We start from the raw sequence: 142,555 nt of genomic DNA, 5'->3' as shown, positions 1-142,555 counted from the left end.
AAAACACATTTATTGCTTTAAAAATTCACCTTCTAGATGAAATTAGCATTGAATGTAAGAACAAACATTTCGGATAGAATTAAGACAGCAATGGAATTGTTATATAATTTTTCTCCAATGAACTGAAGGCCTTCATCAATTTTGTACAAAATTGAAACAAAATCTATGACATGTGGAGGAATATAATAAATTCTAAGAGCTATAAAGCACAGAATTTCAAAAATTCAGAATGTTGAACTCTTTTGAGATTACCATGTTCAAATGATTCCTTATATTTATTTGTTAGAAAATTGTTATAACATCTAATCAGCTGAAGAACAACACATACTTTGGTGACACAGAAGGTTAATGTAAGAGTTGGGAGCATGAACCCTGGAGTTAGACAGCCTGGGTTTCGATGCCTGCTCTGTTACCTCCTCACCTGTTGAACCTCTCTGTGCCTAGCCTTCCTCATCTGCAAAATGGGGATTATAACTGGGTCTTTCTCATAGGGTTGTTGTGAGTATTCAATGAGTCTTTTTATGATTAAGAAATAATTTTTGTCTCAAGTGATCATATGGTTACCTGGCAAATTTGAGACATAATAACAGAGAAGATATTAGAGAGATGTAATTTAACATAGAAAATTCGAGAGGCAGCCAAGCACAGGGCTGTCATTGAGATGTGCTTGTGTTTGAATCCGAGTTGCTATGCTTGCTAGATAAGTGCTTTTTAGCAATTTACTTAACCTTGGTGTGACTAGGTTTCCTCGTTTGCAATTCATTTGCAAAATGCATCTGCAGTAGCTACCTCATCACGTTCTTGAGAGAATTTAATGTACTGATAAATGAATGAGTGCTTGAAATCGTCTCTGGTACATAGACTAGCTTAAATAAATATTAATAACACTTATTACAGTCCATCTCTTATACTGATACAACTGATCATTCAGTTAGTCATTTTTTCTATCTTAAAAATCAATGTAGATTACCATTTAGTAGTGATCAAGGTGAATGAAATAAAAAGGGTATGATTATAACATAAAGCTCTGTTCCAAACTGTGGTGTACGTGGCAGAGAGGTGTGCAAGTTGATCCACTGACCTACGGGAAGAAGCCATTAGAATAGGAATTCTATCGAATAAGAAAGTAAAGTTTCAATAATATTTAATATATATCTTGAATATAGTGGATGTAAAAGGATGTCAGGCCTCAAGAAGATTTTATAGACTGGTGTGGAAGTTTAGGAAATTTAGAAATAACAGACATAAAAGAATAACCCAATCTACTAGAATGGACTGCATAGTCAGCACCTTTGATTTCTAGAGCAGTTCTGCCATTTCTTTACTCTGTCATTCTAGGGCAGTGGGACTGAAGGTTGTCCCAGGAGGTAACTTGTTAGAAATGCAGATTCTGGAGCCCATCCCAGACCTACCAGAGCAGAAATTCTGAAAGTTAAGCATTCTAGTTTAACAAGCCTTCTAGGTGATCCTGAGGCATGCTGAAGTTTAAATTTTGGCCCCAAATTGTTTCCATCACTATTTTAGTTTCATTACGTGTTGATAAAATGTCTTAATCAGAAACTGTCATCTTAAACAATAGCTCCAGCAATTCATATTTAGCATTTCTACTCTGTCTAAAGCACCTTATGGAATGTAAGGCATGTAAATTGATTTCTAGCCAACAATCACAGGTTTTTGTCATCTAAATAATTGTTTCTGAGTAAAAGGTTGCTTGCAAGGCTCTTTGAGAGAAAATGTAGGAAATTTGAGAAATAAGATTTCAACATTATAAGGGATTATTTAAAAAATCATACCAGAATCAAATAATTTGACTTTTGCATTGCTTAGCTCAAGGATGGATAATTTTCTCCAGAAGTATTTAAAAATTTTTCTTACTGTGCAAACGAAAAGTGTGTAAGAAGCTAACATGGATGCAAATCATTCAATTGATTGATTTCAGACAAATTATGTCTAAGCAATATACACAGGCAGTTCTCACTCTGCATCTGCTTATGTGGGACCAGAAAATTACTCCGGATGCTGACACCCTGCATGAGAAAATAGAAAGACTAGTCAAAGAAAAAGAAGATATAAAATAGGGACAAATGGAAATTTTAGAACTGAAAAATGCAGTAGCTGCAACTTAAAAGGTTGACTTCACCAGCAGAAAGTAAGGGCCAGAGGAAAGACTCGGTAAACTTGCTCTCAGTAGAAAAATAGAAATTACCCCATCTGAACAACAGAGAAAATATAGAGCAAAAATGAACAGTATCAGGGACCTGTGACATACATAAAGATCTAACATTTGTGTTGTCTGAGTCCCAGAAGGAAAAAAGGAAGAGGGTGGGGTTTTGAGTTCACTTGAAAATATAACAGCTAAAAATTTCCCAAATTTGGCCAAAGAAATAAACTAAAAATTCAAGAAGTTGAGCAAATCCCAAACAGGATAAACCCTAAGTAATTCCATTAATATCTATGAAGTATACATGCCAAACCCTCCTTACGGTATAAAGGCTATGAAGATGGATAAAGCAAGGACACTGCCCTACAGTGATAGTTTCCAGTCTTCTTAGGTGTATAGAAATGTAAGTATATCACTTTAATCAATCTGATAATTGTTATGGTGAATGTTTGTGCAGTTTGCCACGGGACACCAGAAGGAGGAAACTTGGTTGGGAGGACTCTTAAGCTGATTCTCGAAGTATGAGCGCACCCAAAAGAAAGGGCCTCAGGAAGGGAGTGTGAGAGGGATTTACTGACAAAATAAGAAGGATTGAACAAAGACATAAAGCCCTGAAACAATGTGGTGTAAGTATATTTTTGATATTACAAACTGCAACTTATAAAGTGTATAGTGGGAGATAAGACTAGAGAGATAGTGTGCTAGACCCAATGTCGGCATTGGAAGATTTTAAATTAAGTAATGATAGTTGTTCTCTCTGAGGAACTTAGTAAGATGCTGGTAATCTCACCACTGTGTAACGTGAAGAGTAGGAAAGGACTGTCATTCTTCTCCAAAGCATCTTCATGACCAGCCTTAGATGGCCACAGTAATCAATGTTTTGGATCAAGACATTAAATGTCCTTGACAAAATGTAAATTTTTATGGAAATGGTAACATAATAATCCACTATCTATCATTAATATTAGGGTCCTACTTTACCTTCTTGATTATCACCTGTACTATATAAACATCCTATGGAAGCATCCTGTAAGCAAGCTTTGCTGTAGGAAAAAACAGGGTATTGGGATAATATTGGGGCATCTGAGTAGAAATTAATATCGAAGAAGAAGTTCTGGGAGAACAGGATGCCTAAATCCAAATATATACCTTTATAAAAATTTAGATATAATTGGCATATAACAGTATATTAGTTCCAGGGGTACAACATAATGATTTTTTGATATTTGTATGTGTTATTAAATGATCACCACAGTAAGTCCAGTTAACATCCATCACCACACATAGTTACAAATTTTTTTTCTTGTGATGCAAATATTTAAGATCTACTCTCTTATCAACTTTAAAATATTCAATACAGTATTATTAGCTATAGTCACCGTGCTGTACATTACATCACCATGACTTATTTATTATATAACTGGAAATTTGTACCTTTTGGCCCCCTTCACCCACTTTGCCCACCCCCTGTCCCTTGCCTCTGGCAACCACCAATCCATTCTCTCTATCTTAAAGAGTTTGGTTTTTTGTTTTGCTGTTTGTTTCTTAAACTCCACATATAAGTGAGATCATAGGGTATTTGTCTTTCTCTGTCTGACTTATCTCACCTAGCATAATGCCCATCCATATTGTTGTAAATGACAAGATTTCTCTCTTTTTATGGCTGAATAAGATTCCATTATATAATGTACACTGAAATTTCTTCATCCAGTCATCTAATGATGGACACTTATGTTGCTTCCATGTCTTGGCTACTGTAAATAATGCTGCAGTGAACATGGGGGTGCAGATGTCTTTTCTGATTAGAGTTTTCATTTCCTTCAGATAAATGTCCACAAGTAGAATTGCTGATCATATGGTAGTTCGATTTTTAATTTTTTGAGGAACATTCGTGCTGTTTTCCATATAATTGCTGCACCAATTTATATTCCCACCAACAGTGCATAACTGTTCCTTTTCCTGTACATCCTCTCCAATATTTGCTGTTTCTTATCTTTTTGATAATATTTGATAATAGCCATTCTGAGAGGTGTGATATCTCCTTATAGTTTTGATTTGCATTTTCTTGGTAACAGATGATGTTGAGCACATTTTTACTGTTGCCCATCTGTATGTCTTCTTTGGAAAAATGTCTATTAAGCTCCTCTGCCCGTTTTTTTAGGTTTTTTTTTTTTTTTTTTTGCTATTGAGTTGTATGAGCTCTTTATATATTTTGGATATTAACACCTTATCAGATATATGATATATTTTCTCCCATTTTGTACCTTTACATGGTTTAGTTTAAATATGGGTTCAATAGGTCAGAACAAGTAAATAAATTAGCACTAATTTTAATTTATGAAGCCTGGAAAATAAAACCCTTTTGGGAGAAGGAATAATGAGTAGTTTGCTCCTTTTTTCTCAATGATTCCATTCTATTCCAAGCCACCAGTTCTGGTCTTTGTTACTGAGCCTAGGAAATCTTCATGTGTCTGAACTCTGCTCTTTCCCAGACTCCAGAAGAACAGGTTAATAACGTAGCTGAGACCAAATCATCAATTAGCAATTCATTGCAGGACATCTAGTTCACAGGACCTTAGAATCCCACCTCTTAGTTCAGGAGACACTAGCAATTACATCTGCAGGCATAGCCTCTCAGCACATAGCCCGGAAATTCAATTAAATCAACGTTTTGAGCTCTAGCTGTAACATTTAAGTTACTGCCGTACATCTGGTGTCCATCCAGGAGCTCAAACAAAAAGGAAGTCGCAGCTGACATTATTGATATTGGATCAAACAAATAGTCTATTGTTTTAGGGGGAAAAAACCCTAAATTAAACAGTGAGCCCTTGAAATATCACAGATTAAGCATGGACAGCAGCATCAAAAGAAATTTGCTCATTTCTGGGAAGAAACAGTGATAAAAAGTAAACCAAAATGAAAAAGATACACAGGCAATACACACAGAAATCTGTACTTTTTCATAAAAGAAATTATAAAGAACATTTGCTTGATTTATACTTCAATAAGAAAGAAAATTATTAGCATTTTAAAAAGTTATATGGAAAACCTCACACCTATTCACGGTCCTGTGTGTGCAGGTGGCTAAAAATTCCTTCTACGAATATTTATTGAGTATTTTTTTTAATAGATTGATTGATTGATTTTTGGCTGTGTTGGGTCTTCGTTGCTGCGCGCAGGCTTTCTCTAGTTGCGGCGAGTGGGGGCTACTCTTCCTTGCTGTGCGCAGGCTTCTCACTGCAGTAGCTTCTCTTGTTGTGGAGCACAGGCTCTAGGTGAGCGGGCTTCAGTAGTTGTGTCACACAGGCTCAGCAGTTGTGGCTCGCCAGCTCTAGAGCACAGGCTTCAGTAGTTGTGGTGCACAGGCTTAGCTGCTCTGCAGCATGTGGGATCTTCCCGGACCAGGGCTCGAACCCGTGTCTCCTGCTTTGGCAGGTGGACTCTTAACCACTGTGCCACCAGGGAAGCCCTTATTGAGTATTTAACTTCATATCAGGCACTATTCTAGCACCAGCATTGCATGTTGAACACGTCAGGTAAGATCCTTGCCTTCATTGAACTTACTTTCTTATTGGGATGGACAGAAATATGAAGATGAACCTAGGCTTTAAATTATTTTTGAAATTATGAGCGCTATGGAGAAAATCACTATAGGAAGTGAAACTGGGGGTTAGTGAGGTGGGTAGAAAACTACTTTGGATGGTGGTCTGAAAAGACCTCCTCGAGGCGGTGAATTTCAGCCTGTATAATGAGTAGGGAATAGGCACTGCACTCCAGGAAGAGGAAGAATGAGAATAAACGCTGTGAGCCAGGAAAAATATTGGAACATTTGAGGGAAAGAAAGGAAAACAGGGCATCTTGAGTACAATGCATGAGGAAAAGAGAAGTAAGAGACATCAAAGTCAAAGACAGGTCAGGGGGCAGTCCCCCTCAGGCTAAGCATCTGTTATGACTTACAGTTCAGTTTAAAATGGTGCAATAATAGTTTATCCCACTGCTACTTAAAAAAGAGGGAGATGGCTAGGTCAGCTCTTGGCTGGACCTCATATTACAAGACATTTCTGGAGTTGACAGCTGCCTTCTGCAGTGTGGTTGGCATCATAAAGCAGGTGTCAGAAGCAAGGTGTTGGGATGAACAAGAGAGGATGATTTTTGTGGGTTAATCCACTCTTTTTTATCTTTTTCTGAGACATTTTTACAATATCTCTTTGGACCGAGAAGCAGGGAAATTTCTGATTATGGAAGCATAAGATTTTGTGCTTTAGCATAAGAGTTTACTAAGATTTTGTGTAACAAGAATGTTTCCTTCTAAACATTGGATATAATTCCCATGGGCTAGTGCAGTTGTATTATGTGATTCCTGATTCCTATTAACTCTCATAGTTTACGATCATTTGAAACCTGGTTCTGGAAGTAGCAGGACTGAGGCAAGGAATGGTGACAATCTGAATGTATCTAGAATCAGTTAAGACTTCAGATTTTGGGAATAACAAAAGTTCTCAACAGCTTGGTAGAAGAATGCAACAAGATAATGGATGATAAGCAGATGGAAGGTCTAGAGAGGCACCGAGCTTCCAAAAATCCTGTGTTTAAGGAAAAAATACCTATTCATGGAATCTCGGATTCCATGTCAGAATTCCAACATCTAGAAGAACTGAAAGAGGAAGGACTCATTGGCAAAGGGATTTGGGAGAAATATCATGATGCAAGTGCGCTCTGGACTCTTGACCAAATGGAAACTTTGAATGAAGCATCCTGGTTCAGACTATAGTTGACTCAGAGAACAAGCATAGCAGCCTTCTTTGGGTCTTTCAAAACTTTGGACATCAGCTGGAAAGATCACTCCACTGAAAAGAGAGATTTGATTCATTGTGAACTCGCCTTAATGATAAGTGCGGAGAAATAAACACCGAGAATTTTTTTTCAGGTTTATGATACAGGTGGAGTGACTGTGACATACTGTTGCTAGACATAGAAAAACAGGAAAATGTTATATGTATGGGCTTAAACTCATTTTTAAAATACAGCTTTAAAAATTTGGTATTGTCAAATATAATGGCTAGGCTCTCAATAATATTACTCAACAAGAATGAAAGCAAACATGAAAATTCTCAATCATAAAGCTCAAGAGAAGCATATGGTATCCTCTGGGTTGCCTCTTCTGGTGCAGAACCACATAAGCTGGGGCAACGGTAATCCAGGGCTCTGTGTTCTCAGTGTTCTGCACCCAAGGCAGAGCCCCCATTTCACAAAGTGGAAGAAAAGAACCCCCAGTTCTTAACTGCACTACTCTTCACTACCACATCCTACTCTTCCTAATGCCCTACCTCCATTCAACACCTCCATTCAACATTTACAACTCATTTAGAATGTCCTGAGCAGGGCATTGGGCCAAGGTCACTCAGAGACATTTAATAGGGACACTGCTTGAAAAGTGGTCATGGCCCATTGGATGAACTTGCCCTATGAAATGAGAATGGTAGGAGGGCTATTGTGTTGATTTTCATCCAGTGCCTCTGTGTGCCCATGACAATCTGTTTTTCAGAGAAACTTATTTCATGGCTTTTTTTTTTCTGTCCTCAGGTGAGACAGATTAGGGTCCAAAAGGTGAAGAAAATTGCGAAGAAGCCGATCAGACACTGAGTGCAGCCTGACAAGCCAGTGGAGCAAAGTGGGGCAGCCTAGAGACGATAAACATAGGAAAGTCTGGGACTTGCTAACTGTTGCCTAATCAGAATGCCAAAGCCTCTGCCATGCCTCTGGCCCTTTTGTTTTTTTAACTTTCGGGCCAAGCCTAATTTGCCTTTTGGAATAACACATTAGCAGGCTTAGAACATTACACCACACAGCACATGTGGATGGTATGGGGAGAAAACAAACAGAATCCAAAAAGGACTAAATCATTTCTAACTCAGAAAAGAAAGAATGCAGACCACCAACACTGAATAATTGCATCTCACTATAAATAGCACATTCACTGAGAAGGCAAATCAGCCGGGCAATGGCTGAAGGATGTCTTCAGAGTGTTTGCTTGGTTTCTTTTTGGGAAATAGATTCTTTGACTGCAGTAGCTGGTGAATTAAATGAAGTTCTGACTGCACAGACATCTAACACAAACCAAAGAGATTTCTTGGTTTATCTTATTCGTTTGGTGCAGAAAATCAAGTTCAACTAGAACAGTAACACTTTTATCCAGAAGGGTTTTATTAAAAACATTGCCCATTATAAAATTGGCCACATAGTGGAAAGTAAGAAAAAAAGGAATATTTTAATTTATGCGTGGAGAAGCCCTCAGGTTTACATTCTCGGTCTACCAAACTGTAGATTTAATACAAAAAATTTAGAACAGTGTTTTCCGTCTTACAGCTGCTTAGGAATAATTAGATATTAGAAGAGGGAAACTGGAGAGCTTTTGGGGAGAGATACTGAGAGTGATAGCCAACAGGCCAGGCTCTAATCTCCTGTAATATTTGACTTCAAATTCGGTTAAATCTGTGTCCTCCCTACCAGGTTCCAAGCTTGCAAGGCAGAGATTCACTCTTTTTTGTTGTTGCTGTTAGAGATTCACTCTTATTCAGTGCTGAATCCACAGTTTTAACAACACTGCCTAAAACATATTAGCTGTAATAAATAAATGAATAATATTCTAAGACATTTCCAGTGAAGAAAATAACGTTTGGGGGGTAAAGCTACACGTTGTCACCTTTCCTTGGTATTCTAGAGTCAGCATCAGCAGGAAAAGACACGTCTGAGTCCAAATGGGGCAGAACGCCAGCTTCTTAGCTTGGGGGCCGGATTAGAAACCTGGCATTATAGTCATTAGAGCGACACAAATATTCTGCTTCTTCTCCAGCCAGGAGTATGACAGACTTGCACTTTCTCACTTCCTTTTAAGGTATGATTGTTTTCACCAATGAAATGTGAACAGAAATGCCGTGCTACATTTCTGAGGGCCTGTGCACAATTGTTCACGTTTCCTGCCGTGGTCATTTTGGAAGTATGGATCAAGTTGGAACCTCCATCAGCCAAGGTCCCTGAGTGACCAGGGAGATGAGAGCCTTCCAACCCCCATAAACAAATATTTTCAAAAGTTATTGCCTGCTTTCAATTCTACTTATTTTTTCCAAAATTAAAAATGAATGGGAAATCAGTTAAAACAGCATAGAAAAGCCAACAAATGGCATGCTATCGTATAAGACTAGGTCCACCCCCACAATCTCTCTGGATAACAGCTAGAGTGCTTATTTAGCAGTTTGGATGGTTGGTTAGACTGCCAAAAGGAACTCTGACTTTCTGTACTTAGATCCATTTTATGTCCAGTTTCACAACTTGTCTTACACTTTCTTATAATTACTGTCACAAACCTTAAACCGCAGTGTATTGGTGAAGTTCCTAGGGAGTATTCTATAACTAATAAATATAAAAATACTTTACATATAAAACATTATGAGAATAAAAATGCTTGTAATATACCAACATCAGATATTCTTGTAAAATGAGACAAGCTATAGGATTTAATAATTTTATACTTTATCCTTAGGATATTCTGCAAAACAGACAGGCATAAAGGAGTATAAATATAATTACAAATTAAAACATCTATTTAAAATATCTATAGTAATAAAACAATAATTTAAGGACTTGTTCTTCAACATGAATAATCCAGTTCTAAATAATTGATATAATTGTGTGTTTCAGATAGCCTTGGGAAAGTGATGGGGTTTAGGATTTTGACTTCACGTGCAGCTGATTTGGAAGAAATGCATCCAGATACCTCTTTTCTACTTTTTCTTTTTTTCCTAAACTAAATTCCCAGGAACTCTAATATTCTTAGTAACAAAAATCATAGTAACAACAATACATGTACACCTTCTAACACACAATGTCAACAACAGTAAAATTCCTTTTTATTTTGAACTTCATATGACTACAGTTCAACTCATTTATGTCCCACGACAACCGGATGAGGTAGGAGCTACTATTATTTTTATTTTTATTTTTGCGGTACGTGGGCCTCTCACTGCTGTGGCCTCTCCCGCTGTGGAGCACAGGCTCCGGACGCGCAGGCTCAGCGGCCATGGCTCACGGGCCCAGCAGCTCCGCAGCACGTGGGATCTTCCCGGACCGGGGCATGAACCCGCGTCCCCTGCATTGGCAGGCGGACTCTCAACCACTGCGCCACCAGGGAAGCCCCTATTATTTGTATTTTTAATGATAAGAAACTGGGTGAAAAAGAGTGTCCTGTGTGATGCCCTTGGAGCGTCATACATTTGCTCTGTCTTTTTGACTTTCCCTACACCTGCTACGCCAGCTCCAGATGACCTGCCACCACACACTGGAACAGAGAAATGCAGGACCTACAATTTGGGCCAAGACACCTATGTTGTAATTCATGCTCTACAGGTACCAGCTATCCTTATTCTAAAATGGGGAAAAATCAATACAATAGGGTCTTTATGAGAATTGAATGAGATAATATATGTTAGCCACTTAGCTTAGTGCCTGCCACATAGCAAATTCTCAATAAATTGTATCAACTATTATAAATTCTTGCTTCTCAGCCACTAAAAATATTTAGGCTATGAAAAACTCTGCCAATTGACCCACCAGAAATGACTGCTATGTAATTACAATGTACTTTGAGTTCATCTTCTGTGTACTCTTTAAGCTTTTGCCAAAGCAATATTTCAAATGTTATTTATCCTGAAGCCTGTACTAGACACACTCAGAGTCTGCCACAAAAGTGCAAAGTCATACAGCATGGATTTCTTCATCCATAACGCAGATATTAATTGAGTTTCTGAGAAGTCAGTATGGGGTAGATATTAAGAGCTCAGGTTTTGGAGCCAGATTCCCCAGTTCTAACTCCAGCTCTGCCACTCTTTGTATCTTAGTTTTCTCATTTCTAAAGTAATGCTCATAATTTCTAATTAATACGTTTGTTTTGAGCCTTGAATTCATTAATATATGGAAAGTGTTTTGAACAGTGCCTGACATACAATAAGCGTTATATAAGTTTTTTTAAAATTGAAGTATAGTTAATTTACAAAATTATATTAGTTTCAGTTGTATAACAAGTTTTGCTAAATGAGTTAATCAAAGCTATTAGATATCGACGATGAGCTTGTTAGCTACAGCTCAGGATTCAGAGAAAAAATGTTGTGATCCATATATAACATCTTCTCTCAAAGAACTTTAGAGTCTTTGGGGAGTTACAGATGCAAACACAACTAGACAACCAGGTGGTAAGTAAAATAGAAGATGTACAAAATAGTGCAAGCAGAGAGTCTAGTGTACTTCAGTGATAGAGCAGTTAGGGTAGAGATGAATATGATTTCCATTTTATGGGAGAGAAATCAAAAAGAAAGATGAACTGGTCATGCAGCTACTGAATGTTAGCAGAAACACGAACCTAAACTTCTAACTTTGGACCCCAAGGTTTCCACTACATCATTCTCTTTCTATTTTCCCTACATTATTCCTTTTCTCACTCACACATTTTTCTACCTAACAAGCCAGGGGAAAATAATGGAAGAGAATCTTCTTATCTTTCCACCAAAGGAACCAACCTATTTATATTTGCAGCCATACGTTGCAGTCACAATTCACACTCCTGCGTAAGGTCAGCACCTCAATTTGGGGAGTTGACCCCCTTTTCTCTCAACTACTCAATTATTTCACTCCTGAAATTCTTCCCTTTCTCCCCTGCACTATTGTTTTCTCATTTTTAAATTGTTTCTGCTGTCATACTAACATGAGGTAAAATCCCATCTCCTCCAGCTTCTGTCCTATTTTTCTGCCTCATTTTATAGCCAAATTTCTGGGATTAATTTATAGTCACTGCCCCATTTCATCACCTCCTCTTCTCTCTTGAGCCCATTACAATTAGACCACTTTCCCACCACTTCAACGAAACTGCTTGTTAAGGTCATTTATGAGCTCTAGATGACCAAATCCAAGAGTTATTTCCCAGTTTTTATCTCATGCAACACAGTTGGAGAAATGGATAAATATTAATAAATGAAGAATTGAAAGCCCTAGAGGCTCCCAGAGAAATCTGTTGATCATAGAAGCCCGAGTTTATGAAACTTTATGACCAAGAAGAACACCCACTTGATGAAGTCTTACTGCATCTCAAAAGGAGAATTTAGAAAAGGGTACTCCTAAGATTTGAGACTGGGTTTTAGTCATAGGGTCTTTGTAGAGTGGAAATTGGTTAAGTGTGGCATAGGTATGGAAGGTCAGAATTTGTAAACTGAGTTTCGAGGGGGGCAGGAGGGTGGGGAAAGAAAGTGGTCTTATCTTTGGAATATAGGAGCCATTCAGAATTTATCTCTGGTCTTGTCTTGGAAAACATAAATCTCAAAGTGCTGCTCTTCAAATTTCTGAGCTTAGACAGTTTTGTTGCATGCTATGTCAATACTTTGGTACAGGTTATCTGTGTTGAGAATCACAGTATAGTTTTTTTTTTTGCAAGAAGGGGCTTTTATTCCATCTCAAAAGGATTCTTAGCCCTTTCATATCTAAGGGACCTGGAACATTTGGTCTGGCTACTCAGTTACTTCGACAGCCCTTTAAGAATGTTTTGATTCTCATCCTGACCCTTAAACTCACTTATAAGCATGCCTATCTATATATTTCTGCTTCTAAGAATCAATATTTTTAGTTGGATTTTCAAGCATATGTCTTCATTTCCTTCTACAGTGCCTCTTCAATGATATAAATAGCCTCCCGTCTGAAGTGGAAGCATTGCCATGGCCTGAATTAATGATCGTGGCTCTAATGGTTACAGGCTTTCTCTCCTGGAACATCCCTAAAATCAGCCTCCTGGAACATCCCTAAAATCCTAAAAGTAACAAAAAAGCCACCAAGAGTGGAAGCAAACAATGTTCTATGGTTGGTATAATTTACCCCATAGGAAAGACTTAGACCAAGGGATGATTCTATCACTTCAATTATCTTATTTTCTATTCCACAGAAGTGTAGAAGCTAAAGGTTAGAAATGATGGGCAGTCCTATTATGTACTGGTACTCAGTTAGCAGTGAGTAGGTATCACTGAATATCTACCAGTAGAGAAAGACAGAAGAAAGAAAGAAAAAAAATCTAAAAGACTAATAAAACACATTTGCTTTTCCAATATGCATTACATATCTTATGACTCCTGATAAGACCACGTATCATGTAATTTAATATTTTTTTGATGATTCAGTTATCATTATTATCAACTATTTTAATTATTATATTACAATGCACAAAAGCTCTCAGAATCTGGCTAAAGTTGTTTTATCTTATCCCAAATAAGTACTTTTCAAAGGTCTCACTGTATTGTGAGACAGCATAATAACAAACAAAAGTCCTGGAAATATGGAATGAATTGTAGAAAGATTTTAATAGAAATGAATATAATTTTACAACAGACAATATCAGGGCTTCAAGAATTATGCATTGATTACCTAGAGAATTTTCTTGGGATTAAGACTTCATCTGCCCATGGTGCCAGAGAGCTGACTGCCTGCTCTACCTGAGCATTTGAATGCATAACGCAGAAAAAACCAAGAATGTTGTACTGGGTTATCAGCATGTACTGTGATCCATCTTGGACAAGAGCCAGTAGGGCTGTTATCATCTTCCAGTAGTTAGAACATCATTACACAGTTTCTACAAATAGTTAGCTTTCATTCTGATGCAATTTTAACTGTAGCATTTGCCATAATAAGCTATGTAGGCTAAGAATACTGTCAACAAAAGTGTTAATCAGATGATTATTGTAACCAGTGTATTTGAGATTTTTTAAAGCTGTTCTGCAGCTTAACAAGCATGTGTCTGGCATGACCTTTCTCTGCCAGTGGCAAGTTGTATTCACTGAAGGACAGTAAACATGGAAGGAGAAACTACACATCTTGGTGCTTTAACTTTTGCTACAGCTGTGCTTTGTTTAAAGCTTATAGATTTATGCAGCTGCTTCACGGTATCCTTTCCCTCCGTACCTGATGGGAAATATTGATATTTTGAGTTAAAGAAGATGACCAACTTTCCTTTTCAACATTTCATAAGCATGCCCTTAGAGCAGTTGCCTGTACTATCTTTGCTCGTGTTATTTCCTAACTTATTATTAATACAAATTTTGCAAACACGGTATTGAACTTATACTTTTCTGTGGTAACCTTTTATTCTTATCTATAATGGAGATTTTGATTGTATATTACTTTGATTCTTCACATGTTTGTAATTTATCAAGTAGCCATTACCTGTAATTATAAGACAATATATTTTTATCATCTGACATGGTGGAATATTTCCAAGAATTGGCCTGATCCTCACTACTAATATCCCTTCAGAAGTACAAACTTGGACAAAATGGCACTGATTCAAAATGCTAAACATCCTTGTGCATTGTAAACTTGATCGGATTAGAAATTAACTTGCAATCCAATAGTAAATTAGGCACTTCAAGAGAAACATTAATGAAATGAAACCAATAATTTGGTTTTATACTGTATATTAAAGCAGTGATCTACTTGAGAAACTCTTATGACAGGAAAATATATTATATCTGTGAAAATATGAGTCTACAGTCCTGTTTATATGCAATTACAAAATGGGCTACTTTGAAGTCAGCTTTTATTTTTTCTGAGCAAAATTAACAGTCATTCTCTGTAGAATCAATTGGACAAAGCTGTAGTATATCCAACTCAGCATTTACGATTACAAAGTAAATGATCCAGCTTCAGGCATGGTAGTTAGATTAAAAAATAAATGTCATATATTAAGGTAAAATCTAACTGGGAAGGCTGACTACTGCCTGAAGGTAGATGTTATCTAAGTATTTCAATATACATTACAAGTATTAAATACATTTTCTTCGAATTCACATAAGCTATGGATTAAGAAAGCTCTATATACAGCCAGAAAGTAAACCCTGGAAAGTATGCCAAAAACCTAGAAGAAATCAAGGGGTAAAAATGTAAATCAAAGAGCAGACCTAAAAGGAGGTAGTGTACAGTGTCTTGCCTTGTTTTATCTTCATAGAAACTCGTGTCAGCTTCACGTGGAAGACGTAGCCCAGGCCCAATGCCTTGTGCTTGACACTTGGCTTCAGAGTCAGTAAATAAAACTGTCTTCCAACTTCCCTCAGTTTGCCTGACTTTAAATATCTCAACCATCCCACTATAAAAAGTCACAAAACCAATTGTAAGGAGAAAGAACACATCATACAAAGGCATCTTGAATCCCTTCACTACTCTCCATCCCCACTGCTCTCCTAGCATCAAAGTCTTTATTTAATCCTATGTCTAAACAGCTATCTCTGGTGCAAATGAACACTTGCAATGTTGATTCCAAGATACTGTAAGATCCTGAAGAGGTTTTAGATCTCTCCAAAGGTAGTCACTTTTGTAAAACACATTGTATGCAGCTCCCTTTTAAAATACAGTTTTATACAGAACCCCATTATATAAACGAGAAAAAAAAGCAGATATTCCATGGTAGAATCCCAGGTGTCAGCCTCAGAGGAACTGCTGGGTTCCCTAAACTATGTAAAACCCTTCAGGAGTACAATGGAGGGGATGTGATGTAGCAATTAGGAGGACAGACTAAGGAGTTAGATTGTCTGGTTTGGAATCTGAGCCCTGCCATTTTCTAACTGTGTGAGGCCACTTAGGCTACTTAACTTCTCTATGTCTTGGTTTCCTCATCTGTAATTTAGAGTTATGAGAATTAAGTGAGTTAACATTTGTAAAGTATTTAGAGTACAGCAAGTCCCCTACATACGAACCTTCAAGTTGCGAACTTTCAAAGATGCATTCCATCAGCGTCAGGTGTGAGTGAAATTGCAGCTTGCCCTCCATCCCCTATTGCTGACGATCCTTCAGCTCTACCATCTCCCACCTCCTCTCCCTCCTTCAGTCAGTAACTCTTCTTGCCTGTTCACTGGATGCCAGCCCCTGGATGCCAGCTGTTGTACTGTACTACTGTACTTTTCAAGGTACTGTGAGATTTAAAATGTTTTCTTTATTTGTTGTGTTTGTTTGCTTTTTATGTATTATTTGTGTGAAAAGTATTATAAACCTATTACAGTACAGTACTGTATAGCTGATTGTGTTAGTTGGGTACCTAGGCTAACTTTGTTGGACTTAATGAACAAATTGGACTTAACAAATGTGCTCTCAGAACGGAACTTGTTCGTATGTAGGGAGACTTACTGTAGTCATATAACAGTGTTTGTCTAAAAAAAAGTCTTCCTTAATTTATTCATTTTAATGTTCTTTGAAATGAAGAGTAAGAACATGTACTATTATAGGACAAGGTTTTATTGCCCAGGATATTATACTTCCTAGCCAGATTATTCCTCTGAAATCTACTATCCATTAGTTGGTCTTATCCTAGAGAAATCAACCACCATGGTGATTCCAGACCTGAACCTGTATGTTTTATGTGTATTCCTGGGTAATCCCAGGTGGGCTATGCCATTCTACAATACATTCATTTTTGAAGATTAATGAGAATTTTGAAAAAAAACTATAAAAATAATTATTTCCAATTTAGAATCATTTTCTCAATCTGCTCTTCTCTGGCTTTCTCTACATATTAACATAATTAACACATAGACTAATATAGTGTTAATAATATCTCTCAAAAATATCCCAAGGCATTTTCAATGGCCTCCAGCAATCACTGTGCAATTTTCACTCAGTCTGAAGCAGAGGTCAGCCAACCAACAGTCCTTTACCAACCAAGCTGTGTTTTCTACTTGTATATCTGGAGTTTGAACGAAGCCATCAAAAATCAGCCAGGATTAACATTTAGGAAGTAATCCTAGTACTAGTTTTCATTAGATTTTTTGTGTTTTGTTTTGTTTGTGTGATGATTTATAAGCCATTTATTTAGACCTAATATTAAACAGCCAGGTATGACAGGAGAGATGAAGGATGACGATGCCCATCCCACTGAAATGTCTGCTTGTGCACCTAATTGTTGCACGCTGCACATTCTCTTACTCCTAGCTGACGACTTTGGCTATTTAGGGTCTGTCATTCTCTGGCTTGCAATGTAGATTTTTAATTTTGACAAATGTACAGCTGATAGTAGGGAATAAAGCTTCTGACATAGGAGAGAGAAATAGGGCATTTAATAGCATTTATTTCTGGGGGAAATTACAAGAATTTGCATTGAACTGAAGAAAATGACTGCAAAAGAGGGAAAGCACACTGTGTTACAGAGAGCAAAAAGCACATTCTGTCCCGGTACATTCATTACCCACTGGGTTCAAACGGAACACAGCTCTTTCTCCGGAGCCACCTCCATGATTAGGGCTCTAAAGGATGGTGTCACGGTAAAATAAAAAGCTGGTTGGGAAAACTGCTAGTTGGTAGAATGCGTGTTTGAAGTTTTACAGCAGACACTGGGCTTGCATAATACCATCATTGCCTGTGACTACATCTGCATGTGTCTAGTTAGAAAAGGTCATTTAATTGCTGAGTCTTCTCAAGAAAAAGAAAAAACCTGGCTAAAAGAATAAGATGGATAAATGGCTAAAATAATGCCAACAGCTATTCAACACTACATGCTTTCAGTTACTTTCATATTACATTCTTGGCTCAAAGCAAACATTTCCCTTTCTTCTGCATTTTGCATGTTGGAAATGTGCAAACAGGAAAACAAACAAAATACTACAATGAGAAACTAGTTTTTAAATTCTTATTTATGAGATAATGGTTATTTTTCTGATTACAAAAATGATATCTGTTCATTGTATAATACATGGAAAAAAGGAAAGTGATCATAAGGAAATAAAAATAACCATTAATCTACTGCTAATATTTTAAGCAGATTCTTTTTCCTGTGTGTGTGTGTGTGTGTGTGTGTGTGTGTTCATGCATGTGTGTGTGTGTGTGTGTGTATCTGTTGGGGGGATATGAGAGTTAATATTTCTATACCCTTTCATTTTACTTAAACTATACCGTATAACTTCCCCACATCATACACATATATGTTATATATATTATATTAATATATATTATATGTATGGACACCATGATTTATTTATTTAAACTTTTTACAATTATGGAAATTTACATTGAAAGTTTTTTAAAGTATTATGATGAATATTGATGCACAAGTATCTTGTACGTAAGTTATTTCTCTAAGATAAATTCCCAGAAGTGTCAATGCACTATCAAAGTGGATAAAGTTTTATGTCTCTCAATAACTTGATACCACTTTCCAGATAGGTTGATCAGTTTATACTAATACCAACAATGTATGCCACAAGTTTCATTCACCATGTCAGCCAAATATTATTATTAAATATATATGTATTCATATTTATGATAAATACATATTTGCCAATTTCAACGAACAAAAACCCAATATCATCCTGTTTTAACTGGCATTTGCTTTATATCCTTATCTTTATCTCTTGGATTTACGTAACTTGAAGAATGGAACAATCACAGACAGCCTTGCATGAGACAGAGTCCCATGGAGTCTATCTTGGTACGTGGACGATGTTCAGTAACCACAATTGACTATGACATAAGGCTGCTGGACTAGCGATGCACTTGACATACAGTGGTGACGCTGCCTGACTTTGAAGGTGACCAAGCTCAACTGAACGTGCTTCCGTTCACACAAGAATTCTATTCTGAAAACTTGTAAAGTGATTGTATGTTTCTTAATCAAGTCACATATCAAGTATCTCAAAGTAGTGCCCAAAGTAAATGAACTTAGAAATGAATCGTTTAAAAGTATTTCAGGTAAATCCAACACATAAACTTAAGTGTTATACACAAATCATCTAGTGTGAGCCTTACAAAAACATTAGGACCAACCCTTTGAGGATGGCATTTTTCTTAGTTCATTGTAGGATGAGGAAACTGAGGCTTATGATAATGAATGGGAAGATGGTAAGGAAACATCTTCTATAAGTAAGTAACTTGCCCATAGCACACAGCTACTGGGTACTGGCTAATGTGTTCTCTCTCTCATAAATATGCATATCTATATCTATATATATGTGTATATACTCATACATACATATTCATATATATGTATATGCACATACACATCACACGTATATACACAATACATACACATATATATTAATTAAATATGTGTACAAATATATGTATACATATGAATTAAGTTTTTAATGAGTTCCAAAGTGTACGTGTGTGTTAGTGTTGTATGTTTGTATATATTTTATAATATATAATTATAATATATAATATATATAATATAATATATATATACATATATATATTCAGAGCCTCAGAAATGTTCCTGCATTCACTAATGACTAGCTAGGATAAAGAAGATTCCCTGCTTTTTGAGTCTGTTCAGTTATCTGTGACTCATCTTCAAGATGAACTTTCTTGCCCTTCATTAATCGAGTATAAATACATACATACAGATGAGAGAAATACATACAGATGAGAGAAAGTCTGTCCTGGTGTCTCCTTGCACATGGAAGAGTACATCAGGCGGATATCTATGCAGAGCGTCTGTTCAGTTCAGTTACCGTCAGCAGATCCAGACAATTCTATTTGCATAATGAACTCTCTGAGCTGTCTTTAAAGCCTCTGCCAGCAAAAATTAGAGAATAATCACCTAAGGATTATTGCTATGTCTCATTCAGTGAGCTCTCAGACGCTGTCTGCTCTGAGCTGAATTGCTGACCCCTAATATGAGTGTTCATGGTTTTCTAAGAGCTCTAATGTGCAGTGAACTTTAGTTATCTCGTTGACATCTGGAGAATGGGTGGCAGGAAGTCAAGCCAGGCTAAGTGGGTAAAAAAAAGGGGGTCTCCACATTAATTATAGGTGAAACAGGCAAGAAATTGAATTGAGATGTTCAATATTTATTGAGGACCCAATATAGAAAAATTTGGCCATATCATTCTAGAAAGGAAAAATTACCCAAGAGTGACTGAAAATTCCCCTTTTCACTGCTATTAGAACTCCCTTCACCATGTAAACTCATAATCTCAAAGGTCATTTGAGTAAGGTAGATACTGAGACATATTTAAAGGTAAATAAAAGCCATTGTTTAAAAGATATCTCAAATTATAATAGAAGTAATGTATATATATATAAATGCAAACATAATAGAGAGCTATAAAATGAAAAGTCAGAACTTTTCATTGTGAGAGAAAACTTCCTTGACTGTTTCTTTTTTAATACTCCTAGTTGTAAACTCAATAACTCTAAGTAATGTATATAAACCATTAATTCTTGATTTATAACTTTTTACGTATACTTATTTATTATCTAGTATGAAAAATACTTTACTCGCACTATCCCCTCCAGCCATCCCTCCTCCCAAAATCTTTTTAACTATGAATGGTTGTTTGGGTCTGTTATTTTCTGTAAATTTAAAAATAACCTTAACATTTTTTTTTATAGGTTCAGGAACTTTAGGTAGTATCTCAATTTCCTCCTGTATAAGAAGAAACATGTCTATCCAATTCTATCTATTTCTTCCTTCCCTACACACCATCATCCAGCTGTACCCCTACTTTAATGTATTCAGAATTTACAGCACATACAATTTTTTTATATTTAAAAATATTTTCATGCTTTGTCTATAGTAGTGTTTCAAAGTTCAGAAGCAATTTTGCCACCTTATCTGAAGGGACATTTAGCAGTGACTGGAGACATTTGAGATTGTCACAACTGGAGTGTTAAAGGCATCTAGTGGGTAGAGGCCAGGGATCTGCTAAACATCCTACAATGAACAGGACAGGCTCCTACAGCAAACAACTTATCTGGCCCAAACATGAACAGTGCAGAGTTTGAGAAACCATGGGCTCTCTAGGGTTATTCAGGAAAAGTGAAATCCTCAAGGGATAATTTTTAAAATATGCAGGAGAATCCATTGAAGAGCCAGGTAGCAGGTTCTGTGTTGTTCAAAGAAGAAACTTGAAAGCACCAAGGCTGAATGGCGTCCATTTTCTTAAATTTCATCACTCAGTAGAAATTATGCCACATCACTTACTAATTGGATCATGATTTTTGTTCATTTTTGTTATTCTTGGAATTTCTAATTGTTCATTTTAATCTCATGGAAGAAAGAAGTATATGCTGGGTTTTTTTTTTTATTTAATTCTTTTATTTTTTAAAATTTGTACATCTTTATTAGAGTATAATTGCTTTACAATGGTGTGTTAGTTTCTGCTTTATAACAAAGTGAATCAGTTATACATATACGTATGTTCCCATCTCTTCCCTCTTGCGTCTCCCTCCCTCCCACCCTCCCTATCCCACCCTTCTAGGTGGTCACAAAGCACTGAGCTGATCTCCCTGTGCTATGTGGCTGCTTCCCACTAGCTATCTACCTTACGTTTGGTAGTGTATATATGTCCATGCCTCTCTCTCGCTTTGTCACAGCTCACCCTTCCCCCTCCCCATATCCTCAAGTCCATTCTCTAGTAGGTCTGTGTCTTTATTCCTGTCTTACCCCTAGGTTCTTCATAACATATTTTTTTTCTTAAATTCCATATATATGTGTTAGCATACGGTATTTGTCTTTCTCTTTTTGACTTACTTCACTCTGTAAGACAGACTCTATGTCTATCCACCTCATTACAAATAGCTCAATTTCGTTTCTTTTTATGGCTGAGTAATATTCCATTGTATATATGTGCCACATCTTCTTTATCCATTCATCCGATGATGGACACTTAGGTTGTTTCCATCTCCAGGCTATTGTAAATAGAGCTGCAATGAACATTTTGGTACATGACTCTTTTTGAATTATGGTTTTCTCAGGGTATATGCCCAGTAGTGGGATTGCTGGGTCATATGGTAGTTCTCTTTGTAGTTTTTTAAGGAACCTCCATACTGTTCTCCATAGTGGCTGTACCAATTCACATTCCCACCAGCAGTGCAAGAGGGTTCCCTTTTCTCCACACCCTCTCCAGCATTTATTGTTTCTAGATTTTTTGATGATGGCCATTCTGACCGGTGTGAGATGATATCTCATTGTAGTTTTGATTTGCATTTCTCTAATGATTAATGATGCTGAGCATTCTTTCATGTGTTTGTTGGCAGTCTGTATAATTTCTTTGGAGAAATGTCTATTTAGGTCTTCGGCCCATTTTTGGATTGGGTTGTTTGTTTTTTGTTATTGAGCTGCATGAGCTGTTTGTTGGAAGATTTTTAATCACAGTTTCAATTTCAGTGCTTGTGATTGGTCTGTTCATATTTTCTATTTCTTCCTGATTCAGTCTTGGCAGGTTGTGCATTTCTAAGAATTTGTCCATTTCTTCCAGGATGTCCATTTTATTGGCATAGAGTTGCTTGTAGTAATCTCTCATGATCTTTTCTATTTCTGCAGTGTCAGTTGTTACTTCTCCTTTTTCATTTCTAATTCTATTGATTTGAGTCTTCTCCCTTTTTTTCTTGATGAGTCTGGCTAATGGTTTATCAATTTTATCAATGTTTATCTTCTCACAGAACCAGCTTGTAGTTTTATTGATCTTTGCTGTCATTTCCTTCATTTCTTTTTCATTTATTTCTGATCTGATTTTTATGATTTCTTTCCTTCTGCTAATTTTGGGGTTTTTTTGTTCTTCTTTCTCCAATTGCTTTAGGTGCAAGGTTAGGTTGTTTATTCGAGATGTTTCCTGTTTCTTAAGGTAGGATTGTATTGCTATAAACTTCCCTCTTAGAACTGCTTTTGCTGCATCCCATAGGTTTTGGGTCGTCGTGTCTCCATTGTCATTTGTTTCTAGGTATCTTTTAATTTCCTCTTTGATTTCTTCAGTTATCACTTCGTTATTAACTAGTGTATTATTTAGCCTCCATGTGTTTGTATTTTTTACAGATCTTTTCCTGTAATTGGTATCTAGTCTCATAGTGTTGCGGTCAGAAAAGATACTTGATACAATTTCAATTTTCTTAAATTTACCAAGGCTTGATTTGTGACCCAAGATATGATCTATCCTGGAAAATGTTCTATGAGCACTTGAGAAAAATGTGTATTCTGTTGTTTTTGGATGGAATGTCCTATTAATATCAATTAAGTCCACCTTTTTAATGTATCATTTAAAGCTTGTGTTTCCTTATTTATATTCATTTTGGATGATCTGTCCATTGGTGAAAGTGGGGTGTTAAAATCCCCTACTATGAATGTGTTCCTGTTGATTTCCCCTTTTATGGCTGTTAGTATTTGCCTTATGTATTGAGGTGCTCCTATGTTGGGTGCATAAATATTTACAATTGTTAGATCTTCTTCTTGGGTCGATCACTTGATCATTATGTAGTGTCCTTCTTTGTCTCTTCTAATAGTTTTTATTTTAAAATCTATTTTGTCTGATATGAGAATTGCTACTCCAGCTTTCTTTTGGTTTCCATTTGCATGGAATATCTTTTTCCATCCCCTTACTTTCAGTCTGTATGTGTCTCTGGGTCTGAAGTGGGTCTCTTGTAGACAGCATATATATGGGCTTGTTTTTGTATCCATTCAGCCAATCTGTGTCTTTTGGTGGGAGCATTTATTCCATTTACATTTAAGGTAATTATCGATATGTATGTTCCTATTCCCATTTTCTTAATTGTTTTGGGTTCATTATTGTAGGTCTTTTCTTTCTTTTGTGTTTCTTGCCTAGAGAAGTACCTTTAGCATTTGTTGTAAAGCTGGTTTGGTGGTGCTGAACTCTCTCAGCTTTTGCTTGTCTGTAAAGGTTTTAATTTCTCCATCAAATCTGAATGAGATCCTTGCTGGGTAGAGTAATCTTGATTGCAGGTTTTTCTCCTTCATCACTTTAAGTATGTCCTGCAACACCCTTCTGGCTTGCAGAGCTTCTGCTGAAAAATCAGCTGTTAACCTTATGGGGATTCCCTTGTGTGTTATTTGTTGTTTTTCCCTTGCTGCTTTTAATATGTTTTCTTTGTATTTAACTTTTGACAGTTTGATTAGTATGTGTCTTGGCATATTTCTCCTTGGATTTGTCCTGTATGGGACTCTCTGTGCTTCCTGGACTTGATTAACTGTTTCCTTTCCCATATTAGGGAAGTTTTCAACTATAATCTCTTCAAATATTTTCTGTCCCTTTCTTTTTCTCTTCTTTCTGGAACCCCTATAATTTGAATATTATTGCATTTAATGTTGTCCCACAGGTCTCTGAGACTGTCCTCAGTTCTTTTCATTCTTTTTTCTTTATTCTGCTCTGCAGTAGTTATTTCCACTATTTTATCTTCCAGGTCACTTATCCGTTCTTCTGCCTCAGTTATTCTGCTATTGATCCCATCTAGAGTATTTTTAATTTCATTTATTGTGTTGTTCATCATTGTTTGTTTCATCTTTAGTTCGTCTATATCCTTGTTAAATGTTTCTTGCATTTTCTCTATTCTATTTCCAAGATTTTGGATCATCTTTACTATCATTATTCTGAATTCTTTTTCAGGTAGACTGCCTATTTCCTCTTCATTTGTTAGGTCTGGTGGGTTTTTATCTTGCTCCTTCATCTGCTGTGTGTTTTTCTGTCTTCTCATTTTGCTTATCTTACTATTTTTGAGGTCTCCTTTTTGCAGGCTGCAGGTTCGTAGTTCCCGTTGTGTTTGGTGTCTGTCTCCAGTGGGTGAGGTTTGTTCAGTGGGTTGTGTAGGCTTCCTGGTGGAGGGGACTAGTGCCTGTGTTATGGTGGATGAGGCTGGATCTTGTCTTTCTGGTGGGCAGGTCCACGTCTTGTGGTGTGTTTTGGGGTATCTGTGGACTTATTATGATTTTAGGCAGCCTCTCTGCTAATGGGTGGGGTTGTGTTCCTGTCTTGCTAGTTGTTTGGCATAGGGTGTCCAGCACTGTAGCTTGCTTGTCGTTGAGTGAAGCTGGGTGCTGGTTTTGAGATGGAGATCTCTGGGAGATTTTTGCCATTTGATATTATGTGGAGCTGGGAGGTCTCTTGTGGACCAGTGTCCTGAAGTTGGCTCTCCCACCTCAGAGGCACAGCACTGACTCCTGGCTGCAGCACCAAGAGCCTTTCATCCACACGGCTCAGAATAAAAGGGAGAAAAAGTAGAAAGAAAGAATTAGTAGAAGTAGAAAGAAAGAAAGAAGGGAGGGAGGGAGGGAGGAAGGAAGGAAGGAGGGAAGGAAGGAATAAAAGAAAGGAGATAAAGTAAAATAAAGATAAAATATAATAAAGTTATTAAAATAAAAAAATAATTATTAAGAGAAAAAGAATTAAAAAAAAAACAAAAAACGGACGGATAGAACCCTAGGACAAATGGTGGAAGCAAAGCTATAAAGACAAAATGTCACACAGAAGCATACACATACACACTCACAAAAAGAAGAAAAGGGGGAAAAAATCATAAATCTTGCTCCCAAAGTCCACCTCCTCAATTTGGGATGATTCGTAGTCTATTCAGGTATTCCACAGATGCAGAGTACATCAAGTTGATTGTGGAGCTTTAATCCGCTGCTTCTGAGGCTGCTGGGAGAGATTTCCCTTTCTCTTCTTTGTTCTCACAGCTCCCAGGGGCTCAGCTTTGGATTTGGCCCCGCCTCTGCATGTAGGTCGCGGGAGGGCGTCTGTTCTTCGCTCAGACAGGACGGGGTTAAAGGAGCAGCTGATTCGGGTCTCTGGCTCACTCAGGCCGGAGGGGAGGGAGGGGCACGTAGTGAGGGGCGGGCGTGCGGCGGCAGAGGCCTGCGTGACGTTGCACCAGCCTGAGGCGCGCCGTGCGTTCTCCCGGGGAAGTTGACCCTGGATCCCGGGACCCTGGCAGTGGCGGGCTGCACACGCTCCCAGGAAGGGGGGGCGTGGATAGTGACCTGTTCTCGCACACAGGCTTCTTGGTGGCGGCAGCAGCAGCCTTAGCGTCTCCTGCCCGTCTCTGGGGTCCGCGCTCTTAGCCGCGGCCTGCGCCCGTCTCTGGAGCGCCTTTAAGCAGCGCTCTAAATCCCCTCTCCTCGCGCACCAGGAAACAAAGAGGGAAGAAAAAGTCTCTTGCCTCTTCGGCAAGTCCAGACTTTTCCCCGGACTCCCTCCCGGTCCTACCGAAGCCTGAGCCTCAGCTCCCAGCCCCGCCCGCCCCGGCGGGTGAGCAGACAAGCCTCTCGGCCTGGTGAGTGCCGGTCGGCACCGATCCTCTGTGCGGGAATCTCTCCACTTTGCCCTCTGCACCCCTGTTGCTGTGCTCTCCTCCGAGTCTCCGAAGCTTTCCTCCACAGCTCCCTCCCACTGGTGCCGGCCCCGTCCCTATCCTTTTGTCTCTGTTTATTCTTTTTTCTTTTGCCCTACCCAGGTACTTGGGGAGTTTCTTGCCTTTTGGGAGGTCTGAGGTCTTCTGTCAGCGTTCAGTAGGTGCTCCATAGGAGTTGTTCCACGTGTAGATGTATTTCTGCTGTATCTGTGGGGAGGAAGGTGATCTCCGCATCTTACTCTTCCGCCATCTTCCCCTCGTCCCTGGGTTTTTTATTGTATAACTAGGATTATGCAGCTTCTTGATAAAAGGTCAGTATTAGACAAGCTGTTTCTTATGACTTGTGCATAGCTGTCATTCAGGGAATTTTTCTCTCTCTCTCTCTCTCTCTCATGCCCCTCTCCAATCTTTCTTAGATTTGATATCTTCATATCTCAGATTCCTTTTTAATTTTGCTGATATATATCCTCATGTAATTATATCAATAAAGAAGTAGGAGAGGTAGAAAGGTTTAAATACCTTCATACTCGATGGATTAGCAAGCTACAGAATCCCAGTTTCAAAACCACTGATCTCAAAACTTCTCGAATATTATTGCATTGTCATCAAGTATCTTGTGATCCTGACAAGAAGTTTCATGTCCGTCTCATTCCCATTCCTTTGGGGATACTCCCCCTTCAAAACTTCTGGAATTTCTCGTACGTCTTATTTGTACTTGTTAAGTTAGTATTGGCTGCAGCTGAAAAATGCAAGGTTAAATTAAACTGAAAAGGTGTTTATATGTTTCACATAAAAAAATTATGAAGATAGCTCTTCTGGGGTTGATTTGAGGGTTTTCAGCAAGCTCTTCTGGGATCCTCTAGGCTGTATTCTTTTTTACTGAAATATAGTTGATTTATAATATTGTATTAGTTTCAGGTGTATAGCATAGTGACTCTTTTTGCAGATTATATTCCGTTGTAGGTTTTTACAAGATATTGGGTATAATTCCCTGTGCTATACAGTAAACCTTTGTTGCTTATGTATTTTGTGTATAGTAGTTTGTATCTGTTGTCTATACTGTGCTCTTACGGTTGCAGATTAACTGCAGCAATTTAAGATGGTGACCTCCTGAGCATGTATCTTGCAGAAAGCATCAAGGACTTTTCCTCCTCTCCTTCCTCATCCTCTTTCTCCTCTTTCTCCTTTTCCCTCTTCTTCTTCCTCGTTTCTCCATCCCCTTTATCTTTCTAGTCCTCCCCTTCCTCTCTTTCTCTTCTCTTTATTAGAAAGAAATTATTTCCCTGAAAACCCCGTTTAGCCACTGTCCCTTTCATATCATTGGCCGTAACTGGCAAACATCTGCACTCAATCACTGATCGAATAGACTATGGTCTATGACTTATCTCCTGTGATTGCAGAATATCATTCTCCTCTTATGATATTGTCTTCCCCTAGGTATCTGGACCTTTGTTCTGCTGTCGTTGAGCGTCAGGCTGTATCCAGCTCCATCTGCGATGCCTTGTACAACTGAAGATCGTTGGAATTGGATACCCTGCAGGTAATCTTTTAATATCCATTTCATCTTTTGCCTAAAGTGGTACTGTTTGAATCATTAATTACATCAGGAGTTAAAGATAACATAGTAAAAATGGATAGTGCTTGATTTTCATGTCATTTACTCATAGCAGTGAGAAGATTTGCATAGCATATGGGGTAAAGAGTCGAGGTTTCTTGCAGTGAGAGGTTACTGGCCGTAGGTCTCTATCCACCTTTGGCTCTTCAGGCTGCCTGAAGGCTTCTGTATGCCAGTGGAGAAGCTCTGCCTAAGACCGTGGATCACTCCTACGAGGAAGTGATACCTGAGTTGTGTTTTTCAAGATGTGAGTCAAAAATGGTTTTTAGCACTTAGGACGTCTTTCATGGATTATGCAACAATAGCATTTTTAGACTCGATTGCTTTCGTATCTTGGTAATCCCTCTCTTTAGACTAGGTGTATTCTAGTAGTTTGAGTTATGTAACCTTCCTGATACTATGTCCTCCCAATCTCTTCTCCCTGTTCCTGCCAGGTTTGTTCTTAAGCATTATTTTCATCAAGTCTCTTTATTCTATGTCTTGCTACATCAAATTCAAGCACTTTAGTTTGGCTTTTACTGCGTCACATGATAGATGGATCCATCTCCATATGCAACTTTGGTTCTCAATCTTTTCATGCATTCATGCATTTATCCATTCCTTTACTTGTGCATCACTGGTGTACTGGACTCCTATGCACCTGTTGTAGTGTTATGCGTTATGGATTTATAAGTTCATAAGACATGCCCTCGATGAACTAGCAGTCAAGCGTAGGAAAATAGATATGGAGATGGATTATCCTATACAGTGTGATAAAGGCTCCAATAGAGTTATGAATAAAGTGCAGCAGGAAGGGATTATCCTTTACTGGCCATTGCTCTTGGGTAAATAAGGCCATCTCACTGAGGGCTTTAGTAGTGCTTTATTATTTAAATGTCTTCATGTTTCTTAAAATGTCAGCCAGTGGAAGGGTTTTATTTCAAAAAGGAATCAGCTCGGATCGTTTGTTTACAGGAAACATGTGGCAGGCAGTGTGATGCAGTACAAAGACACTGAAGAGCTGAATTCCAAAATGGCATAGAGTAAATCATCTTACTACTTTGGGACTCAGTTGTCTCACCCGTAAAATAAGGACTTGGGCTAAATAGTCTTTAACGACCGTTTCTGGATTAGCAGTTTAGTTGCTTACTTGGCCACTGTGGTAACTGCCATTCTAGCTGTCTAGGTGAGAATATTTATTACCAGTTCCAAACAGATGGATTTGGAATCTGGGTTCCTCAGATAAGGGTGGTTTTGAAATACGCTTGGACTGGACTTCTTAACTTCACGTGTAAGGGAATCAGCCAGGAATGACAGGAACTGCAAAGTGTCACAAGCTTCCTTCCTTTTACGGGATTGGGTGTAGGAGGCAACCATCTGAGCACCAGGGGAGTAGAGCAGGCCATGAGACGCATGCCTCCTTTCGAGTCCTGATGCTTTTCCTCCTGGAAAGGCCACTGGCCAGATGACGAAGTGACACTCCTTGCTGGGAACACTTAAAAAGAAGGATGCTTAATTGGATTGGAATGAGCTGTATTTGTTTTTTACTTAAGGCAGAAGCTTTAAAGTTGTTGGATATCCCACACCTCACTGAGTCTGACTTCCTTCTGCATTTTACTCCTTAAATCTTCTTAAAGTTTCTAATATTTTGTATATTTTCCCCACAGATAGTACCTTCCAAAGATAACTTGCATTTCCCTATGAATGTTTTAAAGCCTTTTTGATGATTACAGGATGGCTAGATGGTCAGAGCTCAGCTCCTTTACCGTGTTCTTCGCATCCAATGTGTGTGTATATATTTTTTCTCAATAAAATGTACTCAGTGAAGTGGACACTGAGACCAGAGTGTCTCCTATTTCCGTGACAGTGATAGGCATCATGAAGTCAGTAATTTTTCTAAGATTCTGGTAGCCATACTGATTAATCCTCTCACAAAGTTACCTCAGGAACCCTTAGAAAGATTATAACCCCTAAGATGATGTGCTAATGCCACCAAAAATTCATATCGACCTTGTCCCAAACTGTGACAGAAAGACTATGGCTAGAGAAAAATCTCTTGGCTATGAAACATTTTTAGATCTAGTGGGAGCCAGAGTTGAGGTAAAACAGAAAGTGAACAAATCCTCAAGTTGGGTCTGGGGAGGGAACAGAGCAAGCAAAATCAGGGACACAGAAAAGACACAGAAAAGAGGCAATATGGGTTACCAATACAAGAGTGAGGATCTGGGGTAGATATTTGGAACTGGAATGTGAATCCAGAGATTAAAAAAAAAAGATAAACGAAAAGCAGACCCAGCAGTGGGACTGGGCAAGTCAGATGCTGTTGAGGTTGAATGCCAGATGTGGGCTCTTTCCCCCAAATGTATTCATTTACTCTCTTTGGCTGGCTGACTCCACTTAAAAGGCCAGGAGAGGGATTTCCCTGGTGGCGCAGTTGTTAAGAATCCGCCTGCCAATGCAGGGGGCACAGGTTAGACCCCTGGTCCGGGAAGATCCCACATGCCATGGAGCAACTAAGCCCGTGAGCCACAACTTCTGAGCCTGCGTGCCACAACTACTGAAGCCCGTGCACCTAGAGCCCATGCTCTGCAACAATAGAAGCCACCACAATGAGAAGCCCACGCACCGCAACAAAGAATAGCCCCCCCGCTCGCCGCAACTAGAGAAAGCCTGCACGCAGCAACAAAGACCCAATGCAGCCAAAAAATTAATTAATTTTTTAAATTAAAAAAATAAAATAAAAGGCCAGGAGAGGCACTAACCAATAGTGTTCCAAGGTTCTGTTACGAGAGGACTGGATGGTGGAGAATAATTCTCTTTAGGAGAAAACAGTTTCCGGAGTCTGTGTTAGTAGAATGATCTGATGGATAATATAGTTTTACCAAGAATAAATTTGAATCCTGATGAAAAAAAATGGCTCTAGAGATTATATCGGTGCCAGAGAATAATATCTGTAAGAGACAGAATACAGGGAAGTAGCTAAAGCAGAAAAAAATCAAGGAAATATCAATGGATAAGGAAAGGTCCAACTTCAAAAATCTCAGAGAAATGACAAGACTAGAAACAGGGCTAGACATGTCAAAGGTGACTTTTTTCATTTTCTGTCTTTTATACTCTAAATTACATGAGGAACAGTGGGTTTATATTTGGGGCAAGAGGCCAAAAAGTGCCCTGCATGTGGTAGCTCTTAATGAAAACTAGTACAAAACGGTTGGACTAGGATAGGATTTTTTTTTGCGGTACGCGGGCCTCTCACTGTTGTGGCCTTTCCCGTTGCGGAGCACAGCCTCCGGACACGCAGGCTCAGCCGCCATGGCTCACGGGCCCAGCTGCTCCGCGACATGTGGGATCTTCCCGGACCGGGGCACGAACCCGTGTCCCCCCCATCGGCAGGCAGACCCCCAACCACTGCGCCACCAGGGAAGCCCAGGATAGTATTTTAAAATATTAGAGATTCTCTCTCCTGTACTTTCGTCAGAAATTTTAAAATTTAAAAACAATGCATTTTTATGAAATGCTGCAAATATGGATTTATTTAATAAGTTTAGAAACATATGCATTATAATATTTAAAATTGTATCTGTAAGATATATACAATTTTTCAGTTGGTGTTTTGCTTCGCATCAGCAACCTGATCCATCCCTACAACCCAATCCATGTAGTTCTGGATGCCAGTTACAGCTCTCTATCACCACCACTAATTTAGGTTAGTCCATGTGACTTAAGAATATTCTATTCCCCTGGCCACAGTAATTGATCCATGGATAGTCTATGATGGAAGCCAAGCCAATCAGGATCTTACTCTATATTTCCCATACTGACACTGGAATGGAAAATCTTCTACAACCCACCACCTGATACCCACACATAGAGTTGAACGTGCACTGTTGCTTATCTAGAATGATGCAGCCCTAGGGCTCCCTACAGACGTATTCCAACCCCAGGGTATAAAGCTCTGTGTAAAAGAGAATATAATCAATACCGAGTGTAGTAGGGATAGGAATGAAGAGTAGTTGGTTAGAAGCTAAAACACTTCTAAGTCTCCAGATCCTGAGGTTTCTTAAAACCAACGTCACTCCTGCCCTTCAGAGTTAACTAATGGATAGTTAAAATAATCTCCCTTCATTTTTTACTAAAACTAGTTTCAATCATACTGTACTTGTACATGAAAAAATATTGTGAAAACATAGTATCTTGAAGGTAAGTCATTGTTTCTGAGAAGACTGCATTTTTTAAAATTTATACCAGATTAAATGTGTAGCAGAACTAAACAATCACAGTAAATTCAAGGTCCTTATGACACTGATGTAATTTTACTAGTAAAAACTTTTAATTTTGTGCCTTTTACAGGCTGGAAATAAAAGTAGGAAAACAAACAAACAAACACAAAACTAAGCACGTCTTTCTTACCCATAAAATCAGTTTGTTTACCTCTGAATAAAACATTCAGTAGCAAAGTTCTTACTCTATTAAGCCTGTTAATTATCTTGTGGTGTGACCCCCCCCCCCAATTTGTGAATCAGGAATAGTGTGGAAGAAGACAGTTGAACTGTTAATTTATAATTACTCTTAAAATAGTAGTTTTCTTTGCTATGGATAATATATCTAGGCTTATCTCTGTTGTCCAAGGTAGATGCTCCGTTATAATAAGTTCTAAGCAAATGTTTTGTAAAGTTTAACGTCAGTGCTATTTTTGGGAAGTCACTTGTCAGAATTCATGTAATGAAATATTCTCTCAGGGTTTTGCAAGCTAGACTGGTCTTCTGGGATCTTTAATCCCTCATTAAAAAAACAAGTAAATAACATCCATGACATTAATGTTCCCATTAAATAATGACATATTTTCATCTTGCATATTATCCCTAGATAATCAAAGGAATCATACACTTATCAAAAAATTTAAGTGAGTGTGTAAATTCCTCCTACACCTTCAGCATTGCTTAAATATCAGCCCTTCTTTAGAGTTCTTGAAGCTGACACTAGTGGGAAAATATTGGAGAAGAAGAATGGGGAGACATAATACACTTAATATTTATTTGTGATAGCTCTGTGATTGCTATCTGTCCTTCTCATCATGGCATGCCCAGGCCCTAATATGGTGCTGCTGTGCACATATAGGTACTTAAAGATACTTACTAGCCTGCATGGCCATGAATCTATCATGGTCTTAACCAGTGTTCCTCTTTCTGTGTTTACCCTTCTGCTTTCCTTGCCCAACCTATTTAACAAAGCCATGCCAAAGAAGTAATATTTCTGCACCGAATATGTCCATACCTAAAATTACATTTGCATTTGTTCACTTCATTATTGTGAAATGTAAAGTCATGAGAGTAGGAGTTTCTTTGGTCGGTTCATTGCTATAGCTCTGGGAAGCTACCTTGGGGAATGCCATTGAAGGCATTCAATAAGTACTTTATAAAAAACCGAATAAATGAATTGATACATATAGTTTGAAAGGAAAGGAAGGAACAGATGTAAGAAACATTAAGATGGTTATTTCATAATACTGGGTAATTTATTGTATAGAGAAGGTGAGATAAAGTTTGTTCTATCTCCAGAAATCAGTAGATGATTGGGATAATGAGTTTGTCATTAACTGAGATAGAAAGCATATTTGAGGTGAAGGTGGGAGAAAGGAGAGAAAAAGTGTTTACTTTGAGAGCCTGCCCAGCTGTCCTCGTGGGGAAGTCCATTAGATAGGCAGAAAGGAAACTTTGAAGACTAGGAGAGAAATATTGACGAGAAAAGTAGATTGCAATATGATTGTCATATAACTCATGGTTTAAATGTTTACATATATTATTTCTTCTGCCTAGAATAATTGCCTTTTCTTCATATATTTTGACAAATGTTCTATTTGCTCTTCATGGTCCAGATCAATGGTATTCTCATTTGGGAAATCTAATTGACAGAAGGATATTTGGTCATTTCTCCTTGGTACCATCATTTTATTATTTCTTGAACACAGTAATACACTTATGGCATAGCATTACAAATAATAAATTATATTCTTGTCTGCTCTAATCCTCATGTCCATACATACTTAGCTAAATGTGATGGCAAGGGACATATTTATCATTGAATAATAACTTTAATTATAGTAATGAGCACTTTTATAGCTGAATGAATGAAAACTGTATATGGAATCAGTAAGCAACAGATTGAAGAAAAGCTGGTACTGGAACACTGGGGAAAGCTATATTAAAATGGATGAAGAAATGGAATTTATGATTGATAAAGAGATAACCATAAAGAAGATTGAGATGGAGCAATGGGGTAGGAAATGAAACAAGAAAATGAATTGCTAATTCTTATAGAAGAAGACTTCGAGAACAAGGTGCTACATAAGTCAAAACATGAAAAACAGTCAAGTAGTACATTGCCAGAGACAAGACCCTTGAGTTCTAACTGATGCAGGGCACTAGTGACCTATGAGACAGCTGTTTTGTAGAATAAAAGGGATAGAATCAAGACTGAAGAAAGAATAAGAGAAATATAATAATGAGCAGAAGATGCAGTCTTTCCAAAAAGAAAAGGGCGTGATGAAAAGAGATGTAATAATTATTCAAACAGCTGCAGGATCCTTAAAGATGCTGGATTCTTAGTTTACTTTCAATACAGAGGTGAATTGGGATACTATGTTCTTTAAAAGAAGATACCCAAATTAGCAGATGCAAACTATTATATATAGAATGGATTAATAACAAGGTTCTACTATATAGCACAGGGAACTATATCCAATATCCTGTGATAAACCATAATGGAGAAGAATATAAATAGATAGATAGATAGATAGATATAACTGAATTGCTTTGCTGTACACCAGCAATTAACACAACACTGTAAATCAACCATACTTCAATAAAATAAAAAACAAACAAAAAAAGAAGCTACCCAATGTAAAAGAAGAGGCCAAAACTACAAGAGAAGAGACACTTAATGGAACAATATCTCAGAGCATGTAGGAGAGGAGAGGAATACGAATGAAGGTGGGGAGGGGATTCAATCGGTTTTGGAAAAAAAGGAAGGCTAGCTCTTTGAAATGGGTGGAAAGAAGAAATAGTGAAAGTAAAGGGATTTATTATTCTGTTAAAAGGAAAAATTGAGGGCATTGCGTAGAATAAGAGTTTTAAAATTCAATGTTATTAGATAGATACAATGGCAATAATTTTATCTGTGTCAAAAAAGATTGCCAGTTAGATGTGAACAGAAACATACAAATAATAATAATCTTCCTATGATGTAACTGAAATACAGTAAAAATCTTAATGACATTTACGAAATCTTTTAGAAGACCAGAATACCCCTTTTGAGATTTTGATTATCTTAATATTTTAATATTGTAATTACAGCATGTCAGTACTCTATTTAAAATGAAATTATCAAAGCTCAGAGGAAACTGATTCTTGTGCATCCATAATTTCATACAATATAATTTTAGAGCTTGAGCTATTTTTATGTTATCACTTTAGTCTTAGAAACATAGTTGAAATTCTAAGGACTTGTATTTTTCATTTTTCAAGAGGCTTTTAAAGATAATCTTTGCTTTTAAAGTGGCCTTGTCCCTGAATACACATTTATCTGAAGTAAATCAAATTGCTTCTGGTGGAATAAAATGGTTCATGAGGTTTTCATAAACATATCATAACAAAACTATATCCTCCAAAACACGTGTTTTATAAAACTCTTCCATAGAGTCCATTTTACCTTATAGGGATTAGGACATTTTTAATTATATTGAATGATAGATGCTTTATTGATTTTATTTGAGTATTTACCTAAATGTCATTTCAAAGTGGCCTTCCTCAACTACCCTATTTAAAATAGTTCCTCAACAAAATGTAAACTCTTTGACATCTGGGGATTTGCTTTGTTCATCAGTACATCCCCAGGGCCCAGAAAGAGGGTCTTTCATGCCAAATCAACAACTGTGTTTAGGAGGTGTATATACTTCTGACAATGATGTTACCACTGATTAAAACAATGGTGGTCCCAGGCTGTGTGGGCAAGAAGGCTGGGTCTCCAGGGATGTGGTCCAGCATCGCTAGACGTGAGTCTTGCCAGACATTCAAGTCTCAAGGAAGTTGTTGAGACCTGCTATGTTCCAGGCACTTTATTAGTTCCAGCATATTCCCTGACCCAAAGGAAAATCCAGCTTAACAGAGCAGGCTGAACTGGGACAAAGAGTAACCCTGTGTATGAAGAGCGGGCCGTAGGAACCAGGGGAAGAAATAGCTAATTCCACTGAGAAGCAAGGAGGAAGATTCACCAAAGGAAAGCAAAATTAATATTGGAAGAATTTGTTAGAAAGGAGACCTGACTGCAACTGCTGGATTGCTACAAGGCTGAGGGACAAGAACAAGGCTGGCCACCATTCAGCAGCAGACCCTCTCGAGACTGTCTGCTTGCCCTTGCTCCTGCTGAGTTACCACAGGTGGAAGCAGGAGGTGGGCTCAGCAGCAGCCAACAGACCATGATCCAGGAGGTGCAGTGAGGGACAGAACTGCTGCCATGTGGCTGACAGGTTCTCGGTGCTCTGGCCAGGTGTCAGCCCTGAGCCTCTGAGGTGGGAGAGCCGAGTTGAGGACATTTAATCATCCGAGACCTCACAGCCCCACATAACATCAATCAGCGAGAGGTCTCCCAGAGATCTCCGTCTCAATGCTAAGACCCAGCTCCACTCAACGACCAGCAAGCTCCATTGCTGGACACCCCATGCCAAACAACTAGCAAGACAGGAACACAACCCCACCCATTAGCAGAGAGGCTGCCTAAAGTCATAATAAGTTCACAGACACCCCAAAACACACCACCAGACACAGTCCTGCCCACCAGAAAGACAAGATCCAGCCTCATCTGCCAGAACAAAGGCACCAGTCCCCTCCACCAGGGAGCCTACACAACCCACTGCACCAACCTTACCCACTGGGGTCCAACACCAAAAACAACGGGAACTACGAAATTGCAGCATGCAAAAAGGAGACACCCCCCCCCCCGCCAAAGCAGTAAGTTAAGCAAAATGGAAGACAGAGAAATACGCTGCAGATGAAGGAGCAAAGTAAAAACCCACCAGACCAAACAAATGAAGAGGAAATAGGCAGTCTACCTGAAAAAGAATTCAGAGTAATGGTAGTAAAGATGATCCAAAATCTTGGAAAGAGAATGGAGAAAATACAAGAAACATTTAACAAGGGCCTAGAAGAATTAAAGAGCAAACAAACAATGATGAACAATGTAATAAATGAAATATAAAATTCTCTAGAAGGAATCAATAGCAGAATAACTGAGGCAGAAGAACGGATACGTGACCTGGAAGATAAAATAGTGGAAATAACTACCACAGAGCAGAATAAAGAAAAAAGAATGAAAAGAATTGAGGACAGTCTCAGAGACCTGTGGGACAACATTAAATGCACCAACATTCGAATTATAGGGGTCCCAGAAGAAGAAGAGAAAAAGAAAGGGACTGAGAAGATATTTGAAGAGATTCTAGTTGAAAACTTCCCTAACATGGGAAAGGAAATAGTCAATCAAGTCCAAGAAGCACAGACAGTCTCATACAGGATAAATCCAAGGAGAAACACGCAAGACACATATTAATAAAACTATCAAAAATTAATTACAAAGAAAATATAATAAAAGCAGCAAGGGGAAAGCAACACATAACATAAAAGGGAATCCCCATAAGATTAACATCTGATTGTTCAGCAGAAAATCTGCAAGCCAGAAGGGTGTTGCAGGACATATTTAAAGTGATGAAAGGGAAAAACCTACAAGCAAGATTACTCGGCCCAGCAAGGATCACATTCAGATTCGACGGAGAAATTAAAACCTTTACAGATGGGCAAAACCTAAGACAATTCAGCACCACCAAACCTGATTTACAACAAATGCTAAAGGAACTTCCCTAGGAAGGAAACACAAGAGCAGGAAAAGACCTACAAAAACAAACACAAAGCAATTAAGAAAATGGTAATAGGAACATACATATCAATCATTACCTTGAATGTAAATGGATTAAATGCTCCAACCAAAAGACATAGGCTGGCTGAATGGATACAAAAACAAGACCCGTATATATGCTGTCTACAAGAGACCCACTTAGGAACTAGGGACACATACAGACTGAAAGTGAGGGGATGGGAAAAGATATTCCATGCAAATGGAAATCAAAAGAAAGCTGGAGTAGCAGCTCTCATATAGTCTATCAAAATAGACATTAAAATAGAGACTATTACAAGAGACAAAGAAGGACACTACAAAATGATAAAGGGATCAATCCAAGAAGAAGATATAGCAATTGTAAATATTTATGCACTCAACATAGGAGCACCTCAATACATAAAGCAAATGCTGACAGCCATAAAAGGGGAAATCAACAGGAACACAATAATAGTAGGGGACTTTAACACCCCACTTTCACCAATGGACAGATCACCCAAAATGAAAATAAATAAGGAAACACAAGTTTTAAATGACACATTAAACAAGTTGGACTTAATTGATATTTATAGGACATTCCATCCAAAAACAACAGAATACACTTTCTTCTCAAGTGCTCACGGAACATTTTCCCGGATAGATCATATCTTGGGTCACAAATCAAGCCTTGGTAAATTTACGAAAATTGAAATCATATCAAGTATTTTCACAAGACCACAACGCTATGAGACTAGATATCAATTACAGGAAAAAAACACAAACACATGGATGCTAAACAGTACACTATTAAATAACTAAGAGACCACTGAAGAAATCAAGGAGGAAATTAAAAATACCTAGAAACAAATGACAATGAAAACACGATGACCTAAAACCTATGGGATGCACCAAAAGCAGTTCCAAGAGGGAATTTTATAGCAATACAATCCTACCTCAAGAAACAAGAAACGTTTCAAATAAACAAATAACCTTACACCTAAAGCAATTAGAGAAAGAAGAACAAAAAAACCCAAAAGTTAGCAGAAGGAAAGAAATCGTAAAGATCAGACCAGAAATAAATGAAAAAGAAATGAAGGAAATGATAGCAAAGATCAATAAAACTAAAAGCTGGTTCTTTGAGAAGATAAACAAAATTGACAAACCATTAGCCAGACTCTCGAGAAAAAAAGGGAGAAGACTCAAATCAATAGAATTAGAAATGAAAAAGGAGAAGTAACAACTGACACCGCAGAAATACAAAGGATCATGAGAGATTACTACAAGCAACTATATGCAAATAAAATGAACAATCTGGAAGAAATGGAGAAATTCTTAGGAAAACACAACCTTCTGAGACTGAACTAGGAAGAAATAGAAAATATAAACAGACCAGTCACAAGCACTGAAATTGAAACTGTGATTAAAAATCTTCCAACAAACAAAAGACCAGGGCCAGATGGCTTCACAGACGAATTCTATCAAACATTTAGAGAAGAGCTAACACGTATCCTTCTCAAACTCTTCCAAAATACAGAAGAGGGAGGAACACTCCCAAGATCATTCAACGAGGCCATCATCACCCTGTTACCAAAAACCAGACAAAGATGTCAAAAAAAAAAAAAAAAGAAAACTACAGGCCAATATCACTGATGAACATAGATGCAAAAATCCTCAACAAAATACTAGCAACCAGATTCCAACAACACATTAAAAGGAGCATACACCATATAAAGTGGGGTTTATTCCAGGAATGCAGGATTCTTCAATATACGCAAAAAATCAACGTGTTACACCATATTAACAAACTGAAGGAGGAAAACCATATGGTCATCTCAACGATGCAGAAAAAGCTTCTGACAAAATTCAACACACATTTATGATAAAAACTCTCCAGAAAGTAGGCATAGAGGGAATGTCCCTCAACATCTTAAAGGCCATATATGACAAATGCACAGCCAACATCGTTCTCAGGGGTGAAAAACTGAAAACATTTCCTCTAAGATCAGGAACAAGACAAGGTTGCCCATTCTCATCACTATTATTCAACATAGTTTTGGAAGTTTTAGCCACAGCAATCAGAGAAGAAAAAGAAGTAAAAAGAATCCAAATCAGAAGAGAAGAATTAAAACTGTCACTGTTTGCAGATGACATGATACTATACACAGAGAATCCTAAAGATGCTACCAGAAAACTACTAGAGCTAATCAAAGAATCTGGTAAAGTAGCAGGATACAAAATTAATGCACAGAAATCTCTTGCATTCCTATACACTAACAATGAAAAATCTGAAAGAGAAATTAAGGAAACACTCCCATTTACCAGTGCAACAAAAAGAATAAAATACCTAGGAATAAACCTACTAAAGGAGACAAAAATCCTGTATGCAGAAAACTATAAGACACTGATGAAAGAAATTAAAGAAGATACCAACAGATGGAGAGATATACCATGTTCTTGGATTGGAGGAATCAACATTGTGAAAATGACTCTACTACCCAAAGCAATCTACAGATTCAATGCAATTCCTATCGAACTATCAGTGGCATTTTTCACAGAACTAGAGCCAAAAATTTCACAATTTGTATGGAAATACAAAAGACCCTGAATAGCCAAAGCAATCTTGAGAAAGAAAAACAGAGCTGGAGGAATCAGGCTCCCTGACTTCAGACTATACTACAAAGCTACAGTAATCAAGACAATATGGTACTGGCCCCAAAACAGGAATATAGATCAAAGGAACAGAATAGAAAGCCCAGAAATAAACCCATGCACATATGGTCACCTTGTCTTTGATAAAGGATGCAAGAATAAACAATGGAGAAAAGACAGCCTCTTCAGTAAGTGGTGCTGGGATAACTGGACAGCTACATGTAAAACAATGAAATTAGATCACTCCCTAACAGCATACACAAAAATAAACTCAAAATGGATTAAAGACCTAAATGTAACACCAGACACTATAAAACTCTTAGAGGAAAACAAAGGCAGAATATTCTATGACATAAATCACAGGAAGATCCTTTTTGACCCACCTCCTAGACAAATGGAAATAAAAACAAAAAATGGGACCTAATGAAACTTAAAAGGTTATGCACAGCAAAGGAAACCATAAACAAGATGAAAAGACAACCCTCAGAGTGGGAGAAAATGTTTGCAAACGAAGCAACTGACAAACAATTAATCTCCAAAATATACAAGCAGCTCATGCAGCTCAATATCAAAAAAATAAACAACCCAATCCAATAATAGGCAGAAGACCTAAATAGACATTTCTCCAAAGAAAATATACATATTGTCAACAAACACATGAAAGGATGCTCAACATCACTAACCATTAGAGAAATGCAAATCATTAGAGACATGCAAATCAAAACTACAATGAGGTATCACCTCACACCAGTCAGAATGGCTATGACCAAAAATTCTACAAACAGTAAATGCTGGAGAAGGTGTGAAGAAAAGGGAACCCTCTTGCACTGTTGGGGGGAATGTATATTGATACAGCCACTATGGAGAACAGTATGGAGGTTCCTTAAAAAACTACAAAGAGAACTACCATATGACCCAGCAATCCCATTACTGGGCATATACCCTGAGAAAACCATAATTCAAAAAGAGTCATGTACCAAAATGTTCATTGCATCTCTATTTACAATAGCCAGGACATGGAAGCAACCTAAGTGTCCATCGGCAGATGAATGGATAAAGAAGATGTGGCACATGTATACAATGGAATATTACTCAGCCATAAAAAGAAACAAAATTGAGTCATTTGTAGTGAGTTGGATGGACCTAGAGTCTGTCATACAGAGTGAAGTAAGTCAGAAAGAGAAAAACAAATACTGTATGCTAACACATATATGGAACCTGAAAAAAAAAAAAGGTTCTGAAGAACCTGGGGCATGACAGGAATAAAGACGCAGATGTAGAGAGTGGACTTGAGGACACGGGGAGGGGGAAGGGTTAGCTGGGACGAAGTGAGAGAGTGGCATGGACTTATATACACTACTAAATGTAAAACAGATAGCTAGTGGGAAGCAGCCGCATAGCATAGGGAGATCAGCTCAGTGCCCTGTGACCACCTAGCGGAGTGGGATAGGGAGGGTGGGAAGGAGACGCAAGAGGGAGGAGATATGGGGATATATGTATACGTATAGCTGATTCACTTTGTTATAAAGCAGAAACTAACACACCATTGTAAACCAAGTATACTCCAACAAAGATGTTAAAAAGAAAAAAAGAGAGAAGTATATGGCAGGTGGGAGGAAGTGTGGGTAATCCCCACTGATAGCAAGTGGGATCAGCCATTTTGGAGTAAAGGGAGAGAATTCCGAGCTGCCCATATTTGGTAGAATGAAGATGTGCACACTAAAAATAAGCTTTGTTATTATAACACTTCATGTAGCATTCAGAATGATAAATGATTTTTCATTTAAAATAAAACATATGGGACTTCTCTGCCGGTCCAGTGGCTAAAACTCTATGCTTCCAATGCAGGGGGCACGGGTTCCATCCCTGGTCAGGGAACTAGGATCTCACATGCCATGTGGCTCGGCCAAAAATTTTTTTTTAATAAAAAAAATAAAACATATGAAGGGAAGCTATTTTTAGGTCATACAAAGGGAGAAACTAGTCAACGGAGAAAGAAAGTTTTTATCTCAGTTTGTCTAAGGGTTGCTGTGTTAGTTTGAAGTTAAATCTGTTTACCACAGATTAAGATGGAAGAACAGAAAATTCCAGAAGAATTTGGTTTTCAGAGAATGTCAACTTAAGAGGTACAAATTGGTATTGATATCAAAATGGAAAACAAAGTTTACATTTACCTCATCTCTGAGCTCCTCTAGTGGGTCCTTTATTTTAGGACTTGTTATATGGAAATGACATTGAATTGAATTGAGTCTGTTGGACCACCGACAAGGCTGAGAATCTTGAGTGCTGAGTCAGTGGTGTTCTCATAAAATCTGATCTGGAGTGTTGGAGCTTGACTTGTACCGTATTCCAATTTGCTCAGTGTAAATACGCTCCACACCACCGGTTTCAAGTTACCAAGGGTTTAACAACCTCCTCACAAAATTCCTGAATATTTAACCATTGGCTCCAGCACATGACTGGCTGGGACAGAATCTCTGCACCATCATCGGGTAACACATGGCCCAGCACAGACTGTTACGCAGCAAACATTTGTTGAATCCTAGCGGAGAGAGTTTTAATAGAATTATTATGAAAACATACTGGTTCTTCTAATTCCTCCATTGTTTTACCTCAGGGCATGCCAGTTTTTATGAAACCAATTTTACTTTCTCCAGCCATTACCATTGCCTTTTATAGCCTATGAGAGACGAAAAGATAGAGGTTTAGGAAGATAAGAGTCCTTCGTATTATATCACAAAGTCGTGGACATTTCCAAATGTAGTAGATTCCAAAGGATGCTTTGATGGTTAAGGCAGGCTTGTCTTATGTCATTAAATGGAGAGTAGTTAATCATATAAGTGGATTATTTCAAGATTTTCCATAACTAACATTTTTATAACAGAATGCCAACTGATGAGAAGAGTGCCTACCTTTTTGTTACTGGAGAGGACAAAGCATACTTTGAGGGACTTACATATGCTAGGATTTGTTTAATTTTATATCTGTTGCCCCCTCTTTTACCAATTAAAGCAGAGTCATCTAAAGACTAAGTTGAACAAGCCAGGCAATTGTAACAGAAAGACTAGAGCCTTGTTTGACCGATTTCAAAGCTTTTGCTTGTACCGTGAGGAGACAGAAAGCAGAGCTCTGTAGGATGGGAGTTGGACAGGGGCTAAATATAGCCTTTGCCTACCCGTGTCTTCAAAAGAGAAGGCTCTGTTTACTGCTCAGTTCTGCTGGGCCTTCTGGGCTTCTGAATGGGTCAAGGCTTAGAATTTAACAAATCAAAAGAGAAGGGTGAACGAATCTTTATGAAAAAAGATTATTGCATAACCACCAGAAAAATTCCCAATCCTGGATATTGGGAAGAGTGGTGGCAGGGACCAGGTGCTCTTAAAGGAAACTCAGAGAAAGAAGACAGAGATGGAGTAAAATAGATGCTTAGAGGATTTTTTAGGGATTTTGCTGAATGTTGGCAAATGTTATTCTCCTCACCCCCATCCCCTCTGCTGCTGCTTTAAAAGACTTCAGGAAATATCTTCCCTAATTATTTTTCAAGGCTTTGGAATGAAATGGATGTTTACATTAAATGCATTGCCTTAACTAAGACTTGCCTAAATGCAGTTACATTATTCTGGTAGTTACTAATCAAAAAAAAAAAAAAAAGAAAGAAAGAGAAAGATTGCAAATGATTAGTCCCTAGAAGAAACAGAGAGAAACTCCACTTCCTGGAGAAGTGAGATATTGTTAGATGCCAGCTATTTCTATGATTTCATTCTTTTTTAAAACATAAACATCATTACAGGTTTTTTTTAGTCATTTCATTCTAAATACAAAGGAAGGATTTTCATAAGACTTCAAAAACAGGACTTTGGTAGTTTGACCAAAGTTGTATATTTGATGTGTAACTTAAAAGTAACCTATACACGGCTTCCCTTTCTTACCTGAGCATCAGTAATATTTTCCAGTTTTGGCAAAAAAATAAAGTCGCTCGCCATTTTTTGTTCTGCCAATGGTGTGTTTCATTTAACCTTTTTCTGCTTGGTAGTTCTTGAGTATGTTAGATTATTTCCTGGCTAGCCATTCTGGCAGTCACAACAAAAAGGAATCCAGCCAAGCTTCCTCAACTATTAAAATTTATAGCCTTGAATGTGTCAGATGCTAAGCCTAATAGACATCACCCCTCGTGAAGCTAGTTCTTCTTTTAGATTTATACGGTCACGTACATTGATATTTCAGAAAATTGATCAAAAAATATTTTAAGTGTTTCCAAAACGTCGTGTTTCAGTTCACAGACATTGAAAAATATAAACATAGCTTTGAGGCCGAAGACCTCATGGCATATCAAACAGCAAATATCTGTATAAATGAACATAATCGGCACTTGAGTTCTTGCCTCAAGCACACGTTCTTCTCTGCAGCCACTCAGTTGTTAAATCTGAGACGGGCCTGGGACTTGGGCCCCTTTGCTGCAGTGCTGCAAAGCTTGCACCTGGACACACCACTCCTCCAGCTACAAAATACAAAGAAACTATATGGCACTAAAAATAACTTTGTGCTGTGCAGTTCGGGCAAATTCTGCACCAAAAGGTACAAGAAAGAAAAAAACAAACAAACCCAACAGCCATTTCTGAAGAGCCCGGAGCAAAAACTGGGTGTAGGGAGCAAAAGCAGGGTACTGCGCATGCCCCCCTGCACTCAGCAACGCAAAGGGGTGGGCAAGTCACCTAGGCCACCCCTCCGGCCCGACCCCTGGACACACCCCTGCCCTCACCCCATGTAAGGAGTGGGGAGCGAGCGAGGGAACCTGTGACTTGTTTTCGATCCCTCCTGCAGCGGGTGCAGGGGCCCCAGTAAAGCCCTGCCTGAATTTCTTGTCTGGCCTCTAGTCAATTTCCAGTGATCGGGGGAAGGCCAAGAACCCTGATAAGTATCGAATCTATGCACTTTACACATCAAAAGCAACGAACTGTCTCCTCTTAGATTTCTTTCCACCATTATGGTCAGCATTTTTAGGTGTATCCAAATTTTCATACATATAAGCCACTAAACACAAGGCAATCACCCTAGGGAAATTCTGCCTTTCTATGCACCCCCCCGGAACTGAGTGTGTTTGTGTCTGGTGGTGGGGCTGTGATGCTCCTAGTCCAGGGCATTATCCTCTTGTCAGTGAAGGTAGCTCGTCATTTCCTTCTCCTTGCCCCTCCGATGAGACTCTGCCCTCTGGTCTCCATGCAGGGTTTGCTTCGCTGCCCGCTTTGAGTGTTGGCACCAAGTGAGGAATGTGTTGGTGGGTTTGATTACACAAGTGTTAGTGTGTCAGAAAGAAATCATGAGACATTTGGAAACCTAATAATAAAACTGAAAATGTAAAACTTTGAGCAGCAAAGCAACCCAAATTTGGAGGTTATTTTTAGAATCTTCTCTTAAATGTTCAGAATTTTCTTCCCTTGAAAAATCTAGACTCTATGTTGAGAGAAGACAAAAACTTTAGGTGGGATTTTCTTAGTTGTTTTGGGTTTGTTATTGTAGGTCTTTTCCTTCTCTTGTGTTTCTTGTCTAGAGAAGTTCCTTTAGCATTTGTTGTAGAGCTGGTTTGGTGGTGCTGAACTCTCTCAGCTTTTGCTTGTCTGTAAAGGTTTTAATTTCTCCATCAAATCTGAATGAGATCCTTGCTGGGTAGAGTAATCTTGGTTGCAGGTTTTTCTCCTTCATCACTTGAAATATGTCCTGCCAGGCCCTTCTGGCTTGCAGAGTTTCTGCTGAAAGATCAGCTGTTAACCTTATGGGGATTCCCTTGTGTGTTATTTGTTGTTTTTCCCTTGCTGCTTTTAATATGTTTTTTTGTATTTAATTTTTGATAGTTTGATTAATATGTGTCTTGGCATGTTTCTCCTTGGATTTATCCTGTGAAGTAAGTCAGAAAGAGAAAAACAAATACCATATGCTAACACATATATATGGAATCTAAGGAAAAAAAAAAAGGTCATGAAGAACCTAGGGATAAGACGGGAATAAAGACACAGACCTACTAGAGAATGGACTTGAGGATATGGGGGGGGGGGAAGGGTAAGCTGGGACGAAGTGAGAGAGTGGCATGGACATATATACACTACCAAACGTAAGGTAGATAGCTAGTGGGAAGCAGCCACATAGCACAGGGAGATCAGCTTGGTGCTTTGTGACCACCTAGAGGGGTGGGATAGGGAGGGTGGGAAGGAGACGCAAGAGGGAGGAGATATGGGAATATATGTATATGTATAACTGATTCACTTTGTTATAAAGCAGAAACTAACACACCATTGTAAAGCAATTATACTCCAATAAAGATGTTAAAAAAAAAAAGCTTTAGGTGTGGAGATGTATCGTTTTCTCGTGATCATAGCAGGTTTAATGTTTGTAATCTACAAAACAAATATTTTTCTGAATCTCTTCCTTTCTAATGGGCACTGCCTTTTGTTTCAGGGGAGTCTGGGTTAGTCCCCTTACAGAGGTGAGATCAAGTTGTATTTACAAGGCTTCTGAGTCAAGCCTTGTGGCCTTATTTTTCTTTCCACATTTCTTAAGACAATGTAAATTGAGTAGTTACTATATGCCAGCCCTGGGCTGGCCATCTTTATCCCATTGCTATCCATGCTTTCCTTGTGTAGTGATTCTAAGTAGCAATTTGGAATGTCTCTGCTACTTCTTCTTTACAAGTCACATTCCATGGAACATGAAAACCAGGAGTCCTAGGGACGAGAAGAAAAGTTTACTCAGGGCTGCTAAAGCCATGTGCAAGCTGGAACTCTAGTTTCCTGGGTGACACCACCAGGATATCCCCTGAAATGAGTTCTGGAATCCAGCCACACCGTTGTTATTAGAACCATTTTGAGTTCTTGATAACTTATTCTGCTCATCAATGTCAATATGAGGAAATGTTGGGTAAACCCACCTACAGCAGAAATTTCCAGAACACTGCTTCTAGTGCTAGATAGTGTGGTAAGTACTACCTCAATGACCTTAACAAGTAATTTTACCTCTGGGCTTCAGTTTTGTTTTTGTTTTAGTTTTTAACATGGAGTGAAGCTGATGGTTACTCAGATTCTATCTAACTCTAACAATCTAATCTAAAAGGACCTTTTGGTTAGATGACAGGTGCAACATTCGTTCATTCGTTTTGTTATTGACCAATTGACTAGTGAGATTTTAGGAAAGTGCTGGGAAGAAATTTGTGGATGGGGGAACTGTCATATCAGTCAAACAATCAAATATATATGGAGCGCATAGTATGTGTGACAGTCTAGGTATAATTTTTCCCTAGGGAGAAAGAAAGTAGAATCAAGGGAGCAAGTATCTGTTCTGAGAACCCCTGGATATTCCTGGACTCCTGTAACACAGAAGAACTAATGGTATCCGAGTTGCCTTGGTCCAAGTATCTTAGGCATCAACAATAAAATAGATACTTCAGGTATTGGGAACTGTACAGACGAAAGAATACTGATATATATAGGATTAATTGTACTGATTTATTGAGATTTGCTTGATTTTGGAGGCTATGAATATAACAAAATAAATCAGATTAACCATGTTTTAAGTCATACTTGCAGAATCCGTTCATTTACATTCTCACACCAGACATGTGATGACACGTCTTTCTCTGTGTTAGATACTGTTCTAGGCAAAGCCTAAAGCTATTCCAGTGAACAAGTCATGCGTATCTTTGGCCTCATAAAGTTTAGTTGTTAACACCTGAAGCTTAAAAATAATTAGGAATTATATAATTCAACGTATTTTTTCTGAGTCTTTCACAATCCTTACAATCTACACTAAGGCATTCAAAGTGCACTACGCTTAAAAGATAAAAGCTTATGAAAAAGAATATTTAACCCTTAACTTTATCTCTAAGTCCTTATCTGGAGTTTTCCAAAGACTCTCAGAATAAAAGTCATATTCATAGCAATGTGAATTTAAAAGATTTCTGAGAAGTATAATTATTTTTAAATTTTAAGACTGTAAACGGTATTTAGAAGAGGTCTTAGTTGTAATTAAGAATTTTTTTAATTAATAGGAAGACTAAAAATCAGTTTTCATATTCCTATATCATGTCATAAAATACGAGGTATTTATAAAATACAAGTTATACAATGGAATGGACATTCAAGATCAATAGGCTGCCTTCTTACTTTCACTTGGAGGCATTACAATTGAAGTGTGTAAATCTAATCTGATTACGGTCTAGAAAATTCTGACATTGAGACTTACAACATAAGTCAAGTAGCTTTTCTGGCCTTGTTTTATTCTTTGTCAGTTTCAGTTCTGTTCTGAAACTCTTTATTGACAATGGAACTTTCTGAGTGCTGAGTAAAAGTGCTGAATTTGGTTTTAGGGAAACCACCAATCATTAGCACAGATGGTGGGGAAATCTTCCATATTAAAATTAAAATTTTATGGTATGATCAAACTTGTTCATTTATTTAAAAAGAAAAGATACAAACACATTCCATTGTTTTTAATCAGATCAAACATTGGAGGTGTCTAGTTCACTTTCAGATCGTGGATCATTTTAAGATGGTCTCAAATCATGTCTATTTTTACTGACTTTCAGTTATACTATTTGTGTTTCAGTGTTTAGTGTTTAAGAGGGAATCACTAATTGTTAAGCCACATTTAAAAGAAAATTGGAGGTTTTTCTTGACCATATGACTTCAAAGTCTCTATGCATTTAACAATAGAAATAATTCAGTAAGCTTCTCGGAATGACTTATTTAGGAATAGAATTAATGGAAATCCAATAATGCAAAAGGATTGCATAGACCAGAAACACAAGAATGAAAACAGAAAAACCTTTATGTAATTGCTTATCTTTAATTTTATTCTTTCTCCAAGAGTTTATGGTCCTTTCCTTATCTGAAATAATTTCCCCTGAAGCCCTTGAATTTAATGAGTTTTAACTTAGTAACTGATAATTATAAACTACTCAGTCTTATATTTTATTTTTTTAATTAAATTATTGCTGCTTTCAGGCTGTTTGATACATTTTTCATTCCTATCCATAAGTTATTTCATTTCTAATAGAGGGAACCAGGGGCATGGAGTGGTTTATAAAGGCTTATTGACCTTGAAACTTTGTCATCTATGAATCCAATCTTTCCACATTGCTGCAGGTGGATACATGTATTTCTGTATGATTACATGAGAAAAGCCACAGCTCTTTGTCACATATAATAGTTCCGAGTTAATGATAGCAGCTTTTCTTGAATTCTTACCTCGTGTCAAATCTATGCTAAGCACCTTTCATATGTTGCTTCATAGCCTCATAAATGAAATGAGACCATATTCTTTTTTTTTGGGGGGGCGGTGGCCACAACTCTCGCATGCAGAACCTCTCCCACAGGGGATCAAACACGCGTCCCCTGCTGTGGAAGCACGGAGTCTTAACCACTGGATCACCAGAGAAGTCCGAGACCATAATCTTATGGTACCAATTTTAAGCATGTGGTAATTGAGGCCCAGAATGCTTGAGTAATTCATTCAAGGACACATGCTTATTAATAATAGGGTATGGATTTGAACTAGGTGTGCCTGATTCCAAAGAAGGTGTGCTACCCCTAGGATGTACCGTCTTGCACACACCTACAACTACTTAGTTATAAAAGAACTTGTATTCTCACTAAAAAGTTAATTCTACTCCGAAGTTGCTATCGTTTGGCCGGTCCAACCATTACTAACAGTAAACTTTCTATGAGAATCCTGTCAAAAAAAACATCCAGTGATAACCTTAATCATTTTTTTTTTTGGCTTGTAATTTAACCCATAGAGTAGAGTATTATGAGGTTTATATAATAATTGTGAAGGTAATTCACCAAGCATATATATATATATGTGGATTATGTGGATATATATATGTGGATATATATGTGGATTCACCAAGCATATATATATATATAATTGTAAGGATCTCTTTCCTCATCTCTTCCCTGTATCCTGGTTCCTGTGTTCTTACTATATCTTCTATGTTCTCATATTTTGAATATATCTTTTGGGTTCAGTAATCAGTAAATAATAAAAGGCACACCGCATGCTAGTCCAGCTTGGCCCCGAGTGTCTTCTCTGGGATTCTGACCATGTGCAACTATGCTTGCAGAGATCAGGCTTTGAATAGAGATTCTAGGAAAGAGATGATTGTATTTTCTGTTTCTGGGAGTGAAGATACTCAGAAAGTGAAGGAATAGTCAAGACAGTGACAGGAGAAGGTAACAATAGAGATAAATGGGGGTACATTCTTGGTGTTGACAGAATTCTAGTCTGCTTGGGGGAAGAACATCGAAGTGGAGGAATATCTCCACTGAGGGACAGTTCAGAATATGCTTTGGGTCTTTTATCAGATTACATTTGTACTCTTCTCATTCCATTGCTACCCACTACTCGTGCATAGATTAGCATATCATCAAGACTCCCCACTTCTGCCCTGGGTAGAGTACTTTCCCAAGAAGGAAATCATGTCATCTAAGGAGAAATGTTGGTGATGGGAATGCCTGGCAGGTGAAAGTTGCAAATACTAAGCCATTATTGAGAATCATTCTGCAAACAATCCAGCCTGAGGATCAGAGCTGTTGAACTGAATGTGAAAGGCACCTACTGAACAGATACTATTCCCCGTCCTGTGTGGGCCTTGGTCACTAATCCTTTCAGGTGGCTCTTCTCCATCACTGGGTACTTTCTCATAAGCATGAGCTGATCAATACTCATCTAAATACTCGAGGGGGACTCTGAAGATCTCTGGAATTCTCTTTAGGGTCAACTCTCTCTTTTCTGGTTATCTGTCTTACAAACTCAGAGGTTAAGACTCTGCGCTTCCAATGCAGGGGGCGAGGGTTCAATCCCTGGTCAAGGAACTAAGATCCCACATGTTGTGTGGCGTGGCCAAAGAACCCAAAAAAACAAGAAACAAAAAACCTCACACGACCTTACCTCCCCCAGAGTCCCATCTCATCCTTTCAGGAAGATTTCTGAACTATTCCAGGCTGCTTGCTCTCTGTGCTGAAACTTGGAAATTTTCTCCAGGCAGTAAACAGTCAGTCATAGGCCTCTCTTCATCTGTGTCTCTTCTCTCATGGGTCAGTGCCTTTCTTTGCCTAATGTCCAACACCTTGAGTGCCATTGTTTCTTTTACTTTATCTACCTCTTCAGCTGTTTCAAGGGAGAGTAAATCTAGGCCCTGTTACTTTATCTATACTGCAAGTTGAAGTTTGCTGTTGTGTCTTATTTTCAATCTCCTTTAATGTGGAATAGATTCTTGCCTTCTTTTGTCTTTTATGATCTTAACTTTTTGATGAATCCAGACAGTTATTTTGAATAATGTCCTTTGCTTTGGGTGTGTGTGATGTGTCCACATGGTTAGATTCAAGTTGTGAATTTTTATCAGGGATCCTACACTACCAAGGTCATGTCCTTCTCACTGAGTCATTTTAGGATGCATTTGATAATGATTTCTACTACTTGTAATGCTAACTTGAGCCATTGATAAGGTGGTGTCTGACAAGTTTCTCTAGAGTAAAGTTACCATTTTCTCTTTTTAAATAATAAATAGCTTGTGAAGATACCATTTGAGCCTAAGGAAGTATCTTGGTTTTCATCAGATTTTCACCAACTATATTTAGCATTCATTGATGATTATTGCTGAATCAATTATTACTATTGCTTTCTAACTTCAGAATTTTGGGGTGGGAGTGCTGGTAAATGAGTGAAGGAAGAGCTTTTCCTTCTTTCTTATTTATTTATATATGCATTTAATTAATTTTTTTTAAAAAATTATTTATTTATTTATTTGGCTGCGCCGGGCCTTAGTTGAAGCATGTGGGCTCTTAGTTGCGGCATGCATGCGGGATCTAGTTCCCCCACCAGGGATCAAACCCAAGCGCCCTGCATTAGGAGCATGGAGTCTCAACCACTGGATCACCAGGGAAGTCCCTATATGCATTTAATTATTAATAAAATTGTAGATTTAACTGAGTTTTAACTCATGGATTCTTTACAACTGGTTATAACTTATTACAATTATTTTGATATGCAAATCATCCCATACTTGGACAGTGAGTGCCCCATTAAGCGGACTGCCTTTATTTTTCCATGTCCCCATTATTCTTAGATCATCTGTTACTCTCTAGAACACTTAGATTTCCAAGTTCATCTTAAATTTATTTCCTCAGCCCCAACGCTGGAATCAACATTTTCTCCAAAGAACCCTGCCTCCATTTACTGAAGCATGGTACACATAAAAAGTATTTGTGTGCTGGCTGTTCTCACTGCTACTAGGTCCTCTCAGTGAGTACATTTAGAAATGGTAGATAGATGGGTGATGCCTATTATATATGCATGCGCACACACACACATATATTTCCATGTATTTATTCAGTTGTCAGTTATGTTTCCTCCATTTTTTATTATTATTGTTATTATTATTTTACCTGTGGAGTCTTTTTCCATCTTTAGAGAGGTTTTCAAAAGTTTTCTGGATTTTGAAATCCTCCAGAAAAGAAATTTTATTCTTACCCTTAAAATACTTCTATGTTGTCCCAGGTTTGGGCTCCAACAACTTTCCCTAGTTTGGTAACCACTAAACTGCCTCATCTCTTTCTCATGTCATCTTTAAAGATTTTTTTAGATGTGGACCATTTTTTTTAAAGTCTTTATTGGCTTTGTTACAATATTGATTCTGTTTTGTTTTTTTGGCCGCGAGGCATGTGGGATCTTAGCTCCCCGACCAGGGATCAAACCCTCACCCCCTGCACTGGAAGGCAAAGTACCAACTGCTGGACCACCAGGGAAGTCCCCCTCATGTCATCTGCAAATCAGTGAGCTCCTGGTACATATTTCTCTTTTTTCTCTTCCATAAACTTTTAAACTTACCCTTGAAAACCTTGAATCTTTTTGAGAAATACATTCAAGTACTTCCTTGTTACTTCCATGGTTTAGTCTCTCTCATTTCCAGAGAGAAAACTTTTTCTAAGCCACAATTCTTTGTTCATCTAAAGCAGTGGGCAGCAAACTTTTTCTCTAAAGATCTAGATAGTAAACATTTTGGACTTTGTGTGCTGTCCAGTTTCTGTTACATTTACTCAAGCCCGACACAGTAGTGTGAAAGTAGTCATAAAAAATACATAAATGAATAACTGTAGCTGTATTCCAGTAAAACTTTATTTATAAAACAAGTAGTGAGCCTGAATTGGCCTACAGGCTATATATAGTTTGTTGACCCCTCATCTAAAGCATCCTGATATTTTTCTTTCTTACGACCTTTTTCTGTTTCTATGCAAGTATAATCCCTCAAATTAAGGGTCCATTACTCTAAGCTTTCTTTATTTACATTTGGGACCTTCAGAATCATTATAATTTCATTCAGTTCTCTTTATGCCACCTACCAAAATAGAGGTTATATTTCTTGATTTAGCTAGGATATATTTAACTTGTAAAACAGTGTCCTCAAAAAACAGTGGCTCAAAGAATGTCGAAGTTCGTTGCCAATTCTCTGAGTTGAGTGAGGAAGGTGGGCATCTTATTGTCATTCAGGAACCCATGCAAATGCTGGGTTTGTTATCCTCAGTAGTGACTTTCAAGGATGCTGTGGCAGCTATCATTCCATCCAGGGGAGAAAGTGGAGGGGTAGGTAGGGTAGTAATACTCATGCTCTTACCTTGCCCCAGAAATGGCATATATTCTACTGGAGATAGTTTAGTCATGTGACCATGATCAATTGCAGGAGATATTGGAGAATGAGTTCATTGCTATGAAAAAATAGAGAATGGATTTTAGTGGACAGTAGCAATCCCTGCCATCTCCAAGGCTGGAACCATCCATATTTCGCTTTGTTTGATCATAAAGTTCACCACACTTTTAGGGGTAAAAATTGCAAACTGGATCTCCCAAATTGACAGAACGAATTAGCACCTGATGAAAGAAAGGCAATCGGAAAGGATACAAAGGCCAAGAAGATGAGTCAAGCTACCCTTGGCCCTGGTAAACCCTTACAGTAGGAAGGCCAAAAAAATGTGGTCTATTGGCTTATAGTTCTGGCTGAGAACACAATAGGAGGATGACTCTCTTCACTTGACACAGGTGAACAGCCAACATTCAGAAACTGTTCTAAAGTAGATATTAATGTGCAATAAAGAAGACAAACATGTAGTCCAAAACTAAACACATAAGTCTACCTTACACTGGCCCCATCAAAAGCTTCCGGAGTATAAATTTGATCCTCGAATTCTCTGCAATCTCTATTTCTCAGTTCACCAGATATTGGGGTCACAATTAGTCATCAGGGCTAATGGGCTGCAAAAATAGCTGGATGTGGAACAAAGGAGAGTGTAGGCAAACCAGAAGCTACCAAAACTCTACATATGTCTGTCTCTGCATCTAAGCATGACGGCATTCAGAGAATATTGACTGTTGCTTCGTTAATCTCCTCCATGTCTCTTATGGTCTACACCAATCCATAACCTTACAGGGAAGCATATTCCAGTAAATAAAGCCCCAGACTAACCGATCTGACCCCATAGATGTGAACATGCTTAGGAGATTTTTTTAAATAAAAAAGTAGATATTTGAACTTTTTTATTCTCTTCACTTTAACTGCCTCCTTCTTAACTAGAAGTTTTATAAGCCTATTTTACAAGATTTTAGAAGACATGAATTACAGTTGTCATGTAATCACTAACAGGATCAGTATCTTAGAAAGATGCTTAGTTTATCTGCAAGGTAATAACCTTATTTGAAAAATGAACAATTTGGAGTGGATGATTTCTAAGATTCCATCTTGTGCTTTGCTTCTAATAGTACATGTGAAGTGTTTTTTTCTTTTCTATGAGATTTTCTCAGACCTTAATTCTTAGTAATAGAAACCTACATTTTTTTCTAAATGTTATTCCATTTAGAAAATCTCTCCCATTATAAACCCAACATAATTCTACTTTTAAAAGCCAGAAATCATGTTCAAATGCAACTTTGATCTGCCTTCACATTAGATCTGCATAATAGAATAACTGAAAAAAAAGACAGAAATACAGTACATTATTGAACTTCAATTAAATTTCAGAGCTGGAATGTATACACAGGGAAATAGTCAACCACAGTCTAATGCATTTAAAATTGCAGACATCATTAATGTTGTACATTAACAAAGTACAAATGAACTATTTTATGTCATTAGATTTTAAAAGCCACTTCAGATGCATTTATATTCAAAATCCAAATACATTCATTATTTCAAACAAGAAATTGTGTCTGATTTGTGGCTTATAGTATGAATCAATATGAATATATCCTCTTCATTTCATTTTCATGTTACAAAACATGGTGTAATGTACATAAAAACACTTACCATACATTTTAGCATTTTGCCACAACCAAAATAAAAGAACCTATGTGTTGATGGATTTGATTAATTTTTCTGGATTGAAGAGCAGAATATTGACTTAGATCTTCTTGACTTATATTTCTCATTTTAACCAAAAATTTAAAAATAAGCAAGGGTTGAAAATAGAGTTTACTGTTGGTGGGAAGGTAAGTTGGTGCAGCCACTATGGAAAATAGTATGAAGGGCCTCAGAAAACTAAAAATAGAGTTGCCATGTGATCCAGCAATCCCACTCCTGGGCGTATATCCAGAGAAAACTCTAATTCGAAAAGATACATGCATCCTAGTGTTCATGGCAGCACGATTTACAATAGCCAAGACATGGAAGCAACCTAAATGTCCTTCAACACATGAATGCATAAAGAAGATGTGGCGTATATGAATGATGAAATACTACTCAGCCATAAAAAATGAATGAAATAATGCCATTTGCAGCAACAAGGATGGACCTAGAGATTATCTTACTAAGTGAAGTAAGTTAGACAGGGAAAGACAAATACCATATGATATCACTTATGTGTGGAACCTAAAATATGATATAAATGAACTTATTTACAAAACGGAAACAGATTCACAGACATAGACATGGTTACCAAAGAGAAAAGGGGGCAGGGGAGGGATAAATTAAGAGTTGGGGATTAGCAGATACAAACTACTGTATATAAAATAGATAAACAACAGGTCCTACTGTATAGCACAGAGAACTGTATTCAATATCCTGTAATAAATCATAATGACAAGGAATATTTAATATATATATAATATATACATATTATATAAATATATATATAAAACTGAAACACTTTGCTGTACACCAGAAACTAACACAACATTGTAAATTAACTATACTTCAATAAAATTTTTTTTTAAATAGAGTTTATATTGGTTATACTCATTTTTGTCTCATCATTTTATGACATGGTTCCCAACCTGGTGTCTTTGTTTCTCCAAATGTCCGTTCTAAATTGTGCAAAGGATACGTTAAAAATTCATCTTTCCTTGGCCCTACCTCTGTCATTCCATGTGGTATTTTGTTTAGACAGAACCTGGGACTCTGAACTGTGAACAAGTTCCCCAGATCATTCTGAGGCACACACAAAATTGGAAATCGCTGCTCGGATGTTTTCAAACACAGCTGTATTTGATGAATAATGATAAAAGGTACTTTGAAATATATAAATTTCCAGGCCCTGTATCCCTAACAGTCTCTCACCTTATATACTTGATGTGCTTGGGCTCTCATCAGCTCTTTCCTGGGCTGTAATGGAAATATTCCCGATTAGTTATCCTGTTCCCTTTCTCTCCTCTCCCACTGCTCCTTTTGGCTTTATCCTTTATTACCACCAATGTACATTTTTTTCTCAAATATAAGTCTCATCATGTGATACTTTTCAAAATCAAGCCACAAATCTACCTCCCTAGCCTTATGTTTCAACACTAATCTTTCAACAGTCTCTATTCTATTCATACAAAAATTCTCAGTGTTTTTTTTGGTTTGTTTTTATTTTTAAATTTTTTTTATATTGGAGAAGAGTTGATTAACAAATGTTGTGTTAGTTTCAGGTGCCCAGCAAAGTGATTCAGTTATACATGTACATGTATCTATTCTTTTTCAAATTCTTTTCCCATTGAGGTTATTACAGAGTACTGAGCAGAGTTCCCTGTGCTATACAGTAGGTCCTTGTTGGCTATCTATTTTACATATAGCAGTGTGTACATGTCAAAATTTTCAGTGTTATCTACAAACCGTGTGTTCTGGCCACTTTATGATCAGTGTCACTAATCATTAGTGTTACCTTTGCCTTGAATGTCCATTTTCTCCTTCACTTCCTAACTTACTAATTACACTTACTGTTTTAGAAAGGTTTTAGGTTTACACAAAATTGCTAAGATAGTACAGAGAATTCCTATATACCTTACACCCAGTTTCTCCTATTGTTAAAATCTTATATTAGTATAGCAGATTTGTCACAATTAGTAAACCACCATTAATACATTATTATTAACTGAAGTCTCAACTTTATGCATATTTTCTTAATTTTTATCTAACATCTCTTTTTGTTCCAGAATCCCATCCAGGATACCATGTCTTCTGCTAGTTATCATGCCTTCTTAGGGCTCTTCAGTGGTATCTTGTTTTTTATGAGCTTGCAGCTTTGAAGTGTACTGGTCAGATAATTGGTACCATGTCCTTCAGTAAAGCTTTTTATAGTGTTTTTCTCAAACCAAGATCTGTGGACTAGGTATGCTTATTGCTAGTAGAGTATGGTTGCTCCCAGGTCATCTCAGCTGTCAAAGCAAGGAAATATACATGTACACTGTATTAATTTCCTGTAGCTGTTGTAACAAATTACCATAAACATAGCAGCTTAAAACAACATACATTTACTTTCTCATTGTTCTAGAGGTCAAGCTTCCAAGGTATTGGCAGGATTATTTTCCTTTCCAGAAGTGATAAAATATAATTCATTTTCTTGCCTTCTCCAGATTCGAGAAGCTGGCCTCATTTCTTGCCTCATGATCTCCTTACAGCATCAAAGCCAGCAATAGCTGGTCAGTCTTGCTCATAGCACAGCGTTTGGACACTGATTCTCTGTTCATTGATAAGGACCCTTGTGATTACATTGCGGCCACGCAGATAATCGAGGATAATCTCCCATAATAAACTATTTTAAGTGAAAATAGAAAGCATTAGAATTGTCAAAATTTGTTTCAAATAAACTAATTTATTATGATGTTGACAAAATAAGCTTTTTGTTAAAATAATTTCAATAAGATGGCTAAATAATAGTGTTGCTTTAGTTATTTAAGGAAATGGACATATCTATAAAAACAGGCTTAATATCTTACAAACTGTTGGGGGTACAATAGGCTCAAGGATGTATTGTACAACATGGGAAATAGAGCCAATATTTTGTAATAACTGTAAATGGAAAGTAACCTTTAAAAATTGAATTAAAGGGCTTCCCTGGTGGCGCAGTGGTTGAGAGTCCGCCTGCCGATGCAGGGGACACGGGTTCGTGCCCCGGTCCAGGAATATCCCACATGCCGCGGAGCGGCTGGGCCCGTGAGCCATGGCTGCTGAGCCTGCACGTCCGGAGCCTGGGCTCCGCAACAGGAGAGGCCACAACAGTGAGAGGCCCGTGTACCGCAAAAAAAAAAAAAAAAAATTGAATTAAAAAATCACCACAATATACATTTTAAATATCTTATGATTTTGTTTGTCAATTAAACCTCAATAAAGGTGAAAAAATTTTTTTAAAGATTTAATAAAAATGAGTTGCATAAAGTTAGGTTTGATATATCGTATCCAAACTATTATATGTGGATAAATCAATTAAACAAGGTGGGTTTAGGATTGAAAATAAGAATATAGAAGAGTTTGGCAGGAGGAAAAGACAACAATTCATATATCTCTGATGAGAATCAGATTATCTGGATGCAATTCTTTTTTTTTTTAATATACATTTATTTATTTATTTTTAGCTGCATTGGGTCTTTGTTGCTATGCGCGGACTTTCTCTAGTTGCGGCGAGTGGGGGCTACTCTTCGTTGCGGTGCGGTGGCCTCTCATTGCGGTGGCCTCTCTTGTTGTGGAGCATGGGCTCTAGGCACGCAGGCTTCAGTAGTTGTGGCACACGGGCTCAGTAGTTGTGGCTCGTGGGCTCTAGAGCACAGGCTCAGTAGTTGTGGCGCAGGGGCTTAGTTGCTCCACAGCATGTGGGATCTTCCCCGACCAGGGCTCGAACCCATGTCCCCTGCATTGGCAGGCGGATTCTTAACCACTGCGCCACCAGGGAAATCCTGGACGCAATTCTTTGGAACATAAATCCTGAAAGCTATTAGAGTCACATGAGTTTAATTATGAAAAACAGCACCAAGAGAGCAGCAATTTCTCTGCTTTATAACTAACTATGAATTTCTTGAGTTTTCTCTAAAGGCAATAGGATCTACTTGGATTTCTCAGCACCACGAATTTTTGATTGTTTTATAGTAACACGATCCTAAGCTTTTATGCTTTTATGGAGTAGGAGGCAATACAACACAATCCCTAAACGTTTACACTTTGGAGGTAGGGTTCATATTTAGACTTTATCACCTATCAGCTATAGGAACTTTACAAAATTATTTAACCTTCCTAACAGTCGTCATGTTGTTGTTGTTGGCTTTTTTTGGTTTATTTTTGGGGAGCAGAGTGAAGGTTAAATAACATTATACAAGTAGAGTGTTTAGTACATTACAAGTACTCAAAAGATGTTAGCTATTATTATTAATGACATTATTCCTAGAGTTACGTGTAAAGTAGCAGAAAATTCTCAAGAAGGGTATTTGAAAAAAAGGAATACCAGCGGGTGTAAAATGTGATTTTTAAGAAGAAAGACATGGTCAGATAAAGGAAACTCCAGTTGACCTTTACTCCAGTGAAAATTCTATTGAAGCTAAAGTATTCATGTTTTCTTCATCCTGATGATCTTCTTTTTACTCAGTAATTAACAAAATCAAAGGGACTTATGGATTTTAAGTTAAAGAAAAGTATGGCAACATTGTCAATTCTAGGTGTTAATTGCCCTCCAGAGCCACCATCCCATGAATTAACCCCTCCTCTGTCCAATTCAGTAGCCTCTTTATCTATGGCACTGCACTTTGCTGCTTTCTTCCACCTTTGGGTCTACAGATACCCTGGTCTCTGGCCTGTAACACTTATTTCTCTCCCTTTGTGCCCCTCCTCCCACCTTAGCATGACTGAAGCCTATTAACTAGATCTTACTCCCTCCAAAGAGCCTGCCGAGAGGATGTACCTCATGAGTGCCCAGCAGCGTTTAGTACTTCCGTAGATGACCTGTTTTATAATCGCCAGTTCACTTGCCAGTTGGACCCTCTAAACGAGTGATTTTTCAATTCTAGCACTATTGACACTTTGGGCTGGATGATTCTTACTTGGGGGGTGGGGTTAGGGAGGGAACTCACCTGTGCATTGTAGGAAATTCAGCAGCCTCTAACTACTAGATACTGGCAGCACTAACCTTCATCCCCAGTTCTGACATCCAGATATGTCTCCAGACATGACCAAATGTCCTTGGGGAGAAAAATTGCCCCTGATTGGGAATCATGGCTCTGGACAAGTGGATCTCAATCTTCGTTGCTAATTAGAATTTCCTGAGTAATTAAATAAAATCTATATATGTATCTCACTCAAGAGATTCTGTTTGAATTGGCTTGGTTTGAGATGAAACCAAACCAGGATTCAGAATAAAGAATAAGAAAAAAAGGAAAAAAAAAAAGAAAAAGAAAAAGCTTGACACTTAGCCTGTTTAAGTCACAAAAGCAAGGACTCTAACTTATTTATGGAATATTACTAGGACATAATAAAACCTGACACTTCTTTTTGGCAATTACTGGATATTTTGATGATGAAATGAATAAATGAATGAATTCAGCTACTTGTTCTTAACTATTTCACAGACATGGTTCTACATTTTATTGTAGTGTTCTGTTCATTGACCTCTATATTATCCATTCTTTGCAGGAATTTGTCTCTGTATATTCTTGTGTAGTACTTGGTATATATTTGAGAATTAGCATGTATTTTGGAAAGGACGCGGTAATGAATGAATGAATAACTGAAGGATCATAGCATTTTGCACTTGCTTTGTTCCTATTGTGACAGAGACTGATGGTTGCACTTTGTTATTATCATTAGAAGTTTACCAATTCAATATCTAGTCTCTTTTTTATTTTCAAGCAAAAAATTCATATTTTATCAAGGAAGGAGTGCTCCAGCCCAAAGACTAAACTTCCCAGCCTTTGGAATGGGGTTTCTGGAGAAGCTCATTACAAAGGGGAAGAAAAATGACATAGATCTCTCTATCTCCCCTCTCTTCATTTTCTTTTCCCTAATACATATGGCTGGGGCTCCAGATGCTCTCTTGGACAACAAGATGGCTTTAGAATGAAAGTCGTTCCTCAAGATAAGAAGCAAAAAACATAAAAATCATATGCTGTCATATCAGCCCTGGACTGTGCAGCTTTGTACTTTGATATTTAATTGAGAGAAAAATAAAACCCAGTCTTGTTTCTGATCTTTGTTATCAGCGGCTTGACGCAATTCTTAAGTACTATAATAGTCACTATAACACACTGTTAGAAAAACCTGTTTTCTCGATCTCTCCCTTCTTTTGTATGTACTTTGCATGGGAAGAGGGCATATATTTTAATTCTGTCTTGTTTTATCACAATGCTTATGGGGATGGATGTATCATCTTATGGTTGGGCATACGCATCTTGATCTGACTTCTTACCTTAAACTAGTGTGTTCCTTCATGAAAGACAAGTTTAGAATCTTCTTTCAGAATTCCAGAATGTGCCTTCAATACGTGCCTAAATGCACTTCCCAATGTTCACTTGCCTTTAATGGGAATTTTCTTGCTGTGACCTTGCTGTCCATGTAAGAATGCTTCCTTTCAGAGCTTGCATTAAGGATTGTAAGCTGCACATATAAAAATGACTGGCAAGCCTGCTGTTAAATCGTTGCTTTTAGAAAAATAAATCTTTTGATTCCAGCAAGATTCAGCTATCAAAATTCACCCAAATGGAATGGAAATTGCCCTCTCAACTAATTATACACTTCGAAATGTTCACTTAAGGCTAATTGTCTATTGATAATTAGCCTCACGGTCTACCATCTCTAAGATGTGAGGCAGTGACTGTGCAGCATTCTGTTGAATACTTGAATTGAGAAATTGTGAAAATATTGTTAAGCTTTTGCTGAGAGAACTCTGAAATATAGGCCTCAGATTCTCCCCCAATTGCTTAAAAATGTGGACTTATAAACATGATCCCTCTTCTCCTCTTAGCTCCCCCAAATATAAAGGTAATAAGATGCTTTGCCAATTTATTTTCTTGTAAAACTTAGTTTTCAGCAACTTAAAAGATAATTTTTACAGTGCACAGTAGTACAGTGGGTTTCGTAATAGGCATGGCTATATAGTATATTTCGTAGATATGGAACAGTATCCTAAAACAATGGGATGTCCTTGAGTGATTTTTTTGGGGAAGTAAAATGATCAGACTTAACTTTAGACAAAGGTATGCTGTCTGTGCTCTGTAGAAAGAAATTAGGTGACGCAAGGAGGAAAGCAAAACCACAAAACACAAGTTCATTTATAAGGCTGCACTCAAAATCCCGATGAGAGAAGAAGGAATTATGGCCTAGACTAGAATGGTTGTAGTGAAGACAGAAAATGAAAGAGATATTGAGTAAGCCATGGAGTTTCATTGGGTTTAGGGGTGAGGGAGATGGGTAATAAAAAATTTAGCCAATGATAACTCTTGAACTCCATCTTGAGCGGCTGACTAGTTCTCCTGAGACAGGGAACCTTGACAGAAAAGCTGGTTTGAGGGTAGGGGAGGTAATGGATTCCGGTTTGTAGAAGCAAGTGGTTATCTACTAAAGATCTGTTCTTTCTTTCCTTAGTAGCTGAACCCCAGTTCTTAGCTGAGCATCTTGTCTCTTGGAAGAAAAACTAGATACTTTCATTTTACCTGGGGCAGAGGGGTCATGTGACTAGATTTTGGCCAATGAGATGGATGACATTATAAGTGTTGGACTTCTAGTAGGGCTATGTACTTGAAAGGAGCCAGCTTTGTCCTGTCCCGCTGTCTTAAATGAGGCCATTGTGAATACAGTTCCAGCCAGGGCTAGTGAGGTAGACAAGGGAGAAGAAGCCTGGATCCCTGGTATGTCTAGAGTTTCCACGCCAGTTTTGGACTGTGTACCTTTAGATTTGTTTTTCATAACAGGGAATTAAATGTTTATCTGTTTTAGATATTGCTACTTTGAGTTTCCTTTTATATGAATTTAAAATGGATCCTAACTAATAAAGTACATGATTCAAAATATAATGACCTTGGCCCTGGATTTGGAGAGATAACATTGTTTCCAAAAACAATACAATGTAAAGAAAATTCAATCTTTAATTTAGGGAGAAGCATAATTTAGTAATGTCCAGGAAAACATGTAAATGTCTCTTATACCCAGATTTCTGCCACTCACAATATCCTTCAACAAAGTAGTTGCCACTACCCCCAAATCTCTCTCAAACTCACTGTTGATATCCGAACAAAATTTTCTCCCAAAATGGGTATGTTGACTTTTGTCTCATGTCTCTACCACCCCACATTCTATATCAGTCCATGTTCTCTGGTTAGATTCTCTGTTACCCAATATAAAATAATCTTAACCCAAATTTGGTTCTTTCTGGTTATTGTTCTCTTTTCTTTATTTAAATTAGACTAAAAGAAGTCCTAAGATAAAAGCAGGCTGATTCGGATTCTTTTTCAGGAACTACAAAAGGGAAAAAGAGGCATGAACAGAATATGCTTACATTAATTTTTTCACACTTTATCCAGACAGGCTGAGAGTGGGTATTTTTGAGACATCTAAGTAAAATGTTTAATGGACGCTTCTATATTGGAGTCCGAAGCTCAGAGTGGAAGTTTTGGGCGGATATATGAATTTGGGATTTGTTAGCATATACACAGTAATTGAAACTCTGGTTATTGATGAGATTTCCTAAGTTGGGAATGTAGAGTTAAAAAAATAAAAGTGCCTAGGACCTGAAGCTGAGAATGTTCTTCATTTAGCTCCTGGGCAGAGGAGAGTGAGCTGGCAAAGGAGCAGAGAAAATAGAGACTGAAAGAAATCCAGGAGACTCTCGTTTCAAGACACATAATTGCTACAAACTAGTTTCGACTTACACATGAGTGTTTCAAGAAATGGTTTACACTGGCTATCTTGCGACTGGAAGTTCAAGTATATGAAACTGTGAATTTTCCAAGAGCAACACAATGAGATACACCTAACAGTAAATGTATATGAATAATGATTAACTTATGTTGGTGCCATGGGCAGAATGTTGCATTGGAATTGACAGATTTCATTTCACTATCTGAAAGAACAGGTGACTCAAGTCAGTCACATACTGCAATGCATGTTTGTTGATCCAGTTAAGCCTCTTTCCTGACTGAAAAGCAGATAGTGTAGGCACAGTTCTGAAGGGCTAGGTACAGAAGGTGAAGCTAACATCTCAAAAGAGCTGCATATGCAACTTTAAGTTTTATTTAGGGGCTAAAATTCAACCATAACATTGTCCTGCTTTGGAAAAGTGTATCAGTCATTTTGATAGTCTTGTACCATTAAATACATTTGGGAGATAGCCTTTCATATACTGACTTTATTTTGCCAATGGTTTGCCTACAGTAGGCACTTAAAAAGGAAACTCTTGATAACGGAAAGCTTAATTTTTGTTTTGTTTTTCACATAAAAGAATGTGCAGCAAAATATTCGAATTATTTTTACTTCCTACTTGTTTAGATTCTAAGTAAATGAAAGGTTTTCTACCAAAATCTGAGAAAATCAGTCATTTCCATCTGTTTAAGTTCATCATCTAACTGTCTTCTTCCTAAGAGATGAGAAATATGACTAAGACATAAAACATCTAGATATTCAGATATACCTCTTGGCAAATTATTCTGTCCTCCTATTTTTAACGCTTGTAATTTTCAATGATAAACTGCAACCTATACTTACTCATTTTCTAGTTGTTACATAAATTGTTAAATATTTATTAATCAGTACATTTTGATTAGGAAACACACTTAATTTTCTTATAAAATAGAAACTGGAAGAGTAGCATGTTTTTTCTTTCCTTCTTACACAGAAGTTACTACCCCGAATCAATACTTTTTATTTGCATTTGAGCACTTTATCGTCATTTTGTTTGATGCATGAATTCCTTCGTTTCAAGAAGCTATTTTAACGCTTCTTTGCACCATAAATTTATTTAATTAATTTTTTTAAAAGGGCTACATTTTAAGGACTAATCTTAACTGGAATTTTAACCTTCTGAATTATATATGTTTTCAGTGAATATTATCTATTTTAATGATATATTCTTCCATCTGTTCTCAAATAGTAACCTTCATTTATGACTAGAAATGCAGAATCAGAAAAAAATGTCCTTTTTCCCATTCTATAGTGCATTATTATTTTATCTGAGATAAAATTTCAAGAATTGAAAAATAAAAATCTCTCTCTCCTAACGCAATAGTATATTATGCGGAAAACATATATTTATTCAAAATTGATTGGAAAAACAACTTCTGAAACACTATTCATAGCATATGTCTCTTTTCCCCCTCAGATGCCCATTTCAGAAGGAATAATCAGAGAAAAGAAGCAAAGTCTAAGATCCTGATTTTCTAAATGGCAATTTTAGCTCTGCTACTTATTAGTTGGGTGACCTTGGGTAAAATATTTCATTTTTCATGCGTCAGATTCATCATCTGTAAAGTGGGGAATATGATAGGACCTGATTCATTAGTTATGATGCTTAAATGAATTAATAACTGTAAGCAATAAGAATGCTTTCTGACACAGAAAATGCTAAAATAATGTTTTTTATTTTAAATAAAATGTACCGTCAGTTATTTCCAAACACTTGCCTTCAGATAGGCTTTTGTCCATTTTGAAGTTTACATATACATATCTATATATCTTTATTTCTATCGCTACATCCACATCCATATCTATATCTGTGTCTGTATCTATATCTATATCTATGTATCTATAGCTATATCACTAAAGATCCCATCCAAGAGTAAAGGCCAAACCATAGGACTAAGTTCAAAAACAAAACAGATATGCCTTAACAGCAAATGAATCCAAGTCTGACAGGACCAAAGTTATCCACCAGCCATTTATCTGCCGCAAGAAAATTTAGCACCCTTTAAAGGAATTTAATGTCATCTAGATGCCTTACAACCATCATATGCAGTGTCCAGCTTGTAATACAAAAGGACCAAATGTGCAAAGGAAAACAAATATGTAATCCATGGTCAGAAGGAAAAGAAGTACATAGTACTCAACACTTGAATACTTAGATATTGGAATTAGCACAAGAAAAATATAAAACATAAAGCTGCTAATATGGATATTTTCACAGACTTAAACATATAGTAATAACATATGATAATAGATGAAGAGATGAAAAAGAAAAACATGAAAATATGAGAAATAAAAATGTAATATATAATATATAATGCTTTTGTGCAGGAAGTGTGGTCCTGGGTTCCCCTAAATTAAAAAGCCCATGCAGATATTGGGGAACCCTACACAAATTGCTCAAAGTATGCACACATTTTCAAATAAATGCTATCAAATTTTATTCCAAATAAATTGTACACATTTTTATTCCTCTAGACAGTAGATGAAGTATACTTTTCCCAGTAAGCACTGAAAATTAACAATTTTTATAATCAATTTTTGCCTATGTAACAAATATAAAAATTATCATTGTATATTCTAATTTGGATTTCCCTGATGACTCATGAAGATTATCATCTTTACATTTATTTTAAAATATTGAGTTTCCTAATAATAAATTTAACGTATTTCTATATTTATTTGGGTTTTTTCTTTTCTTTTCTTTTCTTTTGCGGTACGCGGGCCTCTCACTGTTGTGGCCTCTCCCGTTGCGGAGCACAGGCTCCGGACGCGCAGGCTCAGCGGCCGTGGCTCACGGGCCCAGCCGCTCCGCGGCATGTGGAATCTTCCCGGACTGGGACATGAACCCGTGTCCCCTGCATCGGCAGGCGGACTCTCAACCACTGCGCCACCAGGGAAGCCCTGGTTTTTTTCTTTTTTTCTTAGAGGTTAGTTTTATTCTGAGGATGTTAATTTCTTATTTAATTTAATGGTGTGAAATTTTAAAAAATCGAATTGATTCTTGCTCATCTCATCTGATATATTTTCTACCCATCTTTAGTTTTGTGTGATCTTAAAACTTGAGAGTGTGCATTGTATTTTTTTGAAAAATGTGTTTACGTGATATAGTGTAGGAGCAAGAAATTTCTGACAGTTCAGAATGGTCAGGGGATTAATATGCATACAGAATTAGACCAACTATAAATCCACCACTCGGACTAACATTTCTAAATTGTCCAGTTGAGTGTCATGAAACGTTATTGAATATCTTCTTGCTAAGTTAAGAATACAGCACTGCTGTACCATTAGGTTGATTAGAACCTCTATCACTGAAGGAAGTGAAGCCCTTTTATTAGCCATATTTATATTTATTATCTCACTTAAGTGTTATAAACTTTGTGCCATCATCCTACTTTTATATTCTATATTCATTCAACAGTATTTGTGGAACAACTGCCTTCTTCTGGGCAGTAGAGGAGTGCTAAGTGCTAGACATATAGCAGTGAAGAAAGCTGGTGGTCTATCTTATGGGACTTACATTCTATAGGATAAGTCTGGCAAAAAACATCAAAATGAAGAAATATACAGTAGTTCCGACAGGTATAAGTGCTATGAAGAATGATAAAGCAGAGAGAGAGCTGAAGAGATGTGTGTACTGCTGCACATAGAGGGGCCAGGAAGGGTCACTGAGAAGGTGAGTTTTGAACAGAGGCCTGAAAGCAGTGAGGAGTGAGTCTTCAGGGAAAGGTGTTTGCAGGAGTAAGGGTGGAATGTGCCAAGGCATGAAAGCAAGGTCATGGATCAATGTGGTAGTTGGGAAGCAGCACAACAAATCAAGAGAGGGGGTACTAGGACATAGACACGTGGTGCTCTAGAGTCATGGTAAGGATTCGGGCTTGTACTCCAAGTGATGTGGGCAGCACAGCAAGATTCTGAGAAACGAAGTGACATAATTTAACTTATGTTTTAAAAAGACTGCTTTGCTGTTTTTGTGAAGAGAGTCTGGAAGAAGAAGAGGGAAAGAAGGAGGAAGACATTTAGGAGACTATGAAAACAATCCAGGCAAAAGATACCCAGGGCTCAGAGTAACTGAATAATTCTAATATTTTAAAATAAGAAAGCATGGATTTCAGAGGTTGGTTGATTTCATGGATGGTAATTTTCTGTTGCATACTGTGTGAATTTGAGAACTCTAGAACCTCACTGTGTGATCATGAGCAACTTAATTTGCTTCTCTGCTTTCGTTTCTTCATGTACAAATGGGGTTATTGTGAAGAATAAAAAATTTATTTATATAAAGTGCTTACAGTAGTGCCTGACACACAGAAAGTGCTATGTAAATGTTAGCTTTTATTATTGTGCTTATTTCAGGCAAAACTCACAACAAAATTTCTAGAGAAATCTTTATGGCCAAGTCGAATGGCTATTAATCTGTTACATTCCCATATAAATAATATTTTCAGACAAACACAAATGAACAAAAATCCTTCCAATTAGATACAAGTCAATGGTTCTCAATTAGGGGCAATTTTTCCCATCAAGGGACATTTACCAATATCTGGAGACATTTTTGTTGTCATTTATAGGGATGGGGGAGGAGCTACTGATACAGAGTGGATGAAGTGTTAGGATACTAGTAAACTAAACATCCTAAAATGCACAGGACAGTCCTCCACAACAAAGAATTGTCAAGTCTAAAATATCAATAGTGCCATAGTTGAGTAAACCTGGTGTAAATTCTAGAAACAGATTAGCACTAGTATTGAAACTTTTATGTGTGCTTAAAAGGACTTCAGCTGGAAAGTTTTCATACTGTTTTATACGTTTCTCAATGTGACAGTCGCAAGTACATCTCTCTCTTCTTTTCCTTTCTTCTTCAATTCTTTTCATCTCTGCAAAGTTTATCACTAAATCACCATAGTTTTTAAGATCACAAAGATTTCCTGTTTTTGATACTTAAATCTGGCACCATAGTTAAAGCTCTTGGAGCTTGAGTTATAGCTACTTGCAGCCTTTTTCATGTCATATAAATATGTCCCAATCTTTCTGATAAAATTTGAAATTTGTTATTGGATTTGTTTTTAAAATGCATAAAATATTTTAACTGACTGTATCATATAATTCATTTTATTTTGTATGACCCTTTTCTTCATAAGAAACCTCATTGGATTATCCAGCTGAATTTACAGGAGAATAGATGTAAGCCTTGAACAGTATCAAACAAGTACCTTAAACAAAATTAAAATCTGAAATGCACACGAGGCTGCCTGGCCAGCCCTGCTGTCACTCAAAGTTGCCATCTCCTGAAAATACATGAAAAAGAATTAGAAACCTCTTCCTGGGAGGCTTTAATCATCTCACTTTTTTGTCTTATTTATAGTGATATATTTTTTAAGACTATCATACTTCTCAAATTATTGGCAGACATTAGTTACTTTTTGCTGTCATCTGTGTGTTATCACACAGGTTACTGGCAATCTGAGAACACTAGGGTCTAGGAAATTCCTTACTTCCTATTTGGATAGAGACTTTCAATTTGATCTTCTTTTACTGCTTAAAAGAGGAGTATTTCTAACATAAAACTATGAGACAATCCAGGTGGGTTGATTTTACTCTGTGTGTGTGCGTGTTTCTTTTCTTTCTTTCTTTTTTTTTTTGCCTTTTTCTAGTGCCTTTTTTAAGAGCTTCAAGGGCAAATGGCTTTCGGCAGTGGGGTGGCGCCGGCTCTTACACTGGGCAAGAGCCGATGGCACACCTTTGTTCTTCTCTTTACGTTCAGTGATTTCCAATTGATAGCTTATAACTGGCTGTGTTGGGAGAATTCACAGCATTGACATTGGCAAGTACTACAGAGCAGGGCTTCCTCCTCCAGAATGAGAGCTGCTAGCTTTAGTATCCTCCTAGGAGTCCAACTTGTTCTTGTTTCGTTAGAGACTTGCGGAAGGGCTACACAAGCTTTGCCAGTGGTTTCAGTGCAAGAGTGTCTGGGAACATTATTGTCAAGCTGAGAGAATTAGTTTTAAAATGGGTCCTCCTACTTTACAGGAGAAACATACTTCTTCCAGTTTATGAGATCCACTGTGATTTCTTGGTCAATCAAGGTGAATTAAGCAATTGCTTTTTAGTTCCTCCCATCACCGAGTTACTGCTAATTTTTTCCAGTACTAAACAGTATTTATGTCTTCCTTGCTGGGTGCCTTTTATGATCCAGGTACTTCTGGCAGATAGAGATCCACAGATATATCGTGGAGTAAATATTGTATTTTCTCATTTTGCTTGTTTTGGAGCTTCTGAAAAATAATGATGGTGTGATTTTGTCACTGCTTTCAGCATTTACTGACGTTACTGGGCTGCACATTTGAATTTGGAGTTACTGAATTTTCAATAATTATATGATAGTATTTAAGTCTGCAGACTTCAAAAACAAAGATTTGAAGTTTTATGTCATATCTGCCGTAGAAAGTATCTCTGAAAGTATCTTTCCTTTGGGTTTCTGCTCAAAGCTCTTTTCATCCGTTCTATCAGCTAGACTATAATTTTTGGTAGATGCTTTCATTCAAGGGTATATGTATTTTGCCAGCACACTTGGTGGGGAGAGGGATATTTCATAAACACAGCAACTAATATTCCAGATACATGTCTTATAGATGCAGCATGTATGTGAAACCACTTAGGACTCACCTGTTACAAGCTATATAAGACTGTTTAGGACTCATGTATCAGTTAGCCTGGTGGCCATCTATAGATTATCGAACTCTGGTGCTATTCCCACATCCCACAACTTTATGTTGCTTTCATTAGGAAAATATTTTGGGTTTTCAGATGTTAGTGAAATGCATTTGTTTATGCATAAATCGCATTAAAAAATACAGGACATCAAAACCAATCACACAACACTTCCCCAAGTTCTCAAGCATAAGCCTGCCTTTTTATCATTTGAATTTTCCACACAGTTATTCCCCTTCATAGAAATTCTTAAGTAACAAATGGGTGATTCTCATTCAATAATACCTTGTTATCACCTGGAAGCTACAAGAGGTTTTTGTTTTTTACTTTTATTCTGTGTTCTGTACTTCTAGTGCTTCTGTCATATCTACTGCTTGTAGCTGCTTCTGCCCACAGCTCAATAGCTGGTGTTGAGTTGTGTCCTCTTCCTGCAGGTGGCCCCCCTTATCTCTGGGCAGTGGCTGAGCACAGACTGCTCAGCTGTTCTGAGATGGGTGTCGACATCGGGACTTTGTCATTGTGACATTTGTATCTATACATTGTGCAAAACTGCTTTTCTTCTTTTGACATTATACCATAAGTATCCCTCTATGTCACTTAAACTCTTCAAAAATTTGCCTTTTATAACATTTTCAAACATTTTCTAAATACTGAAGTAATGAATGTTTAAACAACTTGGTAGAAGTAGAAAAGCACGAAGAAAAAGTAACACCCAAAAGCATCTATGCTTAACACTTTGGTGTATATACTTTTAGTATTTTCTTATGTTATATTTTTCATGTCATTTATTTTCACTTGTCATTCTTTAATGAATGCTGTTCATGTGACTGTGTGTTTTTCACACAATGATTATCTTTTATTGAAGGATAGTTTACTTACAATGTTGTGTTCACAGTGTGATTTTTTAATGGCTGAATATCAACATAGTATCTATTGTATACTATTGAATATTATCATATTTTCATCAATGATCAAGTGTTGGAATTTAAATGTTTTAAAAGATGAAAAGTTGTGAAGATTATCCTTGTACATATAGTTTTTAGAAAGTTGCATTAAAATTATATTACTGAGTCCAGTGAAAACTATAACATTTTAAGGCATTTAAGACATTTTTCCAAATTGCATTCTACACAAGCTGTTAAAATACACAATTCACCAGGAATATATGAGGGTGCCTACTTTCACACACCTTGGATGCTCGATAGAATATTCAAAGAATTATGCTTCTTCACGAATTATTTCCCAAGAGGAAGAAACTTAAACTTTTCTGCTTATTTTCGCAATAAAATACTTGCGTATAACTCTGTCTGCATTTAGGTTGGATGCTGAAGGACACAGTGATTATACTTCAGCATAGAAAACTAGGCTAATGTTTTCAAGAAATGACCTCCTTGCTAAGTATGCAGAGATTCCCACATTTCAGGGGTTTTTTTCTCCCATAGTACATGCTTTTTTATGGTATTTGGAAGATTATTGTTAGGAAATTGTGACTACAGTTGTTTTATATAGTTGATAAGTGAGGGCTTAATATATAATGACAGATTGTGATAGATCATGCTGATGTAATATTTATAATATGTGACTTGGGATTTTATATTTTAAAGTATTTTAATTAACCCAAAACTTAAAACATAGAATTTTAGTAGAATATAAAATAAATGCAATTTTTAGCACAATAATAACAGAGTGATTTTTAAAAGAGGGCTAAGTGTACAGAATTAATTAGAATTCCTACCTACAAAAGTATTTAATGGAAAATGTTTTTCTGTAAGGTCATTCAAAAAATGCACATTCAACATCAAGGATTTCTTTGAATATCGTATATTGTCAATATCTGCCGTTTGTTAGTCAAAAAAAATTTCATTTTTCTGTATGCTCCCATGCTCTGTTTAAGGGCAAGATTTTGCACTTTTGAATATTTTTAATTATGTCAGATAAAAACTCCAGAAGACTTTACTTTTATCACTGAAACCTACATGCTGAAAACAATTCATCACAGCTTATACAGAGTTTACAATTCAGTTCATATGTATGAAAAAAATCCTACTGCCTTCCTCACTCAGCTTTTCCTTTGAGAACAGTGTTAACCCAATTCCTAATAAGGAAACTGCTCTGCACATTTACAGGAAGAAAGGCACGGGTTTCCTTGGCAACTGGAGCCATGTGCAATCGCTCAGAATGGCTCCTCCTACACCCAAGTTTCCTAGGTGTCAGGCTGCATATATTTTATAAAGACAATGGGATAACGGGACAGATATTACCCTGTCAACCTTGCGTGTGAAAAGCTTCAATGGGAAAGATGCTATAAGAACTGGCAATTTGAGAGAAAATATTAATTGTATAATGAGGTTGCTTCCTCTGTCTAATTCAGGATTAACAATTCAATTCAAGGTCCAAAATATATTATGTGTTTATATATATACATATATATATATATATGTATATATATATATGTTTACAGCAAAGAAAACCCACCTTCCATTCTATTTCACCCCCACCAGTCCACCACCAAATTAGCTCATATATATTTGCAGCTAAAGCTAAAGGTAAATTGCAGGTGAGCAATTTCATGGTAAACAGCGATTACTTCAGTCTCCCAGAGTTCTGTCACTGAAGCAGAAAAGCTGACTCTTTATCGCACATGAATGGAAAGAAACTCAGTTTATCCTGAAATTGACTGTAAAATGCCACAAAAAAGTTTAAAACCTCTGAACGAAACCTGTCTATAGATCTAGAAAATATTAGTAAATAAATCATGAAAGATTTAAAAGAAATGAATACTTACAGTAAAATAAAAAATTAGAAGGGAAATTATTGAGAAAACTGATTATAGACCATCTATGCACAGGGTTATTTTCTGGGTGTAGGGATGGGTGAGAAAAGATATGTGAATTCATTTACATCATGCAGGTTCTTCTGTTTTTCTAACATGAAAAACATTCAGAAGAAATCAAATTAAAGAGAAGATGTATATTATTATTAAATGTGGACAGAGCCAGTGCAAAAGTTGCTGGCTAATTAGGTGTCTTTACAAGTCAAATATTTGTTTTAAAATTATTTTTGAAAACTTTTAAAATTCTTAATTTCATGTAATAGGAGTTCCTATTCTCTGACACACGACTCCTATTCTCTCACAGTGCAATTAAGTATAATTATCTGTTGAGTTGCACACAAAGAAAATATAATTTATATGTAATTAATCAGCTGTGGAGCACTGTGAATTTTAAACTATGAGCAACTTGAGGAGTACAGATTACATTGTTTAAGACTGTTTTGCTGAATACCTAGTAGAACATTCTTACAACTAAAAGCTAAAGGGAAGAATATCACAATACACCCATTCTAGTACTCTTCTTGCAACATACATTGTGGGATCGTCTAGATATGTTTATTTTTTGAACCAAAAAGTGGGACAAATTTTTGAATAAAAATTTGGGACACAAATATTTTTATATTGCTTTTCTAAATGTAATTACATTTAATTTCTGCCTGTCTGTCTGTCTGTCTGTCTCTCTCTCTCTCTCTCACACACACACACACACACACACACGCACACACATTCTTTTCATCCAATCACTTTCGTTGGATTAATTGAAATACTATATTTTCCTTTAATGCATCATAGACCTTTTATCAGGTTAATATGTATAATATAATTTAGATATTTTTAATAAATGTTTTACTCTAGTGCATAAATTTAGCATAAGTTACTTAAAATTTTCTCCTCTGATGGATGCTTAACTTCATTTACTTCAATTGCATACACAACACACACACACACACACACACACACACACACACACACACACACACACACACACACTTGTGCTTTTCATTTCCTACTTGTGTTATTCCAAGCAGTGAGGGGTGCAGAGTTTGAGAATCAATCTTGGAAAGTGATTTTGAGATTGCAATTGTAGATTGTAAATCATTTATGACAGTAACAGCACAGACTTCTTATAATTGGAAATGCTAGTTTAGCGCACTATAGGGTATGACTAGATACTCCATCTGCAGGTTTACTTGTCTCATGGTGCAGATTTGCTAAGTGTGTGTTCAGCAGCATCCTTTTCAATTCCTGTTCTTATTCAAGTACACCTTCCTTTTCTTCCTCAGAGTTCTAAATCCAAATTTCCCTCTTCTATTTGCAAAAACAAAAATGTAGCAGTAGGAATAGAAATTTACTTTGTTATCTAATTAACTAGTTAGTTTTAGATTTCGTATGTACTAGGCACTAAGTGCTTTGTTTTCATTAAAGCATCAAATACTGATTATTAATATTTATTACTTGATTATTTTGTCACACTTTCAGTCTTTTTCCAATATAATTTTATCAGACAATTCTGTTTACATTTTTTGTGTGTGTCCAACTACTGTTTAAAGCCCATCTTCTGGTTGTTTCTAAGATATGCTTTGTTTTATTTTTTTCACCAGGGAGATCTTTCCCATTACCCCGATAGATCACCATGAACATAAATGAAAACAGATGAAAATAAATAAAACAAGAAGAAGGAAGTTACTAACACCTGGTTTGATCGTATAGAAGCAATGCTTATTTTGATTAGTTACAGAACAATTCATTACTTATAACTAATAACTAGTTGCCACGCAGCATAGTGATTCCAAAGTAAGAATATCAGGGCAATCTGTGTACATGTTCTACCATAGTAGAATTTTATCTTCTGGTAAATAACACGAAAATCGAGGCCATATTTGATGGGCATATTTAATTTAATACACTTCTAATTTTAGTTGCTTGGTTCAGAATTACTGTACTACATTTAAGAAAAAGACGTTTGAACTGAACAAAAGATATTAATTTAGTTTGATAAACAAATTAACATTTAGGGGATGTTGCAGAAAGAAAATCTCTTGCTTGGATGGATTGCCTCTAAACCCTTTCCATTTCTAAGATACTTGAATTTTCATGCTGCAGTCTTGTAATATGAATCATCATTGGTGTCTTTGTACAGTGCTGGACTTTGTCCTTTTTAAATCATGTCAGCTCCATTAGCCACAGATAGGACCTTTATACCGCCTTTCATCCAAATGGTTAATCTTCACCTAAAACTGGCAGAGTGATATTCTTTAATTAGTTAAAGCTATGGTGTAATTAAGATACATCTGGCTGTTTTGGAAATGCTAAATATTTCTTACACGAAAGTGGCAACTTAAAATTTCCCAAGAAAAATGAATCTATTTGTAAATGGTATGAATACATGATTGAAGAAACAAACAATGTCACAAAAACCATTGTCAATTTGAAGGCTTATTGAAGTGCATAAAACAGATATTTCATTAATCTTTTACATGACTATAAAAAGCAGTCTAAAACTCTGAATGACTATGAGAAATTTTCAATTTTGACCTTTAAAAATATATTTATTACGTTTATAAAAAGTTCCATGTACACATAGACTTCACCTTCATGCTTCTTTCTTCTCTGAGATACTACACGCACGCAAACATACCCTCCATGCTCTACATGACTCTCTATGAAGGGAAATGGAATTATCTTTTACTTTGCCCAACATTAAAGTGTTTATTTTTCAACATATCATTTAACATATTAAGCCATATGGTATGAACTCTAATCCTACAATGAATGTTTTCTTTTTTGTTAATTAATAATTGATTTACAATGTTGTGTCAGTTTCAGGTGTACAGCAAACTGAATCAGTTATACATATACATGTATCCACTCTTTTTTAGATTCTTTTCCCATATAGGTCATTACAGAGTATTGAGTAGAGTTTCCTGTGCTATACAGTAGGTTCTTCTTAGTTATCTATTTTATATATAGTAGTGTGTATATGTCAATCCCAATCGAAAGTTTTCTTGTTTGATCACTTAATTAAAAAATCACAAGAAAATACAAAAATGTCTGAGAAAAATAATGTGGAGTTTCCTCTTTCTCATACAGTGTGTGAAATAAACTATCAGATGAAGCAATCTGACATTGTCTCGTTATGAAACGATATTTACATATACCTGTTTAATTTTCTCTCTATTTTTTCTTTATCAAATTTCAATATATTGAATACATTCAAATAGATATATGTAATATTAATATGACTTACAAAATAAAATGATATAATGAACAACCATGAACCTACTACCCAGTCCAATAATTAGAATATAATCTGGAACTTGCATTACCTACTTCAGATTTCTGTCTCCCTCCCTCCTTCTATATCTTACCATATATATTTATTAAAACAATAAGTTGCTTAGTTTTTCTTATTAAATTAGTGAATAAAAGATAACATACAATAGATAACCTTGTGGAACATACTGCTTTTACCAACATTATGCTTTCAAAATTCATTCATGTTGCTTTGTTCATATGCAATCTATTAATTCCTCTGCTGTCTAATGTTTTGTTGTGTTAATGTACCACAATTTGTGAATTCGGATTGTTTCTAGGTTTTCTTCCTATTACAAACTGTATTGATAAGAACATGCTTTTGTACAGTGTTCAACAGGCTAAGGTTTTGCTACATGTCTATGAATGAGATTATGGGAAAGAGGTATGTAAATATTTAGCTTTATGAGATGGTTCCAGAGTATTTTCCAAAATGGTTGTACTGCTTACATTCACATTAGAAATATATAAGATCATGGTTTTATTATTTGACTTAATTTTGAAAATCTAGAATGTATAAAATGGTTTCTCATTTTTGTTTTAATTTTTATCTAAAATTAACATTTATTTTCAGCAGTTTTCATACACTAACTGGCCTTATGTGTCTTCTTTTGCCAGTTGTGTTTGGCCTGTTTTTCTGTTGGGCTGTTTTATTTGTTTTCTATTGGACTGTTTCTATTTGACCTGTTTTCTTTTGGGCTGTTTTACATTTTAATTTAGATTGATTTTTAGGAGTTCCTTATACTATGAAAGCTAAAACTTTGTGGGACAAATATACTTTGTCCAACTTTGTCCAACTTTGTTGGACAACCCTTGCATATGCTTCCAGTTTATGATATCTTTCAATGAACAGGATTTGTAAAATTTTATTTGGGTCGATTTGTATCATTATTCAGACAGTCTGTGAGCTGTAAGTTTAGCTGTAGTTTTTTTCTTGCATCAGGCTGATCACTTTAGGGTTCCAAACCAAGGCAAATAAGGAAGTTTATAAGTGTGCACGTACAGGCCAAACAGTGCAAAATTATAAATCTTCCTGTCAGGAGCTTGACACAAGGACATAAGGAAACCATCCCGCAAACAAGCAGTACTTGCTATGCAGTGAATGGCTGCAGGCCAACTCAGAACTACGGAAGCCATAACTATCGTCTAAGAGATTGATTTATGTTCTCTAGCTGGTACACTTACTGCACAAAGTATTCTACTATCACTATTAAACAAGCCACCTCGGGGGGACCTTCAAAATGGCGGAGGAGTAAGACGCGGAGATCACCTTCCTCTCCACAAATACATCAGAAATACATCTACATGTAGAACAACTCCTACTGCACACCTACTGAATGCTGGCAGAAGACCTCAAATTTCCCAAAAGGCAAGAAACTCCCCACGTACCTGGGTAGGGCAAAAGAAAAAAAGAAAAAACAGAGACAAAGAATAGAGATGGGACCTGCACCAGTGGGAGGGAGCGGTGAAGGAGGAAAGGTTTCCACAGGCTAGGAAGCTCCTTCGCGGGCAGAGACTGCGGGTGGCGGAGGGGGGAAGCTTCAGAGCCAGGGAGGAGAGCGCAGCAACAGGCGTGCAGAGGGCAAAGTGGAGAGATTCCTGCACAGAGGATCGGTGCCGACCAGCACTCACCGGCCCGAGGGGCTTGTCTGCTCACCCGCCGGGGCGGGCGGGGCTGGGAGCTGAGGCTCGGGATTCGGAGGTTGGATCCCAGGGAGAGGACTGGGGTTGGTGGCGTGAACACAGCCTGAAGGGGGCTAGTGCGCCACGGCTAGCCGGGAGGGAGTCCGGGAAAAGGTCTGGAACTGCCTAAGAATAAGGAGACCATTGTTTTGGGGTGTGCGAGGAAAGGTGATTCAGAGCATGGTCTAAACGAGATCCAGAGACGGGTGCGAGCCGTGGCTATCAGTGAGGACACCAGAGACAGGCATGAAACGCTAAGGCTGCTGCAGCCACCAAGAAGCCTGTGTGCAAGCACAGGTCACTATCCACACACACAGCCCTGGGAGCCTGTGCAGCCCACCACTGCCAGTGTCCTGTGATCCAGGAACAATTTCCCTGGAAGAACACACGGCACACCTCAGGCTGGTGCAACGTCATGTCAGCTTCTGCTGCCACAGGTTCGACCCGGCCTGAGTGAGAAACAGACCCCTAATCAGCTGCTCTTTTAACTCCATCCTGTCTGGGCAGGGAACAGGTGCCAGAAGGTGACCTACAGGCAGAGGTGGGGCCAAATCCAAAGCTGAACCCCAGTAGCTGTGCGAACAAAGAAGAGAAAGGGAAATTTCTCCCAGCAGCCTCAGGAGCAGCGGATTAAATCTCTACAATCAACTTGATGTACCTGCATCTGTGGAATACCTGAATAGACAACAGTTCATCCCAAAATTGAGGAGGCGGACTTTGGGAGCGACTGCAGGCTTGGGGCTTGCTTTCTGCATCTAATTGGATTCCGGTTCTATGTTTATCTTAGTTTAGTATTTAGAGCTTATTATCATTGGTAGATTTGTTTATTGATTTGGTTGCTCTCTTCCTTTTTTCTTATATATATATATATTTTTTTCCTTTTTCTCTTTTTGTGAGTGTATATGTGTATGCTTCTTTGTGTGATTTTGTCTGTATAACTTTGCTTTTACCATTTGTCCTAGGATTCTGTCTGTTTTTTTTGTTTGTTTGTTTTTGTTTTATTTTGTATAGTTTATAGCTTGATATCATTAGTGGATTAGTCTTTTGGTTGCTCTCTTCTTTCTTTTTTTAATATTTTTTATTTTTGATAATATATTATTTAATTTTAATAGTTTATTTTATTTTATATTATATTTTCTTCCTTTTTAAATTTCTTTTCTCCCTTTTCTTTTGAGATGTGTGGCTGATAGAGTCTTGTTGCTCCAGCCGGGTGTCAGGCTTGAGCCTCTGAGGTGGCAGAAGTGAGTTCAGGACATTGGTTCACCAGAGACCTCCTGGCCCCATGAAATGTCAAACAGTGAAAGCTCTCCCAGAGATCTCCATCTCAACGTTAAGACTCAGGTCCATTCAACAACCAGAGAGCTACAGTGCTGGACACCCTATGCCAAACAAATAGCAAGACAGGAACACAACCCCACCCATTAGCAGAGAGGCTAACTAAAATAATAGTTTACAAACACACCACCAGACACAGTCCTGCCCACTAGAAAGACAAGATCCAGCCTCATCCACCAGAACACAGGCACCAGTCCCCTCCACAAGGAAGCCTACACAACCCACTGAACCAACGTTACCCACTGGGGGCAGACACAAATAACAATGGGAACTGCAAACTTGCAGCCCGCAAAAAGGAGACACCAAACCAGTAAGTTAAGCAAAATGGAAGACAGAGAAATATGCAGCAGATGAAGGAGCAAAGTAAAAACCCACCAGACCAAACAAATGAAAAGGAAATAGGCAGTCTACCTGAAAAATAATTCAGAGTAATAATAGTAAGGATGATCCAAAATCTTGGAAATACAAGAAATACAAGAAATGGAGAAAATACAAGAAACGTTTAACAGGGACCTAGAAGAACTAAAGAGTAAACAAACAATGATGAACAACACAGTAAATGAAATTTAAAATTCTCTACAAGGAAGCAATAGCAGAATAACTGAGGCAGAAGAAAGGATATGTGACCTGGAAGATAAAAGAGTGGAAATAACTACCACAGAGCAGAATAAAGAAAAAAGAATGAAAAGAGTCGAGGACAGTCTCAGGGACTTCTGGGTCAATATTAATGCACCAAAATTTGAATTATAGGGGTCCCAGAAGATGAAGAGAAAAAGAAAGGGACTGGGAAAATATTTGAAAAGATTATAGGTGAAAACTTCCCTAATATGGGGAAGGAAATAGTCAATCAAGTCCAGGGAGTGCAGAGAGTCCCATACAGAATAAATGCAAGGAGAAACACGCCAAGACACATATTAATCAAACTATCAAAAATTAAATACAAAGAAAAGATATTAAAAGCAGCAAGGGAAAATCAACAAATAACATACAAGGGAATCCACATAAGGTTAACAGCTGATCTTTCAGCAGAAACTCTGCAAGCCAGAAGGGAGCAGCAGGATATATTTAAAGTGATGAAAAGGGAAAACCTCCAACAAAGATTACCCAGCAAGAATCTCATTCAGATTCAATGGAGAAATTAAAATATTTACAGACATGGAAAAACTAAGAGAATTCAGCACCACCAAACCAGCTTTACAATAAATGGTAAAGGAACTTCTCTAGGCAGGAAACACAAGAGAAGGAAAGAGATACAATAACAAACCCCCCAAATTAAGAAAATGGTTATAAGAACATATATATTAATAATTACCTTAAATATAAAGAGATTAAATACTCTAACCAAAAGACATAGACTGGCTGAATGGATACAAAAGCAAGATATATGCTGTCTACAAGCGACCCACTTCAGACCAAGGGACACATACAGACTGAAAGTGAGGGGATGGAAAAAGATATTCCATGCAAAAGGAAATCAAAAGAAAGCTAGAGTAGCAATTCTAATAACAGAAAAAATAGGCTTTAAAATAAAGACTATTACAAGAGACAAAGAAGGACACTACATAATGATCAAGGGATCGATCCAAGAAGAAGATATATCAATTGTAAATATTTATGCATCCAACATAGGAGCACCTCAATACATAAGGCAAATACTAACAGCATTAAAAGGGGAAATCGACAGGAACACAATAATAGTAGGGGACTTTAACACCCCACTTTCACCAATGGACAGATCTTCCAAAATGAGAATAAATAAGGAAACACAAGCTTTAAATGGTACATTAAACAAGATGGACTTAATTGATATTTATAGGACATTCCATCCAAAAACAACAGAATATACTTTCTTCTCAAGTGCTCATGGAATATTCTCCAGGATAGATCATATCTTGGGTCAAAATCAAGCCTTGGTATTTTTATGAAAATTGAAATCGTATCAAGTATCTTTTCTAACCACAACACGATGCGACTAGTTATCAATTACAAGAAAAAAACTTTAAAAAATACAAACACATGGGGGCTAAAGAATACTCTAAAATAAGCAACAGATCACTGAAGAAATCAAAGAGGAAAACAAAAAATAGCTAGAAACAAATGACAATGAAAACATGATGACCCTAAACCTATGGGATGCAGCAAAAGCAGTTCTAAGAGGGAAGTTTATACCAATACAATCCTAACTCAAGAAAAAAGAAACATCTCAAATAAACAACCTACCCTTGCACCTAAAGCAATTATAGAAAGAAGAGCAAAAAACCCCCAAAGTTAGCAGAAGGAAAGAAATCATAAAGATCAGATCAGAAATAAATGAAACAGAAATGAAGGACATGATAGCAAAGATCAATAAAAGTAAAAGCTGGTTCTTTGAGAAGATAAACAAAATTGATAATCCATTGGACAGACTCAGAAAGAAAAAAAGGGAGATGACTCATCAATAGAATTAGAAGTGGGAAAGGAGAAGTAACAACAGACACTTCAGAAATACAAAGGATTGTGAGAGATTACTACAAGCAACTACATGCCAATAAAATGGACAACCTGGAAGGAATGGACAAATTCTTAGAAAAGCACAGCCTTCTGAGACTGAACCAGGAAAAAATAGAAAATATAAACAGACCAATCACAAACACTGAAATTGAGACTGTGATTAAAAATCTTTCAACAAACAAAAGCCCAGGACCACACGGCTTCACAGGAGAATTCTATCAAACATTTAGAGAAGAGCTAACACCTATCCTTCTCAAACTCGTCCAAAATATAGCAGAGGGAGGAACACTCCCAAACTCATTCTATGAGGCCACAATCACGCTGAGACCAAAACCAGACAAAGATGTCACAAAGAAAGAAAACTACAGGCCAATATCACTGATAAACATAGATGCAAAAATCTTCAAAAAATACTAGCAAATAGATTCCAATAGCACATTAAAAGAATCATACACCATGATCAAGTGGGGTTTATCCCAGGAATGCAAGGATTCTGCAATATACACAAATCAATCAATGTGATACACCATACTAACAGACTGAAGGAGAAAAAACATATGGTCATCTCAATAGATGCAGAAAAAGCTTTTGACAAAATTCAACACCTATTTATGATAAAAACCCTCCAGAAAGTGGGCATAGAGGGAACTTACCTCAACATAATGATAGTCATATATGACAAACCCATACCCAACATTATTCTCAATGGTGAAAAACAGAAACCATTTCCACTAAGATCAGGAGTAAGACAAGGTTGCCCACTCTCACCACTATTATTCAATATAGTTTTGGAAGTTTTAGCCACAGCAGTCAGAGAAGAAAGAGAAATAAAAGGAATCCAAATCAGAAAAGAAGAAGTAAAACTGTGACTGCAGATGACATGATACTCTGCATAGAGAATCCTAAAGATGCTACCAGAAAACTACTAGAGCTAATCAATGAATTTCATAAAGTTGCAGGATACAAAATGTATGCATAGAAATCTCTTGCATTCCTATACACTAATGATGAAAGATCGGAAAGAGAAATTAAGGAAACACTCCCATTTACCATTGCAATGAAAGAATAAAATATCTAGGAATAAACCTACCTAAGGAGACAAAAGACCTGTATACAGAAAACTATAAGACACTGATGAAAGAAATTAAAGAAGATACCAACAGATGGAGAGATATACCATGTTCTTGGATTGGAAGAATCAACATTGTGAAAATGACTCTACTACCCAAAGCAATCTACAGATTCAATGGAATTCCTATCAAACTACCACTGGCATTTTTCACAGAACTAGAACCAAAATTTTCACAATTTGTATGGAAACCCAAAAGACCCCAAAGAGCCAAAGCAATCTTGAGAAAGAAAATGGAGCTGGAGGAATCGGGCTCCCAGACTTCAGACTATACTACAAAGCTACAGTAATCAAGACAGTATGGTACTGGCACAAAAACAGAAATATAGATCAATGGCACAGGATAGAAAGCCCAGAGATAAACCCGTGCACATGTGGTCACCTTGTCTTTGATAAAGGAGGCAAGAATATACAATGGAGAAAAGACAACCTCTTCAGTAAGTGGTGCTGGGAAATCTGGACAGCTACATGTAAAAGAATGAAATTAGAACACTCCCTAACACCACAGACAAAAATAAACTCAAAATGGATTAAAGACCTAAATGTAGTGCCAGACACTATAAAACTCTTAGAGAAGAACATAGGCAGAACACTCTATGACGTAAATCACAGCAAGATCTTTTTTGACCCACCTCTTACAGAAAGGGAAATGAAGCAAAAATAAACAAATGAGACCTAATGAAACTTAAAATCTTTTGCACAGCAAAGGAAACCATAAACAAAAGATGAAAAGACAACCCTCAGAATGGGAGAAAATATTTTTAAATGAAGCAACTGACAAAGGATTATCTCTAAAATATACAAGCAGCTCACGCAGCTCAATATCACAAAAACAAACAACCCAATCCAAAATTGGGGAGAAGACCTAAATAGACATTTCTCCAAAGAAGATATACAGATTGCCAACAAACAGATGAAAGGATGCTCAACATTACTAATCATTAGAGAAATGCAAATCAGAAGTACAATGAGGTATCACCTCTTACCAGTCAGAATGGCCATCATCAAAATATCCACAAACAATAAATGCTGGAGAGGGTGTGGAGAAAAGGGAACCCTCTTGCACTATTGGTGGGTATGTAAATTGATACACTATGGAGAACAGTATGGAGGTTCCTTAAAAATCCAAAAATAGAACTACCATATGACCCAGCAATCCCACTACTGGGCATATACCCTGAGATAACCATAATTCAAAAAGAGTCATGTACCACAATGTTCATTGCAGCACTATTTACAATAGCCAGGACATGGAAGCAACCTAAGTGTCCATCAGCAGATGAATGGATAAAGAAGATGTGGCACATACATACAATGGAATATTACTCAGCCATAAAAAGAAACAAAACTGAGGAATTTGTAATGAGGTGGATGGACCTAGAGACTGTCATACAGAGTGAAGTAAGTCAGAAAGAGAAAAACAAATACCGTATACTAACACATATATTTGGACTCAAAAGAGAAAAAAAGGTTCTGAAGAACCTATGGCAGGACAGGAATAAAGACACAGATGTAGAGAATGGACTTGAGCATATAGGAGGGAGAAGGGTAAGCTGGGACAAAGTGAGAGAGTGGCATGGACATATATACACTACCAAATGTAAGGTAGATAGCTAGTGGGAAGCAGCCGCATAGCACAGGGAGATTAGCTCGGTGCTTTGTGTCCACCTGGAGGGGTGGGATAGGGAGGGTGGAAGGGAGATGTAAGAGGGAGGAGATATGGGGATATATGTAGCTGATATGTAGCTGATGTAGTGAATCATATGTAGTGAATCATGTAGCTGATTCACTTTGTTATACAGCAGCAAGTAACACAAGACTGTAAAGCAATTATACTCCAATAAAGATGTTAAAATAAAGAAAAAAGCACAAGTCACCTCTCTGCAGACTGGAGCATAGTCTTTGTCAACATCTTCATGTAAAAACCATGAAATCATTGCCTTTTTTTTTTTTTTAATTAATTAATTTATATTTTTTTGGCTTCGTTGGGTCTTCATTGCTGCATGCAGACTTTCTCTAGTTGCAGAGAGCAGAATCTACTCTTTGTTGTGGCGTGCACGTCTCTCATTGTGGTGGCTTCTCTTGTTGCAGAGCACAGGCTCTAGGTGTGTGGGCTTCAGTAGTTCTGGCACATGGGCTCAGCAGTTGTGTCTCATGGGCTCCAGAGCTCAGGCTCAGCAGTTGTGGTGCACGGACTTAGTTGCTCCTCAGCATGTGGGATATTCCTGGACCAGGGCTCGAACCCATGTCCCCTGCAATGGCAGGCAGATTCTTAACCACTGCACCACCAGTGAAGTCCCACTGTGTTAATAATACTGTTTGGTGCAGAGTGGATATAATTTGCTCAAATTCCTCAGGCTCTCAGTTCCCCCTCCCCTGCATCACAATTTTACTGAAATTACATTTTTACAGGAATGGGTTTTGATTTTATCAAGAAAAATATTCTTTAATTCACATGCTCCATTCACAATATAATTTGGTCTGGCATTTTGGTTAACATTTTATTTATCACAGGCACACGCTGAGATTTTGAATCTCACAGATATTCATTCTCTGAATCACACGTTTTTAAGCCTTTCAACATCAAATGTCAGATTCAATATAAAAGAATTTATATCATGTTATTACAGCCAGAAAGTTTGGTTTGTCAACAAGAGAAAGGAAGGACTTGGGAGAGAGGTGTAATGTCCTTATTCTTTGAACACAGCCTCCATGGAGCATTCCTTCTGTGCTCTGTACATCACCACTAGGTTTCTGGAGGACGGGGAGAAGACCACAGGTCAACACAATCCGTGTTCTCTCTTTTTTTTTTTTTGCGGTATGCGGGCCTCTCACTGTTGTGGCCTCTCCCGTTGCGGAGCACAGGCTCCAGACGCACAGGCTCAGCGGCCATGGCTCACGGGCCCAGCCGCTCCGTGGCATGTGGGATCTTCCTGGACCGGGGCACGAACCCGTGTCCCCTGCATCGGCAGGGGGCACGAACCCGTGTCCCCTGCATCGGCAGGCGGACTCTCAACCACTGCGCCACCAGGGAAGCCCAGTGTTCGCTTTTTGATAACAAGGACCTGCGTGCATAGCGACACCTGCTCCACCAGCCACTTCCTCCCTGGGGATGAGAAGTGGAGACAGAGGGTGTGGATTGCAGCAAACTGATTTTTCCAGCTTCAACTTTTCTTCCCCTTTCTCTCTCCATCTTGAATCTTGGAAGTTGCATTCATGGAAAACTCTGCCCCCTTCCCCTTACTTCACCCTGAGTTAGCCTCTATTTAGACATGCTTCAGGGATCTTGAGACAAATGCTCAAATATTAAAAGGTTAGCAGTGTTGAAATAGGTTTAATGTATGAGGTGATTCAAGAATGGAAATCTTCAAGTTGACTCCAAAACTATACTGGACATATAACTGTAAATTAAAGATATCCACTGATCCAGTTAGCCAGGCACAAAATCTCAGATGGACCCTTCTGCCTAGCTCCCAGTATCAAATTTGTTTTCATGTTTGTTGATTATATTTACATCATTATTTTTCATTTCTATTTTTACTTCCAGTAGCCTAGGTTAAGTTGCATTTACTTCCTGCTTAAGTGTAATTAATTACATCTTGTCTGGTCTTCTCTCTTCCAGGCACTGTTTTCTCTAACCCAGCCTACAATCTGCTGTCACATTAGTGTTCTCCAGTTGTAATCATACCATTTACCTGTGCTTAAAAACCTTCAAATACTACTTAATGTTTTCTGAACATTTAATGTTCAGAAATCAAGTTTTCCTAACATTTAGTTCTGATGGCAATGAGAGTGAAAGGATGGGGATTTCTCTGTATAATGACAACTTTGAGAGTGTTCCAAAAAATGTAAAATGGAGAATTGAGCATCTGAAACAATGGTCTTGCTCTTACTTTTGAACTGCTAAAACAATTCACCTTTATAGTCTTGTAAATTAAATGATATATACTAACAAAGTTAGTGTGCATAAAATTATTTTTAAGAAACTGACTGATAAAAAGAAAACATTGGGCAATATATCATTTACACTGAAAAAAAGTTTAAAATCATAAAATTTATTCACAGTCCCTATATGTGCAGAGTCTCTACAGGAGCTCAGTAGTGTGTGTAAATCTGCTTTTAAAGTAGATCCTTTTTTTTTTTTTTTTTTTTTTTTGCACATTGGAAATATTCCATCTATTTAATCGCCAGAATGTCACAAAATAATAGAGAAAAAGAAGATGGGTTTAGAGACACGGGGAATTCCTCCTGGCAAACTTTGAGCCAGAGGGAAAAACCAATATGAACAAAATTTGTGGTGATATTAACTGGAATAGGAAAGGTAGGGAATACATTTTATTCTTTTTTTTTTTTAACATCTTTATTGGGGTATAATTGCTTTACAATGGTGTGTTAGTTTCTGCTTTATAACAAAGTGAATCAGTCATACATAAACATATGTTCCCATATGTCTTCCCTCTTGCGTCTCCCTCCCTCCCACCCTCCCTATCCCACCCCTCCAGGCTGTCACAAAGCACTGAGCCAATATCCCTGTGCCACGCGGCTGCTTCCCACTAGCTATCTACCTTACTACGTTTGTTAGTGTGTATATGCCCATGACTCTCTCTCGCCCTGTCACAGCTCACCCTTCCCCCTCCCCATAACCTCAAGTCCGTTCTCTAGGAGGTCTGCGTCTTTATTCCTGCCTTACCCCTAGGTTCTTCATGACATTTTTTTCCCTTAAATTCCATATATATGTGTTAGCATACGGTATTTGTCTTTCTCTTTCTGACTTACTTCACTCTGTATGACAGACTCTAGGTCCATCCACCTCATTACAAATAGCTCAATTTCGTTTCTTTTTATGGCTGAGTAATATTCCATTGTATATATGTGCCACATCTTCTTTATCCATTCATCCGATGATGGGCACTTAGGTTGTTTCCATCTCCGGGCTATTGTAAATAGAGCTGCAATGAACATTTTGGTACATGACTCTTTTTGAATTTTGGTTTTCTCAGGGTATATGCCCAGTAGTGGGATTGCTGGGTCATATGGTAGTTCTCTTTGTAGTTTTTTAAGGAACCTCCATACTGTTCTCCATAGTGGCTGAACCAATTCACATTCCTACCAGCAGTGCAAGAGTGTTCCCTTTTCTCCACACCCTCTCCAGCATTTATTGTTTCTAGATTTTTTTGATGATGGCCATTGTGAATGGTGTGAGATGATATCTCATTGTAGTTTTGATTTGCATTTCTCTAATGATTAATGATGTTGAGCATTCTTTCACGTGTTTGTTGGCCATCTGTATATCTTCTTTGCAGAAATGTCTATTTAGGTCTTCTGCCCATTTTTGGATTGGGTTGTTTGTTTTTTGTTATTGAGCTGCATGAGCTGTTTGTTGGAAGATTTTTAATCACAGTTTCAATTTCAGTGCTTGTGATTGGTCTGTTTATATTTTCTATTTCTTCCTGGTTCAGTCTCAGAAGGTTGTGCTTTTCTAAGAATTTCTCCACCTCTTCCAGGTTGTTCATTTTATTTGCCTATATTTGCTTGTAGTAATCTCTCATGATACTTTGTATTACTGCAGTGTCAGTTGTTACTTCTTTTTCATTTCTAATTCTATTGATTTGAGACTTCTCCCTTTTTTTCTCGGTGAGTCTGGCTAATGGTTTATCAATTTTGTTTATCTTCTCAAAGAACCAGCTTTTTGTTTTATTGATCTTTGCTAATGTTTCCTTCATTTCTTTTTCACTTATTTCTGATATGATCTTTATGATTTCTTTCCTTCTGCTAACTTTGGGGTTTTTTTGTTCTTCTTTCTCTCATTGCTTTAGGTGTAAGTTTAGGTTGTTTATTTGTGATGTTTCTTGTTTCTTGAGGTAGGATTGTATTGCTATACACTTCCCTCTTAGGACTGCCCTTGCTGCATCCCATAGGTTTTAGGTCATCGTGTTTTCATTGTCATTCGTTTCTAGGTATTTTTTGATTTTCTCTTTGATTTCTCCAGTGACCTCTTGGTTATTTAGTAGTGTATTGTTTAGCCTCCATTTGTTTGTATTTTTTACAGTTTTTTTCCTGTAATTGATATCTAGTCTCATAGTGTTATGATCAGAAAAGACACTTGATATGGTTTCAATTTTCTTAAATTTACCAATGCTTGATTTGTGACCCAAGCTATGATCTATCCTGGAGAATGTTCCATGAGCACTTAAGAAAGTATATTCTGTTGTTTTTGGATGGAATGTCCTATAAATATCAATTAACTCCATCTTGTTTAATGTGTCATTTGAAGCTTGTATTTCCTTATTCATTTTCATTTTGGATGATCTGTTCATTGGTGAAATTGGGGTGCTAGAGTCCCCTACTATTATGTGTTCCTGTCAGTTCCTCTTTTATGGCTGTTAACATTTGCCCTATGTATTGAGGTGCTCCTATGTTGAGTTTATAAATATTTACAATTGTTAAATCTTCTTCTTGGATTAGTCCCTTGTTCATTATATACTGTCCTTCTTTGTCCCTTGTAATAGTCTCTATATTAAAGTTTATTTTGTCTGATATGAGAATATGTGCTCCAGCTTTCTTTGGTTTCCATTTGTATGGAATATCATTTTCCATCCCTTCACTTTCCATCTGTATGTGTCCCTATGTCTGAAGTGGGTCTCTTGTAGACAGCATATATATTGGTCTTGTTTTTGCATCCATTCACCCAGTCTATGTCTTTTGGTTGGAGCATTTAATCCATTTACATTCAAGGTTATTATCGATATGTATGTTCCTATTACCATTTTCTTAATTGTTTTGCATTTATTTTTGTGGGTCTTTTTCTTCTCTTGTGTTTCCTGCCTAGAGAAGTTCCATTAGCATTTTTTGTAAAGCTTGTTTGGTGGTGCTGAATTCTCTTTGCTTTTCCTTCTCTGTAAACGTTTTAATTTCTCCATCAAATCTGAATGAGATCCTTGCTGGGTAGAGTCATCTTTGTTGGTTTTTCCCTTTCATCACTTTAAATATGTCCTGCCAGTCCCTTCTGGCTTTCAGAGTTTCTGCTGAAAGATCAGCTGTTAACCTTATAAAGCCACATCTAGTCCTATTGCACTGAGGATGCAGAACACTAAGGGAAAATACTAAATTCAGCAAGAAAGAAAAGAAAGATCACATGCAAAGAAATCACAAAGAAAGCTAACTTGTATTGGAATAATGCATTCAAAATATTAGGTAATAAAACTACCAACTAGAACTTTATACTCAGCAGAACTATCTTATTCTTAATTTTTTTTTATTTTATGTCTATATGAGGTGATGGATGTTCGTAAACTTATTATAGTAATCATTTTATGATGTATGTAAGTCAAATAGTAATGCTCTACACCTTAATCTTATATGCCACTGTATGTCGATCATATCTCAATAAAACTGGAAGGAAAAGAATATCCACATATTAGAGGACTCATGCATTTCAAACCCAGGTTGCCCAAGGATCAACTGTAGTTTACATCACTTCTCTGTTCAGAATCTTCTAATGACTTCTCATTTTACTCAAGATACTTGTGTTAGTATAAACTCTATTCTTTTTCCTCCAGCTTGAATTGTTTCTGATAAGAAATGTGTCTTATTTCTCTGGTCACTTTTAAGAGTATTTCTTTATCATTGGTTTTCAACAATTTGATTTGGTTGTGTCTTGGCATATGTGTGTGTGTTGTGTTGTTTTTTATGTTTATCCTCTTAAGGTTCTTCGAGTTACTTAGGTCTTTGTATTTATCTCTCATCTAATTTGGAAAATGTTCAACCATTATTTTGTCAAATATGTTTTCTGTCCAAGTCTTTTTCCATTTATTTTTTACTCTTTTGCATGTATGTTAAACCTCTTTGCATTGTCCCATTAGTCACTGAGGAACTATTTATTTTTATTGTTTTTTAATTTTCTTTGTAATTTAGCTTTGATAGGTTCTATTTCTTTCTTCAGATAAACTGATTTTTTCCTAGTTTTCAATCTATTGTTAAACCTATCCAATCATTTTCAAAACTATCTTATCAATAATGAGTGAGAAAAATAAACCAAGAGAAAAAAAATGACACTGGGATAATACTATGAATAAACAATAGAAAAAGAGAAGAAGGAAAAAAGTCATAGAACGATCAAGACCAATTTAAAACGTGAATACAATGTGTGGAAAGATACAAAAAAAAACATTTCATGGAAGAGGAGATATAAATATAGTAAGTGCATGAAAAATGGCCATCTTCATTAAAATCTGGGAAATTCTAATCAACTGTAATATAATTTTACATTCATTTTTTTAACATCTTTATTGGAGTATAATTGCTTTACAATGGTGTGTTAGTTTCTGCTTTATAACAAAGTGAATCAGCTATACATATAAATATATCCCCTTATCTCTTCCCCCTTTCATCTCCCTCCCTCCCACCCTCCCTATCCCACCCCTCTAGGTGGTCACAAAGCACCGAGCTGATCTTCCTGTGTTATGCAGCTGCTTCCCACTAGCTATCTATTTTACATTTGGTGGTGTATATATGTCCTTGCCACTCTCTCACTTTTTCCCAGCTTACTCTTTGCCCTCCCTGTGTCCTCAAGTCCATTCTCTAGTCGGTCTGTGTCTTTATTCCCATCCTGCCCCTAGGTTCTTCATAACCACTTTTTTTTTGTTTTTTTTTGTTTGTTTGTTTGTTTGTTTTTAACAAAAGGCAGAGTTGCTGCAAAGTACCAAGTGTTGGTTAGGAGATACAGCAATGGGAATTCTATATACAGCATTTGTGGAAGTATATTGGTCTAAACACTTTTGAAAACAATGTGACACTATCTAGGTAATTTAAAAGATATGCATACTTGTGACCAAGCATTTTCAATCTCAGGACAGCACCAAAGAGAATCTCATATAAGTAGGCATCAGGAGGCATTTGCAAGAATATCACTGCAGTATTGATTTTAATACTAAAACTGAAAATAGTATAAAATTATTGATTTCTAATTTTATCTCATAGTGGTCAGAGAATTTATATGATTCCAGTCTTTTAAATTTAAGGATATGTGTTTTATGGCTAGGATTACGGACTTTCTTGGTGAATACATTATGTGCTCTTAAAAAAAAGATCTATAGGTTTAGGATGCAAGGTAGTTAGTAGTCTTGTTTATATTGTTTATGTCTTAATGATTATTTTGCCTATTTTTCTTTCAGCTGTTGAGAATGAAGTGCTAAAATCTCCAACCATAATTATAAAATGGACTAAATTAAATTTAATGGGGTTATCTATAAAGTTGGTTGCTGTTCTTCTGTTTAATTTTTGGTTTCCTTTGGCTTTTTCTTTCAACTGTTTACTTCAAGTACATATAAAATAGTTTATCATTTTTTTCTTGCCAAATTCCTTAGTCCCTTTTAAATCCCTTCTTTAGCTTCCTGAGTTGAATAATGTAGATAATTTGTTTTCCATTTTAAACTGTTCTTGACAGATATTTAACTTAGGATTTAAACAAGAGTATTCTTGAAAACAGTTGCTATCTTAGTAATGGCACTTAGAACCATCCTGCAGTATATCCAGTCACTTTATAGCACTTGATTGTATCTAGCACTAAATCTTATGAAGACATTAAAGGAATTTGTCAGAATCATGTAAAAAACTGATTGTTTGGAACAATAAAATTACAAATTCTGCATATTATCCTCTAGGTAAGAAGAGCAGTACTGTCAGTGCAATATTTTAAGTATCACTTTTCATTCTACTTGGCAGAATATGTTCATTAAAGCCACTGACTTGCCCTAGTTACTAATTGTCTGCCCTTTATGATTTATTTTTTCCTCTCTCCTCTTTTTATTCCTTCTCAGCTCTTACATCATTTAAATACTCAGTGATTAGCGCCATCATCAACTCCTTTTCTTCAACATGTTGATTTAATTTAGCATGTGCAGTTCACAGCTGCAAGGTTATTGATAAAATTTTGAAAAATAAGGATAGGTTTATTTTAGTACTATACAACTGGTAGACACTCTAGTTTTATGTGTTTCCTTTGAAAATGAACTGCCCAAAATCTTATTTTTCAACAGCATTCACATTTCTTCTACCAACAATATGTTTAACATTCTAAGACTCATCTAAATGGTATCTTCCCTGAAATTTTTACTTTTGGAGTTAAAAAATAGTATAGAAATCACTGCTGGATTGTACGTATTCATTAGTAACAACAGGTTTTTGGCAGCTATACAACATTATAATTTGTTATCTTTTAATGTGTTTATTGTTTATTAATATTCCTTAAGGTATTATTATCAATACCTTACTAATTTATGAATTTGAAAAATTACATATAGATTATTTCCTCATTTTAGTATCCCAAGAGGTAAGCAAGGGTAGATATTATTTATGCCTTATGGATGAAGGAAGAAAAATGGCTAATAATAGAATGAGCAAGTTGTTAAATGAAAAGAAAGACTAATTCTTCCGATTTCTTTGATCTTAGTCCAACATTATTAAAATAAAATGGTTATTCTGCATGATTTCTTTCTAATACATTTTGTGGTGCTCAAAGCTTGGAGGCAGTTAAAGAAAGGATTAGAAGGATCAACTGGGAATTCAGAATTCCTTAGATTTCACTCTCACCAATATTTTAATCTTTCTGAAGGTTTTATTTATTTCGAGAAATGAGAAAGTGTCAACCAAGTAAGTCATGCATAACATTGTAATTTGCCTTCATTTATTAATAGAAAACTGCATTTAGACATAATTTAAGTTTTGCTGTGACCAATATTAGAAAACCCATGCAAAAGTATGGAATAGAATACCAAAGTCAAGATCTTATGTACATTTCTAAAGTGTATTTATTCTACATTTTCTCAAGGTAATTAAAAAGGAATAAGGAAAGAGTATAGAAAGAAAATAGAAATGATACAAAGCAAAAAAGAAACAATAATGAAAACTGACACTACCAACATCTTCTATATTCCTGTCATATTACCTAAATGATGAATTAAATGCATAGTTATATGCCCATTTTACAGATGATTATAAAACTAAATTTCATGGAGATTAAGTAATATGTTCAAGGTCACTTATCAAAGGTGATAGAATCAGGATTCAAAACAAGGTCTTTCTGTCTCCATTACCCCTGATGTTTCCACTATACTGTATGGGGAAAGGAAGGGGACGCATGGGATGGAAAGAAAGACAGATAAAGTGTAAAATGAAAACCTAATGCGCAGCGCTAGCCAATTTTACATACAGTATTTTATTATTCACTACTTAGTTTGTTATTATCACTTCCATTTATTTTTAACGAATTAGAAAACTAAAATTCAGAAATTGTTATCTGTGTCCCAGGTCAAACAGTTGGTAAAGGGCGGAGCTAAGATTTTAAAATAGGTATTTCTACTCCTATATCTTAATGTCTCTTTCTCCTAAGTTCAGGACCCATATGCCAACAGTTAAAATTGTCTACAATGCGTTAGGTGGCTCAAAATAAATATGTCCTAAACCATCTCATCATGTTTAACCTCTCCTCATACCAGTGTGTTTTCTCTAGCTTGGTGAATTATACCATTATTTACCCAATAATAAGAAATATGAGCCTCAGGTGGATTCTTTTTTTTTTTTATTTAATTTTACTGTTTGTATACAGCAGGTTCTTATTAGTTATCTATTTTATACATATTAGTGTATATGTGTCAATCCCAATCTCCCAGTTCATCCCACCACCACCACGCCCCCCCGCCCACATTCCCCCCTTGGTGGAGTCTATGCTTTTACATTTTAGTACCATATTTTCAGAATGTCAGACTACATAAGATGATGTAATATGGGAACCCAGGTCTCTCTAACATCCTGTAAAATATGTTTTATTTTCTATAAACAGAGATATATGATCAAATAATATAATCACTATACTTTAAAGTAATAACAATAATAATAGCAAGAGCTAACACTTATAAACTCTTTGTTGTGTGCCAGATACTGTTCTCTGCACTTTACAGGTTTTAGTTCATTTAATTTTCGCATTATTGATGTTTTGCAGATAGGGAAACTGAGGTAGATAGAGCTTAAGTAGTTTGCTCAAGAACACACACTTCCTAGGAGGTAAATGGCCAAATTTACCTCCAGGTAATTGCCAGGCAATTAGTCTCCAGAGTCTATATTCCTCTAAGCCATATTGACTTAGTGATTTGAAATTGGTGAGGCTGATATACAATGGCCCATTTTTAGTTCCAGGAGTGTAAGAATATGAAGTGTATCCCTTTGAAGTCAGAATACTGAGCAGGGGACCAGAGAAAAATTCAGTATGACTACAGAGTAACCCTGTGCGACTTTATGCTTCTGGTTATTAGTGTCATCATATATAATATGAGAAATTTGGTTTGATAAACTTTAAGGTACCCTCTGTGCACTAAAATTCTGTATTAAGTAAATATATTAAATCTATTCTCTTAAAATCAATCAATATATTGAAATGCCAGAGTTTTCATTGGAATGCCTTTTAAGGCAAAGGGTGCTTAAATTCAGCATATGACATATTTTGGAAAAGTCATCTCAAATCCAAAAGTCACCTGTGTAGCTGTATATCCCGCTATAATGTTGACTCCATGAGAGAGAGAAAGGTGGGTCTGTTTTATTCATCACCGTCCTTTTAGTGTCTAGAACAGTGCCTGGAGAAAAGTGGCTGTCAAATCAGTATATCTTGCTTTTTTGAAAGGTAACTATTGCACTAATTAACCATTGGTAGGCAATAATTCATGTCATGTCCTTGTTTGTCATAAGCAGACCAAAAAATTGAATACTAAACACGAGGAAAATCTGTATTTTATACATTTCAGTCATGTTGGAAAGCACACTTTTAGCCCACATCTTAGTGAAAATTCTGGAAAAGACTGGAGACTATCAGGTGATTGTCTTAGTCTATTCTGGCAGCTGTAACAAAAGACCACGGAACAGGGAGATTATAAACCACAGAAATGTTATCTCTCACAGTTCTGGAGGCTGGGAAGTCCAAGATCAGGGGGTCATTATGGTCTCACAGGAATAGCTTTGCCACTTATTTTCTAGTCTCTACATTCTCTTTGAGAAAGACTGTTCTGAAAGCAGATAGAAACAGTTGTAAGTGTGAAAGCCCTTGATCATCTCCTACCCACTGCTTTCTCTTTCCTCATCCTTTCAGTGGCAGCTGGCACTGAGACATGCTCATAAGATAATTTAACAAGTTTTAATTGAAGTCATGTACAAATTTTGGGCTAAATAGTATAAACCTTTGATAACAGTACCTCTTCACATTTGTATAGCTTACTGAATTGACCTCACAGACATCATCTCAGAGGTAAGAAAGGTAGGTGCTGTCTTCCCCAGTCTTTCAAAACAGAAAAAAAAAAAAAAAACTGTTGGGAGACTACTAAGTACTGGGTATAATTGCCATAGAAGAAAATAACAAATTAAATATCAAGGGAGTTAATAGTCCCAGGGGTAAAAGTGCTCAGTTCTTGTTCTGCTTCAAGTATGGAAAACGGAGGATGCAGAGGTCCACAAGGGAAGATAGAGTTTTTGCAACTCTGACTGTGTTCCTAGGAATAAAAGAGGTTCAGAGCTATACACACTCTGTGTTGATAGTAATGAGGTCCCATCCCAGGCATCTCAGAGCCTGGAGCACATTAGACTGGTATCTGGGCAGAGGCTCAAGTGACCCTGAGAACATGGGAGCAAAGGAAGACATTTTGCTCTTTTCTCTACACATATTAAAGGGGGCTTAAAACACTCAGGTTGAAAGTGACAGATCATGTCTGTTAATAGACATGAGATCTATTGAAAATTTCAATATAATATATTTTGTATTAAAATTTTTAATGGATGTAACTGTGTTTGCATACGAGTAATGATAATTGTGAGCTATCAAGTCCATATGTTAATGCTGTTTTACATGCTTACATACATTAAGCCATAAGATAAAGGGGCAATTAGCTTTATATATTCCTAAATTTCATTTATATGTTTAGAAAGATGCCTTATTGTTTTGTAATGTTATGCCACAGTCCACTCTGTTCCAAGAAAGTTTTTGCATGTTTTCCCCCCATATCTGTTCATGGTACATTTGTATATTGTATGTTTGAAATAGACATATAATGAGACATCAATATCATACTTGTTATGGCCTTTTAGCTAATACATATGGCATCATTCATATCTTATTTACTTGGGATTTAAAGGTAAAAGTTTCTAATGGAAAATAAGAATTCGATAACTTTTTTAAAAAATAAGGTGTATTTTGTACCCTATCAATGCATTTAAATGATACTTTTACAAGTTCACTATCTGACACTTTCCTTTCTCAACACATTTTAAAAATAAGGTGATGGCAGTATCTTCCACAGTAAGCTTTATTTTGAATGTACAGACCCAAAGAATTTTTAAAGGATTTTCTTTTAGTCTTTTTTCTTTAAATCTAACTTCTAAGAACATCTATATTATGTCTTCTTATAATATAGAATTACAGTGTAATTTAATTATTCTCAAATATATAATAGGTCGCTGTATTTCCCATGTGTAAGATACTTAGAAATGTGATTTTTCACATATTTAAGCTGTAGAAAACAATAGAACTAAGCAGTCTTTTAAATTTAGAATATCTGTAGCACAAAGTCCTTGCCTTTTAGGACAATGATTTAGATTTTTATTTTTTATCTTCTGCATTCCTGTGACTAAAGTATTTTACCTAAATTGTTGTTTGTGAGAAAAGCTGAGAAGAAATATAGCTGCTTTAAGGAATTCGAGAGGAAAAAATTCCCATGCCATCTGGGTTAAACAAAGCCCTTGAGTGTGACTGAGCCATTTTGCACTGAAGAATATATGAAAAGACCAGAGAGAGGGTTTTCATAAATGTTCACGTTTGCCAAATTGGAACTACTCTAGGGATATTTAACTTATTATTTCATTTGATCTTCAAACCGACCCTGAGAGGTAAATCAATTGGCCCGTTTTACAGCATGAAGCTGAGGCTTAGAGCTATTACATATTTTCCAAGGTCAAGTGGTTATTAAGACATAGCTGGAATTCAAACCCAAGTTTTGACAAACCCAGAACATTTTCTACCATGCTATAGGCACCTGCTCATATGAATTGCTGACATATCCCTGGGTATTAGGACTATTAAGGTAGAGTTGCTTAAAGTATTATGCTATCCAAAATTAAAGGAGAGGATAGAGCCTTCTTTTATTAGAGTATAAATGCAAATGTCTTTTCCAAATCATATACCACCAACAGGAAGCCTGCAGAAATTAATAATTGTGCCAGCTATCAATCTTTTCATGCCTAAAATTCAAAATTTGTTACTCTGCCTACAGATGAAATGTCATTTTATAAAAAGCTAGTAATATGCACCCACAAGTTTGCCTGTCAACACCAATGAGCCAATAGCAAAATGCTGAAGCTAAAACTGAGTATAATATTAAAATCATTTGAACATACACATAATTACATAGTTTATTCAAACTGTGTTGAGTATTGATAGCATTTAGCTTTAGAGTGTACCAGAGGCTTTTGGAGTTAAAAAATTATGGATAATTATGACATTAGAGCTCATCCTGACATACCTAGTTGCAGAGGTAAGGACTCTTGAGAGCTAAAGAGAGAAGAGAACTGCTCCTGCCTGGCTAGAGGTGGGGTTGGCATGCAATCTCCTTGCTTGTACTTTCATTCCAGGGATTATCCAGTACTTTATCTTTAATCCCCCTCTCTGTGCCTGAAGTTGTATCGGGATTATCCACTTATTTATTTAAGTCTATTATAATTCATTCTAGAAACTAACTGAGACAGCTTACAAATAGAATTTTTAAAGATGGAATGAACTAAAAGTAGGAGTAAAAGAAAGAAAAACAAAGATTGCATTACAAATGGACACAGAAATGAGATGACAAAAAGTATACCATGAAGACCTATATATGTTGTTTTAAATTAGCTTTTAATTTGGCTGTTAACTTTGCAGTACAAATGCAAGAATTAACATTTGATCCCATAGGTAATTTACCATATCCATAAGGTAAGAAGTATGCTTACTCCGAAGGTAATGCTGTTCAGGGGCTGACTCACACTAGCTCAAATCATGTCACAGGATTCACTTTTACACATCTCTTCTCAACTCTGACTCTAGTGAGGTCACATGGGTATCTTGAAATCATCCACTGTGGAAGGGTTCAAACCATGGGAATCAGTACACGGTACAAATCAGGACTTTGTCCCCTGGTGAACTAGTTGTCAAATATTCACCAGCACACCATTACTTAAAGGTCTTTTCATTATAGCTCCCCTCAGTGCAGGCATGATACATCAAAGATACAATTCGGTAAAAAAAATTTTTCTTTATTAAAAATTAAAAAAGAAACCCTCATGGGGTACCAATACATTATAGTCTGTATTCCCTCATCTTGGTTGACAAGCATTGATCAAAGTATAGATTCTATAGAAAAAGTAATGGACCACACATGCTTCATGCCAGTTTTTTAAAAAAAATATTCTTCTCTGAGCTGAGTATTGACCCATATTGAGAAATAATTTGTTCAAGATAATAATGTCTGACTACTTGGAATCTAACCCAAAATAATAAAGCTGAGAGAATTGAGGTACCTTAAAAGGACAGGTAATCAAGGCTCTCTTTTCACTCATTCATCCCTGGTTTATTTCCACTCCTTCAAATTGGGTATTGAAGTCCCTACATTCAAATATCAGAGCTAGGAGGGAGGGTATCACCTAAACCTAGAAAACAAGAAAATGAGTGGACTTTTAGTTTCAGTAAATAGCTTTCTTGAGTTTATACGTTGTGTTGGTCTTAAGATACCCAGTAAAAATATCTCTAGCAGAGATGTATGGGGTACATTGCTATATGTTGTTAGTCCTTTTGCCTCTCTTTGTCTGTAAATCAAAACTACAAGATACTACTTTACACCTACTAGAGTGGCTATTTTTTTAAAAAAACAGACAGGCTTCCCTGGTGGCGCAGTGGTTGAGAGTCCACCTGCCGATGCAGGGGACACAGGTTCGTGCCCCGGTCCGGGAAGATCCCACATGCCGTGGAGTGGCTGGGCCCGTGAGCCATGGCCGCTGAGCCTGCGCGTCCGGAGCCTGTACTCCACAACGGAAGAGGCCACAACAGTGAGAGGCCCACATACTGCAAAAACCAACCAACCAAACAAACAAACAAAATAGACAGATAGGGAGTTCCCTGGTGACCGAGCACTTTCAGGGAACTGAGATCCTGCAAGCCGCAGGGCGCCTCCCACACCCAAAAAGAAACCCCACAGATAATAACAAATGCTGTAGATGAAGTAGAGAAATTGGAACTCTCATACAGTGATGATGAGAATGCAAAATGATCCAATTGTTTGAAAAACAGTCCGACAGTTCTTCAAAAGTTTAAACATAGAGTTACCTTATGACTCAGCCATTCAACTTTTAGATATATAACCAATTAGAATGAAAACACATGTTTACACAACTTTTACATGAATGTTCATAGACCCATTATTTATAATAGCCAAAAAGTGGAAATAACCCAAATGTCCATCAACTGAGCAACTGATCAAAAATGTGGTGTATCCATACACTGGAATATTATTCATCAATAAAAAGTTAATGCTAATGCATGCTACAACATAGATGGACTTGGAAAACAGTATGCTAAGTGACAGAAGCTAGTGACAAAAGACTACATATTGTATGATTGCACTACGTGAATGTCCAGAAGAGGCAAATGTAAGAGAGGAAGGATTAGTAATTCCGTAGGTTTAGGGGCAGAGGTTGGGTGTAAGTGGTGATTCCCTGCTACTGGGTATGAGATTTTCTTGGAGGTAATGAAAATGTCCTAAAATGTATTCTGGTGATGGTTGCACAGCTTTTTTAATATACAAAAGCTATGTATACTAAAAACTATTAAATAGTACCCTTTAAATGCATAAATGGTCTGTATGTGAATATTCATCAATAAAACCGTTATTTAAGAAAAAAGAGTAAACACCACAAATCTTCCAAGGAACTTATCCTCATCATCATGGCTATTTGACTCAATTCACATCTTTATGTTCTTGAGTCAATCCTGTGTCTCTAAATACAATTAACATCATGACTAGAAACCACAACGTTCATCTGAGGTAGAGAAAATTTGTTTTTTTCATCCTGGCGTCACCGCTTACTGTTTGAACTGCCTTTATATTTATCTTTGCAGGTCCTTCTCACTCCATCAGTCCATTCAAATGAAAAATGAGTAGATTAAACTTCATGGTTTCCAAGATCCCTTCTAGAAGTGTGATAGATCATAGAGGATGGGGTATATGACCAGATTTAAACAATGGATATTTTATGCCCTTTAGTAATAGATCTATTGTATAAAAAGTGATATAAAATCAATATAGGCACCTCAGTCAGACAGCTAAGAGGCAGTATTATTTTCTTACTCCTTAGCTAACTGTTAAGGATATCTTTAAGGTAAAAATTAACTAGGCAAGTATCCATTTATTTTTTCCCTATTTCTTTTTCTATAGATCTCACCTTCACCATTTGTTAGCTGTGTGACTACCTATAAAATGGGGATATAATAATACTTATCTTGATGACTTATCATGGCGACTAGTTGAGATAACCCCACTACCTGGAAAAGAGTAAATCTTCAGTAAATCATTATTTTCATCACAAAAGAAAAATCTTCAGTGACTAGGTTGTCCAGTACAAAAAATTCCATTCTCTATAGGACATTTCACACTCAGTTTTATTCACTGTGGACCAAGCTGAATTCTAGATTTACCTCATAAAATCTACCCAAACAGTAACATCTGTAGAATTCCAAGGACTTAAGCCAAAATCTCTCTAACTGACATCCTTCCTAGTCATCTATCCAGCTATGACCTTTGGTGTGCTAAAAGAATACTTTTATATGGGTCCTCAGAGGTTGCTTGCCTATTTGTTTTTATTCATTGATTATTCATCAGTTCCATATAAGTCAAAGCTTTGCCATATTGTGAAAACTATATATACTTCCTAGCAACTTTTTCAATAATTGGTCATAGCTTCAGATAACTTAGCATTTACATCAATAATTGAGAAAATTTTAAATATATTTTGTAATTGTATGGAGCTGGAATGGTTAAATAATGCTTCATTTATAAGAACATAATTATGATTACATGTAGATGCTCTGAAGATCACCATCTTCAATTCAGTGTTTTTGCAACTTTCACATAAATGGTGTGTTTATAAATTAGTTTTATTGGATTTTGTGTTATATTTAATTGTTTAAATGCTTGTCTTCCTCAATGAAATATAAGTTCCTGAAAGTCGGGTTTTATGTTTCAGGTAAGTTTTTTCAAAATATAGCATATATTTCATTATGAAATATATTTATAGTTAACATAGAATATAATTATTAAACATATATATCATTAATATATATTTGTATAGTTAACATATATTTATTTACAGTGTGTCCTATGCACTTTGGCATGTTTTTGATATATAATAGGTTAAAAGGTAAGCATGACTGTCTCTTTGCAGTTCCTAATCTATTTCTATGGAATATAACTGTTGAATGCTTATTTAATTTATTAGAAAAAATCATTAAGAATCCACCAAAATTAAACATAATATAATTGATTAATGGAACAAAATGTTCAAGGATATTTTATAGGTGACATCAAGTATTTTTATTTTTGAAAATAAAAAGAAGTTGGGACATGATCCTCTTGCAACTTGTTTGGTTTTTAAAGTAAAGAACAATATCAACGAATTTAGAAGAAATGAATCTTAGCTTTGTTTTTGTCACTCTGTAGATATGCGATGTTGAACTGGTAAGAGTCTCAGCTTCATTCTCTGTAAATGAGAGAAGTAGACAAATTCCAACATCCATTCCACCTGTAAAAGTTTGATGATTAAATATACTTTCCTAAAATAGTCTTCTTAGTTTCTCACAATTGAAGTTTGTTTTTCCTTACTCCCTAGGTACATTGGCTAAAAAAACATTTTCAATCAGTTTAGACCTTTCATTAGGAAAAGAAAACCTAAATGGAAATTGCTTATCAAAATCTGAGCAGGGGATGCAGCATTCGATGACAGGTAGCATTTACCTTCCAGAGACATGAAAAGCATCTCATGCTCTCATTTTTATAGAAAAGTGGCATGCCGCAGCTGCAAACCCAACTTTTGAACTTCGGAAATCCCTTCATTTTGCAAGCCTCCCACTAAGAAACGCAGCCACCTTCCCCAGGAGCTATAGCAGCAGGATGGGTCTACCCACTAACATGGGATGGAAAAGATAAACATGCATGCAATTGTGCATACAGTGACATGTTTCATGTTGCCTCATGCCCTCGGCTGCTATAAAGGGAATCTCTAATTTCAGGTGGTGGAAAGCGGGGAGAACACATGCATTTATTAAAGAGAACTTTAAATTCAACCCCCAAATATCTTCTTCTGTTGTTTACAAATCAGGCTTTAAACAAAGTTATTTAAATCTGCCACATCACTATACTAATAAACACACCAATATCTTGCAAATGTCATAATTTTCATGCTGAAAATTTGCAACTGAAAGCTCGAAGGGTGGTGAAATGTATGTCTTGAATATCCTTTTGCTGCCTGAATTTGGGTTATTTTTCAGCTCATTAATGCCTCAAGGAGAGGAAAGAATAGGAGTCAAAAAAATCTTCTTCAACTTATTCTTATTATAAGGGTAAAATACAAAGTTTACGATACCATAAAGAAAAATGAAAGAACTAGTTCAAAATTAAGAAGGTAACATCATTCATCGAAAAGAAGCCTTAGCCCCTTACCATTGTAGCCTCTAGTTTGAAGTACGTAGAAATTTTCTGCGAGACCCCTGAAGCAGCCTCTTGGAACTCCTGTTTAGACTGTGGGCCAAAGACTCAAAAGATTTCCTACAAAATCCAGCTTAATGAGCATCTTTGGGAATGTACTGCTTAGACAGTATTTCCTAGTTATCTGGTTAACCATAAGCCTTTAATTCCTCACCTTGATCCCCGCCCCTCACTTCTCTTTCTCACACACACAGGTATGTACACAACTGTTAAATATTAGCACTGTGGTATATTGCAAAGAGTGCTATAATGGAAACTTTTTAAAATGTGTTTTTTACTATTTTATTCACCGCTAACTGTGTGTGATGTTTTACGCAAGCAAACCAGCTCTTTGAGCTTCCTTTTCTCCTTTCAAAATAGAAATACATTTTATATTTGTTCATCAGGGTGTTATGAGGTGATGTCTGACAGTACTGAGTGACATTAGTAAGAACCCCAAGTCAATGTACTTATGCCTTAGGAGAGAAAAAAATAACAGTAACTCATAATCTCACAATTCAGCTTAAATTAGTACATTCTGCATTGGATAAGCTTTGATACTTTTTTGTATATAAGCAATAGCGGATCGATTAAATTTCAGTAACATTCTGTGGCAAGCTAGAATTAATTTTCAAACTCATTTTCAACGGTCTAAATCAAAGTTTCAACAAAGAAGAGTAGGAAGGGTTGATAATGGGAAAAAATTCATTGTGCTTTAGTGTGTAGAATTTAGAGGTAGAAGGATTTTAACTCAAATTATTTCTGCCACTTATGAATTACATAACCTTGGAAAACTTTGTTAATACTTATACCCCAATTTCTCTTTTGTAAAATAAGGATGATAATATGTGTGCTTAAGGCTGAGCCTGGGCAGGGTTGTCTTGTAAAATAATCCTTTAATAATAAAGGGATGAAAAAGGTACAGAATCCATGGAAGGAAGTTGCAGGCTCTCTTGTCTTCAGTGGGGAGGATGAATAAGAGGCTAATGTTAATCCAATGCAATTTTGACTTCATGAACTGCTAGTCTTATGTGAGACCATTACCTAGGGATTGGATTATTCCTGTGTGTGTTCTCTTTTTCATTTCTATTTCCAATTCGTTTTATCATTTATTCTGTTTCCACCAAATAACTCTTACTTACTTGTAGTTTCAACTTTTACCTTACTTTATATCGTGTATAATGTAACATAAGTTTCCCAGTTTTTCTCATGATTTTAAGCTGCTGATCCCAAGGAACTGTCTTTCTATCTTAATATGCCCTACTTCAATTTCCAAGACAAAGAAATGTGACTGTACCTGCTTATATTTTATTCAAAATATGGCATTACGGGCTTCCCTGGTGGCATAGTGGTTGAGAGTCCGCCTGCCGATGCAGGGGACACGGGTTCGTGCCCCGGTTCGGGAAGATCCCACATGCCACGGAGCGGCTGGGCCTGTGAGCCATGGCCGCTGAGCCTGCGCGTCCGGAGCCTGCGCTCTGCAACGGGAGAGGCCACAACAGTGAGAGGCCCGCGTACCGCAAAATATGGCATTATTGGTGACTTGCTACGGTTTGGATTGGATGTCGAGTCTCAAATCCACACTTGGGCCAGTCAACAAATGCCTGGATGTAAAAAGGAGGGAAGATGTGCTCTTATGGTACCAACTGCCTTTTCTGGCTGCCCCTTGAGTTGGTGATTTTGGGCAGAGTCAAATTTTCTTAGAATTAGCTTACAGGTATCTTGAGTGAATGTCAGATGAGATAATTATTAAATTTAAAGTCCAGCCATGCTAGGTACACAATAAATGTACTTATTATTACTACTATTGTTATTATAATTAAAAATTGTTAGTTGAGGACTATTTTAGTCAAAAACTGTGGTGGAAAAATACTAAGAAAAATATGTAGTTTCTTTTAAAGGAGATGGTAGATATTTTGATGCCCAAGTATGAATTTGAGAATAAATTTTACCTTATAGTGTATTTTATATTCATTGCAAATTAGGAAAAAAGAAAACTTGCACACTGACGATTCTATGTATTTCTTTACTTATCCGTAAGAAGTTCTAGTTACAACTTGACATATATGATTTGTAGGTGTTATTAGTTTCTAGGGAACTCTAGGAAATAGTACCTTCTATGTTAGTTTGGAAATAGGGAAAAGGGCTTTCTTTTACTCTTCTTCTAGCAGAAAATCAATTTTTAATTATAGAATAAATATGCAAAGGATAATTCAAAGAAGGAAGCAAATGTCAAGTGCTCATATTAGTGAATGAATATTTCTGTATATGTAAGTCACCACAATAAGTCTAGTTAACATATGTCACCATACATTGTTATAAACTTGTTTTTTGTGATGAGAACTTTTAATATGTACTCTCTTAGCAACTTTTAAATATGCAATACAGTATTATTAACCATAATCACCATGCTGTACATTACATCCCCATGATTTGTTTATTTTATAACTCAAGTTTGTACATTTTGGCCCCCTTCACCCATTTCCACCCCCCTCCCCGATCTCTCATCTCTGGCAACCACTGATCTGTTCTCTGTGTCTATGGTTTGTTTTTTGTTTAGATTGCACATATAAGTGAGATCATTTGGTATTTATCTTGTCTTTCTCTCCTTTTTTTTTTCTTTTGACCGCATGGCATGGCATGAGGGATCTTAGTTCCCCAACCAGTGATAGAACCCTTGCCCCCTGCAGTGGAAGTGCAGAGCCCTAACCACTGGACCACCAGGGAGTTCCCTGTCTTTCTCCTTTGGATTTGTTTTGAAGTAATCTAGTGTGCTGGAGAGATAGATCTATGAGAGGAGAGATAACACAATTGGCACATTCTGCAGCATGTAATTAGAATCCTGGCAGAGCCCTCTGGCTACTTAAATTAGCAGACACCCTACTTTACTAGGGACACGGTAGTAACAATGCATTCATGTAGCAATGCTCTTCTTTCTTTAAAATAAAAAGGAAATTAAGAAGTGAACTTTGTGTGCATGCGCGCACACACACACACACACACACACACGCACACACATACACACTAGTAAAAGTTGGCTGGTGACATGAAATTCTAGTAGTTCAGCCAGAGTAGGAGCTCTGGTGCCTGCAGTTCATGGTCCTGGTCCATGGTTTGCCAGTGCCCATCAATTATCAATTCTTACAAAAAAGCTCATACAAGTATATAACTCATCTTTTAGGATTCTTCTTGTTCCAGAATGAAGGTAACCAAAGCAGAATAAACGAACGTTTAAAAATTGTTTCCTGATCAAAATAATGGATGAATGTGCAAGCATTTACAGGAGATTCAGGAGCAAAGTAAAATGGTACTCCATTTTCTCTCCCCAAGAACAAAGTGAGATGAGAAGATGACAGGGCAAAATTGATATTTCCCAAGGAAAGGCCTGTCTGTTAAAAGCTGTGTGGTTCTTATAAAATTTATATTAAAAAAAAAAACCAGGGATGAAGCTAGGTAACAATTTGGGTCATCACTGCCCACTTTTATGAATCAGAAATAACGGTCTTTAAGATTAAAAATATCTTGAAATTTAACTATTTTTTAAAAATTTGAGACAGCCCCAAACCTCATCACCTCAGTAATGAAGCTTTGTTACTCTATTGCATCCCAAGTCCAAACAGAAACACTCACTAATTGTGTCACTCTTTTCATTTTTCTCTAAAACAGTGAGGGCTCTGAGTATTAGTTACTAATGATCTGACTAGTCCATTATATGTATCATTTTCTTTGATGTGTCTCATTTTAAACAAATTGTCTGTATTTAAACTCAAAAATACAAATCATAAAGAAAAAAGTCATCCTTTTCAGAGACTTAATCATTGCTTTATTTGACTATTCTGAATTCCTGGTACATCACAAATGCAATGAATCTGTTTAAAAATTGACTCTTCAATATTTTAAAAATATTTATGGTATAAAGCGGGGTGAAGTGTATTTTAAAGGACTAAGATTTCCCTACATTTCAATGATACAGGAGGAGAAGAACAGCAGTTGCCTCCTGAATGTTACTTGATGGGTTTGAAACATGACTTTTTCCACTTACAAACAGTGTGGAGTTGGACAAGTCAATTTAACCCTTAAATTGTCTTATGTGTAAAATGGGAGCAAAAGTAATATCTACTTCATAATGTTGTCCAGAGGATTAAATGAGGTAGTAATGTAAATGGTTCAGAACAATGCCTGGCAGATAGTAAGTGCTCGTTCATATCAGTTACTCCTATACTCTCTGTTATTACTGCTTCTAGTACCACCAAAACACTAAGTATGAGAAATTTCTCTAGGGAACAGAAACTCAAAGTGTTCTAACTATGAAAAGTAAAGGTTTTTTACATCCCTAAAATAAAATCACTTTCTTCTGGCATATGCGGAGAGTAGAGTTATTTGAGAATATTGCTAACATCTCAGATGGTTTGTATACATGAATATTAATCTTTTCAAGAAGGTTATTTATTTTCCTTTTGCTTCAAACACTCTCTTACCGCAGAGTTTAATTTTTCATTATAGCTCATACATTTTGAGAAAACATGAATGCTAATATTTCATGCTATTTTTAAAGTTAAAGTTATAATAAGCTAACTGAAAAAATTCAAGTTATGACAGAATGTGTACTTGACCTCAATGCCATTTTGAGATAAATGTTTAGGATTTCATTTATTTAAGTCAGTGTACTATCATCCGTGAGCGTGGTTTTGTATATATAAAAAGGCATGAATGTATATTCCTGGTTTATGCTTAACCAAGGTCTTGAAAATTCAAATAAATCATATCAATCAAGCATAAATAAGTGTACAAGTAACAAAGAGTTTACTTGCTTTATAGAGACTATAATACATAGTTTAAACCATTACTAAAAAAATTACCAATATTTGATTAAAACATAATGATCCATTGAAGTAGACAATTAGGTCTTAGGTCTGGTGGTTACATCATATGTCACTAGGTCATATACATTGTATTTCAGGCTTATAGAGGGCTTTAAAATAGCACAGTTACACTGCACAATTATATGTGTTCTATGATTTTTCACCTTTCAATGCACATCCTGCCTCCTATTGCTTCCGCATTTTCACATATATTTTATATATGAAATATCTATATATTTTCATATATATTTATATCTTCACAACTGACAGATAAATATATTTTCTCTCTTTACAAAAATTTCAAGGTGTTCTGGATGTAAATATGTCATAAATATTCCCTACATGCCCTTCTTTCTATTTTCCTTTTCGATATTTTTTTAACATCCTCTCTTCCCTTCCCATCTTCTCTTTCACTCCTGGGGATGATGTCAGGCTGAAAGCCCAGCAGAGGGTTTTTTTTTTAATGAGAAATGTTTATTGAACTGAAATGATCTGCTATATGATGTTGCACTAAACCAGTTCCTCTGAGTCCAAGTGGTACTTCTAAATCTTTCCAGATCTCAACAGTTCTACTTAAAACAGGAGAACACTGGACCAGTTGGTTAATCACTTCAAAGTCTCAGCACCATGTCCCAGGGCCTACGAGAGTTGGAGGCTGAGGAGGAATGCGTGCCACGGAGGCTTTGGAAGTAATGCCCTGTAGCTAACAAAGCAGAAGGGCAAAGGAGCCAGGAACAGATGTGACCTGTGAAGGAAGAGCAGAGGAGAGGGCCCACATGCTTGTGAACTTGGAGAAACTGGGCAGATAAGTAAGTATATTGGCAACTGTGGAAGTCAAGCTTCTAAGTGGTTGAGAAGGGATTCGTCAGTATGTGGTGGGATGAATTGGGAGATTGGGATTGATGTATATACAATAATATATAATAATGGATATAATATGGATATCCATATATAATATGGATAACTAATAAGAGCCTGCTATATAAAAAAATAAGTAAAATTTAAATAAATAGCTGAAAAGAATCCCAAGTTATTGGATGGAAATTGGAGGTATTGGAAAGATTAGTATGAACTCACGGATTTTATTTATACATATACACATAGAAATAAAAATATGTGTGTATATATGTGTATATACAGCCAATTTTTGTTATCATGGTAGCTACTATGATCTATAGAATTGCTGTGATCATGGAATTGGCAAATACAGAACCATTGCTCTTAGGGAAAATACAGTTTGGTTCCTGCAAGCCTCTGGTCATATTTTCATCAACTGATCAATACATAACTTTGTTTTAAATGTGTTTCTGTTTAAAGACACTTTATTTAATATGTATTGTTGGTTCATGCCCAGCAGCATTATAACTCATACCTGAAGCTTATTCTAACACATATATTTACGCTGTAAGACACATCACAGGCTTCCTGTACTTAGAAACACTAGACAGCACTCCAGCACTACCCTTGGGGGCTATTGTAAATAGCAAGAAATCACCAACAGAAGCAAAATGCAAAAAACACGTAGTGCTAAGTAAACCACACACACACACACACACACACACACACACACTCGTTTAGAGTATGAGAGTTGAAACAGGAATACAGAGCATTGTTTTATTTGACCTCAGCTGGGAACGTGTGTGTAGGGTGACTCAAATATTTTACCATTCTGTATATTTCATGAATGAAGCAAAAGCAGCCAGGTATTGATTTGGGGGTTACAAATAAATTTTAAGGAGTAGGCAACTTTTTAAAAAATGAAATCCATGAATAAAGAGGATCAACTGTATATCTATATGTTTATATACTGGTACCTATTTCTTAGCTCTGTCTGTTGGGAAGGCTTAGAAGCACTGAGCTCATCCGGTGCCAGGGTAAATATCATCCTCTATTGAAAGGAACAGGACTTAAATAAGAAAAGTACCAGATGAGCCTGGAATATTGTATTGTATTAAAGAATAAGGAATAGGAAATATTCAAGGAATAATGGAGCACATGAAAAGAACACAAGAGCCAGCTTGAAGGGGCTCCCACTGGCTAAATTTAGGACAATTTCAGCACCAAACAAATGAGAAAATCAGACCACAACCCACTACATAAAGTAGGAATCCATTAAACTAAATGTATATGTATGTGTAAATGTGTGTGTGCGTGAAAACTCCTTTTCAGAAGCTTTTCAGGAAAATCAACTAATACAAGGAGAAAAAAATGATAGAAATTATATAATTACTACTTGACAGCCATCATAGTAGTAGTTGATAAACATGGGAGTCATCAATGGATTCTAAGGGTGGTTAGAAGACATTTGATGAAGAACAGGATATTAGCATAATATAACAATATTTTTAATGAAATATTAATCATACCTTCATAAAAATGAAATAATGGTATAGGATTTTTAAAATTACTCAAAGACATTTTTCAATTAACAGAAAATAATTTTTAAATCTTAACTTTGGGGATTTTATTTTTTAATATAATATTCTTTCACTAAAGGTTTTTATTTTATTCAATGCTTCAATATATTTTTATCTCCCAACTGAATTGTAACTCCCTGGAGGACAAAAACATACCAAATTCTCCCTAGGCATTGTTCTCAGTAACAATCGTAGCTAAGTCAACTAAATGTCGCTGTACCACCACCATCATTATGGTCATCAAGGTCTATTTCACAATAGATACCCATTGATTTGTTAAGCCAGAGACCCTGCTCTCATATTGGGATGAGCAGTCCCATATTTTTAGGCACAGTTTCGTATGCCACCCCAGTCCTCTGGTTCCCATGGGCTGTTTCATTTTAACATATGACCCTATTACATGGACACTGTTCATTGTCCAGAGCTGAACCCCAGACCCAGCTAAGATACTCATGTAGTTTTCTTAACCTTTTAGAATTGAAACAATGGCCCTTCCAATGTGGCAAATGCTATGAGGTATGAGATCTGAGGGTCATTGGATATATGTTGCTTAACACATGGAAGAAACACCCAGAGTGATAGATTACTAAACAATAGCAAAGACATAGGTGGATGAAAGATGAAGAGATTGAGCCTATGGTGTCTGAAATTCTTGTCTAATTGATGTGGAGGCCTAGCTGCACCCCTACCCTTCCCACAACTTTGTTCCTTCACTCCTCTGTTTACCTTGTAAGTTAATACATTTCCTCCTCCTCAGCCAGTTGAGCCTCTGTGACTTGCAAAAAAAAAAAAAAAAAGTCTGGTTAAAAAATTATCTTCCTCTTCATCATCATATTTATCAAAATTAATAAGAGTATCAAATATGTTTGAGGTAATAAAATCTGCAGAAAGGGTGTATATATAGTACCTAGATGATATAATATTCTGTAAATAGTATGTAAAAATGTAAAATAGTTACTTTTCATGGACAAAAAAAACAATTTAGAGAGATATCAGAAAAAAGGAGCCAAAAGTTAATGATCAGCAAAATTATTTTGTCCCATTGGAGTCTAAAAATGCTGAGACTGCATGAACCTGTTTTTCACAGCTTTTATTTGGCAAAGGTAGAAAAGTAAAGGATGCTATAATGAATCCCTTCTTCAACATATATGTCACAGAGAGATTTGTGATGTGTTATTGTACTGCTTATGAAGTTTGCATTACTTTCCTCAAGGTATAAAATGTTGAAGAATACAAAAGTTTACACAAAGCCATCTTTAATTTCCCAATTTTAAAGTACCAGCGCTGTTAATTAATTATTATAACAAAATGTCTATAATATATGAGTGTAATAGGTTGTAAATGATTTAAGAAGTGAAAATAAACGCGGGAACAATAAAGCAGAAATAACCCTGAAATGCAAAGAGTAGAAGCTAACTAATGTAAAGCATAGTGCCCAGACCCATACAGTGGGTTCACCACTCGTAAGTTCAGCAGATTACCACATTTTTCCATCTTAACATTGTCATTTGTAAAATGCACACAGTGATAGGAGTCATCTCATAGTGTTATTGTGAGGATTAAGTGAATTAATATGCGTAAAGCTCTTAAGAATAGTGCCTGTCATGTATTTTCATATTAGTACATTTTAATAGATCATTTTTATTTATTATGCTATCATTGTAAAAAATTGATCATTAAAATGAAGAGGGGAGGGGGGCAGAAGTGGGTGGGACTATAAAGGCCAACAAGAGAGCTACTTTTGGTGACGGAAATGTTCCGTATCTTGGCTATTACCAATGTCAGTATCTTATTTTGCAAGATGTTACCATTGTGGAAACTGAGAAAAGGTACATGGGATCCCTCTGTATTATGTCTTGTATTACAACTGTACATGAATCTACAGTTGTATCAAAACTAAAAGTTTCACTTAAAAATGCCTATAGACATAGAGACATATTACACTCTAGCGGGGTAATATGAATGAAGAAAATATTTAGCATGTTAAAACAAGATAAGTATTAATAATAAGACATAAAAAGTATAGAGACATGAGTTCAAGGGTACAAAGTGTTAGGGTGCAATATTAAACGAAGGAAAAATATCAAAGAACGTGACATCTAAGTAATGAATTCAAGAAAGCAGAAACTAACACACCATTGTAAAGCAATTATACTCCAATAAAGATGTTAAAAAAAAAAAGAAAGTAAAGGAGTCAGTTCTGGAGTTTTCTGTGCGAAGAGCATTCCAGCAAGAGGGGGGAACAGCATGTGTAAAGACCCTAAAAAGGCCAGTGTGACTGGGAAGATATGATAGAGGACCCGAGTAATGGGATTTGAGGTCATGGAGGAAGCTGAGACTAGATCACATATTGTTTTCTATAATACCATATAGGCTTTGGCTTTTTCTCTTTATGAACTGGGGCAGTTAAAAGGAGGGAGGTGAGAAATTCAAACAGGATGCTTATAATCCAGAACTGATTTTATCCTGACCCAACTGCCAGTTTCCAGACTAAGATCCAGTGAATGTGCTGTGAAGCCCTGCTCTTCCCATTAGATCCCTTTTCTGCTTGTTTCCACATGCGTCCTTATAAAATCCATCATACAAACTCCCCACACTTGTGTGTTTCCAGCAAATCTCTCTGTGAGCATAAGGGCTTAAAACAAACAAACAGCCTACCATGATAAATATTATATAAGGGAGACCAGGATGTTCCAGACAGAATTTTTTTCCAACAACGTTTTGATAGAGAAGAAAGTAAAAGTAGAAAAAAGTGATAGAGCAAAATATGGATGTGACCTAAGAGATGTCAACCATGTTCTATGATGGAAAAAAAAAAGATGAATTCTAACAGTAAAATAGGCAGTTCTTCATGGGGGAGGCATTCAAACTGAATCTTGAAATATATGTAGGATTTCACTAGGCATAGATGAGCTAAAAGCATATTAAATGCAGAAGTTTTGCAGAGATGAAGGGTTGGAAACACAATGACTTTCAAGAGTAAATTTGGCTAATATTAATTTTGTCATACATTTTTGTCAGTTTTGACATTTTCACTATAAGATTAGTGTGTGGCTGTTCAAGGTAAATTAGGTAGAAATAGTGACAATTACAGGAAATATTACTTTGGTGAGTTGCTAAGTTTGAAGAGAAATCTTAAAATCTTTGTTTAAGAGTATGTGTTTTGGTAATGTCGATATTTTCCAACCTGATTTTCCAAAATATTTACCTTAGAGAACAAAATTATAATTCATAGAAATTTTTTAAGAGCACAGGAATTTGATGAAACAAGATCTTGTATTTTATAGCAGAAATATTGCTCTGTTTATGCAATGAATACATTATGCCTTGTTACGCCAATGTAATTAATTTTCATATAATAGCTTTAGGGAGTAATTCTAAAAGACAATGAACAGAAGAGCACAGGAAGATACCATTAATCTTCTTTATGGAATAAATTCCAAAATATACCAAAAATACACTAACCCAAAAGGGTTTATGAGCTTTAAAAATGTAAAGTGACGTCTAAATTCATTCTTTTATAAAATCATTCTCTCCTGATGCCATAGTAATATGCTAATGTAGTATAAAAATATATAGCAATAATTTTCCCTTTAAATTTATTAAGACTAGATACATGTATATGTATAATTGAATCAGTTTGCTGTACACCTGAAGCTAACACAGCATTGTTAATCAACTCTGCCCCAATATAAAAAAAAATGCAATAAATAAATAAATTTATTTAAGAATGACAACTAAATCTGATGACTTAAGGTTAAGTCCAAGAGAAAGAATGGGATTAGCCCTTGGAAAGTGTGCTGAGGCATGCTGGGGGAAAGTTCTCCATCAGTCTCTCTCACATTTCTGCACATCTTATGAGCAAGGAAAGTAGTTGTGTTGTTCCGCATTACAAGAATATTTGTATAGCAAATAATCTTGGAAGAAAGAAATAACACCTCGATTCAGAGCAAAGGGCAGGTTTGTTTACAGCCTTTGATCTATAGATAGTGTCTCCCTCTGGAGCAAAGGGCAAGTATACTTACTGCCCGTGATAATAAGCGTAATAACTCCTTTTGGAGGAAAGGTCAAGTCTTTTTTGCTGTCCATTAAAAAAAAATATTTGGGATCACGATTTCTCTCCTGTAATACAACCCATTGCATATGCAGGTGTTAACTGGCCATCTCCATGCCGCCTTGTGAGAACTGGGCTTGGCAAACTTGTACAAGAAAACTCTAATATTCTGGCTATTGCTATTGCTGTGGGTAATAAAGTCCTTTGTTTCTAACCCAGGAGTTGTGTTTTTTCTGCCAGCATCCATGTAACTGTGGCAGGTTAACTTGTTAATTAACTTGCTAGTTTGCAAGTAGATTAAAAATCTCAGTCACTTTACAGTTCTTGACAAGACGATGATTTCTGTCTTGTGTTGAGGGTATTATTATTATTATTATTATTACATTATCTTGATTTTTCACAACAGTTTTTTCAGCACATTAGCAGTTCTTGAATTGCAGAAATATGCTCTCAAATTTCTCTGTCATATAGGGTATTAGAGATAGTGCCCAGAGCTACACTGCTCCAGACTTAGGAACACTGAAGACGAGTAAAATTTAATATGTACAATATTCTTAATCTAAGGAAAACCTGCTATTTGCTTTTTCCTTGACCAGTGTTCCATTTATGATGTTGTAGAAACTGAATGATTTATTCTGGAAACAATTCTACTTGTAGGAATTGGCAACTTTGTGAGGAAACTAATGACCTGCTAAGCAAGGTTAGCATAGAATTTATTAGGTTCTTAAAGGTACTACAAAAAAAGAGAAGCAGTTCTTGCTAAGAATCTGCTCAAAAGTAGCATATGTTTAGAGTTTGTTAAGCTTTTCTTCAATTAAAAAAAATCAGTCTTAATAGAGTACATTAAATTCTTTCTTATCTACATCAACAATGAAAACATTTCACAGAGATAAACAGATTAGAAATTTTTCATTCCTATACATTTTTTAAATTGACTTATAGTTGATCTACAATACTGTGTTAGTTTCAGGTATATACCAAAGGGATTCAGAGATATATATAGATAGATATATATATATATATATATATGTTCTTTTTCAGATTCTTTTCCATTATAGGTTATTACAAGACATTGAATATAGTTTTTAAAATTGAGGCACTAGGTTAGGATTTTAAACATAGGCATCTAATGTAAATCTTCACTGTAAAATTACAATAACGAAAATGTTTTTAAAGATTAAACTCAGATGGAGAGGGATGACAGAAGAGCAGACAATAGGAATAAAATTTTGGAAACAGGAGTGCAGGCTAATGTATTAATGTACATTATTTAATAGACCTGAGAAAGCTAAATCCTAAGCTAGAAATCAGGAAAGAATGAAAACCAAACCAAATTGATCAGAGAATTCTCAAAGTCTTAGGAAACAACAGTTTGAGTCATCCAAAACTGGAGGATCCAAAGTTGGGTCTAAAATAAATGTAAATGTTTAAAAAATGATTGACAGGAGTTAGCTCCACAGATGCCCTCACCCGTGCACAATCATTCAGACTGCTTTCCCCAGCCTGGGCTGGGACACCAGGTGGAGTAAAGAGCATGACTCTGCTTTGATTTCTGTGGCCTCTAGTCCTCTGCCTCCAGGGAGCTCCCACAAAGCCCATAGACCTTTATCCTTCTAGGCATTAATATCCACAGAAAAGTGAGAGGAAGTATCACATAAGTGAAACTAAAAAGAGAATTTCTTTTTTAAAAAAGGAGAAAATAAGTTTTTGGAAACTCATTTGGCCAACTCGAATGAAAACCCAAAAAGCAAAAATACAAAAAATGGAAAGAGGTGTTGATAGATAAAGTTTTAGGATATATTTCAGAAAGTGGAGCAAAAATATAAAGAGATTTAAACTAATGGTAGAGAAAGTTTAAGAAAATATAGGGCTTATCTAGATAACCAACATCTGAAAAAGAACATTTTCTGAAAGAGAGAAAAGATAAGTGGAGTGGAAACAATCAACACCAGGGAGGATAATCACTTTAGCCTGCAAATGATGTTTCAGGAAAGTCATATTGGGAGCTGTCGTAACCTGATGCCCCAGGTCCTTGCATCATCTTTAAGCTGGGAACATTAGTCTTGACAATGTGGGAATAAAGTTTGTGTCTTTCTATTCCACGAAGCCTGGATCAGCTGAAAATATTCCTTTAATCCAAAAGAACTCTTCTATTTCGACCTCCTCCTAAGATTTGACGTGCACCATGGTAAACTTAGAAGCAAAACATAGAGTAGCCCGTAGCCCACCCTGCCTGAACTTATTAGGGCTGAATGTGCAGCATTTTCCTGGCACTATAGCCCTGATAAATATTTCCACTGCGATGTGGCAAACGTTTCACAGGACTCCTCTATGACATTGACCATTAAGTTTCCCAGAAGGGGCTTTTATAAGGTCTCAGGGAAGCTCAAGTCTGACTGTGATCCATATACTCTCTTTGGTTTATTCTCTCCCAGGTGTAGTAATTTGTCCTTTCCTTACAGAGCTAAATTTGGGATTGCTACTCAGCTTTTCACAACACAACAACATATTTTGCAGGTATAACTACGTTGGACATAAATTATAAAGAAAAGCAAAGGAATGATTAATGTTAGGTTGCTGGTTGCCTCTGGGAGTGGGAGAGGAATGTAATTAGGAAAGGTCCAAGTTCTTCTAAGGCACTGGTTATATTCTACTTCTTAACCTGGTTAGCAGGTACATGTATAAATCAATTAAAAAAAGCTTATAGAGAGAGATAAATTGGGAGATTGGGATTGACATACACACACTATTATATATAAAATAGATAACTAATAAGAACCTACTGTATAGCACAGGGAACTCTATTCAATACTCTGTAATGAACTATATGGGATTAGAATCTAAAAAAGAGTGGATATATGTATATGTATAACTGGTTCACTTTGCTATACAGCAGAAACTGACACAACATTGTAAATCAACTCTACTCCAATAAAAATTAATTAAAAAATAAAAATAACACCTTCTTACTGAGAAAAAAGTGCTTATAAATTCATACACTTGTCTGTATGTATGAATTATTCCAATATAAAATTATTTTTAAAAACGACCCATTTTCTATTTCCATTAAAGTCAAGAAGGTAAATTAAGCTAGTAAAGTATGTCACTTTTTTTTAGATTCTATAATTATATTAAATAAAGTCTGTAAAAAAGATAATTATAAGTATGTACTGGCTGTTACATTTACACACACAAAAATCTATTGGAGATAAAAGTTAATCTATTTTCTTCCATTATTTGTGTCATGTATGTGAATTTGCATGATATATATATATTTTATTTCCAGGCACTAAGTAAGTATATACAAAGAACAGTAGAATATGGTGAACATGTAAGGAGAGAGAGAGTATGAAGTATAATCAGGTCCAATAGTATTCAATAGTTATAATTTTTCTAAGTAATATGCTTACTTATTTTTTTAAAAAAGTTTGCATCATATATTTTAGAACATTTTCTGCACTAGAAGGGTGAATTCTTTTGCAATTATCTTTCACAGTTCTTTGGATGTGCGCAATCAACTATTGCCATAGACTCATACTATCACAGTTTGGTAAGTAGATATAAACTTAATTATTCTGACTGACCTCTGCATAAGCACATAATGATCTAATTAGGAAGAGTAACAGTTCATTAAGCAATGCAAAACCCCATGTCTTTCTGCTTTATTAAAACCTGTTTTGTTTTACAAAAAGTTGATTCGAATACCATCACAACCTGTTTTAAAATGGTTAGAAATACCATTGTCATTTTTAATTTAAATCCAGAAAAAAATGGATTTACCTTTGAGTATTTAACAAGTTAAAATCATCAGATATTTGTCAAGTGTCTTTACTAATATAATTTATTATCTTGCAGGAGATATTTGATCATAGAAAATATGTTTTGTCTATAGTGCTAATTGTTTTGCTGAGGTTGGGGGAAAAAGGAAACAGCCAAGTATTAGGCCTTGAAGAGGCAAAAAAAAAAACAACCTATTTTTTTTTTGCGGTACGCGGGCCTCTCACTGTTGTGGCCTCTCCCGTTGCGGAGCACAGGCTCCAGACGCACAGGCTCAGCAGCCACCGTCTCACGGGCCCAGCCGCTCCGCGGCATGTGGGATCTTCCCGGACCGGGGCACGAACCGGTGTCCCCTGCATCAGCAGGCGGACTCTCAACCATTGCGCCACCAGGGAAGCCAAAAAAAATCCTATTTTATCTACTAAGAGTAATTCAAACCAGCAAGAACTTGGAGTAGTCTCCCAGAAGAAATAGTTATTTCTTTATGCCATTTGCAAAGAAATATAAGATCAGGCAAAATGTTATTCAACCGATGATGTAAATAGGGAAAGAATGAATTGAATGGCTAGGGCCAAGGTGAGAGGGACTATATCAACATGGGTTTGATCAGGAGAATAAACCATCCTAGACAATCTAAGAAGTAAATTGGAGGCCAACGTTATCATTGAAAGGAATAAAAGAGAAATTACCAGGAAAAGCTTCTGCTGGTTTTAAGAATGCAAGAGAGAAGGGAATAACAGGAGACAAATGTTTAGAAGTTCATATTTCTTCAGCAAAGCTCAAGTTCAGAGCCTGGTACTGAGATAATATTATTATTAGTCCTCTACTATTAGTTGTATGGTAGTTGCAGTAATATTTATCTCTATTTTGGAGGAAAGCAAAAAGTCTTTCTACCTCAGCCTTTCACCTTATCTACTAGTGACTCTGAATCTTTCACTTAGTCTACTAGTGTTTGCTCTGAATCTTCCTGAATAATAAACTAGTTCCCTACAGTTGAGGAAAAGTTGATATCTGTGTTAGTTTCTGTCTCCTGATCACCTGAAGTCCTTAAAAGACACAGCAATGAAAATGATGGCCTTTAAAAGTCCTGTGAATGATCTCACTAATGCAGATTCATACCAGATAATCCTGAATTAAATGTGCAAAATGCATGATGGACCATACAGAATAATAGTAACTGTTGCCTCCAATAATTGGCAAATTCCTATTTTTCCTTTAACGGGTTTTGGCAAATTTTAACATATGTGAGAGAGCATTGGAAAGTGAACCCAGTGGTCTCATTAACTGCTCCCAAAGCTTTTAAAGGGAGATTGAACATGAATGTGTTTACTAATTCTTAAATCACCCACAAGAGAGAGACTTTTCACATAAAGTTATCATATGAGATACTTCACTTAGAATAAAATGTTTTACATCAGTGTTTCAAAGTTGTGCAGAAGTTGTCCCCTTAGCCTACTCCCTTTGAACATAAATTTTTCCAGATTTTGTAGCTGACCATACTTTTGCATTTAATACTTTTATCCTTCAGAATCTGTCAACTGAGAACTTTATTAATATTTAAGATTATATTAAAAAAATTGATATCTTCTTGAGCAGATCCTCCCAAATATAGAAGTGATAACATTTAGGCTCCTAACTGAGATTTGTACAAGTTCCCATTAAAATGTAACCAGACAGAGAGGAGTTACATATTTCAGAATCAACTTTTTAGAATAATGAAGTCTATATTCCGAGATTTGTATCCCATAATAAAACACATTATTAAAGGTTATATATTGTCTCTTTTGTCGGGGTCTAATTCCTCCTTGCCATGGCACTGGTGATGAACCTCAGGCAGAAGCCGAAGGTAGTATTCACAGTGCTGATACCGTCCGGTGTGCTACATATTTTTCTATTTAGTGTTGATCATGGTCTCTCTTACCCTTTTTGGGACCATCACAATCTTGTTTTTCCATAATCGCAAACTGAGAAATATGGCAATGGAAATATTTCGGGAAGCATAAGAAGGTGAAGAGTTTAGCTTTTTTTGCCTGCTCCAAACATAGTAGAAACTCTTTCTTGAGGTAAGGTCGCCCCATGTGACGTGGCAGAAGGAACCCAGAAAGCGTTATCTGTCATGTGGAGTGACTATATGCTGGGTGTTCACTCTTCTAGACTCTGCATGGGCTCTCAACCTCCACCTGTAGAAGGGCTAATAAAGGTGGTCAACACTGCCTGAACATTCCCCGTGGCACCTCAGTCCTCAGGAAAAGTCAGTCATCTTTAGCAGAGATCCCTGTGTCTACAATTTGGAAAGGTGGACCTTGAATTCCCCATGTTATCTGATGTAAAAGAAGATCTACATGTGACAGCAGACTCCCTTTGGGAGATTATTTCTATTTTCTGGCTATCGTGATAGCAAACAAATTACATCTGACTTCCCTAGTAGGGAATGATAATGAAGAGCAAATGTTTTATACCATTAGACTCTGAGGACTGGGACACTGCATTCCAAATGTCTGTGGACAGTCCTTCTGCCCAGTTGCCAGTAGAGAGGGACTCCAAGATGGGGATTCCAGGCCTGGCCTGACCACTGTTTGACCATGACTCCACCCCGTAATACAAGCTCCATCTTGCCTCATTGCCTAGAAAGTCATTCAGTTGTTTTTTTGTTTGTAAAAATTATTTCTTCAATATTTTAACTGAGATGTAATTGACTTATAATAAACTGCACATATATAAAGTATAAAATTTAATGTTTTGACAACATATACATCTGTGAAATCAACCCCACAATCAGAATAATGAACACATCCATCACCAAATCATCCCCACAATCAAAGTAATGAACACATCCATCACCATTGAAAGACTCCTCACGACACTGTCTAATCCATCCCTCACACTCTCCCCTGCTTCTCCTGCCTCCACTTAGTGTGTTAAACACATAGAGTACAGTTATAATTGTTTTTATATCCTTGTCTGCTGCTCCCAACGTGTGTTCATTCTAGATTGTACCCAGTTGATTGATTTATTGTCTCATTACAAATCATAATTTTCTGCTTCATTGCATGCCTGATAATTTATTTATAATTATTTTATTGGATGTCAGACATAGTGACTTTTACCTTGTCAGGTGATAGATTGTTTTTTTATTTCCATAAATATTCTTGATTTGGGGTCTGGAATGCAGCAGTTGTAATCAGTTGAGCTAGTGTTTGCTCCAGGCCTAATTATTCTCTACTACCGAGGTAAGAAAGACTCCTCTGTGTACTCCACCCAATAACCCATGGATTATTAGGTTCTTCAGTTTGTCTGGGTGGTTCTTTCCTTGGCCAAAGTACTCTCCTCACACGTGTGCACTAAGCAGTACTCGCCTGGGTACTTGAGTGGGAACTGCTGTGATTCTCCAGTTTCGGGCAGCTTCCTCTTCTCAGGCATTCCGTCCTTTGAGGTCTAGTTTCCCTCATTCCCCTGGACTCTTAGCTCCATCTCGACTCAGCGAATCCATCAGGTTCTGACTGGGTTCTCCCTCCCGACCTGTAGTCTGGGTACACTCTCCAGTCACTAAACTGGGACAATCGTGGGCTCACCTGGTTTGTTTCCTCTTTCCTGGGGATCACTGAGCCTTCTTCTTTGATGTCCAATGTCTTATACATCATCGTTTCGTATATGTTGTCTGTTTTGTGCTTGCAACAGGTTGCAGGGTGAATGTAGTCCCTGTTACTCTCTCTGGGACAGAAATGAACTTGTCTCATCAAAATTTTATCTCCCTGAGTATTCTTAACTAAATAACACATTGTTCTCTCTTCTCTCATTCTTTTCATTTTGTGGGCTGTTACGTTTTATGTCTTTTTACTGTGATTTTAGAGATTTTTATGGGGGAGAGAAAATAGAAGTCTCCGCTTAATCTGCCCTGTTGAACTGTAAGTCTGTATTATCCTTTAGGGAGCTAACTCAGACTAAGAAAAACAGCTTTCAGGAAAGGAAGGTTGACATAAGTATACAAGTCAAGAGTTTCTGAGGTAATAGAGACAATAGAATATTGAAGAACAAAAAAAAGACAGTGGCACTGAAAATATATGGTAAGAAAGGGATTTACTAGACATATATAATTTTTAATACTATTACAATTACGAAGAAATTGGGATAAATAATAAGAGGGAAGTTACCAGCTTGTGTAACTGACTGGAGTCTTTTATTGAGATAGAAAACACAAATGTTGACAGGGTTTTAATTAATATGAATGTGTTGAGAGGGAGGGAATGGGTTTTTATTTTGGACAACTTTTATTTGAATTGCCTCCGGGAATTCAGAAATTGGGTCCAGAAAGAAATATCTGTCTTAATTAAGAGCAATCTTGGATTTGGTTTTAGTCAGCATATAGGTCAAAGATGAAGCCAATGGAATGGTTTGGGTTTTCTTGGAGGAGTCTGTATTTATAAGTAAAACACCGAAGAGAAGAGGAAAAAAAAAAAAAAGAGGATAAGGAGAGGAGAAAAGAGAGATTCCTGGTGGGAGAGGAAGACTGGCATTAAAGTACTTCATGACTTAGAAAGAAGCAATGCTAGTGAAAGAGACAAAAGAAGAGTATTAGGGCTTCCCTGGTGGCGCAGTGGTTGAGAGTCCGCCTGCCGTTGCAGGGGACACGGGTTCGTGCCCCGGTCCGGGAAGATCCCACATGCCGCGGAGCGGCTGGGCCCGTGAGCCATGGCCGCTGAGCCTGCGCGTCTGGAGCCTGTGCTCCGCAACAGGAGAGGCCACAACAGTGAGAGGCACGCGTACTGAAAAAAAAAAAAAAAAAAAAAAAAAGAAGAGTATTAAATAGATCTCAGAAGAATTCACAAACATCAATTTGAACTGTAATTTGGAAAGTTTAATTAGGGACAAAAAATGCACTAAATAATGAGAGCATAAAAGGAGTTATTTATTTGATTTAGCAAAAGTAAATTATCATTCACTATGTTAAGAAAAGTCCAGATAGACCTGTCTCTGTGGTGGCAATATTAAAATGGCTTGAGGAATAAAGAGTACGTGAAGAATAAAAAAGATTCAGCAAAGAGCACTGTTTCAAGAAGTTTAATTACTACAGAAAGATTAGTTGGCTAACAATTAAATGGGGAAACAATGTTGAGTGTTTTTTCTTTGTTTTTTTTTTGAAAAACAATCACATGTATTTTGCAGATTTTTGAATGAATGGTGGATTTGGAAAGAAAGAAAAGTGCTTTTAAGTTTGAATCTAATGAGATGGTAGGAGAGAGAGATGAAATATAAGAAAGGACATTTGATAAGTGACAGAGTGATGCCCAGAGGAGACACCAGAGAAAAAAAATCACAACACAAGTTGAGCAGTCGAAGGATTTTCTAGAATTCATGTATGTTCTGCAATCCTTTGAATTTAAAGATTACATTGTTTATGTGAGCACCCATGCGATGTATTGTTTGTTTAAAGGCAGTTGAAGACTCTTTATTGGTGGCCAATTAGACTGGTTCTAATAACTGTCTGTTAGACTCACACATTTGCTGTATATATGAAATCAATTAAATGATTAAATAAATATCTCTTCTACCTTCAAAATATACCATGAACCTGCCCACTTTTTTCACTTCCGTTGCTTTCCCCCTGGTTCAAGCCATCATTACCTCTCACTCAGATGACTGCAATAACTTCCTCACCGATGCCCTGGCTTCCTTTCTTGCACATTTAAAAAATACCTTTAAACTCAGTGTCATAGCATGTCACATCTCTGCTCAAACCTGCAGGGGTGTCCAGATCCTATTGGGAATAGGAACCAAGGCTCTTACAATGATCCCCAAGTTTCTGCACTGTGAGGCTTGTTACTACTGCTTTGACCGCACCTCCTACTACTGTACCTGTCACTCCACTCCTGCCCCACCTGTTTTCCAGCAACTCACAACACCTCCACCTTAGACCCTACACAATGGGTGTTCCCACTGCCTAAGTCCCCATTCTCTAGAGATTTATGTGGCTGTACTTCTCACCTCTTCTGATTCTTGTGGACCTCTCTGCCTTCAGGTCTTTGCTTTTATATGACTTGTCATCATGTCTAATCCGGCCGCCCTATTTTTCATTGAAAGTAGCTTCCTGCCCCTGATCCTCTCCATCCCCCTTGCCTGGTTTATATTCAGTTATTTAATTTATATTATTTAACTCCATAGTATTAATCATCTTTAGTACTAGCACATAACTTACTCATTTGCCATGTATACTGTCTGCCTTTGCTAAAATGTCAGCTCCAGGAGGGCAGGGACATTTGTCTGTGTTGTTTTACTGATGTTTCCCAAGCATCCAGAGGAGTACCTAGCACAGCTAGTGTTCACTAAATAGTGTTCAAAAAAAAATGCATATTCAAGTCTTAAAACTGTAAAGGTGCCCAGCTCAGTTCAACCCATAAATCACTCCCAATATCTCTTCTTCAATCCAAGACCAGGGAAGAAAGTGTGGGTCCACATAAGGTCTACACTTTCCCTACTATCCTTATGGTTTAACCTTGGTTTAGCTTTGAGTCGCTCTTATGTCACCTTCTCCACTTTGTCACAAATGTCAGTCACTACTCAATTTGGTTTCCTTTTTTAATAGTGTATTCCCTTCCTTTGGTTTACAAATATGCAAAGTATTTGAGATAATGTTCTTTGGTATATTTGACCTCATTGAATTCCAACCTCATTGATTATCTGGTCCTACAATTACATCCCCAACTGAAGAATAGCTCAGCATCAAAGAGCAGAATAATTGACTTTAGTTTTATTTTAATTTTCCCTCACCATTTAAAAACTGAGGAATCAAAAAAGTTATACAATATTTTAACTAAAAACTATAAAGTTACCTTTATTTTCTGTAATATGCTTAAAAATATACATATAGGAAGGAAAGAAGTTTGACTTCTGTTATAGTTCCAGCCCTGCCAGAAAAATCTGTGTAACCTCAGGCAAATTATAAACCTCTCCAGACATCAGCTTTCTCTTCTGTAAAAACAACAGCCACAAAGAAACAAGGATGTTGGATTAGATACATAAAAGAAATCACCAATTTCTTTTCAGTTGTGAAATTCTGTCTATTAAAAAAGTATCTAAAAGATTGTCACAAATTACCCGTGTTCTACCTAACAAAAACATGAATCACATTGTTCTTTATTTACTCCGTGTGGAATGTTTCTAACAATTGTGTTTATATGTGATTACATTTTATGATTTGTTATGGTTTTACTTGATAGCTAGATCCTGGGTCACAGACCTTGGTCTAATTTATGCTTGCTAACACTGAAGTTTATTTCTGGCACTGAATAAATGGTAGTGTAACAACACATTTGAAAATATCTGCCTAAGAGACAAGAGTTATTGCATTAATTTGCATTTTTCTTTCTAAAATTTAGATAAATACAAGTATTTATGGAAAGAACAAATGTTGTATGTTGGCTCTAAGATTTGTCTTCAGTATGGAATACTGGGGTGTTTATCCCTCATGTTATCTTGTTGCTGAGCTCTTTTCTAAGAGTTGTAGGGTAGTTTAGGTGACAGATATGAAAGCAACGCTGATTCAATTACATTTTCTATATTTTTCTCTGGTTATTTGCAAAAAAAAAAAAAAAAACCCACCCCCAAACAGCTAAATCAAACCAAATTCTAAAAGTATGACAGGCTGTAAAGAAAATTAGTGATTAATTGTAATTCAGATTTACAACAGTGTTTGTTTTTGAATGAATTAAATTTCCATTAAAATATAAACCAAGAGCAAGCCCAGAGAGATTTGATATGTGTTTGGTAAAGCAAATAATTGTTACCATTTCGAAAACCTTTGGCTGGGAAATTTCTAGTGAAAAATATCTGTAAGTGATATTTATAACTAAAAACAAAAACAAAACCTTAGTTTTTAATTCATTCTCTTCCCAAAGTCTCAATTATATTCTCTCAATGGCAATACACATTAAACTATTTCTCTTTGTGAGGTGCACGCATGTTTTGAATGGAGATGAGTTTTTAATCTAACCACACCATACTGGGTGCAAATCCTGGCTGTACCAGGTATCAGCTGAGTGATTCTGTCCAAGGCACTTGGCCCTTTGAATTCGCAACTTCCTCAGGCACAAAACGTAAATCATCCTTCCTTAGTTGGATCATTGCCTTGATTAGTGATGTCTTAGGCGTCAGGCTCCTGTGATAGAAACTGACACATAAAAGGCTTAGTCAGTGCTGGTTCCTGCCACCTTTTACTTCTTTTTACTCCAAATTCTGCTCTTGAACTAACCTCATGGGATATAGACCAGAAGATTCTAGAAATTTCGTATTTCCATTGCTTCTGCTTTTACGCATCCATTAAGTTCATTATTGTAAAAACTAAGATTATTTAACAGCAAGCCAGCCTGCTCAAGTTAAACAAGGTAATGAATGACTGGCTCTCCCATGTGGATATGATGAAGCAGAGAATGGGGCGTGGTAATGGTAGTTGGTTGAGGGTGTTAAGATATTGACAGTTATCATGCTTTTTTATTTTAATATCTTGACTTTGAAGTAAACGTATGTTTTAAGCCCTATCATTCGATGGGAAATTCAGACAGGGAAACCTGTACGTAAGTACCAAATGACTGAGTTAGATAAAAGTATGTACAAAATTTACCACTAAAAAGATAACAGTATTATCCTATGAATGAAAAAAATGTATTATGGAATCAATTATGGAAGATTTCATAAAAGAGTTTGAGACAAGTTTTATAGGAAGGGAAGGGTATTCTTGTGTAGTAAAGAGTAATGACAAAGTCATTCAGAAGTACTCTTTGTCAGAAAATCCTGTGTCTCAGAGAACATTTGGTGCTGGCCTGGAAATTTCTAAGCTGAATCTCACTCTAAAATGGGAAAAATGCAGGAAAAGTTCATATACAGCAGGATCATTTTACCAGATTTGTTTTGGAAAAAAAAAAAACAACTTTCTTTCCACTGGTTATAACTCACTACTGAGTCAGTTTCTTGTTCATGAAATGCTTAATTTCCTTCCAATTTCACTGACTTGTCATTTCTCATATTTAATGCTACCTTTGTATGACTAACAATTGCTGGATATCAAATGAATATGACAGTCCCCTCAGACACAACAGATTTTTCTGTGTATATGATTAATACTGAATGATTCACTGATATTAGATGTAGTACATATTAATTAGTATCTTTCCTTTGACATGAACTCCATGAAGGCAAAAGCAAACTTCAAACATTTTTTTCTCCGGAAACCAACAGGCTCTATCTAGTGAAAATTGTGGCACAAAGTGATATGTTTTTCTTGGCAACTTTCAATTCCATTCCTATATTCTTTTTGTTGTGCTCCTAGCACTAAGGGAGGGTGCCCTACACTAATAGCCTGTGGAACCAACATCATTATGTCCACTTGCTCTGTGGTTCTACTCCATAAAGAGCTCACATTTAAGCTAAAGTGTTGAAACGGGTAATGAGATTTTATCTATTCTATAGGAGGACATTTCATTCATTCTATAACTATTGTATAATTTTTCCTATTTTATTTTCATCCAGCAAACATTGACTGAGCATTTAGAATGCATTGGGAACATAAAGACTTCAAGAAACACGAAGATGAATATTACATATTCTGTGATTTCAGTGAGTATGCAATATTGTAGAAGGAAATATTTATAAACTAATAAACTATTATAATAAGAAGAGCAATAGAAGAATTATAGACAAAACATCATGGGGCACAGAGAAATGAATACCTCTGTAGCATTTCAATATTCTCAAGTTCATGTAAGTGAGAACTGTGGGTGTTTACGTAATTCTGATAGTCAGTATTGCGCTCATAAAAGGTTATTCATATAAGGTAGGTGACCAGCTAATCAATTAGTACAGCGTTATCCTTACCAAAGTATATAGTTTTCACATGTATATTTAAAATTTAGTATGAACTAAGTGTTATTGGGACTGTAATTGTGTTGCTCGTTTGATCAAATCTGATCACATAACTTTTAAAACTTCTTACTACTGGTATTTTTGAATGGTTAGCATAGATAAAAATGAAAAGTATGAGAAGCAGACTGGTTAGAGTGGAATGGTTCCTTTGAGACATCAGTCTCATCCAACTCAGATCACATGTGTTAAAATGTTATTGAATGGATTTCCACATTTAAAAAATGGACCATTTCAACAGCAAGGGAAGATATTGCAGGTAAAAATCAAAGGTGAAAATCTATAATAGATGACCATTCTGTCTGTGGTATTTTCGCTTCTTGTGGAAATCAAGATGTTGAAAGCAAGGCTCAGTCACTGCCTCCATGACTTGTTCTCAACTATCAATGGTATAGAACTACTTACTGAAATCTGCTCTCCTATATATTGGATTGTGAATTTTGAATGTCAGAGATTTTCTCTAGTTTATTATCAACTGTTTTATTCTGTGGCTTTTTAATTTATAGGAGTTTTGAAATTCCTCTTGTTTGAACAATCTAAGTGGTCAGCTATCTTTGTATAGGCTTGTAACCCAAAGAAGTTTCAAAACCCTCACACTATGAATCTACCATTTATCATTCAAGTCATTAAAAATTAAAGAAGACACAGACAACTGGGGTTAATATTCTACATTTTAGAATTGTTTAGATCGGAACATAATAATAGAAATAATTCCCAAAGTATATTTTCTTCTCTGGTTAGCACAAAATCTACCAGATGCTTACAAAGTCCTTTTCTTTTTCCTTCCTGATTATCTTGGCATTAATGTGGCAGTCAGCTTATGTCTTTTATTCTGCTTGTGTGTTTTATTCAACTCATAAAATCTTGGCCACATGTAATTTTTAACATTAAATTCTTGATTCATTCCTCCCACCCAATTATATGATACAGCTATATAATTCTGAGGTTTTATAAAAGTATAAAAACTCTTGAAATATGTGGCTTTAAAAAATGAATACATCAGAATATTCACAACATATTCATCATTTTCACAATTTAGGATACATATTTGTTATTTATACAATATATGAATATTATTCATAGTACTAATTATTTCTAATTATTTATAATACATATTTGCTAAGTTCTACTATTTAAAAAGTCAAGTAATTTTGTGTTATTGTATCTGGGGAAAATCATATGTGGTCAAAATATATCATAAAAAACACGTCTTTACTGAATTCAACTTACTAGTTTTTTATTGAGATATAATTGACATAAGATTATACTAGCTTAAGACGTACAACATAATGATATGACATTTATATATACTGAGAAATGCTCACCACAGTAAGTCTACTTAACACCCATCAGCACATATAGTTACAATTTTTTTCTTCTTGTGATAAAATGCGTACTGACTTGTTAGAGGGATATGATGTCCATCACCTTCATTTTAAAGGTGAAGAAACTGAAACTCTGATTAGTCATTTCTCACTGGGTGACAGAGCTGTCATTGGCGGCCCAGCAATAGAGCCATAGTCTCAGGTTTCCTCTCATGCCACATGTCATCTGACCTGACGAATTAAATGAGAGTCCAATCCATGGTTCTCAAGACTTGGTCATAAATAGAGATAGTGATGATATAAAGATCTCAGGCAGTGTTATAAGTGTTATAAAACTGATGAAGTCTTCCGTCAGTCTAATTGTTGTTTTACAAGTAATCTCTTGTTTCTTTCTGGGTGCCTTTAGGACTTCTTTATTTATCTTTATGTATTTGCAGTTCAGCAGAAGCAGAGAGAGGAAGCAGTGGTATCAACAGTGTCATTGATTTTCAGAGTTTTTTTTTCTTGAAACTATTTAGCATGTAATAACTATCGATTTAACTCAGAGAGGAGGGTCTTGGAAAAGGTCAGTGTTGTTCCTTAAAAGAAATCATGCAGGAATGGAGTCAACATTCACATTATTGTGTTTTTTATTTATTTATTTTATTTTATTTACTTTTGGCTGCGTTGGATCTTCGTTGCTGCGCAAAGACTTTCTCTAGTTGCGGCGAGCCGGGACTACTCTTTGTTGTGGTGCACTGGCTTCTCATTGCAGTGGCTTCTCTTGTTGCGGAGCACAGGCTCTAGGCGTGGGGCTTCAGTAGTTGTGGCTCGCGGGCTCTAGAGCACAGGCTCAGTAGTTGTGGCGCACTGGCTTAGTTGCTCCACGGCATGTGGGATCTTCCTGGAAAAGGGCTCGAACCCGTGTCCCCTGCATTGGCAGGCGGATTCTTAACCACTGAGCCACCAGGGAAGCCCCATTTTGCTGCTTTTAAATTAGTTAAATTTTTAAACTAGTTATTAAATAGTTTGACCATTATATCAGCATTAAAGGCTAACAATTATCTTACAGTTTCTTGTTATTATTTTCTAGTATTTACCAGTTTTAAAGACTCTTCAAATTAATCAGTGTTATTTGCCTTATTGAATTTTGGAATCCATTCTTGGCAGTATATATGTATATACACATACACACCATATATATGCATGCATATGTGTATATATATATATGTATGTGTATATATATATGTATGTGTGTGTGTGTATATATATAGTTTCTTACATCTTACTGATTTCTGGGTTCAAACGTCTTTCTTCCTGAAGTATATATTTGGTAAGTTTTTCATGAAAATCATGTAATTCCATTTTTCTTTTAAAATCTCTGCTTCATTCCTCAAAATTGTATGTAGTTTACTGTCACTTTTCAATGATAGTTTACTTACCTTCTCCCACAACATGGAAATAGCACCCCATGTTTTTCTGTTCTCTCCTGTTGCTATCAAGGCTTTCGTTAATCTAATTGGTGTTTTGTAGGTAGTCTCATTTCTTTCTGGGTGCTTTTTAGCCTTATTTACTTGTCTGTAGTGTTCTGCTTTTACTACCATGTAATCAACTATATTTTTTTATTCTGCTCAAAATTTGGAGCATTTTTAAATTTTAAGATCTTTTAAGATTTTAAGATCTTTCCTCAGTTCTGAAAATATTTTCAAATACTGTTTCTCTTCCATTGTTTCTATTCTTTTTCTCTGAAACTTCTTTTATAGATAAGTTACAGATTGTCTTTCTATATTTTATGTTTCCTTTCCCATCTCCTTAACTCTCTGTGCTGATTTGGGGTGATTTTTCAATTGCTGCTCAACTATTAGTTTTTAATTTCTATATGTTCTCCAAGTTTCTTATCTGTCTCTTTGTTTTATTTTCACACTGCTTTATTACTTACTTAGGGGATCCTTACTTTGTATTTCTCCAATCATTTTAAAGGTAATTATGTTTTAATCTCCTTGAGATTGAAGTTTCAACATCTCAAGCTTTGGGGGAACACATTTCTCTTTGCAGTAACTACTACCTTTGTTTACAATGGATTGTTTCCTCTCTTATTTGCAATATTTTTAAATGATCCCATCTTATGTCTGACATAGGTTCTTTCTTCCATTGTAGAATTCCTATGCAGCATGAGTTGTTGAAGTTTCTTTCCAAATAGTTTTTTTTTCCCTTTGTTTTTGTCAGAGGCTCTGGCCCTTGACAAATTTATGTTCATTTCTCAGTTTGAGCTTTCCTATATTGTGCAATTAGTGTAAATTCTGGTCTCAAATAGATTAAGAGTTTTGTTTTTCATAGGAGAGAAATATTCTCACCTAGGGCTAGAGGGAGGCATATTTACCGTCATCTCTCTGAATAAGAAGATAGAGTGTATTAGCCCCCTCTCACTAGGGTTGTGGCCTATAATTCTTAGCTATGTCATGCCGTTCGTCATCTACCGCCTCTTCTCCTGGTGGCCTAATGATCCTCCAGGCCCGCCAGGGCCGTCACTTTCTGCTCCTACCAGGTCCTTCGGTTTCCTCTTCATTTCTGGACCCTACACATTTGCTTTCTTTTATTGTGAGCTTGAACTATTATTGAAAATCATGTATTTGCTTTTTCCAGAATCCTTTGTTATTTATATGGGGAAAGATTCTGGCTATCCTGGTCTACCGTTTTGCCAGAATCAGACAAATTTATTTTTACTCCGTTATTTTAAAGCAGGTTTTCTTCTATACTTGGGTAGACGCCATCATCCCTAATCACAGAATAATTTGCAATGAGGCTTATTTCTGCACATGGGCCTGAAACTCTCTTTACATAAAACACACACACACAATAATATATACATGTAAAAGAGAGTCAGATGGTGAGATGAGATACAATTTAGCATATTTATAACTTGCTCCATACTAATGGGGACAGAATTTGTTAGGAAGACCTGTTGTGAATGCCAAGAGAAGCCGGTCCAGGAATGCCAAGAGAATGCCTGCAGGGAAGATATTGTACTCAGAGGCTGGACTGAGGTAAATGCATTGATAGGATACAGTGCTTTCAAAACAGGAAGTATATTAGAATCACTTAAGGAGCCTTTTAAAAATAATCATAAGCCTAAAGCTGCTTTCATGTGTTTAGCTGGGCCCAGGAAGCTGTACTGTGGTAAGCACGCCAGGTGATTCTATGCAGGTAGCTTATGGCCTATGGAGCTGCTTTGGGAACCATTGGGAAAAGGCAAAGTAAGAAACTGGGGTAAGGAAACTGGTTTATAAAGTGCTTTGAAGCTTCCAATAAGGAATCTGTGCTTTACCTGGATGAATGACAGGGAGACCCAATTCCCAAAAGGCAGTGAAAAGCCCCAAAAGGTAATGTGATGTGAAAACAATAGAATGTAAGATATATTTATCAAATAGCACCAACTAAATAACTGTTAAATCTGCTTTGATATGTATGGTGAAGTATGAATTAGATCAGGGGTCAGCAAACTCCACCCCAAGGGCCAAAATGTTGCATGTGGCTTGTTTTTGTAGGGCCAGTGAGCTAAGAATGATTTTAAAGAATTATGGGCGGGGTGGGATTGGGGGAGAGTATGTGACAAAGATTATATGTAGCTCCCAAATCCTTAAATATTTACTGTCTGACCTTTTACAGAGTAAGTTTGCCAAGTCTCTGAATTTAGACAGACTCAAGGTTTTTCCAGTACTTGTGGCAAGTTAGCAAGGCTTCGGCTACAGTGTGGCGAGGAGAATAAATGAAAAGGAGCTGCAGCAGAATGAGGCAAAAACAAGCAGGACTGGAGTAGGAGCCGTGTCCAAACAGCTATCAAAGCTAGATTATTAGAGCACTAGTGACCGAAGGATTGTCCATGAGACGACGCAGTGACCTTTTTAAAAATGCAAATTTAATCTTGTTTAAATTGAAATCCTTCATTAATGTCCAATCCCCCTCAAGATAGAATCAAAACACAGTATCGTACACTAAGCTCTTCATGACATAGTCCAAACTCACATTCTTCAATGTGTCCAAATGGCTCCACCGTAATCCTTGCTCACGGAACTTTTTAAAATCCTGCGCACATGCAAAATACTTCCACTTTGTTTTTGTTATTTTATTTATTTACGTATTTATTTGTTTTCAAAATCAAGTACATAGTTTAAAACTGCAATTGTACCTGTATTATAATAAATATCAACTGTTCCATACTCTACTTCTGATTTCCCCCCAAAAAGCTCTTTCTAATGTTTCCATTTTTTCCTGGCTTCACCTCCATAATTCTAAATAATTTCCTCATAATCTTATTTCCTAGTTTTCTATATTAAATATCATCCACTTAATTCTTATTGTTGAGATCAAGATTTAGCACTTCTACACTACCCATCCCCCGTCACATAATCCCTTCCCTTCTCTCCCAATATTATGTCACCATTTTGATATTCAATGTCTTCCTAGAACGGCTGTTTTTCTGATGTTTGACATCTTAGATTGAATCTATGATTAGATTAGTAAAGTGTCAGCTGAAGGAATGAATTAGTATCCATAGGAGTCAGAACCAGAAAATGAAGGGGGAGACTAGTTCTATGTGCTAATAGACAGGAATTTATTACTGAACTAGGCAGGATGGTAATCAATCATCCAGTTAAATAACCAGTATAGTGTATCTGGCTTATTTCTAAGCTTCCTAGCACAAGGATCACTCTTTAAACTTAAGGGTGACTATTTTGAGGTGATCTGGAACAGCAACTGATCTGGTGACTATTTTGAGGTGATCTGGCCACCACCTTGATCTAATATTTACTCTGAATAACTTATACAATTGAGAAATTTTATTAGCCCTGGACATTCAAGGTCTTTTTAAGTTTTATTGGGGTATAGTTGATTCACAAGGTTGTGTTAGTTTCAGGTGTGCAGCAAAGTGAAGTCAGACAGAGAAAGACAAATATCATGTGATATCGCTTATATGTGGAATTAAGGTCTTTTAAGTTCCTTTTTTTTAACCTTTTTGGGGATAAAAGTAATCTTTTTCAAAATATGCAAGGCCCTTATTTTCTGGAACTTTTCCATTGCCTTTCTGTTCTGATTTCAAAGCAGCTAATTTTTTACCAAGCTCATTTCCTCTTCCTTTCAATACCTTGCCAAAAGCACCTAGCAAAAAGCATTACACGCTATTATGGCACTGTTTCCTGAATTTTCCCCCTAAGCTACAGAGCAGGGACGTTTTTTACCTTCCAAGTTGTTATAGCAGGTAAGAGTTTTATTAAATGTTTTGCAGCAACATAAGATGAATAAATATCCAGCCATCTGTTCTGATACATCTTTTTACTTACCACCTCCATGTGACTAATACCATATATTTTATCTTATATGTTGGCTATAACAAATGCTATGTATTTTACTTTTTTCCCAATAGCAGTGTCCCGATTCAACGTAGCGATTACTATATAGGTAATGATGGGACATAGGAGGGTAACAATTCCATTTTGAAGTATCAGTAGTTTATCTCAGTAAAGGTTTATATCTGCATCACATTACAGGTTAAAGCAGTTTGAACAGATCATCAAGCCAGATCTCCTCCAACGTATGACTCAGGAATCTGGGATCCTACCATCACGTGTTTCAAAAATACTGAAATCCTTTGCATTCAGCTGCATTAATAAGAAAGAAAGAATGTGTGGAAAGTTTCTTAAGAGTCTTTAGAGACCAAACATAGATTTAACATACAGAAATTACATACACATCCTATTGGCCAGAACTAGTCAAATAGCCTCCCTTGATTAAAAGGGGCCTTGGGTATGTGACTTAAATATATGTATAGAAGCAAAATAAAAACATTTTGATGAACTCATTACATGGTGCTGCTACTATATACACAGTGTAGATTACACAGCAAATAAATTGTAGTTGGATGAAATAAAATGGACTCTTGAAGTCTGCAATACAAAAAATATTTTAAAATCCATACTTTAAGGATTAAAAAATGGTTTATAGATCTTTACATATTTCTGGAACCTGCAGCTGGTTGAGAGAGACTAATTTCTTAAGATACCATTATTTGACAATTTAATTGCCTTTCCAACTTTTAATAAATTTTTATCTTTTACCTGATATCATTTTTACAAACTAAGAAATACTAGCACACCTGACAAGTTGAGAACAACAGAGACATAAATTGCTGTTGATACAGGGTTATTTTAATTCATGTCCTGAGCTTTAGATATTTGTATAATATACACTTTAAAAAAAACAGGAGAAAAAAACCCCAAAGTTGGCAATCTGAAAAGACAGGTGAAACTGACAAATCTTTAATCTGACTAATGAGGAGGGGAAGAAGGTGGCTCAAATAAATGATAGGAATAAAAAAGGAGCACATAAATAGATGTAATATTATGATAATATGAGATAATTAACACTTTTATTCCAAAGTATTGAAAATTGAGAATATTAGAAAATACCCAGAAAAAATAGAATTACTAAAAATGATTCAAGTAATGGAATACCCAAATAATGCTTTAGATCCACTAAAGAAATTATAGCAGTAGCAGAAGCTCTGCCCACAAAGAAATCTCCATACACCAATCAGTCAGAAGAATAGTTAGAAACAGGCAAAAAATGAGTTTCCCAGTTTATTTTTGGAGGTTTTTAAAACCTTGTTAGCAAAATCTGACAACAAAATTATGAAAAAAGGAAATATGCACGTCAGTGTCACATATAAATATACCTAAAATTATAACATATTATCAAACATAATTCAGAAATATATAAAAATTATATCATGATCAAGAAGTGGTTTGCTACAGAAGTGTAACATTTAACATCAGAAAATGAATTAATAGCTTTTATTTCACTCTCATTTTAGGGAAAAAGTGAAATTAACCATTTCAATAGATGAAAGTCATCAATTTAGGATGAAAATTTTAAAAATGGATAACAGAAGAGAATTTCCTGTTATTTACAAGAAACTCTGCAAGAAGTATCATATCCGTGAAACATTGAACTCTTTCCCTTTGAGATTACACTGATAAAATCTTGAAATCTTTCTTTTTGAGATCCAGAATAAAAAAAGAATGGCCCCATCACCATGTTTTTTAAACAGTTTTGAGTGATGTCATTCAGGAAAAAAGGCAAATACCAAGAAATCTGATGCAAAAAGATTGCAAAGGGTGGAAATAGTCACTAATTGCCAATGATATCATTGTATGAACAGAAAATCTCAAAAAGCCTACCTTAAATTATTAGAATTAATAAAAGGGTTAGATGGATAGCCATATACAAAATTAACATATGCAAATCAATTATATTTTTAAATATCACTGAAATTCTGTTATAAAGTAAAATAAAAAGATTCAATTTACAGTAACACCAAAAATGAACTACATAGAAACAAATCTAATAGAAGATGTGTAAGACCTCTGAGAAAAAATGATAAAGTTTGTATAAACAAATATTCAGGCACATAAATAGAAAGATATGCCATGTTCATGGTTTAAACACAACAAAAAGTGATGTATGTATTTAAGGCATTCCAAGTTAAAATACAGACAGATTTATTTTTATGGCACTTTATAAGTTGGTTCTAAAATTTATATTTATATTTCAATGGCCAAGATACCACTGAAAAAAAGCAAATGGAAGACTTTGCTCAAGCACTTAACTATATGTACCTATGCAAAGATATCATACTTAGAGTAATTAAGACAGCTTGGCATTTCTAGTAGGATAGGCAAATATCTGATGGAATGGAATAGGGTACTCTAAAACAGATCTACTTGTATTTGGATACTTGATTCATGAAAACCAAAATGAAATACACCAAATAAATGAAGTCAATAAAATTGAAGGTCCACATCTGACACCACATGAAAAATAATTCTTGTGGTTTGAAGACTTAAATGTAGAAGTCAAAACTATAAATGTTTCATACAAATTAAATATAAGTAAATGGATCGTGACTTCAAGATATGAAAGGACGTTTGAACATATGGAAAAAGCTAATGTTAAAGAAAAAATTGATAAATGCAACTACGTAAAAATGAGGGACTTCTTGTCATTAACACATACCATAAAGAGAGTAAAAAGACAAGAGAAATGGACTAACTTGACTAGAGTTTACAGAGAAAACTATTCAAATGTTCTGAACCCACAAGAACCCATGCTCAACCATGTTGAATTGTTCACGGATATGAGAATTAAAAACACATCTGATAGATGGGCTAAAGTTAAAAGTCTAAAAATTAGTGTAACAAAGCAGGACCGTCTGGGGCCTTCACAGAACAAACCCTTTCTCCACATCCTCTGCTTTAGCTCCTCTCTAAAGAATCTAGATAATAGTATTTGATGCACATTTCCTGAGTTGTTTTACAGAGGTGGAAACCCCACCAAATGGAAGATAATAACTACTAGATGACCATGAGCACATAGCCCCCGGGCCTATTGGAGCTTAACGACTGATAATGGTAACCCCTGTGACACTGTCCTGTTACCTCACCATCAACCAATTACAGAATTGTGTACAAGCTGGTCACATAAACTGTGCCCCGCGCCCCCCTCCACCATCTGGCCTTTAAAAGTGTTTTCCTGAAACCCATCGGGGAGTTCAGTCCTTTTGAACACTAGCAGTCCCTGGAATAATTGTATGGAGCCCTACGATAAACACAGCACTTTCCTTCACTACAGTCCGGTGTCAGTAGATTGGCTTTACTGTGCATGGGCGAGTGGACCCAAGTTTGGTTCGCTAACATTAGCAAAATTGGCAAGCATGGGAAAGAAAAAAGTAACACAAATGCACTAATGGTGGGACTCTAAATTCATATAAACAATTTGAAGAATAGATTGTCATTATTTAGTAAAAGTAAAGGTACACATATCCTACAAAGCTACATTTTAATTCTTGATATATATCTTAGAGATAGTTTTTTTTTAAATATTTGTATTTGATACAATTATAAAAATACTTTTGGCAGCATTGTTTTTAGTACACAAGAACTGACAAAAAACCAAACCACAAATCCATAAATAATAGAATGAATGTATAAACTGTTGCATATTTATATAATAGAAAATTATATGGGATGAAATAAACACTCATAATCACCTATAGCATCATGTATTAATCTCAGAGACTTAATGTTGAATGGAAAAAAGCATGTATACAGGCAGTGTGATTTCATTCATATGAAGTTTCAAACCAGGCTAATTGAATTATATAATTTGGGAATCCATACATGCTTGTTGAAACTATAAAGAAAGATGAGAAGTTGATTTTTACAAATTCAGAAAAGCAGTTACCTCCAAGAGAAATCTGCAGAGAATTTGGGGGACATCATGGATGCTAATTATGTTCTTTCTTACCATGAGTAGGTAACATAGATTTGAGGTTCCTAATAATCTAATAAACTTGTATATAGATAAACATGTGATTCAGTTGCATTTTTGATATATTAAGCTATTAAAATGAAAACAAAGTAGGATTGTAAAGATATAGAGAGAAGTTTTTTAATGCTATGTTAATTACCAATCTAATTGCAAATGAAGGAAGCAATCTAATTGAAAATGAGAGGTGGGAAAAAAAATTGACATTTTTTTCTTTGTTTTAGTCAACTTTCTGTTTTGCTTGGTATTTTCTATATAGATATTTATAATATTTTACAAAAACTAACTGTCCTGAAGCTAATGTCAGATCAGCTTGTTTTTCTAGGGTAGTCCTTCTTAAATTTTATTGTCCATATGTATCACCTGGGGATCTTGTTAAAAATGCAGATTCTGACTCAGCGATCTGGGCTGGGGCCTGAGAGTCTAGCAAGAGATTGCGCTCTTGCTGTTAGTCCAAGGACTGCTTTTTGAGGAATAAGGCCCCAAGCTATGGGTTACTGGAGTAACTGGAATTCAACTGGTAATCCATAAGTAGGGTGACCATGGATTTTTCACCCAACTGGGACACATTAGGGAGTGAAATGGAGCTGAAAATAATAAATGTGCTTGGACACAAGGCATAAACAGGACCTTTCCCCAAAAAACTGGGACATAGGTTCTCCCTAACTTTTATGCACGCTATAGTTTAGGACAAAATATTGTGAATATCATACCAACATTGTCCCAAAAGAGAGACTTTGAAATGCATAATAAGCATTATGAGGAAAGGCCCTTGAGTTAGTGATAGAAGTTTATATTTTGCAAAATGCACAGTAGAGAAAAAGTTACACCCCAGTTGAAGTGGGTGTAAATTTCCCATCTGCTGCTAGCTAGACAGTCTGGACCCCAGAATCTTCTCGCTCCTGAAATACTTGTAAGACATCATCTTATTCCATTTTGATGGTATAATCTCTGTTTTCGTTTGAGATACTGTTTTGTTTTCTTACATTTTTATTTTTTGAACTTAAAGTAATTTTGTTTGATTCTATCTACTTTTTCTTCCTATTCTATGATTTTTAAATTACTTATAAATCAGCTTTTTAGAGCAAAATAATAAATTGTCTGTCATTCAACAAACTCAGTGTCTCAGGTTCCATAATGAAAGCTTGTATTTTTATAAGTAACTTACAGTATATTTTGGAAATCGTTTCATTTTATTCTTAGTACAGGTGTGAAAAAATAGATGTTGGAGTTTCAATTACTTGATTCATTTATTTGTAGAATGTTTTTGTTAAAAACTTTAAATATTTAAGGCAATGGTCCAAAACTCTGAGGAAAAAACATAAACAGCAACAACAAAGACAAGGAGACTGCATTTTTATAAAGTAAGTAACCAATGAAAACTGATGCATGGATTTCAGTACAAGATAAAGTCATTTATATAATATTTCATTAAACTGATGGTAGGAAACAAAAGCAGATAAAAGATGACAACCATAATTAAAGTGAAAAGGCTAGGGATCCTTTTTGTCTTTGAAACACCAGGCTCTCCTCATTTTATCTACTAAATGTCACAGTGCAAACTTTACTTCTGCCAGTATGAAAGGGGGTCTTAATGAGCCTCATTTAATACCTCTGTCCATAGTCAGGCAAAATGTTTTTAAGGAATAGAGATGAATGATTATGGTTTAAGTCATTTAAAAATTTCAGAATAATCAATCATATTCAGTACTGAAAGAGCCTGAAACTTGAGGTATGATTCTTTTGATAATGACATATGGTTTTCAAAAACATAGCAGAAACTGACATTCCAGAAAAACAAAATGAGTGATTCATACCCTAGCAAAATCTATTATCACTTGCAGGATATTAAATGCTTCTGTGCCGAGTTAGTCACAGATTCTGGCCTAACTGCAGGAGGCACTACTGATATTCCTAGTTTTTCAATCTTATTG

The 142,555-nt window shown here is 36.4% G+C and overlaps 1 long non-coding RNA gene across 1 annotated transcript; it reads right to left on the bottom strand.

Annotated features, from left to right (window-relative positions):
* Positions 1–21,169: 21,169 nt before the first annotated feature.
* LOC125961989 (uncharacterized) lies at positions 21,170–88,536 on the bottom strand. The gene is made up of 2 exons (XR_007473242.1): positions 88,452–88,536; positions 21,170–21,685 (listed from the first exon to the last, which is right to left on the bottom strand). It is a non-coding gene; the product is annotated as an uncharacterized LOC125961989 (long non-coding RNA).
* Between the last annotated feature and the right edge of the window lie 54,019 nt (positions 88,537–142,555).

The sequence above is a fragment of the Orcinus orca genome, chromosome 18 (genome assembly GCF_937001465.1).
Source record: "Orcinus orca chromosome 18, mOrcOrc1.1, whole genome shotgun sequence".
NCBI lineage: Eukaryota > Metazoa > Chordata > Mammalia > Artiodactyla > Delphinidae > Orcinus > Orcinus orca.
Note: the sequence above shows the minus strand (reverse complement) of the source record. Positions and strands in the feature narration are given on the sequence as shown.